We start from the raw sequence: 139470 nt of genomic DNA on the forward strand, positions 1-139470 counted from the left end.
GTCCTGTGCAAAGCTCAGAGTTGGGTCAGTGATCCTGATGGTCCCTTCCAGCGCAGGAGGTTGTGTTATTCTGTTATTCTGGTTCTAGGAATAAGTGCTTGGTCACCCACACAGGAAAGCTCTTCCTCATGTTCAGATGGAATTTTGTTTCCATTTCTGCCCTTTGCCTCTTGTCCATTTGCTGGGCCCCAGGGAGCAGAGCCTGCTCCATCTCTGACACCTCCCTGCAGATATTGATGGATATTGATAAATATTGATGGATAGAGGTCCCCAAAGACTCCTCATCTGGGGGTCTCTCTCCATCCTCCAGGAAAATGCTTGCCTGGTACCCCGAGCCCTGGCCCTCTTGGGGCTTTGCTTTCTTTTTGTTTTTTTTTTTGTTTTGGTTTTTTTTTTTTAATATTGCTATCTTTTAGGAAAAAAATCCAGCTTTTACAGTAGGAGAGTGAGTTTAGAGAGTAAAAAAGAATCACAGAATTATTCAGGTGGGAAAAGGCCTCTGAGTCTGTTCCAAATCACCACCAACCATCCCACCAGACCATGGCACTGAGTGCCACATCCAGTCATCCCTTCAACACCTCCAGGGCTGGTAACTCCACCACCTCCCTGGGCAGCCCGTTCCAATGTGAAGAAACTCCTGATGGCCAACCTAAACCTCCCCTCTTGTACTAAAGCAGGCTAAACTGAGTCCCCTAAAAGATGACACCTCCACCACATCCACAAGCCTCATACGAAAACACCATTTTTCCGAACATTTCCAGTTTTCTGCTGGGGGCCGGGACAATGTGACACAAACGTGACACAAACGTGACAGACCTCAGAGCTGGACACTGCCTCTCCCACGTCCCTCTGGCACCATCTGACATCCCTAATGGCTTGTGACAACCTTAACTCACTCTAATTCGTGTCCTGCCCTTTCCAGAACGTGCCGTTCTCAGAGACATCAGCTCGTGGCTCCTTCCCTTCCCCGGGGCTGTTGTGTGCAGCCGAGCCCCGCAGCTGATTGCTGCCCTTTCTCTTACACCGGCTGGCCTTGAGGAGAGTGATCCACGCTGGCCTTTGTCCCCCAGCCCTGCTGCTTTTTAATTAAGGTGCAGCCCTGAGTCCTTAGCCCTTAGTCCCCAGACCACTGGCACTAACTGCACCCTGTTTCACCCAGCCCTGCAATTCTCTGTTAATCTTTTGGGTTGCTGTTTGCGCAGCGTTTGCCAACCAGGAATGCTGGTGGGGTGTTTGCTCACCAGCTGTCCCACCCCTTCCTCCCACTCCCCCATAAAGAGGGTTTCATCTGACCCGTGAAAACCCAGCAGCTTACTCTAAAACCAGAGACCCTAAGAAGCCTCTGGAGCATTTGTGCTTATCCTCAGGCACATTTTTTTTTCCACGTTCACTGCAATACTCTCCTGGCTAAGCTTCTAAAAGGTTTTCCAGTGAGAACATATGGAGAACTATATAGGGCAGGGCTAAGGCAAACGCCTGATTATGGATATTGATCCTTGGCATTATTCAATACCTGGCCTTATCCCAAACTTCAGTGCAGCTTTTAAACCTTAAAAGCCTTTGTTTGTCAGGGTGGGGGAGTGTGGGGCCGTGATGGGAGGGTCATTTTAGCAGTGCCAGACTGATGGAGGCTGCAGCAGTTTTGCTGTTATCAGGAGTTTGTGCAGGAAGACAGATTGTGTGTGCTCAGTGTCCCTGCAAGGCCTCCCTATGTTCAGGATCAGGCACAGAGACACAGCTCTGTTTATTTTATTTTTGGGTGTTATGATTTTCCAACCTGCCCTGCTCAGGTGAAACATGGCAGAGGGAAATACACATAATACAGTGAGAGAAAACACATCAGTCAGATTGAAAAGTGACAGATAAAGACCTCAGGGTTGTGATAATCCCAAGGACAAGCCAGGGGAGGATGATAAAGGTGGATTTAGTGCTCCAAGAATTGAATTTGACACAGCTAGACCCCCTGGAACCATGGGCTCAAACCAGTAAAGCCTTTTTCAGTCCTTTTTCATATTAAATTGATAAATTCCCTTCCAGGTGGCCTCCCATACTACAAAGTCTGAGAAAATTCCCTGGCATTTCCCCTGTTCAGGAAGTCAGAGCCCATTTTATGCCATCACACTGTCCAACTACAGAAGAAGAAACAATTTTACTGGGATTATTGACATATATAATTTGTATTACTAAAATGTAGTGAAGAACCCTGAGGTATTTACCTAAACATTCAATCACTCCTGCCTGAATGATTCACACATCCTTAAAAATCTGGAAGAATTGGAGCCATGGGATGTGCATGTCCTTCATGAGCACACAGCAGGAGAAATTAGCAGTCATTAATCATTTGCTGTGCAGGTCTTTGAGATCCAGAAGCAGACACATTCCCTTTGTTTCCTCCTCTATTCTGCATCTTGTCTGGATTATTTGGGCTCCTCAAAGCTCACTCAGGGGCTTACCTGCACCCTATCACAACAGTCCAAGGAAGCTTTCCTGAGAACATTCCCCAGCTTTAATTTGGTTGTTTCTTTGTGGTTCTGTGTGGATCAAAAAGGAAAGGCAGGACTGTGGGTCAGGGTTTTCCTCAGATGCAGCACGGACATTACTGGCATAAATTTCAATGCTGAAATGTTTTTGGCCGGTGTCTCTTGCTCAAATTTTCCATTTTAAATCCAAGAGTTGTCTCTGCTGCCATGTGAATCATTGATCTGAGCACAGGATGTCCAAAAGACCAAACCAAAACTTGACATCCAGGGGTGGTATCTAGGGAATGGCATCCTCACCCTTGGCAGGGAGTGGAACGAGATGGTCCCTTCCAATGGGCCCAAACCATCCCATGATCCTATAATTGGTTTGGGTCTGGGATACATAGCTCATTTCCAATCTTGTTTTCTTGGCATGTTTTGAGTTTAGTTTTTATAATATAAAAAAAAAAGAAAATTAAAAATAAAAATAGCCGGCCTTGCATTAGATTAATAACATTCTATGTGGATCCCACAGATGGAGTTCAGCAGTTAAGAAGAACCAGCACTCCTGTGTATGGATAATATGGGATAATATCTTTCACTGGATTAGATTAAATTAAAATGGAACCTCTGCTATTTCAACAGCAGCCTAGGAGGTGAGTGGAAACTCCCCCAAATTAGAAAAAAAAAAGGTTAACAACTCACCATCAGTGGGGGTTTTTTGCTTCTCCCTGTGGAATATGGAATGGTAACTGTGGGGAGAGCTGGGCAGACCCTGGTGTCACTCTGAGGTGAGGAAAGCAAGTGTGAGCAGCCCTTGGTTCAAATGCCACCTACACCACCTGGGGGGAAACTCCTCCCTCCCCACCCACCATTTATCATTATCTCGGGACTCCCCTGGCTCGCTGTTCCCCCCAGTGTCAGGTGGACGTCGAGTAAAAAAACCCGTGTTTCTTTCTCCGAAATGGGCTCTGCCAGCCGAGCTCAACCCCCGCTTTGTACTGCAAAATGGAGGCAGGAAGAATTTGCAGGGAGTTTAATTAGTGCAGAGTGCTGTCGGTAGCAGAGAGAGCTCTCGGTCAGAGCATCTCGGCCAAGTGCTCAAATTCCCGAGGCTGCAGCAGCGACCCGCGGGGCAGAGCCGCTGCCGAGCCGGGATGGGGCAGGAGCAGCCCGGGATCCGTGAGTGAGTGAAGCAGGAGGGTCCCTGTGCTCCTCTCACCGTGGTTTCCCCTCTGGCAGCTTTTGGAGAGAGGGGACCTTCCTTCAGCTTTGGGTTTGTGAAGTATTTTGTAAGTGGAGACGAGGTTGTGGGAGCCAGGAGAGTGCAAACCGCCAGGAGAGTGCCAACAGTGAGGAGAGTGCAAACCACCAGGAGAATGCAAACCACCAGGAGAGTGCCAATGGTGAGGAGAGTGCAAACCACCAGGAGAATGCAAACCACCAGGAGAGTGCCAACAGTGAGGAGAGTGCAAACCACCAGGAGAATGCAAACCACCAGGAGAGTGCCAATAGTGAGGAGAGTGCAAACCACCAGGAAAGTATAAACAACCAGGAGAGTCCAAACAATCAGGAGAATGCAAACAGCGAGGAGAGTGCAAACCTCCAGGAGAATGCAAACAACCAGGAGAATGCAAACCACCAGGAGAGTATAAACAAGCAGTAGAGTACAAACAACCATCCCAGTTCCCTCTCTTGTCCCTGTAGCACGGCTCAAGCCATGCTAGCCACGGGATACTCATCCCAAGCTGTCAGGAGTGCAGGGCAGGGAGAGTGCTCCCAGTGACACTAACTCAGCTGGACAGCCTGTGCTCTGCAGGAGGAGGCAGTTTTCCTGCTGCTGCTCTGTCTGATACCTCAGGGCTGTACCAAAGAAATGAGATTTCACTTGCTGAATCAGGGGCTTGTGTTTGACAGGGCTGAGTCATCTCTCTGAGTTCATCCCCAGGCTGCTTCCCAAAAGCACAGCACCTGAAATGAGCCCAGAGCCCTTCAATCCTGGGGAGAGTGGGGGCAGGAGGGGGTTAGGACAGCAGCCTGTGTTTGTCCTGCCTGTCTGTTCTCCTGCCAGGCTCTCCTTGTCAGGATGCTGAATCTCTGGAGCCACATCTGGCTCCACTGAGGCAGCAGCAGAGGCATGGCAGGAGCCCAGGGCCCGATGGTTTTGCTCTCCTGAGCACCCTCACCCTGGAGTTCTGTTCCATTAGATCTTCTCCCCATCCAATGAGCCCTGAGGCATCTGCAGGGATGGTCTTCAAGAGGGAGACAAGCTGGGATTTGTCACCTTGTGTCACGTTCACGTGTGGCTGCTCAAAGCTCTGGGAATAAAGAGCAGCTGCCGTGGAGAAATGTGGATAAGCAGAACCAGGGCAGCTCATTCCCACTTAAACTACTTTTAGTGTGAGGTGGACATGGTGCACAAAATCATTTTGAAGTGCATTAGAAGAATTTCATAGGACAGAATAAAAGAGGCTTTCTTAAGGCACCTGCACTGGGAGTTCAAGTGAAGGTCCTTCACTCTGCTCAGCACAGGCAGCAGTGCCTGGTGGCTGCTTACTCATCCCTCAGCAGAGAAGTGAGAGCAGAGACACAGGCCCTGCTCTAACCCACTTGCAAGTCATTCCCCAAGAACATCCTCAGAGAGGAAGGATGGGCTTGGGTCACTTTTACCCTGTGACTCATTTAATCCCTCGTGTGAGCACATAGCAACAAAACCACACAGTGACATCAGGAGTGACACAGACACCTCCTCCAGCAAGGGGCAGAAGGCAAAATAAACAAGTACTGAGACATGAGTTAGACCAGGAGCTCTCTACAAAGCAGCTGCTGAAACTGAGCTGCCCAAACCCCACTGGGCAGACACTGGGAGTGGTCACTCACACACAGGAAAAACAGAACTCGTGGAGGCAGAGGGAGAACTGAGCCCAAGGCAGAGCTCCAGGGGCAGCTCTGGAGACACCCTCAGTTCCTCCTTGCTCTGGCAGCTGGAGCAAGGCTTGTCACGGGGTGCAGAGTGGGCAATTATAGAAGCAGGGATGCCACAGGGCTGGCCAGGCTCTCTATTTATAGTTCCTGCCAGCACAGCCCTCTGTGCTCTGCTCACAGGTGAAGGCACAGGCCATGCCCTGAAAGGCTCACAGGCCAAGTGAACACAGAAGGAGGAAGTACTAGCTACCCCTTTTATGATGGAAACCAAGAATCAGAGATGAAAGGACTAAAAAGAAATCCACAGAGAGCCTGGAACAATGAACTCCAACTTCTCCTCCAAAAATTGAAAATTGCCCTGTAGTTGGTTAACCCCTTCCCTGCCTGAAGTACCACCTCTCTGCTATTCTTAATTGGAGTCAGTGAAGTGTTCTGCAAGCTCTGGCCCCTCTTGCCACTGGTGAATTGTTTCCAGCAGAGGTGGGAGAAGGGCTCTGGGCCTGCCTGTCCCCCTGCAGCCCCAGGCCTGTGGACAGGTGTGGGAGCTCAGGGTGTACCCCTGGCCTCCTTGGGGGGTCTCAAAACCCCCATGGTGAAGGTCTCAAATTCCCCTGAGTGAGACCCTGGTGTCTCAGGGGCTGAATTCTAACCCCTGGAGGAAATTACCAACACAGAGAGAATGGAAACAAGCCACCAAAATTAGTAAAGTGTAAATTAGATTGTTAGAACGTAGAAAAATAGATTTTTGAGAATGTTTATGATAAGGGACACGTGGCCAAGATGGAGAATTTGGGGGGTGGATATTTCTTCCTTCTTCTTCTCCCTGTCATCCATATTGGGTGACATGCTGGCACTTTTAGATTGGATGGGGTCAGAGCTGGACCATTTAACTTGAATTGGATTGGAAAATTGTTGTAAACATGCAGCAGGTAATTCAAACTATATAAAATAAGCTCTGCCTTCACCAGGCAGATTCCAGCCTGGATGCCCAGCTGAGCACACCGGGCAAAAAGTCCCTGAGATAAGAAACTATAAACAATCCTTGAAGCCTCTGGAAACCATCCCCAGCAATCTCTCTTTGATTGCTTCAGGAAAAACCAGGATTTGAACCACTGCATGTCCTTCTGAGGTGATCTGGGGTCTAAGGAGAAACCTCAGACTGGGACAGCCAGGGTGGGAGACAGCAGCCCAGGACAACATCCCAGACACTGCCCCTGGCCCATGATCCACTCCAGAGGGAGCCTCTGCCAGCTCCAGGGGTTCAGGGTGGCAGCTGCCAGGGATCCAAGTCAAAGAGTTGCCATTGTTTGATGGGGAGGATTAAACCATGAGCTGTTTGTGAGCTGAACTTTGAAGTGTCTCCCCAGTGATCTGAAATGTGATCATGCAACAAAGAGAGACCTCTACAAATACTCTTTTTGTGTTTGAAGCTGGAGACCTTCCACTGGTTTATTTTTAGGCATGCATTTGCACTGGCCCTCTTACAATCCTGCCTCTGTTCTTGTGCAATAGAAGACAGAGGGGATTCACTTGACCTCCAGTATCAAATACAGAAAAAATAAGGCATTTGTCTGGAAAAGAACCACCCAAAATAGCAGGGAAGAGGTCATGCTGTGATATGGACTGTTAGTGTTGAGAGACAAGAAAAATGAGGATTGTAGGAGCTGGCAGACTTCTTCTAATGACACATTAATGAAAACTGCTAGAAAATTATATGGTGATGCTAATTAGTATCTGTAGGTTTAAAGACCTGACATCTTTCCCTTGTACACTAAACATGTGCCTGAGAGTAAGAAATAATCCTTGCTGAGGCATTCTCAGTTTTCTTCGAGGATTTGTTCTAGATCCAGAGCATTTCCTTTGCTACACGTGGCTTTAGCTGAGAAACTGATGCTCCTGCATCAACCAGCTCATGTTCCCAACCTCCTCACAGCCCCTCCTCAGGCTTTGCAACACCCTGATGTAGACAATTATCACATTTTCTGTCTTGCCCCTCCTTGAAGAAGCTGGGGAAAGAGCCCAGAGGACCTGAGTGGATGTTTAATTTCTGTCACATCAGCAGGGCCATCTGCAGCAGGCATTTCCCACTGACAAGAGAAGGAAGGTTAAAACCTCTCATGACAGGTTAACAGCGTGATTTGCAGCAACAGCTTAAATAAATGGTTGCAGGCATGAAAGAGTAGCAGGCAGCTAATCCTTTAAAGACTTAAGAGCAGCTACTACTTCAGCCCAAGTAAATATTTCAAAACAAAATTAATTAGTGGTGACTAGTGGATTTGCTGCCCTTTGCTTTAACAGCCCAGGATGAAACAGTGATTCTGCCACAGAATTTTTGCTTCAGTGCCAAACCTGCTGTTTCACAGGAGCTGAAAGTCCTCTCAAAGAAGATTCATCTCAGTTTTGTTCCTCTCTGTAACTGCAGAGCTGGAAAAGCTCTGCATGAACCTCATAGATCTGTGTTGCTGTGGGAGGGGAGGTCCCTTTGTGCTGCCCAGGGATGAGGACAACAGCATGGCTCAGAATCCAGCCCAAGTACAGTGTGGAGGAAGGAAATGTCACTTCCTGATTCTTATCAGAAGAAAGCTCTGTCCATGCAGGCCACAGAGCGGCTCCCAGTAATTGCCTTACTTCCAACTGAAAGCAGTTCCTTAATCCCTTCCCAGACACAGGAAAGCAGGGAAGGAAAAGCTCAGAGAAACAAGTCCTGAACCAGCACAAACCATGGTCTGCCTGAGCCTACAACAGCAAACCAGTCAATTCAATCAATTGGAAACAATAATTTCTAATCAACAATCGAGTTCTTCCCCCCACGACCCTTGGCTCCACCTCAGAACAAAGCCAACTCTCTTGGGAGGCTGTGTCATGGCCTTGCTGGACTGTCTGGACTATTTTTATTCAAATCCAGCATTCCTTAAAAACCTCAAGCTGCTTTTGTACTCAGGAGGGGGAGAGGAAATGCTGTGCACGTGCTCATCCCACACAGGAGTGGGACCAGCACCTGCCTTGGAGCAGGGCAGCACAGCTGGGCCAGCACAGAGCCTGGGAAAACGGCAAAAATTGTTTATTTTCATCAGGCTGAGAAGGCAGGAAGGGAAGGCAGGGCTGGCCTGAGCTGGGAGTGTGTCTGCAGTGCTTGGGGGCCAGGGAGATGCAAGGGCTGGGGGATGTTCCCTACCTGCTGAAGGGATGCAGCTCCTGAGACAGCAACAGCGAGAGGCAGCTGGGAAGGCAGGACCAGCCAGAGCCCTGGAGGAGCTCTCAGGGCAGAGATCTTGAGAAGAGCAGGACAAACACCCCAAGGGAAGGGCCAGGAGAGGGCTCCAGGTGAAGTTCAGGCAGAGGGGATGAGGAGCAGTCCCATGGATGGGCTGACGTTCAGACTTTTAAGGAGCAGGCACAAGGGGAGGAGTGTGGAGAGCACTTGAATCTCATTCAGAGCAGGGCACAGCACAGATCCCTCTGGAAGTTGTGCTGAGTCATTTCTTCCTGCCCTGAGGGGTTTTTACGTGGCCTTTGTGGCGCAGCAAATCCCTATTTCTGTAAGGAGCCTCTCTGTGAAGAGTGATGCTGAATTTGGCTAATTGCAGGTGACAGAGAGCAAGCCCAGGCTGGGCTGAGTGCTGCAGCAGAAGGGCCCCAGGGAAGCAGCAGAGATGCTGCTGCTCATGTTCTGTTTGCTCACACACAGCTCTGGGTTCATGGCTCTATTCACAGCCCAGGAGTTGCAGCTTCACATCCTCTCTGTGTTGTTTCACAAAACTTCTTGTCAGGACTAAGGTCAGAGCCCTGCTGCCCTGCCCAGCCCCCTCACACCTTTCCCAAACAGGACAACACCCAGCCAGGCCCTGAGGATGAGGTTACCAAAAAGTGAGAGGCAATGGAATTCACTGCTGAGAAAACGTGAATGAGGAGTTACAAACTTGAATTTCCATGGCACCAGTGCTGGGCTTTGCTCTTCTCCCCACCCCATGGGCTTCCAGCAGCACGTGGGGAATTTCAGAGAGAAGGAGCAGCAGTGATGCCAGAAAGATCCATGGCACAAGTCTGGAGAACTGGCACCTGCTCTCCCAGGACTGGCCTGCACAGCCTGCAGCTGCTTCCCTGCACTGGGAATGATGTCACTGGGGAATGAATGGTTGGACTCTGTGATGTTAATTAAAGGTTTCTTAACGATTCTATGTCTCTTTACATGGATCTGTGTATGGAAATGTGCAAAATCCTCAGCATGAGAGTCACTGTGGCTGGGGAACTGGGACAGGGCAAGGATCCCTTCAGGGCTGGGGCTCCCCTGGCCTTGCAGCTCACACACAATCCCCAGTCTGGTGAAACTCCTCCCCATCCCTTCACCACTTCAGACAACCTAGAGCACAATTTCTGCCTCTTCTTTCAAGGGTTCATGGCACCATTTGCATAATACTTTGGATAATTCTGGCTTTGTTCATTCCAAAAAAAAAAAAAAAAAAAAAAAAAAAAAAAAGAGCTCGACTAAAATCTTTGTTTTTCTAATTCTAATGAATACACCAGGAGAATTTCTGGGGTACTGCTAGTAGCTCAGGCCACAGGACTCCAGAATCACATTTCCAAATCTTTCCAACTCCATGGTGTTAAATTCAGTGGGTAATTAATGATGAAACTACACCCTGCAAGAGAATCAAAGAATGGCTTTGAGGAGACACTCATAAACCAGAGAAAAGCCTGGAATCTGCCTGCATGTTCTTTCTCCAGAGCTTCTGTGCACTCTAACACCATCAGGCTCTATAAATGCTGAGTGTTTTTCTCTGAGACAGCTGCCTTGCCTGGAATGGAGGATGCTCCACAAAGGGAGCAGCTATTCAGTGATACCCTCATTCATCAGTGCCTTACTTGTCATTCCAGCCCTGCTCTAGAACCACAAACTCCTTCCCAGGCCTTTCCCCATTCCCCTCACTGTGCAGGGAGTCAGTCAGGGCTCCCCAAAACCCTGATGTCAGCTGACAGTGGTCAGAGCCCCTTTTTCTTTCCTAGAAGTGTTTCTTTTTTCCCCAGTTTTAAAAAAAACCCTGTGCAGAGGACTTTTTCTTCTGATCATCCCTCACCCAGCCCTGCTTATTTATCCACTGTGCTGCCTGAGGACTTTGCTTCCATCAAAGAAAAGTAAATTCATTAATTCCTGTCCTCCAGGAACATCAGCCTGTTCTTAGAATCACAGAATGCCCCAAGTTGGAAGGAACAAGGATCATCCAAGTCCAGTTTCTTCTCCTGTCCCCTACATTTATCCTGCTTAGGTGATCCCCCCTTCCCAACTTTCTGCATCTTCTCCCTCCCTGGTTGCTTTTTCCATCTAAACTTCCCTTCCACTTCCTCTCTCCAAATGAACCCAGGTTCTGTTCCCTGAGAGAGGCTGATTCATGGTTTGACGTCAGCAGCTGCTCTCCTGGCCAGAGCCAGCTGGAATTGACACATTCCAGCTGCTGCCAGCAGCAGTGTCCCTTGTCCCCTGAGCCAACCCAGCAGCTGGGGCTGGCAGCAGGGAGGGAATGTGCCCAGCTGTGCCTCCAGAGGTGGAAAGGGAGATCCTGAATTTAACCAGCTCTTCCTCAGAGTGCAGCACTGGGATTCACACAGGGGAGTAGAGACAAGTGAGGAAGAGACACAGGTTAAAAAAACCAGCCTGGCTCAGGGTTTGGGTTTAATCTGGAGCACTGGAGGAAGGGAAAAAAAGCAATTCTAGGAGTACATTCAGAGCAAGGTGTTTGTCCAGCCCTGATCTGTGGACAGCTCCATGGCCTGCACTGCTCTGCACTGTCAGTCACTCCTGCCCCTCCTTCCAGAACATTCAGCCCAGCCAGGCTCAGGTGACAACTGTGGAGTGCTGTGTGCACACTGACAGTGCTGGGGCTGCTCCAGAGCTGCTGCCTCCCTCACTCCAGCAGCACCTGGGAGCTGGAGGCAACAGCACCCAAAGCCCAGGACAGTTTTTAGTGCACTGTGACACCTGTGAAGGTGGGAAAGACAGACTTACATTTACAGAGAATATAGAACTTTATTCATGTTAAATGCATCCACTTGCATCACTGCTCGTTCTCCAGGACACCAAGACACCCCAGCTCAGGAGCAGCCTGGTTTTACCTCACAGAAGTGGAAGCATCATTCTGTTTTCCCTGAATGACACATCAGCAAAGCTGGCAAAGCAATCCAGAGGGGGTTTGTTCAGCACAAACTACACAGGGAACTTCTCTTCCCTGGCCTGGGCAGGTCTGCACTGCTAATTATCTATACAAGGACTAAAGGACTCCAAAAGACAGACAGCTGGAATTCAAGCGTCTCCAATACCCACATTTGTCAAGCCCAAGATTTTTGGTATTTAGACACCTGAGTCTGGGTTCCAATCCTTCTCCCAGTATCCATCTGGTTATTTAAACAACAGGCAAACTCCAACACCAGTCCTTGTGAAGGATGAGCAGGTTTTGCCAAAAGCAGCAGGGGAAAGCTCATTTGGGAAGGGTGTGTTTGTGAGGAAATGAGCTTGGTCAGTCTGACAGGGAGCTGGGGAGCAAGTGCACTGTGTGGAAATCACTTCCTGCAACTGCTGCTTTCCCCCCTCCCATCAGACTTTATTTACTCCAGGCAAGCTCAGGACCAGTAGTTTGGAAGCATTTCTGATGGACAGAGAGCAAAAGGAGAATTTAACTATGGTTTGTGTGCAAAAGTAGCCCAACAATAAGCACAATCTCATGGAATGCTAAAATAAACTCTAGAAAACAAGTATCTGCTGCTGAAACCAGATCATCTTTTTTTGGAAAATTGCAAAGACTGCAAGAGCTTCCCAGTGAGCAGAATTACACAACCCCCAGAGCAAAAAAATAAATCCTAAATTCTTTGCAATTCCTTTTGGTCAATCCCGGGCTCCAGCCCTCACCCCCAAAGTGGAAAACCTGCAACACCTGAATCCCAGGGACCACAGCAGCTATTCCAGGGGAACTGCCAGCTCTGACCAACCTAATTAGGGCAGGATTAATTGCAGTTCAGTCGTCGAAGTCGGGGATGTCGTCGTAGGAGTAGCCCCGGTAGCCCTTGGAGGCGTAGTAGGCGATGCGCAGGTGGTAAAAGCCCGGCAGGAACACCAGGATGCCGATGATCAGCACCGGGATGGCTCGGTCTGTCTCCTGCAGGGACACACAGCAGGGCAGGGGGTGGCACAGGGGGGCCTAAAGGGGATCTCAGACCCTGAGACAATGAAACTGTTCATGAGAATGTCCCCCCTGAGACAATGAAACTGCTCATGAGAATGTCCCCCCTGAGACAATGAAACTGTTAATGACAATGTTCCCCCCTGAGACAAGGAAACTGTTAATGACAATGTTCCCCCCTGAGGCAATGAAACTGTTAATGAGAAATGTTCTCTCCCTACCAAATCCCCCTTATCATTTAGGGTTTCTATTGGTCTTTAACTTTACTGGATGATTGGTTTTTTTTTTTTCACCTAGAGTATCAAAGTAATTGGAAAGTTCTCTGTTGAGTGGGAGTGGTGAAAAGACAGCAAGACACTCTCTTGCTTGGTGCAGAAAAGAGCAAGAAAGAGCAATTTATTGAAAGAAACCATTGCCTTAAATAAGGCACTTTGTGCAAAACAAAATACAGACAGATCATTGGTCAGAGAAAGAGTCATCTCTCCTCCCTGACTTCCTCATGGACCTTGCAGGTGTTTATCTCTGTTATGATTCCTTGTCTGATGTTTACAATAGAGGAAAAAGTCTCCAGCCTGGGAAAAATCCTGGCTGGAGCTGGGAAAGTTTCATAGCCTGAAAAAAATACTTAGAACTTGAGAAAAAAGGCCTAGCTAAAATGTGCCTAGGCCTTCAGCAGTGTCCAGTTCTCAATTTATAATTTTACTGGTTAGAATCCCAATCCCCCTAAAACCTATAAAAACCCCTTGCTGTGCTATGTATCTGGATTTGGCTGGTAGAACCCTTTGAAGAAATACAGTTACTTTTGGAATCTCTACAGTGACTCCCAGGATCTCATTCCTGGCTAGCTGAGAAGCTGAATTCTGCCTCAGGAGCTATCCAGACACCACAGCACCCCAGCCCTGGCAGTGACAGCTCAGGAGGGGCTCTCCTCCCTCTCCCACCCTGCCTGGCCTCAGGGAAGGTGCCCCTGCCTGCAGTGAGGTGATCTGTAAGATCCTTTGAACCCAAACCATCTCCTGCTTCTGGGATCCATCCCCAAGGCCTGGTAAGCTGAGAAATAAAAATCCTGTTCATTTGGGCTATGGGAGCAGCAAAAAGAATATGGCAACAAACTTCTTCATGCAATGAAGAAACAAAAATCCCTAGGTAAAAAACTCCTTATTTAAAGAAACACTACACTTATATAGAGTAGTTCATGGTAGCAAGGACAGGAATGATTCCATTGGTGCAGGAGAGGTGACACCCTCAGTAAACATGCTTTCATGAAAACAATCACATCTCTCACACACCTTGCAGGTGCACAATCATTGTTATAATTATTTTCTCTTATGTTTTCCTTGAGCAGTGTGAGAAATCCAAGCTGCTTCCCTGGCTCCCAGCAGTAGCCAACAACAAAAATCCATCTTCCTTCCATCAGAAATATCTCAGCTGTTGTCAGGCTGAGCCCTTAATCCTGTCCTGGCACCTCCTCCTTGCTGCAGAAGCTCTCAAGGGTCCCCATCCTTCAGCAGGGACCCCCCTGGAGGTGCAGCCAGGGCTGGGAGCTGTGAGTGAGCCCAGGGATCTGTGCTGGAGAGCTGCTGATAGAGCCCAGAGGCTGCTGCTGCCAGAGATAACACAGCTGCCAGCTCTGCCCTGAGCCCAGAGCTCAGGGAGAAACACCCAGAACTGCAGGAGCAGATCCAACCACAGCCAGATGGGGAAGTGCTGCTGTGCCCCACACGGGGTCTGGCAGCTCCTCCCTGCCCCTGCACCATCTGCACGGGCTGAGATCTCTCCAGGACAGGGATGTCACCTCCCCAGGGACTCTCAGCCCTCCCTGCAGGTGGCCAGCCCAGCTCTGAGCCTGCTCCAGCCAGCCTGAGTGCAGGATCCCAGGGAAAGGGGCTGCCAGCACAGCCAGGCCATGGTGGGAATCAATTCCTGTGGCTCTGAAGTTCTACACTGAGCATGATCACAGGATCCTTGAGGCTGGAAAAGACCTTCCAGGTCATCAAATCCAACCATGACCCAGACCACCCCCAGGGTCACCCCATGTCCACACCCTGGTGTTCTGAACACTCCCAGGCACGGGGACTCCACCACTGCAGCTGTGCCAGGCCTTTCCCACCCCTTCCCCAACAAGCCTTTCCTAATTCTGAATGCAAACCCTCCCTGGTGCAGCCTGAGGATGTTTCCTGTCACCTGCTGGCCAGTGGGGGCTGAGGGCAGCTCTGAGGACAGGCAGGAGCAGAGCAGAGGTGCCATGAAACACTCACCCCTTTGCTGATGTACCCTGCCAGCAGCAGGGCTCCGATGATGATGAGGAAGGTCCCGATCATGAAGAGCACCACAGCCAGTGCAATGGCCTTGTAGGGGATTTTGGGTGGGCTTTTCTTGAACTGGATGGAAAAAAACCCAAATATTGAGCAGCTGAACTCAGCCCAGCTCCCCTCCCAGTGCAGCACAGATGTGACCCCACAGCTGGCAGAGGTGACACAGGACAAAGTGCAGCAGCAGCTCTGCTGCCAGGCTCTGTAACAGCCCCTCCAGGAGGAATTCTGCCATGGAGACCCTGCTGAGGCAGCCCTTACTCCCAGTCCTGTTCCCAGGAAGGCTCTTTGGGCTTTCCAGAGGGGAAGGGTTTGACTCCCAGCTGGCCTTGTCCCTCCCTGAGCTGCAGCTGCTCCAGAGATGCACGAGAAGCTGCTGCCTGTGCAAGGCCAAGATGTGGCTGCCCACCCTTGTGGTTTTACACCTTCCTTCCCCACTTTTTACCTGCAGGTCAATGTATCCATCATCAGTGCTGGAGAGCTTGGAGTATTTGACTTTGCTACTGGGAATCCCAGCAGAGAGGTTGGTCCTGGATGGCATCATGCCAGGGGGGGCTGGGCATCAGCTACAGCCTGGGAAGGGAAGGGGCAGAACCAGCAGAGAAACCTGAGTAAGGCAGCCTGAGAGAACAGAACAGAAGGTTCTGGAGAGAAACTCCTGTCTCAGGGCTCTGCCACCCAAAGGGCACCTCTGTTCCTCTTCACAGTTCAAACTTTTCCAACAGAGGATCTAAGCATTTCATTTGAAACTTAAAATGCAAAATGGATCAGCTGCAGCAATAATTGGAGTCAAGGTAGAACCTGTACTTCAAACTAGATTGAAATTCCAGGGTAGGGCCCAGGGTCTGACCCAGCTCTCACTCCACAAGGAGCTCCTGCTGCCAGCAGGGAGATGTCCAAGCTCTGGCTGTTTCTGAACCAGCAAATAAACCCAAACCAGAGCTAAACAAAGCAGCTTTTCAACCACCAGAATATTTTGCAAGAGAGCAATTTTGGGGAAAAAAACCAAACAACCAAATAAATAAAAAACCAACCCAAACCACTGGAAACTGGAATGAAATGGAGGTGTGATGGAGACAGCAGGAGTGACTCAGAGGGAGCAGGACAAGGGGATGAGTGTGAGTGGTGAGGTCACCAAACCCCAGGGACAGCCCAGGGTGTGCAGAGCAGGGTCCCAGTGCTGGGACACTGGGGACAGGGACCAGCTGCTGTCCCTGAGCCATCCCACCCTGCCAACCTCCCCCTGCTTCACTGGGCACCTCTCCCAGCAGGACAGATTCCCAGGGACAGGCAGGAAGGGCTCCCCACACCTCCCAGCCTCAACAGAGCTTTTATTTTCTGAGAAAGTCTGGAAGCAAGGGAACAAAAGCAGGTATTCCAGTGGTGCCAACAGGAAGGGATAAAAACTGTGTTTCCACAACACTCTTTAGCATCAGAGGTGATGCATCCACTCAAAATATTGAGTCTTCACTTGAACTGAAGCCCTTTGTCTCCCCATCACTAATTGCTGGCACATTCCTCACCCAGCTTCATTCCTCCTGCTGTAAAATTGACTTTTATAAAATCCTCTCTGATCCGAAATTCCCACCACTCAACCTTTGGTTTGACCTTTGGGCTTTTGTTTTAGGTGCAAAAACCAAACACAGCCAGAACATCCCCATGGATAATGGGAACACCCCTCACCTGCAGGCTGGCATTCCCTGCTCCCCACACATCCTTGTTTTTTGGTCATGATTCAAACACCCCCAGGCTCTCCCACATGCCCAAGGGTAAATATGCAGGGGAGGAAAAAGCCAAATAAACCAACTGAAAGGTGCCAGATTTCCCAATTCTGCCCCATTTTGCTCTCTGTTCTTGTCCCATTAGTTACCAGGCTGTTCAGGGGCTTCTCCAGAATTATTCCTATTTTACACTTGTACAAGCTGCCCTGTTCTTCCCATTGCCTCACTTACCAACAAGAAAGAGGCTGTTGAGAACTAATATGTATAAAATATAAATATAAATATAAATATAAATATAAATATAAATATAAATATAAATATAAATATAAATATAAATATAAATATAAACAATAGTTTAGATCTCAAATTTAAGGGCCAGGTTTAACTCCACACCAAGTGAGCATCTCAATGGTTCCAGAGCAGGAACCAGCTCAGTGCTGTGCTTTTTGGGAGCCAAATAAATAATGGGGCTTGAGCAGCTTGGCCAAAGCAGTTAATGCTGAAATTCCAAATTTCTAATGTGGCACTGGTGCTTTAAACCCCACTGGAGGCTCCAGGGCAGCTCTGCTGGGATTTCTGAACCCCCTGAACAACCGGGATGGGGGATCCAGCAGGAGAAATCACCCAGAGCATCCCCAATCCACCCAAAACACCCCCAGCCCACCCAACCCACCTAAATTCACACAAACCCACCCTAAACCCACCCAAAACAACCCAACCCACCGAAATTCACACAAACCCACCCTAAATCCATCCAAAACCCAAACCCACCAAAATTCACACAAACCCACCCTAAACCCACCCAAAACAACCCAAACCCACCAAAATTCACACAAACCCACCCTAAATCCGCCCAAAACAACCCAAACCCACCAAAATTCACTCAAACCCACCCTAAATCCACTCAAATCGCCCTAAAGTCACCCAAACCACCCTGAACCCACCTAAATTCACTCAAACCCACCCTAAATCCATCCAAACCACCCTAAAGCCACTCAAAACACCCAGAATCCACTCGAACCCACTCAAATCCACCCGAATTCCAACCCAAACCCAGCTAAACCCACCCAACCCACCTGCACCCCACCCCAACTCACCTAAATTCACTGAAACCCATCCTAAGTCCACCCAAATCCACCTAAAATCATTCATACTCACCCTAAATCCATCCAAACCACCCAAAATCCACCCAAACCCACCTGGATTCCAACCCAAACCCAGCTAAACCCACTCCAACCCATCCAAATCCATCTGAACCCACCCCCAACCCACCCAAATCTACCCCAAACCCACCCAAACCACCCTAAAGCCACCCAAACACCCTGAATCCACCCAAACCCACCACGATTCCAACCTAAACCCAACTCAAACCACTCCAGCCCACCCAAATCCACACAAATCACCCTAAACCCATCCAAACCCACCCTAAATCCACCCAAACCACTCTAAAGCCACCAAAACACCCAGAATCCACCCAAACCCACTCAAATACACCCGGATTCCATCCTAAGCCCAGCTCAACCCACTTCAACCCATCCAAACCCACCCAAACCCACTCCCAAACCACACAAATCTACCCTAAATCCACCCAAACCACCCTAAAGCCACCAAAAAACCCAGAATCCACCCGAACCCATTTAAACCCACCTCGATTCCAACCTAAACCCAGCTAAACCCACCCAAACCACTCAGAATCCACCCAAACCACCCTAAAGCCACCAAAACACCCAGAATCCACCCGAACCCACTCAAATCCACCCGATGCCATCCTAAACCCAGCTCAACCCACTCCAACTCATCCAAACCCACCCAAACCCACTCCCAAACCAGCCTAAGGCCACCAAAACACCCAGAATCCACCCGAACCCATTTAAATCCACCCCGATTCCAACCTAAACTCAGCCCACCCAAATTCACCCTATTCCAACCTAAACCCACCCAAACGCACTCCGGACCCAGCCCGGGCCGGGCCGTACCTGCGGCCGGCGCGCCCCATCCCGGCCCCGCTCCGGCCCCGCTCCGGCCCCGCTCCGGCCCCGCTCCGGCCCCGCTCCGGCCCCGCTCCGGCCCTGCCCGGGAAGTCGATGCCGCTGACGCCGCTTCCCTTCCAGGTCAGGCCGCCCCGCCCCGATCCCCGCTGCTGCCCGGCCCCGGAGAGCCGCGTTATGCAGTGTTATACGTGAGAAACGAGTCTCGGTATTCAGCAGAGTTTAGGTTGCTTTGTTTTGTACAGACAGAGCAAGCAGCGCGCTGGGGATACATGGGGGTCGCTGCCCACTCCGTGCTCCACCGAATTTCGGATGCAGCTCCCTTTTATAGCGTGGTTTCCTTGCAGTCATCAATAATTGTTATTTTTTGCTGTCATAATTTTGCCAGGTAAGCAGCGGTGGTCTGTGGGATCGCTGGACGATCTGAGTCTCTAGGCAATGTGTCAAATCTCATAGATAACCTGTGGTCTTGGTAGAAAATGAATGGCAGAAATCAGAAAGTCTGGTCTTAGGGATAGGCTGCAATTGATTACACAAAGGCAGGAAATCTGATTTTGCAGAATCTGCTGGGCTGTGTGAAAACCTCGTTTTGCGAGCTGTCAGTAGATACAACTTACATAGAAACATTCATAACAGGAGGATTTAAAACAAAATGATGTAATCATCTATTTTCCTTCAGCGTCATGCTTCATTTCAGACCTAAGTATTCTGGTTTATACAAACCCCACTCCCTTTATGACTAGCACGAATCTTGTATCAGTTGTGACATTCCCGGGCAGCAGCGCACGGAGCCGCGGGCCCCGCTCGTGGCCGGCACCGCCACCTGCTGCCATGGCGAGTGACCCGCCGGGACGGCACCGCCACCTACTGCCATGGCGAGTCACCCGCCGGGCCGGCACCGCCACCTGCTGCCATGGCGAGTCACCCGCCGGGACGGCACCGCCACCTACTGCCATGGCGAGTCACCCGCTGGGACGGCACCGCCACCTGCTGCCATCGCGTGTCACCCGCCGGGACGGCACCGCCACCTGCTGCCATGGCGAGTCACCCGCCGGGGACGGCACCGCCACCTGCTGCCATGGCGAGTCACCCGCCGGGCCGGCACCGCCACCTGCTGCCATGGCGTGTCACCCGCCGGGACGGCACCGCCACCTGCTGCCATGGCGAGTCACCCGCCGGGACGGCGCTTCGTGCCCGGATTGCCGTGTCCTGCCGAAGCAGGGACAGCACAGCCTCCCACACAATGCACGGGCAGCGTGGGAAAAGCCTTTATAGGATCCTTGATCCAACCAGGGCAGCGGCAGCACGGTCACCAACTCTACACCCAGGGAAAGGACCGGCTCCTCTTGCACACGTCTGAGGGATCCAGGCTCAACTCTGAGCCTTGAGAAGGGAATCAGGTCACCCACCCACTCACACACATTTAAACACCACAAACTCTGTGAAACTGTATTTTTTTATTTCCATTTTCCAAGTTTCAGTTAGAATAACAGGTTCAAAAATAAATGAAGTAAGGTCACATAAACTCATGGGATAATAAAACAGCAATCCTAAGCTACAGCTCCACAGGGGAAACTCCAGGGACTATCTTGACCCATTAAATATTGCCCCTCTTCTCCAACAGCAGCTGGAAGGAGTAAGAAATTTCACCTTCAGACAGCATCCAAGAGATTGTTGGGAGTACAGGAACAGACTAGAAAAACTCAGCTTTCCTATTTTCAATGATACCAGAATAGCAAAATAGGGAATGGAAAAAATATTTACAAAGGTATCTACAAGACACGGCTACAGTGCTCCCAGGATGCTCCAAGGCTCTGGAATTGCTGCCTCCAGGCAGGAGCAGATCCCCCCAGTCCTGCTCCAGTTAAGAGCCTTCCTGCTGGTCCTCAATCTTTGGGGCCAGGTAGTACTTGAGGTGTCCCATGTCAGCAATCTTGTACTCCACAACTGGGAACAGAATGAAAGAAAGAAAGGTTCAGGAGGTTCTACATAAAACCCAGCCTCAAGTCTCCAACTGTCCTCAGAGCAGAGCCATGGTACTCACCCAGAGGAACATCTGCAGACATGCTGAGTGTCACGGTGGGGGACAGAGGTGTGGCTTTGGTGAAGAAGTTCAGGTACCTCAGGGCAAAGGTCAGCTGCACCGGCTCGTTCATCTCTATTGTGACCTGGGGAAGCAGGCTGGGCTCAGGAGAGGATTCCAGAGCCTGGCATGGCTCAAGCAAAGGCCACCCTTTGTGGTGCTGCTCCCACCCTGCCCTGCCCAGCACTGCTGCAGCTCCCAGGGTAAGGCTGAACTGGAGGCACTCAGGGACTCCCCTCCATGAACCAGAGGAAGACACGGCCCCGTCCGTGCTCACTGCAGGGCTGACTGAGCCAGGCTATTCCCCACCCCCAGGGCAGGGGATTGGCTTTGCAGGAGAGCCCTGAGCCCCCCACTCACAGCCTCCTCCTCCTTGTCCACGTTGCTGGTCTGGGACAGTTTGATGTTGCCGTTGCCCAGCTCGCCGTTGGCCGAGAACTTGACGCCGTCCTTGGCGCAGGAGATGACGACGGCGTCGCCGATGTGGCTCAGGTCGCGGCAGATGCGCGCGAACTCGGCCGAGGGCATCTTCACCACACAGCTGTACTCCTGCTCCTGGGGACACAGAGAGCCTCACAGGGCTGGGGAGCACGGGGACAGGCACAGGGACACGGCTGGGGATCACGGGGTCACCCCCAGGGACAGGCACAGGGACGGCCACAGGGCTGGGGAGCACAGGGACCCCCCCAGGGACACCCCCAGGGACAGGCACAGGGCTGGGGATCATGGGGACACCCCCAGGGATAGGCACAGGGCTGGGGAGCACGGGGACACCCCCAGGGACACCCCCAAGGACAGGCACAGGGCTGGGGAGCACGGGGTCACCCCCAGGGACACCCCCAGGGACAGGCACAGGGCTGGGGAGCACAGGGACACCCCCAGGGACACCCCCAGGGACAGGCACAGGGCTGGGGAGCACAGGGACACCCCCATGGTTCCCAGCCCTGGTAGGGTGTCCCTGGGGGTGTCCCTGTGATCCCCAGCCCTGGCAGGGACACCCCCAGGGACACCCTGCCAGCACCAAGCTTGTCCAGGACGCTGTTGTCCCACAATCTGATGTCAATGTGGCAAACCCCCACAGCAGTTGTTACTTACTGGGATTCCCAGCTGCTCCACATCGAGGTCCATCAGCTTCATCTCGTAATCAGAAACCTTCTCCTGGTCTGGAGAAGCAAAGCAGTTACACCACATGTTTACAATAAGTGACAAACATCAAGTAAAGTGCTGCTACTCCCACTCCCTCCAAAAATGACACCTCAATAATGACAGTAAGATTTTCCTTTGTTTCCTTAGAGCTGGAACTCTGGGAATTCCCAACAGCCTTTCACATGCTGTAAGAGCACAGCCAAGGGCATCTGTGTGCAGCCTAAAAGAGTCCTCCTCTTACAAAGAAAATATTTATCAAACGGCAAAGTTTCAACCTCCAGACTGTTCCAAGAATCAGGTGTTCCTTCCCACTCCTGCAGAATCCATTGCCATGTCCCTCCCTCCTGCATTCCTGTGGTTTATGCTGCTACCTGAACACATCCAGTAACAAATGAACTCCCCACCCCAACACTCACTGGGTGCCTCAAACACCAGGGCCAAGGTGTCTGCGTTGTCCTCAGCCCGCAGGGTGATGATGTCCTCGTTCCCTGCACATTTCAGGATTTTGGACATGCTGGAGGGGAGAAAAGCAGGTGACTTGTGGGGCTGAGAGCTGACAGAGCAGAAGAAGACAGGATATCACAGTTGTCAGGCTCTCCTTTTAACCCTGTTGGAAAAGTGGGTGTATGGAGAGACTCCCCAGGCTCTCTGACCAATCTCCTCCAGTGCTTGGTCACCCACAAAGTTCTTCCATGTCTGCGGGGTGGAAGTTGCCGTGTGCCTGTTCCTCTTGTCCCATGGCTGGGCCCTTTGGAGCAGAGCCTGGATCCATCCTGACCCCTCCCATAGATATTTATATCTCAGCTCCCTCAGAGATGTTCCAGGCCCCTTATCTTTGTCACCCTCCGCCGGACCCGCTTCAGGAACTCCGTGTTTCCCCTCTCGCGAGGAGCCCAGAGTTGGGCACAGCACTCCAGAATCGCCTCACGGGGCAGAGCAGCGGGGCAGGAGCGACCCCGCTCATCCTGACGCTCCCCACGGTTCTGGAAGGGCTTTCCAATGACAGCACTTTAAAGCTGTCACTCGCTCCCGCAGCAGGCGCCATGGCGGCGGCGCTGCCTTTTCCCGCCACTTGCCACCGGCAGTGACGTCACGGCAGCGACGGCCCCGCGCGCGCGCCGCGAAAAACGGCGCGAGAACCGTGAGGGGAATGGGGGGGAGGGAAGGGCTGAGGGACCCCCCACACCTCCAAACCCACCCGCCGGCCCCCAGATCTCCCCTCACACCCCCTCCGGCGGCGCCCGCTCCCCTCAGCGCCGCAGCCCGGGCCTGCCCGGCCGCCCCGTGCCAGCGCCCGGTGAGACCCCGCCGCCGGCTGACCTGGCCAGGTTGACGCCCATGGCGATGTTGCGGTCGCAGCGGTACGTGTCGAAGCCCTCCGACCGCAGCGTGAGCTGCACCAGCGAGACGTGTGAGGAGTCCATGCTCTGCAGGCTGATGCCGCCCGAGCCCAGGTCCCAGCAGGCCTCGGTGATGAGGTCCTTGAGGGCCTCCAGCACTCGCTTGAGCACCGAACCCTGCACCAGCCGCGCCTCGAACATCTTGGCAGTACCACCGGGAGCAGCACACAACGAAGAGAACGGCGGAAAAACCGAAAATCAAGCGAGGCGGGCCGCCAAGCCCTTTTTATGCACTCCGCCGCTCCGCCCTTCGGCCCCGCCAGCCAATCAGCAGCGCCGCTCTCCTTCAGCCCAACCCCCTTTAGGCTCACATACAGCTTTCCGCCGCTCTCCGGCCAATCCCAGCACCGCTCCTCCCTTTAGTCCCGCCCCCTCGTGCGGCGAGAACCAATCACGGCCTGGGTTACACATCCCGCGTCCCGCCTCGCTGCGCAGCCATGGCGGCAGGGCCGCACACGGCACCTGTCCGTACGGCGCGCCTCTCCTTAGGCACCGCGTCCTGAGCGAAAACCGGCCGTAACTCAAACCCGTTTGTCCCTTAGGACAAGCCCCTCATGCTTCTCCCAGCGCCCGGGGACTTTCCCGTGCGCTCACCCGCCCCCTCCCTCCGCGGCGCACTCGCGCCACCCATGATGGCGCCCCGCAGCATCCGGGTACGGCTGGGCGCGGCCATGGCTCGGCCCGGGCCCCGCCCCCTCGGCCCGTCCCGCGCGCCCATTGGTCGGTGCCAGTTTCTCCGGGGCCGCAGCGCCCCCTGGCGGCGGTGTCGCGCTGCGCGGCGGCCGCGAGTCCGGCATGAGCGAGGTGCGGCTGCGGGCCGGGCGCGGCCCCGGCGGGGCGCGGGACCCCCAGGACAAGGTGCGGAGCGGCCCCGGGGGCGGGAGGGGGCGGGGGAAACCGGGGGGAACCGGGGCCTGTGCCCGCGGGGTCCCAACGCCCCGCGTGAGGCCGCTCTGGGCCCCCGGGCTGCCTCACGCTCGGGACCGGCCCCGCGCTCGGTTCACTCGGCCCCGCAGCCGCCGGTCCCACCCCGGGGGTGTTGGCGGGAGCGGCCCCGGGGCGCGGAGACCGGGGCGGGAGCTGCGTTTGTGGGATGGCTCCGGTGGGGTCACGGACCTTCCTTCCCTCAGGGGGCGCCTCCCCGGCCAGGGAATGGGGGTGGATTTTAAACCTGCCTTTGGGGGGGTTTGGTACCCCCTAAACCATCCCCAGGGAGTGAAACAGGGATTACAAACCTGCCTGTAGGGGAGAGTTTGGTACCCCCTAAATTATCCCTAGGGAATGACACCAGGGTTACAAACCTGCCTTTAGGGAAAAAGTTTGGTACCCCCTAAATTATCCCTAGGGAATGAAACAGAGATTCCAAACCTGCCTTTAGGGAAGAGTTTGGTACCTGCTAGAGAATGGCATGGGGGTTACAAACCTGCCTTTAGGGAAGGGTTTGATACCCCCTAAACCATTCCCAGAGAATGACATGGGGGTTACAAATCTGCCTTTAGGGAAGGGTTTGATATCCCTTAAATCATCCCCTAGAGAATGAGAGAGGGGTTACAAATCTGCCTTTGGGGGAGGGTTTGGTACCTCCTAAACCATCCCTAGGGAATGAAACAGAGATTCCAAACCTGCCTTTAGGGGAAAAGTTTGGTACCCCCTAAACCATTCCCTAGAGAATGACACAGGGGTTACAAATCTACCTTTGTGGGGGATTGGTACCCCCTAAACCATCCCCAGGGAATGACACTAGGGTTACAAACCTGCCTTTAGGGGAAAAGTTTGGTACCCCCTAAACCATCCCCAAGGAATGACATGGGGATTCCAAACCTGCCTTTAGGGAAGAGTTTGATATCCCCTAAATCATCCCCTAGAGAATGAGGGAGGATTTACAAATCTGCCTTTGGGGGAGGGTTTGGTACGCCTTGAATTATCCCTAGGGAATGACACCAGGGTTACAAACCTGCCTTTAGGGAAGGGTTTGGTACCTCCTAAACCATCTCCAGGGAATGAATCAGGGATTCCAAACCTGCCTTTAGGGAAGAGTTTGGCACCTGCTATATCATTCCTAGAGAATGACATGGGGATTATAAACCTGCCTTTAGGGGAAAAGTTTGGTACCCCCTAAACCATCCCCAGGGAATGACACAGGGGTTACAAACCTGGGGAGGGTTTGGTGCCTCCTAAACCATCCTTAGGGAAGGAGCTGGGGGTTCCAAACCCCTCATGTTCCCTCAGGAAAGGGTTTGGTGTCTCCTAAGTCATGCCCAGGGAATGCCCTCCCTGCCAGGGCTCTGTGGGAGTTTCATGAAGGTTTCCATTGTGTTTCTCCAAAGGAAAGAGTTTCCTTTTCAAACCTGGCTCTGTTTTCTTGTAATGTCTGTTCTGTTCCAGCCTGAACCTGGCTGGGTGCTCACAGTCATTTGTCACCCTTGTCATCTCTGCTCCTGTGCCTCCCCAAAGAGGAAGGCACCATGAGGAATAAACAGTCAGGGAGAACTTTGTAAATAACATTTGCAGCGTCACAGGGAGCAAAAAGCTGGAGGGAAGAGCAGTTCTTGCTGTGCTGCTGTTTAATGCACTTACCTTGGGACTGGTCCATCAGCAGCATCATATTGATGTTTTCTCCATTAGTGCACGAAGGGCACAGCTCAGAGCAGCACAAAATCATCAGGTGGAAACTCTTTTGCAATTTAAATTCAATTTTAATGTGATTTTAATGTGATTTTAATGCCAGTTAAACACCTGCTGGAGGCTGTAGGGGCAGCTTTGAGGAAACTGATAGGATATGGGGCTCTGACACCAAGGGAAGGAGCTCTGAGATGTTTCCAGTTCTGTGGTAGTTGTGCACAGGGTGAGACCTTGAGGTGGGTTCACCTCAGCTGGAATTTACTGTGCAGCAGAAAACCTTCAGGGGGTTTTTTTCCAGAAGTGTGCTGGGGGTTGGAGGACTGGCAGGGCTGGTGCTGCTGGAGTGGTGCACACAAAGTGCCTGGGCCAAGCTGGGATTCGCTTTAGCTCCTCCTGCTGTGCCCCTAAAGAAGCTCAGAGGACAATCCTGTTATCTCCACATCATCTATAGTGAAATTCTCCTTCCTTCCAGCTGTGACCTGGAGTGTCCTCACTACAGACAGGGAACGTGGATGTTGTGCTGCTCCTTGTAAAACTCAGAATGAATTGCAGGAGGGGAAAAAAAAACCAGGAGTGAAATGTTGCCAAGCAGTGAGGAACAGCTCCTCCAAGGTGCTGAATATGATGTTTCATAATAGAAGGCACTGATGGGAGCAGAGAATATCCCAAAATGGCCAAATGCAGCTGCTGGGAGGTTACCTGGTACCTGATCCTTGGTGAAACCTGCTGTGCTTTCCCCTCTCAGTGGCACTGTTTGATTGCCTGCACCCAGCAGTTGTGGTTTTGGTGCAGAAACACTCCTGGCTGCTGTTCCTGGTGCTGTGTGGGGCATTGCCATTCCTGCCTGGTCACACTCACAGCCTTGCCAAGGGCAGTCATTCAGCATATTTTATGTGACACAAACCCTGGAGGCTTCTGGAAAGAGCTCTGTGTTGGCAGAACTGCCTTACAATGGGATGGAAACATCAAAATCCTGGTGTTTTGTGCTCATGGCCACTTTTCTGGCTTGGCAGAGCAGGGTGATCTTGGTGGATCTGGGAGCTTCTTCCCAATCTCCCCCTTGCTGCCCCAGCAGTCTGTCCTCACTGCTGGCTGTTTGTTGTTATTATTTATAGTAAGATCAGGATGGCAGAGGTGGTGGGGGATGTTCCTGCTGTTGCAGGCTGAGGCACTCAGAATGTTCTGTACATGGAACAGTTCTCTGCTCCTGCTTCCAAATGTGCTCTCAGTAGATGGAGGATGCTGAGAAGAGAGGATTTGGATATTTCCAAGCAGGAAAAATCCCCAGGACACCTGGAGGTAAAACCCTTAAAATCACAGAATGGCAGCCTGGTTTGTGCTGGGGGGGACCTTAAAGCCTGCAGCAGGCACCAACCAGAGTGCAACAAACCCCATCCAGCCTGGCCTTGCTGACACCTGGGACTTCAGAAAGCCCAGATTTGGGTTTGGCAGGCTCACATCTAAACACCTGGTCCAGGTCCACTCCTTGGTTAGTCCAAATAAACTGGACTGGCAGAGAAATGTGAACAAGACAGTGCAAGGCACCCCCTTAGAGTCAGCAAATTCAATAGCTTGGTAAGGTTTTGTTGTGGGGTTTTGTTTTTTTTTTTTCCCCCTCATGTTTTGGAAAAATTTGTACAAACTTCTGAGGAATTGAGGGTCAGAAGGCACTGGCCTTGGTGTGATGCAGGCTCTCATTTCAGAGGACAAAAATAGCATTTTCCTGCAGGAAGCTCCCGGTGTGAGCAGTTGCTGCAGAGCTGTTTGTTCTCCCCAGCTCTCCCAAACAACAGCAGATTGAAATGTCTGTGCAGGCTGCAGCAGCCCCAGCTCCAGCCTCCCTCAGGCACCCAGAGGCTCCTGCTCTGCTGTTTCTGTGGCTCTGCAGGGAAATGCCAGCTCAGAAATGCCAGGAGAGCCCAGCAACTCTCCCAGAACATCTCCATCACGTGCTCAGAGGGGAGGCAGGTTCCTTTCTGAGCAGTAGGAAATTCTGGGGGAATGCCAGAACCACCCACTGAGTTTTGTGCTCCTTTTGTGCCCATGAGCTGCTGCCTGGTGACTTTTCCAATTTTCCTCCTTGATTTCCTGGGAGCAGCAGCCCCTGCAGTGGTGCTGGGGGTCCCAGCAGAGGGGGAGCTCCTGCTGAGTTCCAGGGGTGTGTGACACCCCTGTCCCCTGTGTGCCACCCCCTGGCTTCTGTGTGCCACCCCATGGCTCCTGTGTGCCACCCCATGGCTCTTGTGTGACACCCCTGTCCCCTGTGTGCCACCCCATGGCTCCTGTGTGCCACCCCTGGCTCCTGTGTGCCACCCCTGGGCCCTGTGTGTCACCCCATGGCTCCTGTGTGACACCCCTGTCCCCTGTGTGCCACCCCATGGCTCCTGTGTGCCACCCCTGGGCCCTGTGTGACACCCCTGTGTCCCCTGTGTGCCACCCCATGGCTCCTGTGTGACATCCCTGGGCCCTGTGTGACATCCCTGGGCCCTGTGTGCCACCCCTGTGCTCCTGTGTGACACCCCTGTCCCCTGTGTGCCACCCCATGGCTCCTGTGTGCCACCCCTGGCTCCTGTGTGACATCCCTGGGCCCTGTGTGTCACCCCATGGCTCCTGTGTGACACCCCTGTCCCCTGTGTGCCACCCCATGGCTCCTGTGTGACACCCCTGTGCTCCTGTGTGCCACCCCATGGCTCCTGTGTGCCACCCCTGGGCCCTGTGTGACACCCCTGTGTCACATCCCTGGGCCCTGTGTGACATCCCTGTGCTCCTGTGTGACACCCCTGTGTCCTGTGTCACATCCCTGGATCCTGTGTGCCACCCCTGTGCTCCTGTGTCCCATCCCTGTCCCGTGTGTCCCATCCCTGTGTCCCACCCCTGTCCCCTATGTCCCTCCAGTGTGACACCCCTGTCCCCTGTGTCCCTCCCTTGTCCCTGTGTCCCTCCCCTGTCCCCTGTGTCCCTCCCTTGTCCCTGTGTCCCAGGCTGAGCCTGTGCCTGACCCAAACCCCACTGGTGCTCTGGGATCAGGGGATGAGTTTTCTCTGCTGTTTCAGCCACTCTTCAAACATTCCTGGGATGTTGTTATCTGCTCAAGGGCTCCATTTTTAGGCATGTCCTGATTCCTGTGCCTGTTTCCAGCTGCAATATAGAATATGGTTATTTTGGGATGGAGAAGGGAGTCCTACAACAACATGAATGAAACCTGAGCTTTTTGTGTTTTTTCAAACCCCAAACCAAGCAGCCAAGTGCCAGTTGAGTGAGGGGATATGAGAAACTTGCCTTTAATTTCCCTGCAGGTTTTGTCACAGAACAAGACCAGGGTAAAAAACTGCAAAAAAAAAAAAAAAAAAAAAACAAAAAACCAACCCAGTGCTTTTCTGGGACCTTCCCACAAACCAAGCCTGGAAGTCTGATTTTTCCTTCTGGTGTTAGTGTTCACCAGACTCCTCTTGTTTCACCCTGCTGAGCTGCAAACCCCCAGGAAGGAATATCCTGTAATTTGGGAGTTATGGGGTGAATTTTGGCTGTGATGTCACCCTGGTGGGTCAGAGGGCAGAGGAATAGAGCAGTTTTCCCAGATATAGGAATTAAAGCCCCTTCTGGAAAACATTGAGGTTTTCATTACTGAAGCTGCTGGGTTTGTATTCATTAAATTAATTGCATTTGCTTTGATCCTGCAGATGTGCTCAGAGGTGAGAACAGAGGTACAGTTGGTCCCTTAAATTCCAGCTGTCAGCTCTGTTGCCTGAAAAATCAACTCTATTTCCCTTTTCAGCATTTATTTTACAACAACATTTTCTGTTACAGCTTTTAAAACCTGGCAGGAAGTCTCAATAAAACAGTGCCTGCCTCCAAGGAAAGTACCTAAATAATTTCTTGAGCTAATTTAATCTGCCAGCATTAAATACTTAACTGTGTATCTGTACTGGGCAGAAGATTTTTGGCAGGGAGAGAGCAGGCTTGTTTCTATGGCAACTGAGATCATGTCATGGATATTTGTGTAAAAACCCCTGTGCTCACAGCTTCCTCTGTGAGAAACCAGAAAACCATGTCAGTGTGAACACAAATTTCTTATCACCCTCTTGAAGGAGTCAAGTTGTTTCAAGAAAGCTCAAACTCAGCTCTCTGTGTATCTTTTGTCCAGGTGGATGAAATATCCATTGCCAAATGCTGCTCAGAGCTGATGGTTTCATGAATAGAAAGAGTGAGCAGGTGTCTGGATTTTCCCAGCTCTGGTTCAGCAGTCAGGACAAACACCCCTCACAGACATTTGGGGTTTTACTCTTTCTGCTCTTCACAGCTTGTGTGGAAATCAAGGAATTGGGATAAATTCCCATCTTGGCTTTATTCCTGCATTCCTTTTCCCCATGGTTCTGTAAAAAACCTTCAATATTGAGATGATAAAGGGAAAAGAGCCCTGGGCTCACTTGAGGGCTGGACAAAAAAGCCCTTTAACTGAATAAGCCCATAGTGGTTAAAAAGCCCTAGCTGATCCTGGAGGGGACTGTGGCAGCTGTCCCCAGGAAATGCCACAGGGTGTCCCCAGGAAATGCCACAGGGTGTCCCCAGGCAGTGCCACAGAGTGTCCCCAGGCAGTGCCACAGGGTGTCCCCAGGCAGTGCCACAGAGTGTCCCCAGGCAGAGCCACAGGGTGTCCCCAGGCAGTGCCACAGAGTGTCCCCAAGGCAGAGCCACAGAGTGTCCCCAGGCAGTGCCACAGGGTGTCCCCAGGCAGTGCCACAGAGTGTCCCCAGGCAGTGCCACAGGGTGTCCCCAGGCAGTGCCACAGAGTGTCCCCAAGGCAGAGCCACAGAGTGTCCCCAGGCAGTGCCACAGAGTGTCCCCAAGGCAGAGCCACAGGGTGTCCCCAGGCAGTGCCACAGGGTGTCCCCAGGCAGTGCCACAGAGTGTCCCCAGGCAGTGCCACAGGGTGTCCCCAAGGCAGAGCCACAGGGTGTCCCCAGGCAGTGCCACAGAGTGTCCCCAGGCAGTGCCACAGAGTGTCCCCAAGGCAGAGCCACAGAGTGTCCCCAGGCAGTGCCAGAGGGTGTCCCCAGGCAGAGCCACAGGGTGTCCCCAAGGCAGAGCCACAGAGTGTCCCCAGGCAGTGCCACAGGGTGTCCCCAGGCAGTGCCACAGAGTGTCCCCAGGCAGTGCCACAGGGTGTCCCCAAGGCAGAGCCACAGGGTGTCCCCAGGCAGTGCCACAGAGTGTCCCCAGGCAGTGCCACAGAGTGTCCCCAAGGCAGAGCCACAGAGTGTCCCCAGGCAGTGCCACAGGGTGTCCCCAGGCAGAGCCACAGGGTGTCCCCAGGCAGAGCCACAGAGTGTCCCCAGGCAGTGCCACAGGGTGTCCCCAGGCAGAGCCACAGGGTGTCCCCAAGGCAGAGCCACAGAGTGTCCCCAGGCAGTGCCACAGGGTGTCCCCAGGCAGTGCCACAGAGTGTCCCCAAGGCAGAGCCACAGAGTGTCCCCAGGCAGTGCCACAGGGTGTCCCCAAGGCAGAGCCACAGGGTGTCCCCAGGCAGTGCCACAGGGTGTCCCCAGGCAGTGCCACAGAGTGTCCCCAGGCAGTGCCACAGAGTGTCCCCAAGGCAGAGCCACAGAGTGTCCCCAGGCAGTGCCACAGGGTGTCCCCAGGCAGAGCCACAGGGTGTCCCCAAGGCAGAGCCACAGAGTGTCCCCAGGCAGTGCCACAGGGTGTCCCCAGGCAGTGCCACAGAGTGTCCCCAAGGCAGAGCCACAGAGTGTCCCCAGGCAGAGCCACAGGGTGTCCCCAGGCAGTGCCACAGAGTGTCCCCAAGGCAGAGCCACAGGGTGTCCCCAGGCAGTGCCACAGGGTGTCCCTAGGCAGTGCCACAGAGTGTCCCCAGGCAGAGCCACAGAGTGTCCCCAGGCAGTGCCACAGGGTGTCTGTCCCCAGCAATGCACAGCTGGCTTCAGTGGCTCACCCGGGTGCATCAGGATTGAACATGTTATTTAGCACCCACTCAGCTGCTTTAAGTGATGATTTCTAGGCTGATGGGGGCAATTTGCATAAAAAGTATAAAAATAGTGACAATTACTGTAGCCTATATCTGGCACAATGTCCTATAAAATCTGGGAGGGATCAGGCTGTGACAGGGATCAGGGTGTGCAGGGATCAGGCTGTGACAGGGATCAGGGTGTGAGAGGGATCAGGGTGTGACAGGGATCAGGGTGTGAGAGGGATCAGATGTGACAGGGATCAGATGTGACAGGGATCAGATATGACAGGGATCAGGGTGTGACAGGGATCAGATGTGGCAGGGATCAGGGTGTGGCAGGGATCAGATGTGACAGGGATCAGGTGTGACAGGGATCAGGGTGTGTCAGGGATCAGGTGTGAGAGGGATCAGGGTGTGGCAGGGATCAGGGTGTGACAGTGATCAGGGTGTGCAGGGATCAGGGTGTGACAGGGATCAGGGTGTGACAGGGTTCAGATGTGACAGGGATCAGGGTGTGACAGGGATCAGGGTGTGACAGGGATCAGGGTGTGGCAGGGATCAGATGTGACAGGGATCAGATATGACAGGGATCAGGATCTGCAGGGTTCAGGTGTGACAGGGATCAGGGTGTGACAGGGATCAGGATCTGCAGGGATCAGGTGTCACAGGGATCAGGGTGTGACAGGGATCAGATGTGACAGGGATCAGGATCTGCAGGGATCAGGTGTCACAGGGATCAGGGTGTGACAGGGATCAGGGTGTGAGAGGGATCAGGGTGTGTCAGGGATCAGGATCTGCAGGGATCAGGTGTGACAGGGATCAGGGTGTGACAGGGATCAAGGTGTGACAGGGATCAGGTGTGACAGGGATCAGGGTGTGACAGGGATCAGATGTGAGAGGGATCAAGGTGTGACAGGGATCAGGTGTGACAGGGATCAGGGTGTGACAGGGATCAGATGTGACAGGGATCAGGACATCAGCTGGGTTCCACCATCAGATTGCTCATTCCCTCACCTTTACTTTCATCACCTCTTTCCCAGGGTGGAGGTGAGGAAGGCACAAGTTCTCTTTCCCTTTCTTTTGCTCTCTGAGCACTTTGGGAGGTTTCTGATCCTCCTGGCCCCAGGCAGGAACGATTTCCCTGCTTTGCACTTTGGGGGTAAAACCCAGGGATGCTGCTTGGATCCTTCCAGCAGGCTGTGTCCTGTGTGGGGTGAGGGACCCCAGGACTGGGTGAGAAATGTGCTTGAGGATCTGGAGTTCAGTACAGAGGAGCTGGTGTTGATCTGGCTGGAGCTATTTCCATTGCTCCCAGGGGAATTCTGAGAGAATCCTTTTGTTGGAGAGCACATTGCAATGGGAGCAGAGGCTGGAGCTAAACACAGAGCACAGGCTGCCCAAACCTGACCAGTGCTGTGCTGCAAGATGCCAAAGCTGTGCTCTCCAGGGACTTTTATAATTTCCAGTCTCTTTGCCTGCTGCCATTTGCAGCTGCCTTATGGATTTGTGTTCCCAGGTAAATGCCACTAAATCTCTCCAAAATCTGAGGTACAAATGGATTTTATGGGTCAGTTAAAAAACACCTGAACAAAAGCCAGGTAGCATTTCACTGCCAGCTCCCCACACCCCTGTGAGGGCTGGGAGAGGTGCTGGGTTGGAAGCAAACCCAAGCTCTTCCTTTCCAGTGGATGAATGGAAAGGAGGAGCGTGGAAGGAGGTGATGAGGAGGTGACACTGGGTGCTGCTGCTGCTGGCTGGAACTCTGCTCATCCCTGGGAATAATCTCTGACATCAGTGAGGTATTTTTAGCTGCCTCCACCTGCCAGTGCCTGGCTGTCCTTGTCTGATTTCAGATCCTGGCCTGCAGCCATTGACACGTTCCAGCTTAGACAGTAATTACTTTTTCCTGCTTGGAATAAGGGAGCAGCTCCAGCCTTGCTGCTCTGCTGAACTGCAGACACCCCCAGCCATGAGCTGCACCCAGCAGATTTATGTTTCTGGAGCTGCCTGGAAGCCCCAGGGGATGAAGTGTCATTGTTTGCAGAGCTCCCAGCATTGTCAGCTCAGCTCTCCTGTGCTTTTCCTGCAGGCAAAGTCACTTTTCCTGGAGTTTTCAGAGAGCCAAGGGCTTGAACTCTGCCTTGCCTGGATGCTCCCCAGGGCGTGGCCTTTTCCTTCCTTGCTTCCAGGAGCAGCATGAAGCTGTGCTGCTGAAATGAGGGGTGAAATGTTCAGCTGGGGGTTTGTCCTGTGTTCAGGGGCTGGGTCAGAGTGAGAAGTGCCACTGGCAAGGGCCAGGACTCACCTGGAATCCCCTTGCAGGGTGGGCTGGGGCAGAGCCTGCCTCTCCTGGCTTTGTTCACCCCTAAACACAGGACTTTGCTCGGGTTGAGTGCTGGAGCAGTCCAAGGGGCAGGGAGAGCACAGCACGTGTCCCTCTGCAGCTCCTCGGGTTTCTCTGGGCCCAGAGGGGATGGCTGGCCCGGGGTGATAAGCCAGGCTCTTCCTCCTCAGCTGCCTGAGGCTGGCCTTGGGGTTATTTCAGTGTTCTCAAGTAGCCAGCACTTCAGAAGGCTGTCAGGAAGCCTCCACTTGGAGGCCTTTCTTCCTGGCTAATTTGGGCAGTGTTACATTCTTTGAGACCTGCCTGAGGATTGGGACCTTGTAAAAATTCCTGCTAACAAGCCCTGGAGCACTTGCTGCTCTTGGAGATGCTCATTAATCAACCTGGAGGCATCTGTAGCTGTGCAGGGAAACAGGTTCTGTTCTGTGCCTGCTGCTGAGGGACATCAAACCCCTCCTGGATGGCACCTAAAACACCTGGGCATGTGTTTACCCCTGTGTAATCCCAGAATATTTTCCTCTGCACCCTCTCTGGTGCAGGAGCAGAGTGGGGCTAAGAGTTGGAGGCAGCAGGCTGGTTCCTCCAGACTGGCTGCTAAAGCTGCTTGTCTCTTTTTGTCCTGCAGGAGTCAGAGTCTGAGAACAAGCTGGATGGAGAGACAGCATCAGACAGTGAAAGCAAATCTGAGTTTGGGGGATCATCCCCAGTGCCCACCTCGGATGACACCCCAGAGGTGCTGAACAGAGCCCTCTCCAACCTGTCCTCAAGGTAACTCCTGAGCAGCTCTGTCCATCCTGTCCATGGTGACACTCCCTGAGCAGCTCTGTCCATCCTGTCCATGGTGACACTCCCTGAGCAGGTTCTGTCCATCCTGTCCATGGTGACACTCCCTGAGCAGCTCTGTCCATCCTGTCCATGGTGACACTCCCTGAACAGCTCTGTCCATGGTGACACTCCCTGAGCAGCTCTGTCCATCCTGTCCATGGTGACACTCCCTGAGCAGCTCTGTCCTTGATGTGACACTCCCTGAGCATCCTCCTGTGCCCTCCCAGGGCTCTGCACCTTCCCCATGGTTCACTGTGGCTCTGGAGCTGCTGGAAGCTGGAGGAGCAGCCTGTGCCCAGCCTCTCTCCATCCCATCCCCTCCCTGCCCCTGAGGCCATGGGGAGCAGCAGGGGCTGAGCAGTGCTGGGGGGTCTCTGCTGCACCCTGGCAGCTCCAGGCCTGGATGGGGCACACCCACAGAGCTCCTGGGTGGCTTTGGCAGCTTTGGTTTGAGCTGTGGGGGTTTTCAGCCCCTGCTGCCACTGAATTCTGCAGGAATGCCTCAGGAGTTAAGGGCAGAATTTGGGAACAGGCCAGGAATGTTCTCCACAAACTGCTTGAGAGGAAATGCTCTTGTTTATGTCACAGAGAAGGTTTCTTTCCTGAGTGTGCTGTGAGGATGGGAGAGGCTCCCAGCAGGAGAGCAGTGAGGGTACAACATGCCAGGGGCTATCTCTGATAGATGGGAGATGGATAGAGGGAGAGAGGGGGAATGCTCCCCATTTTATATTAGAATTTATCCAAGGTGTGGGAAGGCTGCAGCAGGACAGGAGCCCTGGCCCATCAGTGCCCTGGCAGCTTTCTGCATTTAGTGAGGCTGGGCTGCAGCTGCTGCATCAAGGTCTCTCTGCACCACTGAGAGGAAACTTGGCCCTCCCAGGGCTCAGTTTGCTTCCTGTGACACACAGAGGGCAGAGGGGCTGTTTGCCTGCTTTCCTCTGCCTTGCCTTTCTCTGATGTTTTCCTTCTCTGTGGCCCAGATGGAAGAATTGGTGGGTGAGAGGCATCCTCACTCTGGCAATGATCACCTTCTTCTTCATCATCATCTACCTGGGCCCCATGGTCTTGATGACAATAGTAAGTGCTCCAGAGGGATGTTCTGACCTTCCCTGCAGCAGGGAGAGGTTCCTGGGCAGCTCAGGGCCTCATGTTCTGGAGATCCTGGATTCCTCTCTCTGTGCAGGAAACCTGGGAGGAATCTGCTGGTCAATGTTTGGCTGCAGTTGGAACTCACACAAGGGTGTTAAAAACCTCCTGCAGAGAAAAGGGGAGGGAAAAATGCCATCCTGAGCATCCCATGGGGGATTGGGAGGGAAAAATGCCATCCTGAGCATCCCACTTGGGATTGGGAGAGAAAAATGCCATCCTGAGCATCCCATGGGGGACTGGGAGGGAAAAATGCCATCCTGAGCATCCCATGTGGGATTGGGAGGGAAAAATGCCATCCTGAGCATCCCACTGGGGATTGGGAGGGAAAAATGCCATCCTGAGCATCCCATGGGAGATTGGGAGGGGAAAATGACACTCTGAACTTCCCATGGGGGATTGGGAGGGAAAATGCCATCCTGAGCATCCCACTGGGGATTGGGAGGGAAAAATACCATCCTGAGCATCCCATAGGGGATTGGGAGGGAAAAATGCCATCCTGAGCATCCCACTGGGGATTGGGAGGGAAAATGCCATCCTGAGCATCCCACTGGGGATTGGGAGGCTGCTGCAGTGCTAATGGCAGCTGCTGAAGGACCCTGTGCTCTGCACATGCTTGGTTTTTGTCTCCTCAAGGGAAGAGGTGTTTAAGCAGCAGGAATTGCAGTGCCTGGATGTCCTTTCTGTGCAGGTGATGTGTGTCCAGATCAAATGTTTCCATGAGATCATCACCATTGGTTACAACGTGTACCACTCCTATGACCTGCCCTGGTTCAGGACACTCAGCTGGTGAGTGGGGGACTGCTCCCCTCCCCCACTGTGTCCCCTCAGCTGGGCACACAGGGGCACAGCTGGGCACAGAGGGACAGAGCTGGGCACAGAGGGACACAGCTGGGCACAGAGGGACACAGCTGGGCACACAGGGACAGAGCTGGGCACAGAGGGACAGAGCTGGGCACACGGGCACACAGGGACAGAGCTGGGCACACAGGGGACAGAGGTGGGCACACAGGGACAGAGCTGGGCACACAGGGGACAGAGGTGGGCACACAGGGGCACACAGGGACACAGGGACAGAGGTGGGCACACAGGGGACAGAGCTGGGCACACAGGGGACAGAGGTGGGCACACAGGGGACAGAGCTGGGCACACAGGGGACACAGCTGGGCACACGGGCACACAGGGACAGAGCTGGGCACACAGGGACACAGGGGACAGAGCTGGGCACACAGGGACACAGCTGGGCACACAGGGACACAGCTGGGCACACAGGGGACACAGCTGGGCACAGAGGGACAGAGCTGGGCACACAGGGGACACAGCTGGGCACAGAGGGACAGAGCTGGGTACACAGGGACACAGCTGGGCACACAGGGGACACAGCTGGGCACACGGGCACACAGGGACAGAGCTGGGCACACAGGGGCACACAGGGACACAGGGACAGAGCTGGGCACACAGGGGACAGAGCTGGGCACACAGGGACAGAGCTGGGCACACGGGACAGAGGTGGGCACACAGGGACAGAGCTGGGCACACAGGGGACAGAGGTGGGCACACAGGGACAGAGCTGGGCACACAGGGGACCTGTGCTGGCAGCACTTGGACAGGAAAATCACAGTATCCCAGCATGGTTGGGCTGGAAGGGACCTTAAATCCCACCCAGTGCCACCTGTGCCCTGGCAGGGACAGCTCCCACTGTCCCACTGCTCCCAGCCCATCCAGCCTGGCCTGGACACTGCCAGGGGTCCAGGGGCAGCCACAGCCCCTCTGGGAATCCCATCCCAGATTATGGGATGCACAGGGTGTGGGATGTGGGGAATTACAGAATGGAGGATTTTGGGAGGCAGAGGATGGGGGATTTTGGGACTCACTGGATAGAGGATTTTGGGAATCACTGGATGGAGGATTTTGGGACTCACTGGATGGGGGATTTTGGGAATCACTGGATGGGGGATTTTAGGAATCACTGGATGGAGGATTATGGGAATCACTGGATGGAGGATTTTGGGACTCACTGGATGGGGGATTTTGGGAATCACTGGATGGAGGATTTTGGGAATCACAGGATGGGGGATTTTTGGGAATCACAGGATGGGGGATTTTAGGAATCACAGGATGGGGGATTTTGGGAATCACTGGATGGAGGATTTTGGGAATCACAGGATGGGGGATTTTGGGAATCACTGGATGGAGGATTTTGGCCACCTGGGGGCCAAGCCCCAGCTGTGACCCATCCCAGTGTGGGGCTCAGAGGTGCAGCCTCTCCTTGGGATCAAGGAGACATTTCCCAGCTGGGGGAGGCAGTTCTGGCTGGCAGAACCAAACCAGTGTCCAAACCTCAGGGATCATTCCCTTCAGAGCCCTTCAGGGCTCCTGCTGAGCAGCTTCCTGCCCTCTCCAGGTACTTCCTGCTGTGTGTGAACTATTTCTTCTACGGGGAGACAGTGACAGATTATTTCTTCACCCTGGTGCAGAGGGAGGAGCCCCTGAGGATCCTCAGCAAATACCATCGCTTCATCTCCTTCACCCTCTACCTGACAGGTGAGCTGCACCCTGAGAAATCTGGGCTGGAGAAAGGAAATCTGCCTGGACTGCTGCAGGACCCACACACTGCAAATCATCTCTGCTCCCCAGGGTTGCTGGAAGCTCTCAAATCTTTTTGTACCAGTGGTGGAAAATCTTTTCCATGAGGTTCTGGAGGTGGAAAACTCCATAATGTGATGTTGATCTGCCCAAGTGCTGCTTGCTGTGATTTCCAAGGCAGGGCTCTCCCCACTCCCAGGGCTCCCCCATTGCAGTAAAATCCCCAGTTGTGCAGTGTTGTGACCCAAATGTATTCCTGGCTGTTGAAGGCACATTCCCATCACTGACTTTGCTCCTGTCTCTCCTCAGGGTTCTGCATGTTTGTCTTGAGTCTGGTGAAGAAACACTATCGCCTCCAGTTCTATATGGTGAGCTGAAATGCAGGGCCTGGGGAGATACAATTCATGTTTTGGGGAGGTTAAAATTCATGTTTTAGGGGGGTTAAAATTCATGTTTTGGTGTGGTTAAAATTCATATTTTGGTGAGGTTAAATTCAGGCCATGATGAGGTTAAGATTCATGTTTTTGTGTTGTTAAACTCAGGGCCTGCGGAGGTTAAAATTAATGTTTTGGTATGGTTAAAATTATTGTTTTGGTGTGGTTAAATTTAGGGCCTGGGGAGATAAAATTCATGTTTTGATGAGGTTAAGTTCAGGGTCTGGGGAGGTTAAATTCAGAGTCCAATGAGGTTTAAATCCAGGTCCTGTTGAGGTTAAAATCCATGTCCTGGTGAGGTTAAAACTCATGTTTTGGAGTGGTTAAATTCAGGGCGTGATGAGGTTAAAATTCATGTTTTGGTGTGGTTAAAATTCATGTTTTGGTGTGGTTAAATTCAGGGCCTGGGGAGATAAAATTCATGTTTTGATGAGGTTAATTTTAGGGCATGATGAGGTTAAAATTCCTATTTTGGTGAGGTTAAGTTCAGGGCCTGGGGAGGTTAAAATTCATGTTTTGATGAGGTTAAGTTCAGGGCCTGGGGAGGTTAAAATTCATGTTTTGATGAGGTTAAGTTCAGGGCCTGGGGAGGTTAAATTCAGAGTCCAATGAGGTTTAAATTCAGGTCCTGATGAGATTAAAATTAATGTTTTGGTGAGGTTAAAATTAATGTTTTGGTGAGGTTAAAATCCAGGTCTTGGTTAGATTAAAATCCACATCCTGGTGAGTTAAAATTAATATTTTGGTGAGGTTAAAATTCAGGGCCTAGAGAAGTTAAATCCAGGTCTTGGTGAGGTTAAATTTAGGGTTGGAAAATGAGTCAGACAGAAATCAGCTTATCTGCTCAGATCTTTCCCCAACAGTGAGATGTCCATTGGCAGCTGGGAGGTGCCAGAATAACTCAGTACAAGACAGCTTGTCCTGTTGGTGTGGCTGGCTGACAAACAATAATAAATCAAAATAAATGAGCTTTCTGAGGGGTGCTGGAGCTGTTGTGAGCAGCTCTGAGCTGGGCACTGGCTCTGGGCAGGCTGCACAAGGTCTCTCCTCTCCTGCAGTTTGGCTGGACCCATGTGACATTGCTGATTGTTGTGACCCAGTCCCACCTCATCATCCACAACCTGTTTGAAGGAATGATCTGGTGAGTTTGCTCTGCCTCCTGAGCTGCTTTGCTTCCTGCAGCCTGAACAAACCCCTGTGTTTTCACAGAATCCCACACTGGTTTGGGATGGAGGGGGCTTCAGGATCATCCAGTGCCATGGGCAGGGACCCCTCCCATTATCCCAGGTCACTCCAACCTGCCCTGGGGCACTCCAGGGATCCAAGGGAGTTCAGAGCCTCTCCAGGGCCTCACCACCATTATAGCAGGAATAAATTCCTAATATCTAATTTCCTTAATCTCAAAATTTGGTTTGGAGTTAAACTGTTCTCTCAAAAAAGCAAATGGCCAAGGAGGAGGTGCTTCCAAGTGAGCCTTCAATGATTTAGGCCTTGCTTTGTGCCACTTCACCACATAGAGAGATGTTGTAAAGGACAATTTGTAAAGGTGCTGTGGGGTGCAGGGACCTTTCAGGTGTCTTTGGGGCTGGGTAGGTGCTTTCTGCTGATTCCCCAAATGGCTGGGGGAGTACTGCTGACCCTGGGGGTCAAAAAGGAATTCTGGCCACCTGAGGGCTGTGTGGTCCCCAGTGTGTCACATCAGCCCAGGCTGCTCTGGGATCCTCCTGCTCAGGCTAAAGTGCAGGAAATATGTAGACAGAGCTCAGGAGGAGGGTGTTCAGTGCCCTGTGGCTGTGGCTGAAGCAAAGCTGCTGCAAACAGCCCTTCTGGGGACACAAGCTGCTGTTTAGTGACCCCAGTTCCCCTTGGGGCTGCTGGTGGCTGTTGCACTGGGCTGCAGGAGGGGATGTTGGGGTGCCAAGTGCCCTGTGGTGGCAGCTGCTCCCTGAGCCTTGGCATGTGTGGTGCTGGCACTTGCCAATGGCTTGGCCTTGTCCCCTGCAGGTTCATTGTCCCCATCTCCTGTGTGATCTGCAATGACATCATGGCCTACATGTTCGGGTTCTTCTTCGGCCGCACGCCGCTCATCAAGGTTTGGGACATCCTGGGGGACAAAACCCTGAACTTGGCTCCTTTGGGTCACAGCCCTGTGCTCCCCCAGCTCCTGCTTTGTCTGAAGCAAGTCTCCAAATTAGACTGCTGTGCATCCCAGCCTTTGAGGCTCTGGAATGAAATCACTGAACCATTGAGGCTGGAGAATGATGGAGTCCAGCCATGAATGAACCATTTCATTCTGGGCTCAGCTCCTGACCAAACTCCTCTTTTTGGGGGGGTGGCACCACTTTGTGTGGCTCAGCAGCTCACAAGTGAGGAAAGGCTGCAGAGGTGTATCAGTAATTGTCCCTCTTGCTCTCTCTCTGGCAGCTCTCCCCAAAGAAGACCTGGGAGGGTTTTATTGGAGGATTTTTTTCCACCGTTCTGTTTGGATTGCTGGTAAGTGGCCATCATGGTATTTACTCCACAGGAGTTTTCCCTTCAAAGGCTCCCAGTGTTTTGTTTAAAGAATGCAGTCAGGCTGAATGTCTGTCAGATATTTCACCTTTCCTTGCTGCCCAGGTTTGAAGTGACCCCTGGCTGTGTGCAGGCACTGATGGAGCTGAGTGCTGGAGGAAGTTTTTAATCCCTGTTAGACCCTGTGATGTGCTCATTACAATAATTAACCATTTCCCTCTGCTGCCATTGGATGGTGCTGTGTCCTTTCAGGGGCTGTGTGGGGAATTCCACACTCCTGGAGTGCTTTGCCCTGTTTTTATGACCTCTCTGTGGCTGCTGTTGCTGTCCCTGCACCTCAGGGTTCAGCCTTGCTCTTCCTCTGCCTTCATCCAATTCCTGCTGCTCAGGAGAGTGATCTCCTCAGTGAAGCTGGCAGTGTGGTTCCCTCCTCCCTCATCTCCCTGCATGGCCTTTCACCTTGGGAATCCCTGAGGAAAACATGAATCTGTGGGTAGATACTGCTGGGAACCAGGGAAAAAGCAGCCTTGAGACCTTGCCTTTCTCAGGCCTTTAAAGGTCAACAAATTAAAACAATGGTTATACACCTGCAGGGTGCATGAGAGATGTGATGTTCTGTAAAAGTATATTTTGATTTTGAGAGAGGTGTTTTCTTCTTGGACCAACGAGTCTTTTCTGTTTTGTTTTATATATGTGTAGTGTTTCTTTAAATAAAACTCTTTCTCTCTTGCTTCTCCATTACAAAGGATATGTTGCATTATCATTCCCACTGGTTTTACAGCCTTGAAATGCAACATGCATCCTGTTTCTTTCTGTTTTTCCTGCAGCTGTCCTATGTGATGTCGGGGTATCGCTGCTTCACCTGCCCCGTGGAGTTCAACAATGACACCAACAGCTTCACTGTGGACTGTGAGCCCTCTGAGCTGTTCCAGCTGCAGGAGTACAACATCCCTGTGGTGCTGCAGTCTGTGCTGGGCTGGGTATGACCCTCTCTGCTCCCTGCTTCACTCTTACTGGGGTAGCATCACTGAGGAAAGAGCAGGGCTGTGTTCTGAAGTGAAACAACAAAGGTGCATCCAGAAAAAAGGGGGAGCCCAAAGGAGTTATCCCAAGTCTGGTGGGACATTGCCCCACCTGAAAACCAACTGAGCTAAACCTGGGGGGCAGGGAAAGAGGGGCAGACTCTGAAACCCCTGCTGTGCTGTTTGTCCTGCAGAAGACAGTGAGGATGTACCCCTTCCAAATCCACAGCATCGCCCTCTCCACCTTCGCCTCCCTCATCGGGCCCTTCGGCGGCTTCTTCGCCTCTGGCTTCAAGAGAGCCTTCAAAATCAAGGTGAGGAGCAGCTCCTGAGAGCCTGGGGAGCAAACACACACTGGGTGCTGCCACTTGAGGGGAAGGGAGATTTGTTCAGTCACAGATGAAATGCTGGAGCAGGATCTGGGGTTTTTTTTTGATCAAAAGGAAGAGACTTGAAGGTTTGTGCTGTGATATTCTAAACCCTGCTGCGGTGCAGGTAGAGGAAGGAAGACCCAGCCAGGAAATTTTGCAATCTGAGGTTTCCCTTGATGTCTTGCAGGCTGGTTTCACATATAAACAGCCTGTGCTCAGTTCAGATGCCTTGAAAGGTAAGGCAGGGTGGCAGCAGATAAACATTTGCCTCCCTGACCTTTGAATAACAGAGATGAGCTGAGCCTCGCTGCCCCTCAGGCACCAGAGGGAGAAACTTCCTGACATTAAACAAAACATTTCCTTGGTCTGACTTTGCCTTCTGGGAAGAACAGGGGTAGGGGGTGAGAGTGGTGAGTGAGGGCTGCACAGATGCTGGCAAGGGCTCAGTCCATCCCTCTGCCCTGGCAGGACTTTGCCAACACCATCCCGGGGCACGGGGGGATCATGGATCGCTTCGACTGCCAGTACCTGATGGCCACCTTTGTCAACGTCTACATCGCCAGCTTCATCAGGTGGGGACCCCCTGCACACTCCCCTCTGCTCTGGACAGCTGCTCATGCAGCCACAGCAAGGGCTGGAGGGGGGGAGGATCTTCAGCAGAGCTGGAAGTGCAAGCCTCACTTCCCCTGGGCTGTTATTGCAGTCCCACTAAACTCCTCTGTGTCCCTTCTGGGAATTTCTAGAGTCAGACAAGCAGGGAATCTAATTTAGCAGCACTGAAAGCATTCTGTAGCCCAGCACTGAGGAGAGAAGCCTTTGGGTGCATGAAGGATGTGCTGGGGGAGCTGAGGAGCTGGCTGTGTGTGGCTGCTTTCACTTCTGATAAGATGCACAATCCTCTTCAGATAGATTGGGTTTGGGGGTTATTTTGTGTTTCCACTTCACCCTCCCGTGCCTTTTGAGTCCATTTCCACATTCCAATTGGAGTTAGGGCTGGGGAAGGAATGCACAGCCCAGCAGTGAGTGGAGCCCCATTGCTGACAATGCTTTTGTGTTGCAGAGGCCCCAACCCAAGCAAACTGATCCAGCAGTTCCTGACCCTGAGGCCAGACCAGCAGCTGCACATCTTCAACACCCTCAAAGCACACCTGGTGGACAGGGGAGTTCTGGGGAGCCTGGAGGATGCATAGACAGGAGGTGGTGGAACAGGACTGAGAACAGACAGGCCTCCTCCAGAGAATTCCTGGCTTGCCTGATCTAAGACAATAACAAGGCCTCATTTCACTGTAACTTTTCTTCCTTTCTTGGTAAATGTTTGCATTTGTGGTTTATTTTTTTTTTTTTAATAATATATTTATAGAGCTTTGGTTCAAACGAGCAAATCTTGGGTTTGTAGGTGAGAAGGAGTTGAGGTTTGGAGGATTTGGGTGGAGCAGGAGGGTGTGGCTGTCCTGGTGGACTGTTCTGGACCCTTGGGGGTGTGAGCAGAGCTGAGCTTCCCCTGGCAATGCAGGAAATTTCCCTGGGTTTGGCAGGGAATGCAGAGCTGGCAGGGAGGGGGCTGAGCTGTCCCCTGGCTCTGGGACCATCCTCCTCTCCAGGGACACTGGGGGTGCAGTGGGAATTGGGAATCCCCTTGCCCAAGGAAGAGGATCTTGTACTAACCCAGCCCTGCACCTCTCACATTCCTCCCTCCCTCCCTGATTGGGCAAATCAGATTTTTGTAACCAATTAAACCAGAAACAGAGTGGGAATGAGGAGCTGAGGAAGTGGCAGTTGTGTGTGGGAAGGTGGGAGGTTCAGATCCCTCCAAAACTGCTGGAAGTAAATAAGTTTTAAAGAACTTTGAAGTTAAATTGAGCAATTCCTGCCAAGTGAGAGCAACTTTTAAATCACTTGGTTTGTTTTCACCCATTAAATAACCTTTAAAAACCACACTTCTTCATTTCTCCAAGGTTGGAAAGCCCACACTGGGATATTTGAAGTAACCTGGGGAGCAGTTTCCAGCCACTTTAGTTGCTGGGTGGGCTCCAGCTGCAGCTGGGGGTTTGTTTTTTTTCAGGGATCATGTCTGTTCCTTACTTGAGTTGTAGAAGTCGTGCTGCTGAGTTTATCACAGTCTGTGTTGCATTTCAGTCTGGGTTCATTTCTCTGCAGGCTTCTGTCCTGCTTTGCTCACTGAATCTTGTCAGAAATAGTTTGTACTTTATAGCTGCAAATTTTATTGAAGTCCTTTCCTTTATTTTGTCATACTTTTTTTATTATTTAAAAACGAGAGCCCTAAAGATTGTAAAACTTTCCTTTTTTTTTTTTTTTTTTTTTTTTTTTTTTTTTTTTTTTTTGTGATCAGATAGTGAAAACATCCCTGTTTACACCTCATGCAATGTTCCCAAGCACGAGGTGACTCTGCTTTTCCTTCTTTCCATAGTTTGTGCACAGGAGAGAGAAACTTTACCTTATTTTAACCTGGGGAAGGAGTGACAGGGAGAGCTCATACAGAAGTACTTTGGTGTTTTTAAGCAGTTGCTGCCACAAACCTTTAGCCACAGACCCCCCATGTGAGACCTGCACCTGCTGCAAGCTGGCTTGGCATCAACAGAAAATGAACCACCAAATCCCCCAAATTCAGAGCTTTTACTGCATATTCTGACTATGCCACTGCTTTCATTTACCCTGAGTGTGTGTAGGCACACAGCACAGGTCCCAACTCTCCTGCATTTCTGCTCTGCCTCTCTGAGCTGTTTGTGTTTGATGGGAAGCACATCTGCAGAGAAGGCTCTGTCCTTACAAAGGATTTCCAGTTGGTGCTGGCAAAGTTCTGCACTGAGCCAGTTCAGGATTGGCTTTGGTGTTCATACAGATTTTTCCTGGCTCTGGACACTGTTCCCTTCCCTTGAGTTAGGCAGGGGTTTCTCTTCTGTCAATGGAACACATTTTGGTCCAAGCCCCTGACAGAGAAGCTGCAGGGGAGGATTGAGGTGCTTCCAGCTGGCATTGCCCAGGGACAGTGTTTGGGCTGTTTAATGAGGCCCCTGGGAGCAGGCTGGAGGTGCCAGGGTTTGCTTTGCCCTGGGGGCTGTTCCAGCTGCTGCTGCTCTGGATTCTCCCTGCCCATTGCCAAAATCCCTTCTGTGGCTCTTGGGCCACAGGCAGAAGTGACAGTGTTGATAAATATTACAAAGGTCTGCTCTGTTGATAGAAATTTCTTTGGTGGGTCTGTAGTCTCCTGCTTTAAACCTTTTGTTCCTCTTCTCTTGTCATCAGTGGGGCAAAGCTTTGCTGCAGGCTCTGGTTTGGGGCAGCTCTGGCTCTTTGCTGAGGGTGTCAATGCTGGGTGTGGGCACTGGAGGGCAAAGCAGTTCCACAGAGCAGCTCAGGAGCAGCAGCAGCTCTGCCTGTGGGTGGCTGCTCTGGTCAGAAATGCTCTGGTCAGACAGTTTCCTGGTCAGAAATTCCCTGATCAGACAATTCCCTGATCAGACAATTCTCTGATCAGAAATTCCCTGGTCAGACAATTCCCTGATCAGACAATTCCCTGGTCAGACAATTCCCTGGTCAGACAATTCCCTGGTCAGAAATTCCCTGGTCAGACAATTCCCTGATCAGAAATTCCCTGGTCAGACAATTCTCTGATCAGACAATTCTCTGATCAGAAATTCCCTGATCAGCTTTATTCCTGCCTCCTCCCTTCCAAACCTGGGCTGCTCCTCACAGGGAAAGCTGCCTGGGAAGGGTTTCCTGCGTGGAAAAAAATCCCTTAAAACTCACTAAAGTGAGTGGGAACAGTGTGTGCAGGGAGGAGGAAGGGAGGGAGGTGGGATTGGGATTGTTTGCACTCACAGGATCAGGAGATGGATCCTGGGTTTGGGTTGGAGGGGGCCTTAAAATCTTGTTCCACCTCCTTTGCCATGGGCAGGGAATCTCCTCCAGGTCTGATCTGAGCACTGCCAGGGATGGGAGGTTGTGACTCCCTGAGTGAAGATGAAAAGCTGCTGTTCTGCTTTTGGCTGTTTCTGAGGGTGGAGCTGATGCCCAGGTGGCCCTGCAGGGCCCTGGTGGTGCTGCAGCTCTTGGGAATTTGGGTGTGGAGGGGCCAGAGGGACCCCAGGGATGGGGGAAGTTCTGCAGCTGCAGGGCTCGAGCTCAGCATGGCACAGGGAAGGATCCCAGTGGGTTCCTGCAGCAGGGAAGCTCCAAAGGGAAGGGGAGGGAGGGGAGGTGCTGCCAGCTGGGGCTGGGGTGTGACAGGAAGGGTTTGCCTGTGTGGGGGTCACAGCCAGGGAGGTGGGATGTCCATGGGGATGGCCCTGGGCAGGACACTGGACACCCCCAGTGTTTGTATTTTAGGGGCTGCTTGGGTTTGGACAGGGCTCTGACCCTTAGCTGGACACCTGGGTGGGAATTTGATTTTCCCTGCCTGTCTGTAGCCCAGGTGAGAGTCAGGGGGAAGCACAGACCTGGGTTCTGCAGCCATGCTGTGGGACCACAATGGCTAAACCCACATTCCCTGAGTTAAACCCACATTCCCTGGGTGGAACACAATTCCCAGGTTAAACCCACATTCCCTGGGTTGAACAGACATTTTCTGGGTTAAACACAATTCCCAGGTTAAACCCACATTCCCTGGGCTCAGCAGTGCCCCTGAGCTGAGATCCTGCAGCAATCCCCCAAAACCTGGCTGTGAGATCCCAGTGTCCCATTGCAGGGAATGTCCCCTGTGTGCAGGGAATGTCCCATTGCAAGGAATGTCCCCTGTGTGCAGGGAATGTCCCATTCCAGGGAATGTCCCCTGTGTGCAGGGAGCCCCCAGCCCTCTGTCCCTTCTCCCCAGTGTGGGCCCATCCAGCCCAGTCCCAAAAAGCAGCAGCTGGGAGCCCCAGGGTGGCAGCTCTGTGCCCCTGCAATCCCTGTGCAATCCCTGTCCCCACCACTGGCTTCTTTCTCTGTGCATTGTTCTTTTGATTCCAGTTTTAGCTACACAAGGTAGAGTTGCCTTCCTTTGACTGAACGTTCGAATGTGAAATATTGTATATTTTAAAGTATTTACCCTATTTATATACTGTATGTTACTGTTAAATAAAGATAAATTCCATTATCTGGGGAGGAGTTTCATTCAGTGCTGTGGGATGCTCCAAGCTCCCATTCCCCCATTCCCTGCCCTGTAGTTCTCCTTCCCAAGGGATTTTCTGGAGAGCAAACCTGGCTGTGGCAGGGATTGGAGCTGAGCATGAACATTCCCTGTGGGATTTGTGTGACCCCAGGCTCATCCTGATCAATGATGAGGGAAGTGTTTGCACTGCTCCCCCCTGCAAAATCAGCTTGTTTTACCTCAAGATTTCACTGGGAATGTGAAAAACCCCCGAAAGTTCCACTTGCCATTCCTTCATTTCAACCCTTTCTCCTGACTTGCTGGGGGTCAGGAGGGCAGAATCCTCTGTTTACCCAGCAAGATGCTATTTTTAGCTCTGGTGTTATTTTGTCTTTTTTTTTTTTTTGACTTATCAGCTAAGCCAAAGCAGCCCCTCAGCTGCCTCTCAGGGCTTCCTGTCACTGCGTGGGCACTGCAGACAAATTCAGCCTCCAGCAGCAGCAGAGCTGGATGGAAACCATCGAGGTCCCACACTCACAGGGGCAGCAATATTCAGTATTCAGCAAGATGTGAAGCAAGGTGAGGGCTGGCCAAGCCTTTGGGGGTAAATCTGCCAGAAAAGGGCCCTGGGGTGCTCAGGTGCTGTGACACAGGCATTGGGACTGTGTGTGACAGTGCCAGGAGCAGGAGATGGCACAGCCCACCCAGTGCCAGCCCTTCAGCCAGGGCTCCCCTGCTTCCCCCATCCTGTGCCAATTTAACTTGGTTAAACCTGGAAAAGTGCAGATTCCCAGTGGGAAAAGTGCAGATTCCCCTTGGGAATCCTGGTGCTGGCTGTGCTCCAGCCCCAGGCAGGGTGAGCCTCAAACCCAGGCTGCCTCCCTGTGACCTGCTGTGGGAGATCCTGATGGAAGAAGATGAGAAAAAAACAACTTCAGGCGCTGAGATTTGCCTTTTTTAGGTCCTGCTGAGGTGTGGAAAGTTTAGATTGGCTATTGGGAGGGAATTGTTCCCTGTGAGGGTGGGCAGGGGCTGGATGGAATTCCCAGAGCAGCTCTGGCTGCCCCTGGATCCCTGGAAGTGCCCAAGGCCAGGCTGGACAGGGCTGGGAGCAGCTGGGACAGTGGGAGGTGTGGAAAGGGATGGAACTGGATCATTCCTCAGGTCCCTTCTAACCCAAACCAGTCTGGAATTCCATGGTTCAGCTCAGGAACAGGCTGCCCTGAGGGGTGGCTAAGAAAAAATTCAATCTGGTGTTGTCCTTCCCCAGTTCTGCCAGGTCCCTGAGCAGGAGGGGCTGAGGCAGCTCTGGGGGGCTCCCAGGGGCTGTTTGGGGTGCCAGGGAGTGCTGAGCTCTGTGGTGTGAGCACAGCCTTGGGCTGAGCTGCAGCTTTGGGCTCAAGCAGAGTTTCCGTTCTGGAGGAGGGGACGGGGCCGTGTGACATCCTGCCCTGGGCAAGGGCTGCAGAGACAGAGGGCAAAGAGGGGAACCACAGGGGATCCAGACTGCAGAGGGCAAAGAGGGGGAGCCCCTGGGGATCCAGACTGCAGAGGGCAAAGAGGGGAACCACAGGGGATCCAGGCTGCAGAGGGCAAAGAGGGGAACCACAGGGGATCCAGGCTGCAGAGGGCAAAGAGGGGAACCACAGGGGATCCAGGCTGAAGAGACTGGGAGGGCAAAGAGGGGGAGCCCCAGGGGATCCAGGCTGGGAGGGCAAAGAGGGGGAGCCCCAGGGGCTCCAGACTGGGAGGGCAAAGAGGGGGAGCCCCTGGGGCTCCTGCTGCTGCTGGGAGAGGCTGTGCTGGAGCAGAGCCTGGGCAGAGTTCAATGAACACAACAGGGATTTATTGAAAGGCTGTCAAAGATTCACCTTGGGCAGTGCAAGAGCCCAGCCATGGTTACACCCAGGATGGACTCAGAGTCAGGAGTTTCACACTTTTATCAGTTTGGGTCCATTCCCACACTGGGGTTCATTGTCCAGTTCCAGCTCCAGGTTCTGCAGTCCCACCCTCCCAGATTCTCTCCTCCATTCTCTCTGTTTGCCCTTTTTGGGGCTGGAGCTGCAGCGTGTCCTTGGTTCTGGGGCTGGGACAGGATTGTTGTGTGTGCCTGAGCTGGGAGCAGAGCTTGTGACACTTTGTATGGAGTTCAGTCACACACCAATGCAGTGCAGAACCTGGAAAATATAAAAACTAAACCTCAAGGCATTACTTAGCTGTCTGCAGATATTACTGAGAGTTAAAACTGGTGCTTAACCCAGGGCTCACTCAGGGCCCTCTGCTTGGAGTACAACAGAAATGGAGCCACTTGAGCAGTTTGGGCCCAGATCAGGGCTCTGGGTTAATCTTGTCAGGCTGGGGGAACATCCTGGGCTGCTCTGCTGTGAAATTCCACACTGTCATATTCTCTGCACTTTGGGCACTGGAATCTCTGAGATGGGGATCTCTGAGCTGGCTCCAATCACTGCCCAGAGCAACAAAGTCGTTTTTCAGCTGTGATTAACCCAAATGAAACCCAAATTAATAAACCCCAGCAAGCTCCAGGCACCCAGCACAGGCTCCAGCCCTTTCCTTTCCTCAGTTTAAGTTACAGCACTAAATAAAACCCCCCTTGCAGTGGTTCCTGGGCTGGGAATCACAACAGGAACAGGAATCACAACGTCCTTGCTCATCCCCCTGCTCTGTTCCTGCTTCTGCTCGGGGCAGCTTCCCTCTGCACAGGGCCTGGGCTTTCCCAGGAGGGGGAGATGGGGCTGGGGGCTCCCCCAGCCCTTGGGGATCCCTGCTGGGGCTGGGGGCTCAGAGCAGCTCCCATCAGTTGTGAGATTTGGTGGATGCAGTAATACTGAACAAGTTTGGGCCACAGTGACATGTCTGAACAAGTCCAAGCCTTATTTAGCTGTTTTTCTCCATATTTTACTGCCTAGTTGTTTTTCTGCATATTTTAGGTTTTCACACACTTAGTTGTATATTTCTTAGTTTAAACCAATGTTTATAACAAGTGCACAAAATGAGCCATTTTAAAATGTTTTTCTACAACTTTTTAAGACCCTTCAAAGCCGCTAAAATATAAATTGTGCTAAATCGAAAACCCCCCCCCAAAAACTAAAAAGGAAAATGCTAAAATAAAAAAACCCCAAAATAAAAGTTCTAAACATCCACCAATAATTGTACTTGAAGGGCTCGTGCAAGGTGCATGAACAACATAAAAGCACCAATCAAGAAATGCATGATTTCATGAACAGTAATCTTAAAATATAAAACTAGAGCTAAAAAATAAACAATGAATCAACTTCTGCATAATCATATTAATTTACTGTCCAAAAGTCCTGTTTCTCCCATAGGAGGAATCCATTTCCTGAGCTCAGGCACAGAGGGGATGCAAAGCTTTGGGAGAGCAAAACTGCAACTGCTGCAGCTCTGCTGCTTTTAGCTCTGCCTGCTTTAGGGTATTTGTGAAATTTATGTTAAAGTTTGGGTTAAATAAATTCAGGTTAAATATATGGAGGGAATTGGTCCCTGGGAGGGTGGGGAGGCCATGGGACAGGTTCAATGAGAAGCTTTGGCTGCCCCTGGATCCCTGGAGTGTCCAAGGCCAGGTTGGACAGGGCTGGGAGCAGCTGGGACAGTGGAAGGTGCCCCTGCCATGGCAGGGGTGGCACTGGTTGGGCTTTAAGGTCCCTCTGTCCTGGTTTAGAGGACAGGTGTCTGCCAATAAAGGCAGAAGCTTCTCTTTGAAATGGAGAATGTAAAACCCCTCCCTCTAAATTATTATAATTTTGAAATTAAGGGGCTCTCAGGCAAACGTATAGGAATTAGGAATAACAGTTCTTTACTGGGAAAATTAAAATAGAAATACAGTATTACAAAGAACAATCCCAAACCCTGCCAGAGTCAGAATCCAAGCTGACACCCGTCAGTCAGTCAGGGTGGTGGCACAGTCCCATTCCATGGTGCTGCATCCTCCTGCAGGGGCAGATGTGGTTCAGCTGGAGCAGTGCTCCTGGAGAAGGTGCAGTTTCCTCTGAAGCTCCAGGGATGATGAGGAAAGGTCTGGTTTTCCTCTGGAATTCAGTGGAAAGAAGGTGCTCTGCTGTCCAAAATCTCAGTTTTTATCTGGGTAGGAAATGTTTGGCTCCTCCCCTGGGTGGAGCATCTCCCAGTGGGATGATGTAATTTTATCAGTCATGCACTGGGACTCACTAGCCATGAACAGGAGATATCTCCTGGAGGGAGGATGGGCTGTGGAAAGATAAAGATGATTGCCCAGCTGGTTTAAAGATGGCCCATTAGCAGAGAATATGTGCCAGGAGATCAGGGTCACTGCCACACCCAGTTTTTAACAATGGCCCATTAACAGGAGATATCTCCCACAGGGATAAGAATCTCTGCCACACCCAGTTTTTAACAATGGCCCATTAGCAGGTGATACCTCCTGGATGAAGGGAGGGTCATGGGAAAGATAAAGATGATTGCCCAGCTGGTTTAATGATGGCCCATTAGCAGATAATGTGTGCCACAAATGGTGACAGAATACACATTTCTGGCCACTTCAACCCAACACACCCACCCACCCAACCCCTTCCGTGTCTCCAAGATCCCTTAATGCTCACTGCTCTGATTCCCATGGCCTTTCCTCCCCCAGCTGCCTCATTTCATCCCCATTTGGCATTTCTTTCGCCGCTGCAAAAACCTTCCATCAGCCATGGGGACAACCAGGAGAAATCAGAGCCCCCAGTGGCACAGAGGTCAGGCTGAGCCCTGAGCTGAGCCTTGCAGAGCCGGGCTGGGCTGTTGGTGCTCAGGCAGTGTCAGAGCCCAGCACTTCCTCAAATGCCCCGCGCGGCGCGGGGAGCGCCCGGGCTGGGCCGTGTCCCTGAGCCTGCACAGCCCGGCCTGAACTGCTGCATCACCTGGGAGCAGCCTGGGAGCCACAGCTGGGCTGCAAGGCACGGCAGGAAAGGGCTTTTCTGGGTTTTGCACAGCTGTTTCAGAGCAGGAAGCTCCGCAGGCACAGGAGCCTTCAGCGAGCTGCTGCTCGCTGGGGGAACCCACGGGACATCAGGGCCTGCTCCAGACCAGCTCCTGAACAAGCTCGCCTTGAAGGAAAAACAAAAAAAAAACCCAACCTTCCTGATCCACAATGTCCCTCAAGCTGCCACGGAACTGGGAATTCAACCTGAAGACGGATGCTGCAAAAATAGGTGAGTGAATTTATTCATGACAGTGAGTGTTCCTTTGTGCCCTCTGTGCCTGGGTGGGGGCAGGGCTGGGGGTGGCTCTGGCCAAGCTCAGCTGAGATTTTGGCTCTGGCACCTGGGGGGGACCTGGCCCCCAAGTGCCACTTTGGAGAGAGAGGAGATGGTTTGCAAATGATTTGCCAGAAGTGATTTACAGAGCTGTGGGAGCAGGGGGACAGGGCTGCTGCCCCCCAAAATCCAGGTTTGGGAGGGTTTAAACCAGTCAGGCTGGTTGTGGTGGCTGCAGGAGGGGAGGCTCAGCCCGGGGATGTGGCTCAGGCCACCCTGGCTCAGGTGTCCCAGCCCCTCTGGCATCAGTGGCGTCCTCTTGGGGTGCTGAGGGGCTCCTGGCACCTCCTGACCCCCCTCCTGCCCCTGGCCAGGCTCTGCAGGGCTCTCACCCACCCCAGGATCCCCCCCCAGCATGGAAACCACGGGAGAATCCCTTTGGGAAGGGCTGTGGGGTCCCTGGTGGGCTCTGAGCACAGAGCCCCAGAGCCTGGGGTGGGTCAGGCATTCAGGGTGGATCATTTGGGGTGGATTTGGGGTGGTGCTGCTGTGTCAGGGAGGGCTGCAGAGCCCAGGCCATCCATGCTCCTGGCACTGGTGCCAAAACGTGGCCAGGGCCACTCTGGGGCTGGATTTGTCCCCAGAGCAGAGGTTGGACCCAGCTGCTCTCTGCCAGGCAGGGGTGGCCTGGCTGGATTTTCCTGCAAAGGCAACTTGGATTTGTGCCTGAAGCCACTTTTATCAGGGTGGCCAAACCATTCCTGGCACACAAAGACCCAGATTAAGGGATGGAAGCCCCAAATGGAGGAATGAAAATCCCAAATGGAGGAATGAAGGCCCCACATGGAGGAATGAAAGCCTCAAATGGAGGAATGAAAATCCCAAATGTGCAAGATGAGAGCTGGGATGGCCCAGCTCTCTCCCTCTCTCAGGGGGAGAAATCCCCACAGGATTATCACAGAAGCATCCTGGACTCCTGAACTGCTCATTGTTAGGATAAATAATCTTTTTTTTTGCCCAGAGGCTGTGGAGCAGTGGGTGAAGTCAATCAGCAGCTCAGAAGAAAAGGCTGGGGGAGACACCAAGGGTTCTGGGGAGATGGGACAGAGGCTTGAGCCTGTGTTGGTACCAGGAATTGCTGTTTTTCATGGAAATCTGCTTGTGATGAAATCCCTGGTGCTTTTTGCAGCTTCCAGCTGCTGGATGAGTGTGTGAATGTGTGAGTTTGTGTGTTTGTGTGTTTATGTGTTTGTGTGTTTGTGTGTTTATGTGTTTGTGAGTTTGTGTGTTTGTGTGTTTGTGTATTTGTGAGTTTGTGAGTTTGTGTGTTTGTGTGTTTGTGAGTTTGTGTGTTTGTGTGTTTGTGAGTTTGTGTGTTTGTGAGTTTGTTTGTGTGTTTGTGTGTGTGTTTATGCGTTTGTAAGTTTGTGAGTTTGTTTGTGTGTTTGTGAATTTGTGTGTTTTTGTGTGTTTGTGTCTGTGCACTGTCTCCTGGGCTGCTGTGACTTTGTTTGCAGAAATGTAGAGTCACATTTGCAAATCTTTGCCATATTTGCAAATTGCCACCGCCCTCGTTGGCTCCTCCTGGCCTGGGGACACTTCCCCCTCCTCACCCCCAGCATTTGGAAACCCCAGAGAGCTGCAGGGCTCTATTTCCGTGAAACAGAAACTCCCTGGTGAAGTCTTTCACTGGATTTCCATTGCCCAGGTCCCTCCCCTGGGGCAGGGGGTGCTGGGGGTCCTGCCCAGGACAGGCTCTGCCCAGGGGCCAGTGCTGGTGGTGGCCCCTCTGCCCTTTCTCCTGGCTCCCTCTGGCTGCTGTTTTTGGGGAGAGGGCAGCAGGACAGGGGCAGCTGTCCCTGCTGGAGGTGCTGGGTGCAGGGGGAGCAGGGAGGATGTTTTGGAGGAAATGCCCAACCCAGAGGCCGTTGGTGCAGGAAACGCTTTGGGGGCACCACCAAGGGGGTTTCTTGTTTTGGGGGATTTGGGGAGGGGAAGTGGGAACACCCCTGAACTGAGCCAAGAGTTTCCCACCTCAGGAAATCCCCACGTGCAGACCCCAGGGAGGCCAAATTCCCCTCAGCCAGGGCATCATTTTTGCCTTGCAGCTGTAAATGAAACTGCCCAGCTGGGCTGGCTCTGGGGGGCTGCAGTGCCTGGTCCAGAGGCAGAAATCCCATCTGGATGTGATCCCTGCAAGGCTTTTGCTGTCACAGAGATGCCACCAGCCCTGGCACCATGCAAAGGGGACAGGGACACTGCTCTGCCCACTGCCAACCCACAATGGTGTTTGGAGACTTTCCAGCCTCATAAATGTGAGTTCTGCTCCACTGGGGCCACCAGGCTGTCCCAGAGCAAAGCTGTGACCTCCAAACTGTTCAGGTCACTCTGCTGCTCTGGGGAGGGCACAAAACCCAAACAGCCCCATCAAAAACAAACAAACTGCCCAAAACACAGCGTTAATGATTTTGTTCTCACTTGCAAGACAATTCCTCCCACGCAGGAAAAAGGAAGCAGCGACTGCAGCCACTTCCTTTGTGAACTGGGGCCAGTGCTGACAGCAGAGCTCGGGGCTGAGAGCCTCTGCTGTGTCGGTCTGTGCCACCCTGTGTCCCTCTGTCCCTCTGCTGTGTCCCTCTGTCCCTCTGCTGTGTCGGTCTGTGCCACCCTGTGTCCCTCTGTCCCTCTGCTGTGTCCCTCTGTCCCTCTGCTGTGTCCCTCTGTCCCCACTCCCGTGTCCCTCTGACCCTCTGCTGTGTCCCTGTGTCCCCACTCCTGTGTCCCTGTGTCCCTCTGCTGTGTCCCTGTGTCCCCTCTACTGTGTTGGTCTGTGCCACTCCTGTGTCCCTCTGTCTCCTCTGCTGTGTCCCTCTGTCTCCTCTGCTGTGTCCCTGTGTCCCCTCTACTGTGTTGGTCTGTGCCACTCCTGTGTCCCTGTGTCCCCTCTGCTGTGTCCCTGTGTCCCTCTGCTGTGTTGGTCTGTGCCACTCCTCCGTCCCTCTGCTGTGTCCCTCTGTCCCTGCACCCCGTGTCTCTGTCCCCACTCCTGTGTCCTTCTGTTCCCACTCCTGTCCTTTCTGCTGTGTCCCTCTGTCCCTTCTGCTGTGTCCCTGTGTGCCACTCCTGTGTCCCTCTGTCCCCATTCCCTGTGTCCCCGTTCCGTGTCCCTGTCCCCATTCCCTGTGTCCCTGTCCTCACAGCTGTCCCTGTGTCCCCACACCCTGTGTTCCCATTCCTTGTCCCTACACCGTGTCCCCGTTCTCTGTCCCCATTCCCTGTGTCCCTGTCCCCATTTCGTGTCCCTGTCCCCACTCCCTGTGTCCCTGTCCCCATTCCCAGTGTCCCCATTCCCTCTGTCCCTGTCCCCATAGCCACGTCTCTGTCCCCATTCCCTGTGTCCCCACAGCCGTGTTCCCGTTCCCTGTCCCCATTCCGTGTCTCTGTCCCCATTCCCAGTGTCCCCGTTCCCTGCCCCCATTCCATGTCCCTGTCACCATTCCCTGTCCCCATTCCGTGTCCCTGTCCCCGCAGCCCGCTCCCCAGTGTCATGAGTGCCGATCCCTGCTCCCAGCCCTGCTCCCCTGTTCTGTGTGTCCCTGTCCCCATTCCCTGTCCCCATTCCATGTCCCCATTCCATGTCCTGTCCCCGCAGCCCGCTCCCGCAGTGTCATGAGTGCCGATCCCTGCTCCCAGCCCTGCTCCCCTGTTCCCTGTCCCCATTCCGTGTGTCCCTGTCCCCATTCCCAGTGTCCCCGTTCCCTGCCCCCATTCCGTGTCCCTGTCCCCGCAGCCCGCTCCCGCAGTGTCATGAGTGCCGATCCCTGCTCCCAGCCCTGCTCCCCTGTTCCCTGTCCCCATTCCATGTCCCCATTCCGTGTCCCTGTCCCCATTCCGTGTCCTGTCCCCGCAGCCCGCTCCCGCAGTGTCATGAGTGCCGATCCCTGCTCCCAGCCCTGCTCCCCTGTTCCCTGTCCCCATTCCATGTCCCCATTCCATGTCCCCATTCCGTGTCCTGTCCCCGCAGCCCGCTCCCGCAGTGTCATGAGTGCCGATCCCTGCTCCCAGCCCTGCTCCCCTGTTCTGTGTGTCCTTGTCCCCATGTCCCTGTCCCCATTCCATGTCCCCATTCCGTGTCCCTGTTCCCATTCCATGTCCTGTCCCCGCAGCCCGCTCCCGCAGTGTCATGAGTGCCGATCCCTGCTCCCAGCCTTGCTCCCCTGTTCCCTGTCCCCATTCCATGTCCCCATTCCATGTCCTGTCCCCGCAGCCCGCTCCCGCAGTGTCATGAGTGCCGATCCCTGCTCCCAGCCCTGCTCCCCTGTTCTGTGTGTCCTTGTCCCCATGTCCCTGTCCCCATTCCATGTCCCCATTCCGTGTCCCTGTCCCCATTCCATGTCCTGTCCCCGCAGCCCGCTCCCGCAGTGTCATGAGTGCCGATCCCTGCTCCCAGCCCTGCCCGCGGCCGCTCAAGCTGGGCTGGCTGCGCAAGCAGCGCTCCATCGTCAAGAACTGGCAGCTGCGCTTCTTCGTGCTGCAGGGACAGCAGCTGCTCTACTACAAGGACGAGGACGATGCCAAGCCCCAGGTAGGGCCGGGCCAGGTCCCCGTCACCCGGGCTGGGCATTTCGGGCTGAGGGCGGTGCCAGGAGAGGCTGAGCTGGGCAGAGTTCAATGAACACCACAGGGATTTATTGAAAGCTGTCAGATTCTCCTTGGGCAGCGCAGCAGCCCGGCCGTGGCTCCGCCCAAGAGGGACTCAGAGTCACGAGTTTCACACTTTTATCAGTTTGGTCTGTTGCTGTTGCAGGCCCAGGGAAGATCTTAAGGATTTTTGCAGTCCAACTTTCTCAGGCTCAGCTAGAGACCTTTCTCTACTGTAAACATAAGTGAAAGAAATATAACAAAAGATAAACACCTGTTGAATCCATGAGAAAGCCTGGGATGAGAGGTGTTTCCTTCTCTGACCAGTGAATCTTTTCTATTTTGTTTTGCACAAAGTTTATTATTTAAAGCCATGGTTTTCTTCAATGAATTGCTCTTTCTTGCTGCATGCAAGAGGGGTGATGTTCCTGTGCTCTCTCACCACTCTGTAACCCACACAGTAACATTGGTCCATACCTACATTGGGGTTCATTGTCCAGTTCCAGCTCCAGGTTCTGCAGTCCCACCCTCCCAGATTCTCTCCTCCATTCTCTCTATTTGCACTTTTTGGGGCGGGAGCTGCAGCGTGTCCTTGGTTCTGGGGTTGGACAGGATTGTTGTGTCTGCCTGAGCTGGGAGCAGAGCTTGTGACACTTTGTATGGAGTGAAGAATCTGGGAAATATAAAAGCTGAACCTCAAGGCATCATCCCCCCTGTAGGCAACTGGGGGTGTCCAACTGGGGAGAAGCTTTGGGGTGATTTAATTGTGACCTCCCAGTGCCTGGAAGGAGCAGAACAGAAAGATGGGAGAGACTTCACCAGGGCAAGGGGGAATGGTTTACACTGCAGAGGGCAGGGATGAGGGATTTTGGGAAGGAATTCCTGGCTGGGAGGGTGAGGAGGGGCTGGGATGGAATTCCCAGAGCAGCTGTGGCTGCTCCATCCCTGGCAGTGCCCAAGGCCAGGCTGGAGCACCTGGGACAGTGGGACTGTCCCTGCCATGGCAGGGCTGGCACTGGATGAGCTTTTCCCACCCAAACCTTTCTGGAATTCTGTAATTCCATAAAATGTTTTGGGATGGGTATTAATGGAGTTTTCTGACTCTGGGCAGTAACAGAGATGGAAGGTGCTGATCAGGAACTGCATTGATGCATTTCAATTCCTCAGGTCCCTCAGAGCCCAACTGGGGAACTGGGAAAGCTCAGTCCAGTCACCAACTGGGCACTGTTACCATTCCCTGGGAGAACAAATTATATTTTATTCTGTATATTTTAAAATTTTATATTTTATATTTATATTTTGCTTTATTTAAAATTATATTTTATTTTGCATTTAATATTTTATTTTTAAATTTTACATTATATCTTATCTATCTTATCTTATCTTGTCATCTTATCTTTTTTCTTTTATTTTCTTTTACTTTATTTTCCCATCATTTTCTCCATTTTAACTCACTATTAGAGTATCCACCACCTTTTCCTCCTTTGGAGAAATTCCAGGGAAAATTCCCCTCTACTGGAAAACCTGTTCCCTCTACAAGATTTAAAAATAATAATAATTTTAATAATAATATCTTGGTAACCTCTACAAAGTGCTGCCAGCAGCAAAACTCCTCTCAAGACAGAAAAACCCTCCCAAGGGGGAGGTGATGAGTGGATCCTCGGGGTGGGAGCCTGGTGGGTCCAGCCCCCATTTCCAGGGTGATGGGATGTGGGAACAGAACATTTTCATGGCACTTCTGGCAGCACCCAGCCCTGCTTGGTGCCTTCAGGAGGCTGAAATTGCTGAGAAATTTCATTTCCTGCCCCTTGAGGCCTCCAGGCTGAGTCAGCTCAGCCCCTCCACCCACAGCCAGGGGGAGGAAGGACCACCAGAAATTGCTGTTTTTCACTTTATTTATTCATTTCCCATTTCTTTTCTCCTTTTTCTCTACTCCTCTCCTCCCAGCTTTGGGCTGGTTTTTGGGTTTAAGTGATCCTGTGCTAAAGGAACACTTTCCTGCCCCTGCCCAGCAGAAACACGATGTCCTGGGGTTCCCCCAAGTCCATTCTCCTCTGTTCTCTCTTCTTCCACTCCCAACAAGGTCTAAATTGCATGAGATGTGAGAAAAAAATAGGAAAGAGCAAAATAACCTGTTTTCTTCTTCTGAGAATCACTCCACTGGAAAAAATATCCTTTAATCAGTGGCCCTTATTGCCTAACAGGTCACTGTGGGGTATCTGCAGGAGCAGATGTGTAAATTGGCAGCTCTGCCAGCCTGGGGACACTGTGGCCCTGCAGGGGTGGCACTCAGGGCTTTGCTCTGCTCTGTCCTAGGGCTGCCTGTCCCTGCAGGGCAGCACCATCAAGGTGGTGGCCACAAACCCAGAGGAAGGAGGGAAATTCATCTTTGAAATCGTCCCAGGTGAGGATGCCTTCCTCCTCCTCCTCCTCCTTCTCCTCCTCCTCCTCTTTCTCCTCCTCCTCCTCCTCCTCCTCCTCCTTCTCCTCGGCACAGTCACAGATGTTAAAATCCGTGATGAGTTTTGGTGTAAAGTCCCAGATGGAAGGTCCTGGAGGTCCTGGTGGGGCCAATGTCACTGCAGCAGCTCCTGTCTTGTCCTTGGGTGATGACAGTGAGCAAAAGCAAAAGGAAAAGCAATGGCAGGAAAAGCAGAAAGGCACCAGTTCTCCCCAGTACAAACTCTTATTTATACAGGATCTTCTCAACAAGCTGAAACACAAACTCAGAGCACACTCCTTAACCTACTGGAATTCTAATTTCTTGACACACCAGGTTACATATAAACCATGCATATGGTCTGTCTTGTTCTATCTGGAAAATGTAAGCAATATTCTTACTGTAGTTCTATTATGTCTAAAACTACATCCCTGGAGCCTCCACTGAGAACAGTGGTGTGTTTTTCAACCTTCACCAGAACTCGCACTGTTACTCTGCCATTTGAAACTTTTCACTTACTAAAAGCACCAAACTAAAAACTGATTTCTTCATGAAGAGTTCAGAGACCCACACTGACCCCACCAAGACCCGGGGCTGGGCAGAGCCCAGGGTGAGCAGCAGCTGCAGCTGCAGCACTTTCTGTTCCTTCCTTGCAGATCTCAGAGTGGGAAACGCCAAAGCTCCTCTTGCCCTGCAGCCGGCGGGGCTCAGAGGAGCTTGGAGAAAGGCAAGCAGCAGGATGATGTGTTTGGCTGTGTTTTGCTGTGTTTTGCTGTGTGCAGGGGCGGCAGGGGAGCCGGGCCGGGCAGGGCAGGACCCGTGTGTGCTGATGGCCAGCTCGCAGGCGGAGATGGACGAGTGGGTCAAATCCATCCGCAGGGCGCTGGGCTCGGCTGCTGGAGGTACAGCGGGACAGGGGCAGCGCCCCGGGGCTCTGCTGCACTGCTGGGGAGCCTTTGGCTCAGAAACCCCCGGGGAGTGGGGAGTGTCCCTTGTGGCTGCTGCAAACGGGCTGAGAGAGCCAAGCCTGGGTGAACATTGCTGGGCTGGCTTCATCTGCCTTTGTTAACTCCCTCCTGAGCCTTTGGACCTCGAAAACTTTCTTGAGAACAGCTCCCATTCAGGGATAAAAATGTTGTATTTCACCTGCCAGCCCCCTGGCTTTGCTTTTCCTGCTCAGCCCATCCTTTCTGCCCCATTTGCTCTCCAGAGCTCCCCACCCTCCCAGCTGGGAATTTCTTGCCAATATCCCATCTAAATCTCTCCTCCTTCATCTCAAAGCCATTCCCTGTGTCCTGTCCCTCCACCCCCTGTCCCCAGTCCCTCTCCTGCCCTCCTGGAAGGGGCTCTGAGCTCTCCTTGGATCCTTCCCTTCTCCAGGCTGGACACCCCCAGCTCTCCCAGCCTGTTTTTCCTTTTTTTCCCCTCTGCATTCCTGAGTTTTTCTGCCTCCAAACCAGACCAGGCTGTGCCCTGGGGGAGGCAGCATCACCCAGTGAAAGGAGCATTGAGCCAGGAGTTTCCAGGGCATTGTCCCAGCTGGCTCTAATATTTCATGACAGCTCTGCCCCTGATCCTTTTTAAGCTCAGGAGGCTGTTGGTCTCTTGCAGCTCAATTAAGTGACACTCCCTGAAAGAAAATGTAAATTTATAGCAGCACAGAGGACAGCAGAGAAGTCAGGGACTATGGAGCTGCATTTTATGTCAATACACATAACAGATCCCAAAATTTGAGGGTTTGGGCTTCAGTCTAAGCTGAGGCAAGATGAGTTTTTAGAGGAACCCCTGCATGGGGGAGGTTTTGGTCAGAGCCCACGTGGGAGCAGCCCCATGGCCCAGGTCCTGTGAACTTGTTGCACACCAAGAAGCAGAAAAGCTGCAGAGTGTGAAGAAAACAGCAAAAGCATCTCCAAATTCTCAGTGTGGTTTTACAGGGTTGGCTGACACTCCCACAGCCCCGGGGAGGTGTCCCCAGAGCAGCAAATCTGCAGTGAAATAACCAATTCAACACCAGCTACCAAAGCAGAGAGGAAAAAAAAAAAAGAGAGAGAGAGATATTTGCTCCTCGTGTGTACAGGGACAGGTTTATGGTCATTATTTATAACTCTGACCAGGTGACAAATGAGAAGCTCCAGGAGCAGGCAGGTGCTGACAAACCTGGATGTTCCAGGTGAGCTTCTGCTCTGCATTCCCATTCTGGGAATGATTTCAGCCTTCAGAGCAGGAGGTGAGCACAGCACAGGAACGCTGCTCAGGCAGGAACGTGGCAGAGGAGCAGGGGACCCTTTGCCATTGACATTCCAGAGATTAAATTGGGGGTTACCTGCTCTGGCCACGGCCCAGGCTCTGAGGAGGAAGGGCTGGGATCAGCTGCTGCTCCTGCTGTGAGTTCAGGAGGAAATGCCAGTTTTAATGCCAGGGGAAGGTACCAGCCCCTGTGGAGCACAGCTCTCCTCAGAACAGGGCAGTTTCAGGAGAGGGGAGGGGAAAGAAAAGCAGCTGGATCAGGAAGAATTTCAGCTCCAAATCCCTGCAAGGATCTTTTCTTATTTCTTGGTGATCTCCTGTGCTTTCTACACTCCTCAGCTTTGTGGGATGAGCTTCCTTCATTCCCCGTCCCTGTCTCCCTCTGGATCAGCATCCTGCTCACAGGCAGCAACCCCAGGGCTTGCCTGCAGTGGTTTTGAGAATTTTTTGTCAGTTATTTGGAGGAGGAACAAGGTTTTGTTTTTTGTTTTGCCATTTTTTTCCTTGGGAAAAGCTCTGCTTCCTGCAGAGGGGTTTGCAGGGCTCTAGTGCCTGGCAGAGCAGCAGGTTCTGCTGGCCCCAACACCTGGGGCAGGTGAAGGGTCCTTGATGCCTTGAGAGGCCACCTGGAACAGTGTTAAGGGAATAAAGCAGGGATTTATTAAAAACCTTTCAAAGGATTCACCTGGGGCAGTGCAACAGCTACACCCAAGATGGCCCCAAGTCAGGAGTTCTCACACTTTTATCAGTTTGGGTCCATTCCCACACTGGGGCTCATTGTCCAGCTCCAGGTTCTGCAGTCCCACCCTCCCAGACTCTCTCCTCCATTCTCTCTGTTTGCACTTTTTGGGGCTGGAGCTGCAGCGTGTCCTTGGTTCTGGGGCTGGGACAGGATTGTTTTGAGTGACTGAGCTGGGAGCAGAGCTTGTGACACTTTGTATGAGTTCAGTCACACACCAATGCAGTGCAGAATCTGGAAAACGTGTCAGCTCTGTTTAGCTTAAGTCCAAGCTGAGCCTAAGGCTGAGCTGTGCCCTGTCCCCAGCAGTGTTTGGGCAGCCCCTGGCAGACACCGTGGCCCACGAGCAGAAGCTGGGGCAGCCCCAGGTGCCCATCCTGGTGCAGAAAAGTGCCGAGTTCATCCGGGAGCACGGCGTGGCCGAGGAGGGAATATTCCGTCTGCCCGGCCAGGACAACCTGGTGCGGCGGCTGCGCGACGCCTTCGACGCGGGGGAGAGACCCTCCTTCCCCAGGTACCCCTGCCCCAGAGCCCCTCCTTCCCCAGGTACCCCTGCCCCAGAGTCCCTCCTTCCCCAGGTACCCCTGCCCCAGAGCCCCTCCTTCCCCAGGTACCCCTGTCCTGAGAGCCCCTCCTTCCCCAGGTACCCCTGCCCCAGAGCCCCTCCTTCCCCAGGTACCCCTGCCCTGAGAGCCCCTCCTTCCCCAGGTACCCCTGCCCCAGAGCCCCTCCTTCCCCAGGTACCCCTGCCCTGAGAGCCCCTCCTTCCCCAGGTACCCCTGCCCCAGAGCCCCTCCTTCCCCAGGTACCCCTGCCCTGAGAGCCCCTCCTTCCCCAGGTACTCCTGCCCCAGAGCCCCTCCTTCCCCAGGTAACAGTGCCCTGAGAGCCCCTCCTTCCCCAGGTACCCCTGCCCCAGAGCCCCTCCTTCCCCAGGTACCCCTGCCCTGAGAGCCCCTCCTTCCCCAGGTACCCCTGCCCCAGAGCCCCTCCTTCCCCAGGTACCCCTTCCCCAGAGCCCCTCCTTCCCCAGGTAACAGTGCCCTGAGAGCCCCTCCTTCCCCAGGTAACAGTGCCCTGAGAGCCCCTCCTTCCCCAGGTACCCCTGCCCCAGAGCCCCTCCTTCCCCAGGTACCCCTGCTCCAGAGCCCCTCCTTCCCCCAGAGCCCCTCCTTCCCCAGGTACCCCTTCCCCAGAGCCCCTCCTTCCCCAGGTACCCCTGCCCCAGAGCCCCTCCTTCCCCAGGTAACCCTGCCCTGAGAGCCCCTTCTGCCACAGGTAACTGGCCTCCCCAAAACCCAGGCACAAGCAGCCAGTGATGTGGGAGTCCAGGGTGTTCCCCTGGCTTCCCTGGATGCCTTGGGAGTGGTACAGGGGGCTCAGAGGCCTCGGTGCCCAAGACCCCTGTGGGATGGATTTTAGTCCTTGGAAAAATTACCATCATTGCAGGAAGAATTACAAGTCACAAAAAATAAGTGGAGTATGAATTAGATTATTAGAAGGTAGAAAAGTGAATTTGTAGTATTGTTTATAGTAAGAAGTTTAGAGCTAGGATGGAGGATTTTGGGTGTTGTATGTTTTTCTTTCTTCTTTATGGTATCCATCTTTGTGAGTTAGGATAGCACCATGTCCTGGTTTGAAAGGACAGGTGTCTGCAGATAAAACAGAAGTTTTTCTTTGAAAATAGAGACTTTAATTCCACTCCCTCCAATTATTATAATTGTTTGAATCAAGGACTCTGAGGCAGAGATTAGGGGGTAGGAATAACATCTCTTTTACTAATATATCTGACTGTACAAGCAGAAACAACAGCAGTTGTTAAAATTACTAACAGAACTGCGGGGGTGCGGAGCCGCTTGCGGAGGAACGGCAAGGGGATTAGCCAGACAATCAATGTGATTGATAAAGCATAATCAAACTTTATTGAGAGCATCAGACAGTTTTATAGCCCAGAATAGCATAAATCAGCATTATTCATATTAGTACAATCTTATTGGTTTTTACTATGTACGCCTTCTCTTAATATTGGTTATTGCAAGTGTGAGATAATCACGCCTACTGAATTTCTAGCCAAAAATTACATATGCTACCTCGCTGCTCATCTTGGCTGCTACTTCCCTTATACTTATTGCTATATAGCATCCATCCCAGGGTTATACTTCGCTAGCTACGTGCTTCCCTGGAAGTTAAGACCTTGATTGAACAATGGACATATGTATTACTTATCGACTAACTCTGCAAATTATGCTAGCTCTATTGCTTTTGCAAAAGTCTCTTAAAATCAAACACTGCTGCTCAGCAAAATCTGCTTAAGAGCAAGGCCTGGCTGCTACTTAGCAGGAGCTGCTCTCCTGCAACAAGGCCTCAGCCGAGCCATATCCACAGTTGTGTCCATGGCTTTCTAACCAATTCTCAACAATTCCCCCTCTTTTATTTTGTGCAAGAAAAGCATGATTCATGACAGACTCTGCTGTGCGTGTCATGCTTTTCTGCAAACATTGAAAAATGCAAGGAACAAACAGAAGTATAACCACAATTACAAGTGAAATTATTATAAGGTGCTGTAAAAGAGATGTCAGCTATGGCCCCAAATGTAATGACTTTAGCCAATCACACAGTTGTGTCCATGGCTTTCTAACCAATTCTCAACACAGAACAGAACAGATAACTCGGTTCCAGTCCTTTCTCAAGCTGCAGGCACGCTGGCTCTGTGCTCAGTCCCGGTGCTGCAGCTGGAACAAAGCCTGGCAGCTGCAGAGAGCAGGAGAGAGCAGAGGCGGGTGGGGCGGCAGCGGCCACGCCGGTCCCGGGCGGGAACGGGCTGGAGCGGCGGCTCCTCGCTCACCGTGTGTGTCCGGGGGATCAGCTGTGTCCGCAGAGGCAGGAGGCTGGAACGGGGCAGATGCAGGACAGGTGATCACAGAGGGTCTGGCTCTCCTGTGTTCCACCACATGGGCTGCAGATGGGGTGTCCTCCTCTGAGTTCCCCAGAAACACAAGACCCCCTCTGGAAACCCAAGTAGCCTCCCCAGAAGCTGCTCCCACCTCCCCCTTTTGTCTAGAGTCATCAGAGATCCTGGGTGTAACCCAGCCAGCTCCATTGGCATGATAATGGGAAAAATTCTTTAAATTGACACAGTAATAGAGAAACGCTCAATTCCCAACATTATCCACCCTGAATTTTTTCTATTCCAACATGCTACAGCATATTAAAACCTTTAAATCATATACATACCTGCAGTTACAGGCACAGTATCATAGATAGTTCACCCTAGAACAAGGTCTCCTTGAGGTATCCATCGGGTCTCTCCATCCTTTTGCATCACCCACCAAGTGCAACCTGGTCCTTGAGCGAAAACCACCCCACGAACAGGATTGTCTTTGCTGGAAGCAGAGTTCACCCAGACAGTTTTTCTTAACATGCCTCTCAGGTGTACCCCTGGAACCTTATCTCCATCTGATACTCCCAAGGGCTCTGACTGGGCAGGGCCTGCTCGGTTACTGGAACCTCGGGTATTCACTAACCATGTGGCCTTTGATAGATTGATCTCCCAGTTCTTGAAAGTTCCCCCACCAAGTGCCTTTAAGGTGGTTTTAAGCAGACCATTGCACCGTTCGACTTTCTCAGCCGCTGGTGCATGGTAGGGAATATGGTACACCCACTCGATGCCATGTTCTTTAGCCCAGGTGTTTATAAGGCTATTTTTGAAATGAGTCCTATTATCTGACTCAGTTCTCTCAGGGGTGCCATGCCTCCTGAGGACTTGCTTTTCCAGGCCCAGGATGGTGTTTTGAGCAGTGGCATGGGGCACAGCGTAGGTCTCCAACCATCCGGTGGTGGCTTCCACCATGGTCAGCACGTAGCGCTTGCCCTGGCGGGTCTGAGGCAGTGTAATATAGTCAATCTGCCAGGCCTCTCCATACTTATATTTGGACCATCGCCCCCCATACCAGAGGGGCTTCACCCGCTTGGCCTGTTTGATGGCAGCGCACGTGTCACAGTCATGAATAACCTGAGAGATGCTGTCCATGGTTAGATCCACCCCTCGGTCTCGTGCCCACTTATAGGTGGCGTCTCTGCCCTGATGGCCTGAGGCATCGTGGGCCCATCGAGCCAGGAACATTTCTCCCTTATGTTCCCAATCTAAGTCTATCTTTGAGACCTCTATCTGTGCAGCCTGATCTACCTGCTTGTTGTGCCTGTGTTCTTCATTAGCCTGACTCTTGGGAACATGGGCATCCACATGACGGACTTTCACGGGGAGCTTCTCTACCCGAGTGGCAATGTCTTTCCACTCATCAGCAGCCCAGATTGGTTTTCCTCTACGTTGCCAGTCAGCCTTTTTCCACCTTTCCAGCCAACCCCACAGAGCATTGGCTACCATCCACGAATCAGTATAAAGGTAGAGCTTTGGCCATTTCTCTCTCTCAGCAATGTCCAAGGCTAGCTGAACAGCTTTGAGTTCAGCAAGTTGACTCGATCCACCTTCTCCTTCGGTAGCTTGTGCAACCTGTCGTGTGGGGCTCCATACGGCAGCTTTCCACTTCCGGTTCATCCCCACAATGCGGCAGGAACCGTCGGTGAAAAGGGCGTAGCGTGTTTCATCTGCTGGCAGCTGGTTGTACGGTGGAGCTTCTTCAGCCCGGGTCACTTGGTCCTGCTCCTCTTTGTCAGCAAGACCAAAATCTTCACCTTCTGGCCAGTTTGTAATTATCTCCAAAATCCCAGGGTGATTTTGTTTTCCAATCTGGGCGCGGTGAGTGATGAAGGCAATCCACTTGCTCCATGTGGTGTCGGTGGCGTGGTGGGTAGAGGGAACTCTTCCTTTGAACATCCACCCCAGCACTGGCAGTCGGGGTGCCAGGAGAAGTTGTGCTTCTGTGCCAATCACCTCTGAGGCAGCTTGGACTCCCTCATAGGCAGCCAGGATTTCCTTCTCTGTGGGAGTGTAGTTGGCTTCAGACCCTTTGTAGCTTCTGCTCCAGAATCCCAGGGGTCGGCCTTGGGTCTCACCAGTCACCTTCTGCCAAAGGCTCCAGGACAGACCATGGTTCCCAGCTGCAGAGTAGACCACATTCTTTACCTCTGGTCCTGTCCTGACTAGGCCAAGGGCCACTGCATGAGCGATTTCCTGTTTGATCTGGGCAAAGGCTTGCTGTTGTTCAGGGCCCCAATGGAAATCGTTCTTCTTGCGAGTGACCTGGTAGAGAGGGCTCACAATCTGGCTGTACTCAGGGATGTGCATTCTCCAAATGCCAATGGCACCTAGAAAAGCTTGTGTCTCCTTCTTGCTTTTTGGTGGGGACATTGCAGTGATCTTATTGATGACCTCAGTGGGGATCTGGCGCCGTCCATCCTGCCACTTCACTCCTAGGAACTGGATCTCTCAGGCAGGTCCTTTGACTTTGCTCTTTTTAATGGCGAAACGGGCTCCCAGCAAAATCTGGATGATCTTCTCTCCTTTCTCAAATACCTTCATTGCCGTGTTCCCCCACACAATGATGTCATTGATGTACTGCAAATGTTCTGGAGCCTCACCCTTCTCCAGTGCAGCCTGGATCAGTCCATGGCAGATGGTGGGGCTGTGCTTCCACCCCTGGGGCAGTCGGTTCCAGGTGTACTGCACGCCCCTCCAGGTGAAAGCAAACTGAGGCCTGCACTCTGCTGCCAAAGGAATGGAGAAGAATACATTTGCAATGTCAATGGTGGCAAAGCACCTTGCTGCCTTGGACTCCAACTCATACTGAAGTTCCAGCATGTCTGAGCACGGCAGCGCTCAGCGGTGGAGTCACTTCATTCTATGCCCGATAGTCCACAGTCAGTCTCCATTCTCCATCAGATTTCTGCACAGGCCAGATAGGACTGTTGAAGGGTGAGTGGCTCTTGCTGACCACCCCTTGGCTCTCTAGATCATGGATCATCTTGTGGATGGGGATCACAGCATCTCGATTTGTCCAGTACTGCCGGTGGTGCACTGTCATGGTGGCAAATGGCACCTGTTGCTCAGTCACTTTCAGGAGTCCTACTGCAGAGGTGTTTTCTGACAGTCCAGGCAAGGTGTTCAACTGCTTAATGCTCTCTGTCTCTACAGTAGCTATTCCAAAAGCCCACCTGAACCCCTTTGGGTCTTTGTAGTAGCCGTTCCTGAGGAAGTCTATGCCTAGAATGCACGGTGCCCCTGGGCCAGTTACAATTGGATGTTTCTGCCACCCCTTCCCTGTCAGGCTAATCTCAGCTTCCAGCAAAGTGAATTCCTGTGATCCCCCCGTCACCCCAACAATGGAAACAGGTACCTTCCCCACATGTTCTGATGGTATCAGGGTGCATTGTGAACTAGTATCAACTAGCACTTTATGTTTCTGTGGCTTTGACGTGCCAGGCCATCGCACCCACACTATCCAATAGATCCTGTCATCCCATGCCTCTCCCTGGCTAGAGGCAGGGCCCCTCTAGCCCTGGTTATTATTTCTTTCCTGGGCATACATAGTGGAGGTTCCTTCCAGGGGATCTGACAGAACATCCTCCTTGCTGTAATACCCTGCTCCTTGCTTGTGGGAGGTTGAGGCTACCTTCATTTTAGTGCGGCTCCCTCGGTTAGCATTTCCCTCCCTGAGCTGACAGGACAGAAGTGGGTTTCCTATCCCACTTTCCCATGTCTTCCCCATGGTCTCGAAGGAAGAACCACAGGTCAGCTCCAGAGGTGTACCCACTCTCCCTAGCTGGGGCGTGTTGGGTTTGAGTTTTGGGGCCTGTGACTCGCACTGGTGCCGCACTGATCTTCCTTATCTCCTCCCTCATCTCCTCCCTCATATCCCTCATCTTATCTTGGACCTCTTGGAGGTCCCTGACCACAGCAGAGACATTGGCCTGCATTGGGCCATTCATCATGCTCTCAAAATTTCTGTGTTTGTTGGCAACAGAACACACTGTCTCTGGATGGTTATCAGCATTAGTCATTGCAATGAAGGCAGTATATTGAGATGGACCCAAGGTTGTCAAATTCCATAACATCTGCCCTGTGCACCTGACCTTGTCAGGGTCATTGTCATGCTGTCCATCCCTCCCAAAGAGTATCTCTAATACTGCTACTTCTCTGAGCTGCTGGATCCCTTCCTCAAGCGTCTTCCAGCGCATCCTACGGTGGTGCTCCTGCATTCTCTCTCTGTGGACAAACCTCTCTCTCACATTCATTAAAAGCTGGTCCCAGAGGGAAAGGAGGCCTTGCTCCTTTACAAATATCTGGTCCACACCTGAATCCTGGGCCAGGGATCCCAAATTCCTGGCCTCAGTTCCATCCAGTTGTACACCTGTTCCCGTAAGGTCCCAGACCCGGAGTAACCAAGTTGTAAAAGGCTCACGGCCCCGCCGAGCAATGTCTTTACGCAGGTTACGGAGACTATCGTATGAGAGGGACTCGGTGACAATTTCAACCTCTGGCTCCCTTGCTGGTTGTGAGGACCCTCCTTGCTGATCCCCATTATCTAAGTGCCTCGTTTTAATCTTAAGTTTCCTAGTTTCCACAGGAGCAACTGCTGCTGGCTGTGGCTGCTCCTGTGATCCAGCTGGAACCTGGACAGATACAACATCTACGGATTCCACTGCAGCACCATCAGACTCTCCCTCTTTAGGGCAGGGGGTGGTTTTCTCACCAGCTGGAGAAAAGTGCTCCTTCAACATCTGGCTGTGCTCCTTCAACATCTGGCTTTGTTCTTTCAACATCTGGCCTATATCCTTCACTAGAGCCCCCACCCACTCTGGGTGGCTCATTTCTGCAATGGGCTGTGGGGCAGCATCAGGCTCTGGGGCAGCATTCCTAGCCCCTGGGGCAGAGGCAGATTCTGGGGCAGCATCCCTAGCCCCTGGAGCAGGCTCTGGGGCAACATCTCTATTTCCTGGGGTAGGTATCAGAGTTGTTGTCCAAGCCAATATTACCTTGTTTCTGAATGCTAAGTAGAACAGGCCTATCAGCAACGCCAGCCACTGATTAATAGCACTAGCGATTAAAGCAGATCTGAAATCCTTGAAAACTGGTGGGGTAGCCTCAAAAAATTAGGTGATAGGTTGGGAGAAAATTTCCTGTGCATTCATTACCTCACAGTAAGTACCATTATTGAATTAACCCCAGAAACACACAGAGTATGATAGCTTTGTATCTATGTGGCCACTTCCCAGAAAAAATTTAAAAACCCATGAATTCCTGACATAATCAATCCACCAGACGAATCGGATAATAGCTACAGTAACTTTGGTGAGGGGGCCCATATTCAAATAAGGGCTTGCAAATGGGAGAGAGATATCTGTGGCCACGTGAAGCCCAAACCAGATTAAACCAGACATATTGCCACTTAAGAGAGCTGCTATTCCTGTCTTAACTCTCCACTCAGTGCCCTCTGCCCCACGTTGGGCGCCAAAATCTGTCCTGGTTTGAAGGACAGGTGTTTGCCAGTAAAGGCAGAAGTTTTCCTTTGAAAATAGAGACTTTAATTCCACTCCTCCCAAGTATTATAATTATTTGAATCAAGGACTCTGAGGCAGAGATCAAAGGTCCTGGGTGTAACCCGGCCAGCTCCATTGGCATGTTAATGGGAAAAATTCTTTAATTTGCACAGTAGTAGAAAAACACTCAACCCCAACACACTTTTGGATCAGTTTGAGAGAAAACTGGACAGTGTAATGAAAGTGTTATGTATTGGAAAGTAATTGTAAACATGAGGTACATAATTAATAGTATAAAGATAAGGCCTGCCCTGTGGGCAGTGCAGTGTGCCTTGAGCAGCGTGCTGCACAGTGTACACAGGCAGTGACACAGTCCCACCCCAGCACCCTCCAGAGGGAGAGAGGATTCAGCAGAAGCCACAATAACAGTCAGAGGGTGCTGAGAGGAGACTCCTGGAAATAAAGGAAAGCATCAGGGCAGAATTTAGGGGGGGGTGGTTAGAAAGCTGCAGTCCAGGCAGCCAGAGTGCCCAGTGGAGGGTATTGGAAGGTCCTGCAAAAACACAACTCTGAAAAAGTCCCTCTGTGTTTATGAGTGTTTGTGAAAATAATGGTATTTTACAACTAATGCTAAAAATAACTGACCTGGGGGATTTTTGCTTGAAGTTTATAAGTTTAGCAACTTCAAGGTAGGTCAGATCAGAGGCGCATGGTCTTGACAGTGTCCCCTTGACAGGATGTAAATACAAGGGCTGCAAAGCTGCAAACATCTGTCCCAGCAGAACATCCCCAGGAATTGCTGCTGCTCTGAAATCCCAGAGCTCCACATGGGGAGGGAGGCTGAGCAAGGCAGGATCTCATCTGGAGCCCTGGGAGCCCAGCAGGGGCTTTGCTTGGAATAGGGAGGAGGGAGAAAGGTTTTGATCCCTTTTCCTTGGTTCTCTGCCCCTGGGAATGCAGTGACAAGAGCCAGGCTGATGCTCCAGAATTGCTAAATTGTTAAATAAGGGCTCTGTAGGTATCTGGTGGCTGAAGAAAAGTGATTTTAGGTTCACAAAGCAGAGCAGGGAGATTGAGACCATCCCAGTGTCGTGTCAGAGACAGCTGCTGTTGGCTTTGGTTCCTGCAGTGCCCAAATCTGTGCCCAAGCTGTGCCCAAATCCGTGCCCAAATCCGTGCCCAAGCTGTGCCCAAGCTGTGCCAGGGTGCTGGAGAAGCAAGAGCAGGCACTGCCTGCCATGCTCCAGGGTGTCCAAGGGCAGGGCAGCTGGGAAAAGCTGAGACTGTGACTTTGTGCTTGCTCCAAACTCGGCTCTAGGAGGAGGCAGGAGCCCTCTGAGTGAATCTCTTGCTCCCCTGGCTCAGCCCAGGTGTAGACACTGGGTTTGGAAAACCTCCCCCAAGCCTTTGTTTCCTTAGCTTCCCCATTCCCTGGGTGTAAGAGCTTAAAATGAGGGATGCAGAACTCCAGGCTTTTTAAAATGCTGTTTATTGTTTAAATGATGCAGCAATTCACGGGTCTGGGTGACAAGAGCCCAGCCCGAAGCCTGACAGCCCCAGCTGTGGGTTCCTCTGAATGCTTCTTTTAGTTCTGGTTACAATGCATTATCTACTTTTCATTAGAGCATCTTAAAGCATGACAACCAACCAATACCTTTACTATTACCTATAGCTTATTATAACTACTAACATATTCGTGTTACTCTTCTCCAATCACCAAAAGTTAGTGTGTTACAGTTTAAGCTAGAAGTTGTTTTTCAGTTTTCTTGCAGTGAAAAATTTTGAGATTTTGTTTTTTACTTGCAACATGGCATTTTTTGTTTGTCTGTGAATTTTTTTTACTTGGTGAAAACATCTTTTGTTTAAAGTCAATTTATCTTTTGCTGTAAATCATAAAAGTCTCTTCCAATTCACTTGCTTTTTGCTTTTTTAGTTACCCAGTAAAACTAACTCAGCAACTCTTTTTTTTATATTAAAACTTGCTATAATTTCTATACCTTCTTTAGATTCTACATTCAAAAATCTTTCTTTTATACATACATATCTGTAAAACCACAGAGCTCAGGCAGAGCCTTGTGGGGGCTTGCTTGTGGGTGGTTCAGACACACCTTTAGGGCATCCTTGGAACTTTCTCCCCTAAGATAAGAAATCTTTCCTTAGGATGGCTCATGCTAGAGAAATGTTCACCCCCCTGTAGACTCCCTGTTATCTCTTAGAGTTTTTATTGGTCTTTATCTCTTTTAGGTAATTGGTCACTTTCTACCTAAGACCTTAAAGCAATTGCACAGCTTTCAACTTATAACTATTGGTCACTTTTCTATCCCCCTGAACCCTATAAATCCCCTTTGATATTCTATGTACTCGGATTTGCTGTCAGACCCCTTTGTAGAAATGAAGCTGCCTGTGGAATCTCTTGCAGCTCTCCCAGATCTCTGCTTCTCTCAATGGCTGAGGGAGAGCTGCAAGCAGAATGAAATCACAGAAGAGCTTGTTAGGAAAATGAACCCATAAACATCAGAGGTTTATGTCCACAAAGGAGACAGAGGAGTCCTTTTTGCTTTATTGGAATAAAGGGAGAGGCCATGGGGCATTCCCCTGGGTCTCTCCAATTTTTGGAGGATGCAGCCTCCTTTTATCCCAATTTCCCATCTGCATTTCCCTCTCTCTTTCCCCTTGGGCTGAGGTACTCAAGAGGCACAGACTTCCCAAACACCTGACACCTGACATTCCCCTCCAATGTATAACCCTCCCTTTTAATTTTGAATTCTTACAGAATTCATAGTTTTCCCCCCATTGCTCCTTTCATCTTCCAATATCCAATTTCATTTACCAGCAAACCTACAGTTTGTTTGTAAAGGCAAATCTCTTCTTCCATTCACCAATCAATGAAATCCATCCCATTGTTTGTTTTATCTCTTAGTGCTAATTTGTCTGCCAGCAGATCTACAGTTTGTTTGTAAGAGAAATGCAGCATTGCTGTCAAGCTGACAGCCTGAGCCTAGGCCTGCCTTGCACTGGAGCACTCTGGAGCTGCCTCTGCCTTGAAGCAGCCAGGAGTTCTGTTCTATTCAGAACTTTTATCTGGGCTGCCTGGGGCAGAACCAGCCCTGGATGCTCCGTCCTCCCTGTTTCCATCTCTCTGTCGCCACAGAGCTGAGGCAGAGCTCTGTGGGGACCCGCTGGCTCTGAGTGTCCCTGAGTGTCCCTGAGTGTCCCTCTGTCCCTCTGTCCCTCGCAGGGACACTGATGTGCACACCGTGGCCTCGCTGTTCAAGCTGTACCTGCGGGAGCTGCCGGAGCCCGTCGTGCCCTGGCTGCAGTATGAGGATTTCCTGCTCTGCGGGCAGGCTCTGGAGGCCGATGAGACAAAGGTAGAGATGCTCTTCTTTCCCTCCTGTTATAGCTAACGAAATGATCGAGCCGAATTAAGAATAATCAAAAGAAAAGATCTTTATTTCGCCACCGAAATACAGTGTTAGATCGACACAATCGAAGCGGGTGAGCGCACGGGTCCGCGCTCAGCTGTTCGCCACTGGCATTTCTCCGGGGCTGGTTTTATACAGATTTTCCCTCCTGGGGCAGAGGCTCTTTCTTTTTGTTGCTTCGCATATTCATGTTTTTTTTCTTTCTCTGTGCTGGGATGGTCAAAACCATGTCTGGGAAGTGATGAATGTTGATGTTGGTTTATGGTAATCCAGAATTGCGATGTATGTTCCTGACGACTCTGGTTATCTTGATTGGTGATACTTATCAAGTGTTCATCGCTTGGGTGTTCCAGGACTGTCTCAGAAAGGGCCCATCTCCACATCTATTAACTTGATAATTTCGATCTCTTTTCTTTGTTGCTAGCTGTAGTTTTACAATTCTTTTCCCCAACTGCTGCGTGTGTTCTAAATATTTATTTATTTTTTTTCATACAAGCATGTTTTATTCCACATTAAATTCACACAAACACGAATTATTTTATAACATATATTAAGTTCCTCGTGGCCTTAAAATCAGTTTCAGTGCCAGGGCACCGTGGTGTGCTGGAGGTGCCGAGTGCACGGCAGTATCAGCACAGCTTTGGAATCTGGGGAGAGAAAAAAAGGAAAAAAATTAAAAGGAAATCTCCCCCAAAGCCACTGGGGTTTCCCAACTTGGCTACATGGGCTTGTTAATTTTAAAGCTTAAATTTCTTCTCTTTGGGGTTGAAGATGTCTTAAATGTCTCTACACAAGCCACTGGAGGAGATGAGGCAGGTTCAGCTCTTGCAGAGCTCAACCCTCATGCTGAGCTGGAGAGGGAATCTTCTCCTTCTGTGGCTGCCCCTCCCTGAGAGCCCTGCAGAGCCTCTCTGTGTCCCACGGAGAAATGGAGCTCCAAGGGGAGCAGATTCAGGAGAATCAGAGCCATGGAATAACTAAGTTTGGAAAAGATGCCCAAGATCACCAACATGAGCCAGCCCCACTCCCAGGGTCACCACTGACCCTGTCCCCAGTGCCACCAGTGATCCTGTCCCCAGGGTCACCACTGATCTGGTCCCCAGTGCCACCACTGACCCTGTCCCCAGTGCCACCACTGACCCTGTCCCCAGGGTCACCACTGACCCCTGTTCCCAATGCCACCACTGACCCCTGTCCCCAGTGCCACCACTGACCCTGTCCCCAGTGCCACCAGTGATCCTGTCCCCAGGGTCACCACTGACCCCTGTTCCCAATGCCACCACTGACCCCTGTCCCCAGGGTCACCACTGACCCCTGTTCCCAATGCCACCACTGACCCCTGTCCCCAGTGCCACCACTGACCCTGTCCCCAGTGCCACCAGTGATCCTGTCCCCAGGGTCACCACTGACCCCTGTTCCCAATGCCACCACTGACCCCTGTCCGCAGTGCCACCAGTGATCCTGTCCCCAGGGTCACTACTGACCCCTGTCCCCAGTGCCACCACCTGTGTCTGGAGCACCCCCAGGGCTGGGGACTCCCCCACTGGGGGTGCCAGGATCAGACCCCACACCAGCCTGGCTGGGGTGACCAGGAGCTGGGACCAGACGTGCCTGTGAATCCTCCTGGAGCTGTTTTTTCACCACTTAGGGCCACCAGGAGCTCCTGAAGCAGCTGTCCCTCCTGCCCAGAGACAACTACAACCTCCTCAGCTACATCTGCAGGTGAGTCTGCACGAGGTGTGCTCAGCTGGGGTTTGGGGTTGGGCAGCACAGATGTCACCCCAAGGATGACTCCTGTAGGTAGAGCCTTCTTGAGCTGTGCTTTGGCTCCCTTTGAGTCACCAGATCCTGATTTTTGTAGAGGAGAATTTCAGCCCCTGGGATAAACCCCCTGGCAATGCCTGAGCATGAATCACCACCCTCAAACTCACTTATAAATCCCTGGGAACTAAAACCAGGTCTAGTTTTCCTGGACAAAAGCCTTGTGCACCAAAACTTCTGGGCTTCACCCAGCCTGGGTGGTTTTTCTGTGGCTGGAGATTTGAGGAGGGGATTCCCTTCCTTTCTGATTTCTTTCTAAGAGGGAGCAACTCCTCACATGTTTTTTTTTTTTTATTTTATTCTGGTTACTAGTAAGACCCAGCTCCAGTTCAGTTCTAAGGCTGAGTGTTTTTGTCCTTGTGACTGAGAGGAAGAGCTGGGAGGATGAATCAGGACTTTTTCACCAGCAATCTTCCACCTCTGATGTGAAATGTTTGCTCTGGAATTCTGGCAGGTTCCTCTATGAAATCCAACTGAACTCCAGCGTCAACAAGATGAGTGTGGATAACCTGGCAACAGTGATAGGAGTGAATCTCATCAGACCCAGGATAGAGGACCCTGCAAGTATCATGAGAGGTAAAAGGGACTCCTGGAATAAGTGTCCTAGGAACAGCTGGCATGCTGAAATCCTGAGCTACATCCACAGACTCGAAATTAAAGAATTTCTGTGGTGCAACTGAAAGAAAGCCAGAAATGTGCCCAGGCACAGTGAGTACAGAGTCCAGCCATGTGTTTGTTGGGCTGTAAAGGTGTTTGTGATGGCAAAAACCCCTCAGGAATCGATTAAATGACAAAAACACCCCACTGCATGTTCCCTTTGTGGAGCTCAGCAGGTTCAGGAATTTGGTGAGATCATCTCTGTGCTGCTTAGATCAGAAAAGTGCAAAATCCTTCTTGGGGGAACAGAGGAAACTCAAATAAATGTGGCTCCTCATTTCCTTTCACTCATTGCATTTACTTTCTTTGGCTTTATGATCCTGCTCCTTGTTTTGTGTTCCATCTCCATTTCAGACACCGAGCAGAAAACCCAAGTGCTGGGAGGGATCCCGTGGCACTGGGCTTGCCCCTGACAATCTCTAGTTCCTCCAGGCACACCCCAGGTCCAGAAGGTGATGACTGTGCTGATCAGTGACCATGAGAAGCTCTTTCCCCCATCCAAGGATGTGCCTCCCTCCCCAGCTGCCCCAGAAGCTGAGAAGAAAGCTCCTGTCTCTCGCAGCTCCGTGGGCTGGGGAGCTGCAGAGGAGCCCACAGCACCCAGAGCCTTCACCCAAAGGCAGATGGTGAGTTTGGATCCCCAGGAATCACCACAGCTCTGTTATTGAACCTGTGTTCATTGTGGCAGCTCTGACAGGGCAGCCAGCCCTGCAAGCTTTTGCTATTTTTAGGTTAAAAAGCTGTGTCTGTCACCCCTGGAATATTTACATCAGGAAAATGATGTGCATAAACTTTCCACTTTCCTGTGGAAAATCTGCTGTTCTGGGGAATATGAAAACTCCCAAAGCTTTTTGGCTGAACAGCCGAGCACATGAAACCTTCAGCTCAGGCTGGTGAAGGGAAAACATTGAGGATTAAAGGCTTTTCTTCAAAGGAATCCCTGCAAAAAAGCTAAATGTGGTGCAATTCAAAATGGTTTTTTATGGAAAAGCGTGGCCATTCCTCCAGCATGTTGAGATGTGCCCTTTGTAAAGCCTGCAGCAGCAGCAGTGGCTGTGACCTGTCTGCTCCAGAGATGCTTTTCTGTTTTGCAGAGGGATCACCCCAATTCCAGAAGCTCCCCTGGCCCAGCTGCCACCTCGAGCATCCCTGGGGAGGACACAGATCCCAAAGACACCCAGGGAACGTGGAAAACAGAGGCAAGGAAAAGAACTCAGACTTTGCCTACGAGGAAATCCTTCCTGGGAGCTGCTCCGGGGGAGAGGGGCAAGGAGAGGAGCGATGTCCTTGCCAGTGACTTCTGGAAGGGCAGCACACGCCCCCTGGCCTCGGATGGACACAAGAGAACTCTGTCTCATGACCTTTTCAAGCTGCTCGACCTCCACAGGGCTTCAGCCTTCGACAGTGGCCCCTCCTGCCAGGCAGAGAGCGGGGAGGGCAGCGGCTCCAGCCCCAGCCCTGCCAGCAGCATCTCCGAGAAGGAATTCCTGCCCTGCTTCAGTCCCAGCCACGAGCCCAAGGAGCCAGCCAGTGCCACCAGCAGCCCTGCTGAGGAGCCCAGCCCCGAGCAGGAGAGCAGGGAGTTCCTGCAAAGCATGATCCTCAAGCTGGAAAAGGATATGGAGGCACAGAGAAATGACTACGAGGGGCAGATTAAAAGGTAATGCAGGGAGTTGCTTTCTGCAGCAGACACTGCACTGATGGTTCACCAGCAGTGTCATGCAGTGTGTAATAGCAGTGATTCATGATAAAATACAGTGTTTAGCAGGCTGTCTAAAAATCACTGAGCTGCACTGCACGAGCTGTGCTCTCATCACAGTGGGTGATGGATTATTACAGCATCAGTGCTCCACAGCTCTTAGCACATCATTCAGTGGCACTGCAATGTTCCTGCATTCCTTTGCAGGTCAGAATTCCTGTTATTGCCATGACATGGGCCTGTTAGGCTCTCCAGAATTCACCAGTAGCATCATTACACCATTGATTGTAGCCGTCAACCCCACATGTTATTTTATTATGATTATTGTCCCATTATCAACACACGTGCACCACAGTTATTGATTTGTTGCATCGAGTTATGTGGCCACTGAAGGGCTCAGCACAGCATCTCTGGCTTGTTTTGAGGCTGAGGTGAGAATCCCTGAGAGCCAAATCCAATCCCAGCCCAAATCCAATCCAATCCAGTCTAGTCCAGTCCAATCCAATCCAGTCCAGTCCAATCCAGTCCAGTCCAATCCAGTCCAATCCAATCCAATCCAATCCAATCCAATCCAATCCAATCCAATCCAATCCAATCCAATCCAATCCAGTCCAATCCAGTCCAATTCAATCCAGTCCAATCCAATCAAATTGAATCAAATCCAATCCAGTCCAGCAATCCAGTCCAGTTCAATCCAATCCAATGCAATCCAATTCAATCCAATCCAGTCTGATCCAGTTCAATCTAATCCAATCCAGTCCAATCCAGTCCAATCCAGTCCAATCCAGTCTAGTCCAATTGAATCGAATTGAATCCAGTCCAATCCAATCCAATTCAATTCAATCCAATCTCATCTAATCCAATCCAGTCCAATCCAGTCCAGTCTGATCCAGTCCAATCCAATCCAGACCAGTCCAATCCCAGCCCAAATCCCAGCCCAAATCCAATCCAATCCAATCCAATCCAATCCAATCCAATCCAATCCAATCCAATCCAATCCAATCCAATCCAATCCAATCCAATCCAATCCAATCCTTTCATGCTCTGTTTCCCTTCACAGTCTCCAGGAGGAGAACTATGAAGCCTGGGCCAAAGTGGTGAGGCTGAGCCAGGACATGGAGCAGGAGAAGAAGAAGTGTGGGGAGCTGGAGCTGAGGCTGGAGAACGCCGAGCGCTTGCGGGAGGAGCTGGAGAAAAAAAACAAGAAGCTCGAGGAGGAGTTAAAAAACTTAACTAAACCCACGAGTAAAATTGGTGCCAAAACCAACTAGGAGGAGACACCCAGCTTTTCACAGACCACAAATGCAGCTGCACAAATGCACAGGAACTGCAGGTTCAGAGCCAAGGATTTGTATTGTCCAGTGTCCTGCTCCTGCCCACAGCCCAAGCCCAAAGCCCAAGCTTTTTTGGGTGTGTTTATTTCAATTCTTCTTTCAGCTGCTCAGGTTACCTGGAGAACAGGCCAATACTTCCTGCTGCTCAGTTAGAATTGCACTCAGAAGTTTGGGTTATGGACACATTGTGCCTTCACAGAAACAAACCAGAGGTGTCCCTCCTCCAGCTGCCTGTCTCCTTGCTGGAGACACCCACAGGCAAAACATCCATGGATTTGGGCAGGGAGAAGAGCCTCAGGCCTGGGGAGGCACAGCCCTGGGTGGTGGAGATGCTCATATCAATCCCAGCTGGTTCCTGCTCTCCTGGGGCAGCACAAGGCTCTGAGTTCTGCAGCATCACCTGCTGAGCTGTACCAGCCCCCACACCACAGCTCCAGGCAGAAAATCCCACCATCACCCAAACTCTTCAGTCCAGCTGTTTTGAGTCACTCCCCACAGCTGGCTGTTCCTAAATCCAGCACATGTTGGAGCTTGGGGAGCACCTCACAACTGTACCTGGAGCTCTTTGTGCAGGGGGAGTCCATCAGCAGCTCCAGCTCAGAAATCCTGCATTTTCCCTGATGGACACACTCCAGAGGATGACAAATCTGGACTTTTTTACTGCCCCTGCTTTGGAACTTGGTTGTTTCTGAGGTGCAGATCAGGATTTCCTCAGCCAGCTTATGGAGCCCTGGGTTTGCACCCCAATGAGGATGTTGGCTCTCTCCCCAGCAGTGCAAAGATCCCCTGGACCCAAAGGTGTCCCTGTGGTTTTGGTGACCTTTCTGCTCATCCCCACCCCTGCCAGAGTCCTGCCAGCAGCACCACGGTGCTGCCACAGCTTCTGGTGGAGGAAAAGAGGAGGACAGGACTTTGCACAGTTATTTTCTTCTACAGAAAACCATTTATTTATTTGAGGAAAGGGAACAGCCCAGCCTAGAGCTTTGATAGGGACAGGAAAGGGAAAACCACAGAGATCTGCAGTTTTCAAGCAGGACCAAGGTCTGCAGGCACAACTCTGGGTTCTGCTGGGAGGGAAAAGCTCAGCCCAGACAGGCTGCAGAGCTGTGTGACAGGGAAAATGAACTGGGGGCAGAAAGGGACACAGAGGAAAGTGTGGGAAAAAAGGGGAGGTGGGAGTGGGAAATGTTATTGGAGAATAAATCCAGTGTTAGGTATAAAGCACTTGCTGCTCTCAGCCTTGCTGGGGGTGGGGGGACTGGTTTAGCCCTAAAACTGAGCTCAGACTCAGTCTCAGATCCAGTTTGGTGTGCTGAACCCACCTTTGCTCAGCTGTGGATGTGAAGTGTGGGGAAGGACAGTTTGTGAGAGCTGAGCTGCATTCAGAAATCCAACCCCTAAGTGACTCCAGGAGTTTTCCCTTGCACAGAACCCCACAGAACACGGAGCTCCTCCCTGTCCTGCCCACAGACCTGCAGGGAATGACTGTTCCAGACACCTCCTGGGTCTCCTGAAAATCCCAAAGAGCCACAGCCAAGGGATCAAACCTGAGCACAGGGGTTTAAATCTGACTGCAACGTTTCACATGTCAATCTTGGTGATGGGGAATCTCAGTGAGGACACAGAGAGAATCTGCATTGGGCAGTGGGGCTGAACCTGGAGCTCCATGGCTCTGCAGAGGGATGGGCACCATGGAGAGGAGCCCCAGGGAGGGCACGTGGCCTCAGCCATCCTCCATGCCCACCCACAGCTGCCCTCCCCACACCTGCAGGTCCCACACACCACAGGAGCTCTGTCCTGAAGTCTCTTTCAGTTTCTTTCTGCTGCTTTCCAAGTCTCCACCATGGGACCTTCCTGGCACTCTGAGGTTCCAAAGTGCCTACACCATTTCACAGCTGAGTCTTCCCTGGAATTTCAGATGACCTTGACAGAGCTGCTTCAGTGTTTATTTGATTTCTTTACCTCTGCAGAAGCTCCTCAACCATCTGAGCCTGAGGCCCAGTAGTCACTGGGGAGAAACTTCTTGGTTGGGTTCAGGATCAGCATCGTGAACATCTGGGCTGGAAATGCCACACGCTCCTTTCTGCAAAGATCAAAAGTGTGAAGAGGCCAATAATTCCTGCACAGCAGACTGTAATGACGTGCAGAGGCTTGGCTGAGGCTCAGAAATCTCCACACTGAGGACAAGTGCACGTTATTTAAAATAAACTGCACATTCCTCCCCTTCCGCTCAGATAGGCAAAACAGCCCCGTGGCTGCCAGGATCACAGGGGCTCCTTTGAAGATATTCCACCCATTAACATTTGCAGCATTTATAGAGGTCATCTGTGAAAGAGAGACCTTCCAATAGAGGTCAGGTGGGCTGGAAATTCCTGAGAGCCTGGAGCAGAGAGAGACACAGGCACCTTGGGAGCTGCTGCTGCCTTGGGTGCTGTAGGATAAGGAGGATTTATTTTCTTTTTTTTTTTGTTAAAATGAGCTTTTTCCAGAGATAGAGAACCATGCACTGCTCATGCCACAGCTGTGGAATTGCACCTTTTCCATCCCTGAGGGGGTGGGTGTCCTCTCTGCCCAGCCCAGAGCCCGCTCTGGATTTTCTGCACTTGCACATCTCTGCTGCAGACCCCACAAGGTGAGATCCCCAAAACTGACTGGTGCCCAGCCTCATTCCCTTCCTCCCTCTATTTCTGCAGCCAGGCCATGAAGATTTCTGGGGAGCAGCAGAGGATCTCTCCTGTCCCTGGAGCAGGGCTTGTAAAGGACATTATAAACTCACAGTGGGGGTTTTGTGGCCTTTCAGCTCAGCAGGTTTTGGGCATTGGCTCTGGATCCCCTGGAGAGTGTGATGCTGCTCCTGTCACATAAAAACACAACACAATGTCTACCACAGAGAAGGAAGATTCTTTCCAGCTCTGTCCTGTAGGCTTGGAAATCTCCAAAAGGACATTTTCCCCCCTTACCCTCCCACTGTGAGGGACACAAGTGCTTCACCAAGGTGATAACACTGAGATCAGACCAAGGATTTTCCTCTCCTTTTAAATGTGACATGGCTTTCCACATCAGAGCTGTTAAACCACAGATCCCAGTGCATCAAAAACTGTTGAATCATGCAGTGTGGGATGAGAGCAAGATACCTTTTAGGCCATCCTATCAGTCTCCTCACTGCATTCTTTGTCTTAGAGCAGAAAGTCTGTTTTGCTCTTTTCAGGTATTTACTAAATAAATTCATTTAGAATTGACTCTGTTGTATCCAAGGGTTTGGTAGGCATGAGAGGCAAGAAAATAAAACTATCCTTCTCACATTATTGTGTTTGGATCCCAAGCCAGTCACGCTTATTGTGACTTACCCCTCATATTTATCAAAGTTGTGTTTTTGGCATGATAGGAGCTTTCCTTTTTTAGCCTGGCCAGTGCACAGAGGAGCACGTTGCAGTGGGAGGCGAGGTGGACGTGCAGGAAGTGTCCAGCCATGCTGAGGAGGGTTTGTCCAGGCCCCAGGAGCCGGGAGAACATGTTGTTCCAGAGGGATGCAGTCCCTCCATCCTTCCTTTATGTGGGAGCTGAGAGCTGCCCCAAGCCAGGCTGCTTTTGGGAAGGAAACACCACCAGGCTGGTGGGGGAACAACTGTTCACCAAGGTGGGGAGGGAAACATGTCCCAAAGGCTGGCAGAAGTCCCCCTGTCCCACTTCTCCTGTGTTTTCCTGCCACCTTGCTGCAGCACTGGGATCTACAAAGCCACAGTGGCTGCAGGAGAAACAACCTGGGGAAAAGAAACATCCTGATAATGCCAGGGAACAGCAGGGACAAGGTGGGGTAGCAGGGGCTAAGAGGTGTCCAAATAAGATCTTCTTCAGAGAAAATCCTCATCTGTTCCAGCCCCAAACCCTGCCAGTTTGGGAGCTGTGTGATGTTCAACCAGCCTGAATGCTGCTGTGGTGAACCTGGCACTTGGAGATGCACACTGCCAAAATCTTCTGCACGAGGATCCTCACCAAGGGCTCCCTTGGAGCAGGAGTTCCCCTTTCCTGTGCAAGGGTTTCCCAGCAGGTGATTCCCATGAGCAGCAGTTAATTGGGGTTTCTCAGTAAATAAGGTATATAACTTCAAATACAGAGGCAGGGATTTGGGTGTGATTTTCCTGGCTGTGAGGCAGAGCAGAGGCCTTGGTGGTGCTGCAGGAATTCAGGGTGTGCTCAGCCTTTAGGAAACATCCAAGAATTCTCTGAGGTGACCAGCCCTGCCCAGCAGAGGAGTAAATATCCCATTTTCTCCTGAGCCTTTAGTACACTTCTCAGAACCTGTTACTATCTGGGGCTGTGGAGTGGTGAAAGGACACAGTACCATAACCCCTCTTGCATGCAGCAAGAAAGAGCAATTTATTGATGAAAGCCACGGCCTTTATATAAAAGAGATAGTGCAAAACAAAGCAGAAAAGATTCTGTCTTGGGTTGCAGTACAGGATGTGGCCAGAAATGTGAATTCTGTCCCCATCTGTTGGAGCAGGGTATGGCAGTGACCCTGATCTCCTGGCACATATTCTCTGCTAATGGGCCATCTTTAAACCAGCTGGGGCAATCATCTTTATCTTTCCCATGACCCTCCCTTCATCCAGGAGGTATCACATGTTAATGGGCCATTGCTAAAAACTGGGTGTGGCAGCGATTCCTATCCCTGGGGGAGATATCTCCTGTTAATGGGCCATTGTTAAAAACTGGGTGTGGCAGTGACCCTGATCTCCTGGCACATATTCTCTGCTAATGGGCCATCTTTAAACCAGCTGGGCAATCATCTTTATCTTCCCACAGCCCATCCTCCCTCCAGGAGATATCTCCTGTTCATGGCTAGTGAGTCCCAGTGCATGACTGATAAAATTACATCATCCCACTGGGAGATGCTCCAGCCAGGGAAGGAGCCAAACATTTCCTACCCAGATAAAAACTGAGATTTTGGACAGCAAGGTACCTTCTTTCCACTGGATTCCAGAGGAAAACCAGACCCTTCCACATCTTCCCTGCACCTTCAGAAGAAACTGCACCTTCTCCAGGAGCACTGCTCCATCTGAACCACATCTGCCCCTGCAGGAGGATGCAGCCACCATGGAATGGGACTGCTGCCACCACCCTGACTGACTGACAGGTGTCAGCTTGGATTCTGACTCTGGCAGGGTTTGGGATTGTTCTTTGTAATACTGTATTTCTATTTTAATTTTCCCAGTAAAGAACTGTTATTCCCAATTCCCATATCTTTGCCCCTTAATTTCAAATTTATAATAATAATTTGGATGGAGGGGTTTTACATTCTCCATTTCAAAGAGAAGTTTCTGCCTTAATTGGCAGACACCTGTCCTTCAAACCAGGACAGATTCATTGGTCAAAGGAGGCAACACCTCCTCATAAACATGCTTTTGCAAAACATCATGTCTATCACAAACCTGCAGGTGCATAATCATAGTTTAAATTTGTTGATTTTGTAGAGACCTGAGAAAGGAAAGGCCTCAAGGCTGATTTTTCCCTGGTTCCCAGTAGTATCCAACAAGAACCCACAGAGGTGAGCAGCCTATCCAGCAGAGAAGGAAATATCCCATTTTCTCCTGATCTTTTAGGAAACATCCAAGATTCCTTTGAGCTGAGCAACCCTGCCAGCAGAGAAATAAATATCCCATTTTCTCCTGAACTTATAGGAAACATCCAAGATCCCTTTGAGCTGAGCAACCCTGCCAGCAGAGAAAGAAATATCCCATTTTCCCCTGAGCTTTTAGGAAATAACTGAGAACCCTCCAAAGTGAACAGCCAGCAGAGAAACAAATATCCCGTTTTCTCCTGAGACTTTAGGAAGTATCTGAGAACCCACAGAGGTGAGCAGCCCTGCCTAGCAGAGAAGGAAACATCCCATTTTCTCCTGAGCCCATCACCAAAAGCCCTTTCCACAAAGCCCTGTCCCCAAGGTGTCCCTGCACCCTGAGTGGCCAAGGGCACCGACGCTCCCGGTGCCGTCAGCGGCCGCTGGTGCTGCTTGTGAAAATTCTCTTTATCACGTGTAAAAACACGATGTGATATTTCAGCCCTCTTCACACAATGTCCCGATGGCAGGGGCTGGGAACAGGGCAGCATTCTGAAATCTCAGCTGGCCCCAGGCTCTGCTGCATCCAGGGGGAGATTTCCCCCCAGCCAGGGCTGGGCTTCGACCTCTGGCTGCCGAAATGAGGAGAAGTCTTGGCCTGGCACCTGCACCCTGAGCATGTGAGAGGTAAATCTTCCCTTTCCCTGGCAGTGCTGCTGTGTTTCCTTCCTGGTCTCCCTGATAAAGGCTGCCTCAGGCTGCCATCCAGCCTCCCCTTGAGCTCCACGTGCTCTGGGTGAGATCCACACTCAACCCCTAAGGCCAGGGGGGGTTTTGAGTCTTTTCAGCGACACCTTTACCCTGTGTGTCCCTTCCTGGAGCTCCAGGGATGGATCCCTGAGCGCTGTCAAGTGTTCCCTTCACATGCATCCACATTTCTGATGCCACTGAGAGTCTGGTGCTCATTTGAAGTGCTGAGAGCTCTGTGGAAATGCCTTTCCAAAAGGAGTCAGGAGGTCAGCCAAGCACCCCAAGGACAGTTGTTCCCAACACAACAGCTCCAGACAGCGCTGAGGAGTCAAAGGTCAAAATACCCTCTGGAAACTGGAGTGTTGTCACACCCTGGGATGTTTCCTTGGGGACTGGGAATGTGTAGCTCCCTTGCTATATCCCTCCTATCCAGGGTAAAGAAAGCTCTGTAAAGTGTGAAATGGGGACAAATCACATCTACAGTTTGCAGGAGACAGGGGACATGTGTTCAGAGACTCATTATCTCCACAGAGCTGGATCTGTCCCCTTGCTGGCAGGGGAAAGGTGTTGGTGTGGGGTCAGGGAGAGCATGGGGAGGGATGGAAAGGAAGCAGCAGATTAAATTGCTGTCAGCCACCCTGACCTGCTCCTGCTCGCCCTGACCTGAAGCCCCACTGGTGATGGCAAGCAGGATGGCTTTTAAAAATAAAATTGCAATTTTAAAAATAAAATTGCCTTTGCTCCATTTGTCAGCTGTTGAGAAATCAGAGGCAGAGAGCAGAGGGGATGAAGCTCCCTCAGATCCCACCCCAACCTTGGAGTTTGGGCATGGTTTGCAGGGCTCAGGCTGCTCTTTGCTTCCCCTTCTTGACCTTCCCATCCTCACTGGGCTTTGGGACAAGAGCAAGGAGCCCTTGGCCCCTGGTCCTGCACCAGGATGCTGCACCTGCAATGCCTGGGCCAGAGTCTGCACCTGAGTGCTCAGCTCAAACCAAACTGATCCATTTGTGTCAGTCTGCACCTGAGTGCTCAGCTCAAACCAAACTGATCCATTTGTGTCAGTCTGCACCTGAGTGCTCAGCTCAAACCAAACGGATCCATTTGTGTCCCCAGTCTGCTCCTGAGTGCTCAGCACAAACCAAACTGATCTATTTGTGTCAGTCTGCTCCTGAGTGCTCAGCTCAAACCAAACGGATCCATTTGTGTCAGTCTGCACCTGAGTGCTCAGCACAAAGCAAACTGATCTATTTGTGTCAGTCTGCTCCTGAGTGCTCAGCTCAAACCAAACTGATCCATTTGTGTCAGTCTGCTCCTGAGTGCTCAGCACAAACCAAACTGATCCATTTGTGCCAGTCTGCACCTGAGTGCTCAGCACAAACCAAACTGATCCATTTGTGTCAGTCTGCACCTGAGTGCTCAGCTCAAACCAAACTGATCCATTTGTGTCCTCTGCTCCTGAGTGCTCAGCACAAACCAAACTGATCCATTTGTGTCCCCAGTCTGCTCCTGAGTGCTCAGCTCAAACCAAACTGATCCATTTGTGTCCCCAGTCTGCTCCTGAGTGCTCAGCTCAAACCAAACTGATCCATTTGTGTCCCAGAATCTGCTCCTGAGTGCTCAGCTCAAACCAAACTGATCCATTTGTGTCCCCAGTCTGCTCCTGAGTGCTCAGCTCAAACCAAACTGATCCATTTGTGTCAGTCTGCACATGAATGCTCAGCTCAAACCAAACTGATCCATTTGTGTCAGTCTGCACATGAATGCTCAGCTCAAACGAAACTGATCCATTTGTGTCCTCTGCTCCTGAGTGCTCAGCTCAAACCAAACGGATCCATTTGTGTCCCCAGTCTGCTCCTGAGTGCTCAGCACAAACCAAACTGATCCATTTGTGTCAGTCTGCACATGAATGCTCAGCTCAAACGAAACTGATCCATTTGTGTCAGTCTGCTCCTGAGTGCTCAGCTCAAACCAAACTGATCCATTTGTGTCCCCAGTCTGCTCCTGAGTGCTCAGCTCAAACCAAACTGATCCATTTGTGTCCCCAGTCTGCTCCTGAGTGCTCAGCACAAACCAAACTGATTCCTCTGTCTGTCCCAGAGAAGGTCAGCCCATTGAGGTCACAGATTTTTGCTTTTGCAAAAGGCTCAGAAGTGATGGAGCCTTTGACAATGTCTGCAGGGTACACATGAAGCAGAGCCAAGACTTGGGGGTCCTGAGTGCCAATTTACAGTAAAAATATTTGTGATAGTAACTTGATCACCATGACCCTTCCTTTTAGTAACTTTGGGCTGGAGGTTTGGGGCCAGAAGTGTTGACCATAATGGTGTGTGTGGTGAAGACAGTGTTTTCATCCCCTGGGAAGAACAGTGCAGGAGCAGGGTGGTTATTGACAGGGGAGCACAGGGATGGGCACAGAGGAGCAATTCTCCATTCCATGACACTGGGTCTCAGTGCTGTGCATCCCTGCTTTAGCAATTCTCCATTCCAGAGATTTTACTGTGTCCCAGGGGCTCCCAGTCCCCCCAAGGCTGCTGTGCTCCTGTGGCAGGGCCCAGCTGCCCCAGCTCTGTCCAAGGGGGACAGGGCAGGGCTCCTGCAGCCCTGGGAGCTGGCTGAGCCCTCTCCAACCCCTCAGCCTGCTCTGGAGCTCATTAGTGCTGTGCCCTGAGCAGGGTCAGGGCTGGCGAGGGGCAGCCCCTCCAGGCACTGCTGCTCTGCTCCCCTGCCAGTAACTCCCTGCTCATTATCTTCAGAGCACTAATTAGGGACTGCAGAGGAAGCACGAGACACACAATCGATATTATTGGGCCAAATTTGCAGCTGGTGTAAATTGTTGGTGGGCAGAGAAGAAGAAATCCCAAGGGAAGAGGAGGGAGCTCAGCGAGGAAAAAGACTGTGGGTGGAAGCAGCTGCCAGAATAATGTCAAAATTGGTGCAAAGCTCCAAGGAATATTTTGCTCCAAGCAGCAATCCACTGCTGTAAGACAAAATTTAATCCCTTCAGCCCTGTCCAGCAGCTGCTCAGCCCTGGGTCCCAGTGCTGTGCATCCCTGCTTTAGCCCAGGGGATTCAGGGCACACCAGGAGAGGAGCACAGTGAGCAGCACTGCAGAGCCAGCCCCAGGAAAGCTGCCAGGGCTCACTTTCCCTCCAGGTCAGGGGTCAGGGGTCAGCTTGGGGGCTCCTCTGGGCTGAGCTGGGCATCTGAAATCAGGGAATCATGGAAGGGGTTGGGTTGGAGGGACCTCAAAGCCAATCAGTGCCACCCCTGCCATGCCAGGGATACCTTCCACTGTTCCAGCTGCTCCCAGCCCCAGTGTCCAGCCTGGCCTTGGGTACTGCCAGGGATCCAGGGGCAGCCACAGCTGCTCTGGGAACCTGTGCCACCTCCCCACCCTCCCAAGGGCATAATTCCCTCCTTATATCTAACCTGAATTTATTTAACCCAAACTAATTTTAGCCTAAATTTCACAAATACCCTGGAGCTGGCAGTGCCAAAAGCAGCAGAGCTGGAGCAGTTGCAGTTTTGCTCTCCCAAAGCTTTGCATCCCCCCTGTGCCCGAGCAGGCAGCGGTGACAACTCAGGAAATGGATTCCACCAATCTCACAACAACTGATGGGAACTGCTCTAATCTCTGCCAGATAAGGAGTTGCTACAGCAAAGCCAACATAAACCTGAGCTCCCTGGCAGGCTGGGCTGTTGTTTAGCTGCTGTTGCTAGCCAGCTACTGTACCTGATTGCAGAGACCACCCTGCCTCTAAACCTTCTCACTTGACTCGACACATTCATTTTCAACACCATGTGAGCTGCCAGCCTGGACAGGCTCAGTGACACAGAGCTGAAGGACATTGCCTGGGGAGCTTGAGGGCTCAGCCAGCATCCCTCAGCCACAAGGCACAGCTGGCAGCAGCTTCTGCAGGACAGTTCATCTGCAATGGATGCAGCTGCCCAGATAAAGTAAAACACAGTGTATTGTCTTTGTTGGTCATAGAAAACAAAATATTTGGAGATGGGGAATGAGCCAACACCCTCCTGTTCAGGAAGCACTGCTCTGTGCCACGGAAATCCATTCTTCTCCTATAGTTTCCTTTATTGCAGCCTTGTTGATTGCTTTTATCCCTCCTTTTTCCTGTCTTTGCTTAAAAAACACAATCAAAAGTCTTGCTAAGCCCTTGAAATGCTCAGCAGGAGATGGATGAGTTTGTGCTGGGAACAGAATTACACTGGACACATCCTCAGGGCCAGACACACCTGGGTGACTCTGGGCCATGCCAGGGCTTGGCCCCAAACCTTTTCACACCCAGGTAAATCACACTATTACCCTACATGGCTTAGTATAGGAGAAAACCATCAGCATTTCTCTTTTTAACATCAAATCAGGAGTTTAGGGTACAATGAGGGTCCTGTTTTGTGGCTGTTTTCTGCTTTCTGGGGCACAGCACCTCCCTGGCTGCCTACACCCTGATATTGCCTGGGCCAGAAACACCCAGCAGTGGCCAAAGCCTGGTCCCAGCACCGATACTCAACAATAATACACTGCACATCATAAACCTCTTCTTCCAAGGGGTGCTGATAAGAATTTCCATTTTTAGTCGAGGGCAAATTAACCATTCAGCCTTTATTTGTCACTGCTGCACTTGAAGAGGGAGCAGAAGCTAATTTTTTAACTTTTCCTGTAAATAATGCATTAATGAAGACAGATGGGTCAGCAATATAAACAAAAGCTCTATCTCAAGCTGGTTTTGTTCTGGTTTTGTTTCCCAATATAGTAAGCACCACCCTGGTTCCCATCCTATTAACAATGTTTGCACTCCAAATGTTGAACTGGGTTATAAGGAAGTTTAAATTAACACTGGGCTGTAGTTTTTCAAATGTTTGAAGCAGATGTTCGAGTGCCACGAAATCTTCCTGTTTTGTTGTTTTTTTTTTTTCCCTTCCCCTCCCCACTAAAATCCTAGTAGATTTTGTAGGGCTTTGACTCAGTGTGTGTCACAGAAAATCCTAAACTGCACCTCTCCCATCGTGCTGGGAGACCTGCCTGGGGCTGTCAAAAATCACATTTTCCTTTGGTAATTGTGCACTGCTGCCGGTTCTGGTTTGCTTTGCTCTGAGCAGTCTCAGAAGGGCAGTGCAGTAGTTTTGGGGAGGAGGAATTTGGAATAGGTCCTGACTGCTGCTTTGGATGGTTTTTCTGAAGTGAGCTCAGTTTTGGGGAGGTTCATCCCATGCCTTGACCTCCAGAGGTGCTGCTCATTGGCAGGGCACAGACACCTTGGAAAAAGATGTGTCCACAATATTGAGGGACACATTTTCCCCCCACTGATTGGCATTTGGTCCCCCCAAAAGGGATGGGCATGAGCCAGCCCTGCTCTACTGGTCCCCAAGAACTCAGACCACCCCAAAGAGCCCAGAGCAAGGGTAGGGCCAGCAGAACCACCCTGAGCTGTTTGGTTTGGCACTCAGAAAATTGGGAATCTGTCTCCTCACTGCAGAGTGAGCCTGGACTCCAGGGCACAGACAGGGAGGAAAATGCAGGGAGGCTTTGGGGGAAATCTATTTGGGGAGTTGGAGCCCACGTGCAGAGAGCTGAGAGATAGAGATCCCTTAAGGGAACCTCAGCCTTCCAAGTGCTTGGTGAAATCTGCCCTGGGTGCTGAGTGTTGGCTCAGGAGACAGAGCTGTCACTGCTCCTGCACAGCCCCAGGAGTCAGGAGGATGCCTTGAAGCTCAGGCTCTTCTGGAGGCTCTGTGTGTGTGGTTTAGGAGCAGCAATCCCAGACCAAAGCTCTTCCCTCAGCTCCCTTTGACCTGATCTTTGCTCCCACCCCTTTGCCTGTTCCTGCCTGTTCAGCCTGAAATCACTGCCTGGAATTTTATATAGCATCCAGAAAAAAGGGGGCTCCATAACTGCTCACAATTTCTTATACATGTTCAACTAGAAACAGATAAAGGCAAAAATCCTGGTGATGCTGATGATTTCAGTGAGACAGGGTTGTTTTAATTGCTTACAATAATTCAGGGATGGATGGATGGATGGATGGATGGATAGATAGATAGATAGACAGACAGATAGATAACTTCCACACTGAAGCCATATTTTCCCAAACCTTTCTAAAATTAAGATTGAAGATTTAAGTAAAAAACCTGCTGACATGTTGAGATAAAAGAGATCAGAAAGGAAAGGAGAATCAGTGCACACCAGACTTTAATGTGACAAATAAAATCTTTTAGAAACAGAATTCACAGTATTAATGTGGATGGTTGGATAGAAGGAAGGAGCATAGAAACAAAGAAAACTAAAATATGCAGTAGAACATTTTTTCAGGTACTCAGAACATTTTTTCAGGGACTCCTGGGACTCCCAGCTTGGCAGCCCTGGCTCTTGTCACACCCTCACCCTGTTATTTGTGAGTGCTGTGTCTATTTGGACAGGGGCTTTAAAGCCAAGCACTTCTGAACTTGCAGAAACAGCCTTGATTTGCTGCTTGGGGAAAGATCTTTAGGAAATAACTGCCCTCTTGTTTTGTTTCGTTTTGTTTTTTGTCTGATCTCTGTCGTTGAACTTCATGAACATCCAAGAAATGCCTTTGCAGGGTTATATTGAAAGAAAGGGCAAAGGGAGGATTTTGCTCTTAAAGCAGCTGTGGAGTCCTGACAGACACCCCCGATAAAAGAAACAACATTCCCAGGAGTTCTGATCTCAGGTGCAGCTGAAGGATTCAAGAGATGCTCAGTTTTCTCCCAGAATAGCACAGTGAGACACAGCTTCACTTCTTTCACCACAAACTCTGGCTGAAATCCCCTCCATCAGCAGGACAATCCTCATTTCTTTATAGAGGTTGCATCAGCAGCCTGGCTGCCCCTGATTCTGAAGAATTGCATTGGCATTTATTGACAATTTTACTGATCTCATAGAAGCTCCCACGTGCAGCTGATAAAATGACACATTGCCTGTGTTTGCTTTGGACCAGAACATGGCACAGGCTGTGCTCAGCAAATCCCTGACAGGCTGAGGCAGGGAGTGATGTGAGACACGGAGTGCAGGCACTGCTCTGCTTTGCAGCGTGGCCACTTGAGAATTTAGTGAGACTTGCCATGTTTTTGGGTGGTTGCAGTGGGTTATTTACTGTCTGTAAGGCACAGCTTTCCCTGCAGCCTGTTCAGAGATTTGGTGCTGCCAGGGGAGGATGGGGGAAGGCAGGGAGGGCAAATCTCTGCCACGGGCCCGCCCGCAGAAACGAGATGATAAAATAAATGTCGGATTATCTCCCTAATGCTGGATTATCACTCCTAACAAGGTGAATGGCTTGTCTTGGCAAATGGCTTCATAAGAATCGTGGATAGTTTTGAAAGGCTCTGTGTGGTCACACTTCAGCCCTTGGCTGCTGCAGCTGATGGCAGCAGAGCAAATGTCACAGCTCTCCCGAATTCCTGCAGCGTGCCTTGAGCCACGGGCCCTGATTGCAGAGTGGCTCTGGGGAAAGGTCTGTCAGGGGTGTCAGTCACTCCCAGGGTGAGGAATAAAGCAATATCACAGCCCAGTGTGTAGGCCACTATCTGGAGGCTGCATAACTCAACATTAAACTACACAGCTGAGCACTTAGAGCTGTGATACCCCTGCAAGAGGAGCTGTAAATTGGAGGAGACCACACTCCAGAACTGCCCTGGAATCACTGCAGTGAGGGAGCAGCTCTGCAAGTGAGCCATGTGGAATTTACAAGTATCCAGGGGAGGAAAAAGAAGTCAGCAACCTCATTCTGTGTGCCACACAACTCAACAGAGAGATTCCATGTAAAGTAGGATCAGTACAAGGTTTTATCCAAGTGGGATTACACACAAGCACAAAAATAAAACATTCTGTATTCTACATTATATTACAAAGGCAGGCAGTCAATAAATAGGTCAATAAATTATGGGAAGCACAGAAGAGTATGTGTGAAAATGGGTGAAATTGGGTTTAGCTGGTGCGTGATAAAGTCTTTGGTGTTCATTCCCATGAAGTGTTGGAGTGATTCTTTCAAAGACCCTTATCACTTCCAGGGAAGATAACTTTCCCTTAAAAGTGTAAAACAGATGCAGGGACAGTGCAGTAGGCTCTGGTACAGGCTATAAGAGTCAACATCACTTACACTTTCCCAAGAATCTGACAAATTTGCAGCTTAGTATAAATAAAGTGACGGGTCTATTGTTTCTCAGCTCCAACACCTCCTTATCACCACGATTTGTTGCAGAAGAGTGGTGGAAACATGCCATGTGACTGCATCTGTAGAGTCTGGGGGGAGGAACATCCCTGGGAATGGACAATTCAGCACTTACAGAAAGGGAAGATGCTCGTGTCCCACTGCCACGAAGGGCTCTGCTGCTCTGCTGGCACTGCTGGGCCATTCCAGTGGGATTATGCAGCTGCATCTGATGGGATTTACTGACTGGGAATTGGGGCTTGTTTGTAGATGGTGGAAATTTCAAGGAGAATTTTAGCTGGTACAATTCCAAGGGTTCAGGAAATTTATTGCATTTCCTTCTGCTAACTAAAGTTCTGGCCCTGGAGAGCCAACCCACGGCTGCTGCAGCAAAGCCAGAGCTGCCTCAGAGTGATTTTGTCATAAACCTGCACAGGGGGAATTTCTTGCCTTGGCCCATGCCTGGCACTGCTCCTGGGCCATTTGCTTTCCTAAGAAAGATGGGAAAGGGAGTGGTGCCCTTCTGCTCCAGATGCCAAATCGTCCCTGCCAGTTGCCTTTGAATGAAACAGGGAAAGAGTGAAGGAAGTAATAAGAAACAAGGAAAAAAAAAATCACCTGCTTTGTGCCTTAGTGATTCAGGAGCTCGAGAGTTATTAGGATGTAAGCTCTACAGAGATGAATTAAGAAAAAAATGAGCACATGAAGATCTTTATAAAGATATTACAGAACACTGAATAATCCATGTGTGATTGTCCATCACTCACGTGTCTTTAACAGCTCTGGAAAGCCCTGGAGATGCCAATCAACAGTGATAAAGTACAAAAATACACCTTTATTTCCATGAATTTAGATGTGCCCTTTTGGCACCAGGAGCCCTCCCAAACAATCCAGTGATCAGCTCCATGCCCTGACAGGAGGAGAGACTCGGCTGCGATCCGGACAGCGAAGAGCAGCGAGAAGGAAGCAAATGGAACAAAATATACAATCCCTACACGACGTGCCCATTCCCCATGACAGGAAACATACAATTATCTGTACAGGCCTCATTAAATAACCTCATTAAATAGCAAATCCCAAATGTACAAATTTACAGACTGAATCATTAAATACTCCCCCCGTGCCCTCCCCACGCGTGCGTTCCCTCCTACTATCTGCAGCCACACTCTGACACCACCATGCCCTCGTACTTGAACTTGTAGGTGACCACCCCTGCATCCAGGTAGAGGATGGAGATGGGGTCGAGTTTGGTGGGCACGCAGCAGGCCTTGGAGGCTTTCTGGGGGTTCTTCAGGTGAACCAAAGTCTTGACAATGGCGTGCTTGGTTGGCGTGACGTGCTCCGTCAAGGGGTAGGCGCACACCCCATGGCACTCGTAGGCTTCGTAGCCGGCCGGGGCGATGATCCAGGAGTCCCAGCCAATCTCCTTGAAGTCGATGTAGAGCGGGGTCTTTTTGCAGTAGTTGCCTTTGGCGTTCCTGCGGATGCGGGCGGTGGAGTCGTAGATGATGTTGGAGCGCATCTGGAGCAGCGCCTCCTCCCCGGGCTGCTCGTGGAAATTGCCCACCTCCAGGTTCTCCAGCTCCAGCAACTGCTCGTGGTCTATCATCTCATTCAGCTCTTCCTTCTCCTCCTTCCTGTCGTTGCTCTGGTCGTCAGAGTACACAACCAGCAGGGGCACGTGCTTGGCCTCGGAGTTGATGTCGATGTCGAGTTTCCCTTCGCCGCGCTGCTCGTCGCCCTCCCTGCCCTCGATGTGAACCTCCAGCCGGTGTGTGCTCAGCCCTGCCCTGCGCCAGCGCCGGGTGGCCTCCGTCACCTCGAAGCTCTCCCACTCGCTGCTCGTGCCGTAGATGTGCCTGGAGGCCAGGGCCACCAGCTTCCTCTCCTCCCCAGCCCCCATGTGGATGTTGTCCAGCACCTCGAAAATGGTCACCTTTCTGTCGAGCCCCTCGTAGAGCCTCTGGTCCCTCTCCACCAGGGTGTAGAGCCTCAGCTCTGCCATGATGATCTCCTCGTGGTGAGGGATGGAAACGTTGAACAGCAGCGGGTATTTCCGAGTTCCCGTAACGCCAACAGGGTGGGAATCCAAGTCTGCAAAGAACAAAAATCAAATGTTTTAGAAGAGTCAATACATCCACAAGAACACGCACTGAGGGTCATCCAGCATGTGGGGGTTTCACTTGGACAGGTGTCCAGGACAATGTTTTTTCAGCACTTTGCACAGCTGTTCTTGGAAACAGGGCCAAGATCATTTTAGATGTGTCCCAGCCATGCTACAGCCCTGGGTTTAGTGATCCTTCAGTCCCCAGGCTTTCCAGAGACCTCTTTGCCAACTGGAAGATTTACATATTAAAAATGTGTTGCTTAATATTGACATAAAAATCACTTCTAGGTTGCTACACAGCAACTATTTAATAAACAAGGGAAAACATTCGTTGGTGCAGGAAGGCAAAGGACGTGGCACTGGGGCCAGCATAAAATGGGCAATATATGATCTGCAAGCACAAGAAATGTGTGTGCTGTAGTGTTCCTGTGCTAGCAGGAATTCCCTGCAGCTCAGACATGGAAAGGGCCAAACACTGGAGAGGAGAAGCTGCTTTGGAAGATGTTTTACATCAGGAAGAGTAGCTGGTGACACCAAGGTGACCTGGCAGCCACAGCTCCCCTGCCACCAGCCCCGTGGGCTTTGGGTGAGCAGCCAGCTGCCCTCAGCCCCCTGGGCTCCTTTGGCCATGGAGAGGTGTGAAGGACAATGTCTGCTGCCCCTGGGCTGCACTGCTGGTGCCTGCACAGCAACATTCATTTCTTCCCAGATCTGCTCCCCAGGGTGCTCTTGCAACCCAGAAGGCAGATTGGGACACAGAGGCTGGAAATATAATTAATGCAAAGACAAACTATTTGTGACCTCTTACTCCCTTCATCTCTGCCTTCCCTGATTTTTCTGTGTTTGTAGAAAAATTACTTTGATAAAGGCACAAGGCCTGGCCATGCTCCACCAGTGCACTTAGGCAAGCCATGAACTTCAGCATGTGACTTGTGCTGTTTAACTCCAGTTTGGAGGCTTTGAGACACCTGCCTTTTTGTCTTCTTTTTTTTTTTTTTTTTTTTTTTTTTTTTCATTTTGAATGATGGGATTCTGCTTCCATTTCCCTGTCACCTGGTAAAGATGGGAGCAGACCCTGAGCATCTCTCATACAGCCAGGATGTGACTCTGCTCTTCAGCTGGAAAGTCCATAGGCTGCCAGACCTCCTGCTGGTTCCAGTACACCCCTAGGAGGATTGGGAAGGGAGATTTGGAGACCATAGAAAAAGAAATTTCCCTTAAAAATTTCCCTTTATTTCAAGAATTGCCACTGATTACAGCCCTGTTTACAAGTAAACTGTTGTGGTCCATGGGTTAAAACAAAGAGCTAATTCCAGCCATGCCACCTGTTATATTTCTATAGTAAGGGATTTAATGGATAGTAATGAAACTGCAATTATTGCCAGTTTTTGTCTGGCAGGTGAACAAAACAATTCCATGGTCTGTTTCTCCCATCCTTCTCATTGCAAGCAATTAATTTCTTTACCAAATGAGCTCTTTAGCATGAAAGGGATGGTTCTTAATTATCCAGACTTTGAGGACACACGAAAAACACAAATTGCACAGTCCTCAAACTGCATGTTTGTGAAGCTGTGTTCCTATCAGAGGTCTTGCTTAGCATCTTGCTGGTTTGGATTAGAAGAGATGAGAGAAAATCTGAAATGGCAGAAATTTAAGGGAACTTTTCAGGAGTTCCCCCATTTGATGGAGAAATTCTGACTTCAGGGCAGCACAGAGCTGCCAACACCACCTGGCAAAGGTCAGTCTGCGCCATTTCACTGCTGCAAATCTGAATTTTTTGCAGGTGGAAAGATTTCAGATTCACATCACTAAACCACAGGGTGTTTTATTCTTTACCACACTGTACTTGGCAATCTTTGTCCCATTATTTCTTTTCCAAACAGCACAAAATGAGAACAATACCTCCTGTGTGTGTGTGCCCTTCACTCTGGGCAGGGCAAGGTGAGCAACTGGCCACCACTGCCTGCAACTGGTTTGCCACCAACCCTCCAGTAAACTTCACACTGGAGAAAAGGATGTGGAAGGAAACTTAAAACCAGAGTGCAGAGTCTCTCCATGCCAGGAACACACTGCCCTGCCCAGAGCAGAGTTTTGGGATCTCTCCTGGCATCTCACTGCCCTGCACAACTCGAGTGAATTCACTCAGCCTCTCCTCACAGCTCATCATTTGAAATGGCAAATGTTGAGGAGAAAGTAATGACATCTTTAACTCATTAATTAAATGAACTGAGGATGAGAGGGGCCTCGTGGCAGCTTGAACAGCCACACGTGCCCCATGGTAACAAAACATGAATCAAAGCACTTGCATTTGCCAGGTGGATTAATTGATATTGGAACTGTTTAGTTGAAAAATGCTTTTAGCATAAAATGTGTTGGTGCATAAAAGGCATTGGCAAATTATTGAATATTAGTGCTGCAGCATTATCTCATCCTCATTGAACTGAGGGGAATGTGAAAGGAAAACCAGAGGAAAACAGAGAGGGAAATGGCACAAGGGCATTTGCTGAGTTGGTTGCAGCAGGGGGTTAATAATGCCAAGGTTATGTCTTTGATCCTTGTGCGGGCCATTTGCTTGAGAGTTGAATTTGATGATCCTTGTGGGTCCCTTTCAACTCAGAATATTCTGTGATTCTGTGATAATTAGGTTTCCTTGGGTTTTGTTTGTTTCTTTTTATTAGGATAGAGTCTGGTTCTCCAAAGTAAAACCTATTAGTTATCCAAAATTTCCCTTCACTTACTTCTGTGCATTTTCTGGACTATGCACCAATGCCAAAGGAAGAAAACTTTACAAATGTGACAGGGATCAACAGTGAGAAGGCATTAACAGAAAGCTGTACTGGGTTAAGCTCAAATTTTAAAATATTGCATTCAAATATTGTATTGCAAATACACTTTGAACAGTGTGTAAAAATGAGCCTTGCCTTCATTTCAAATGTTACTTAAGGTATCCATTTAAAGAAATCAATCACCTGATTACAAATAATGTGTGTTACTATGTAGATAAAGAAATTGATGCACTAAAACCACACTTGGTGCTGCCCCAGTGTTAAAGACACACCTTCCCCCAAAGCCCTGCAGTATCCAGAGCAAAGGACAAGGACTCTCTCAGCAGAGCTGGGCTCTGGGCAGCCCTGCCACAGCTGCTGATTTCCAAGGCCATCCTCAAAGGCCCTGGTGTGCTTCATGCCCTGTACCTGCTCAGGACATTTCACTCTGGCTCTAAAGACACTCCTTTCTATCCACATCTCCCAGAGATGAGCAGCTCTTACCTTCGTTTTTGAAGCTCCTGATGATGTTTGCAGAAGGCATCGATGTCCTGTCTGTGGCAAACCTGTTGTACAGCTCTAGCATGTACTCTGGTGGGTCCACCTTGGCCGACTCATGCAGGGGGATGTCAGAGAGGTTCAACGTCTTCAAAAACTCATTTTTCATGTTCTGGAGCAGCGTGTTGAAATCAACCCCATCTTGCTCAGAGAGGATCTCATCAAAAAGAGGCACGTCTTCCTCCAGGGAAGAGTGCTCCAAGCTCAGGATGGGACTGCAGGCTGCAAGGTGCACCAGGAGGGAGAGGACAGCCCAGAGCTGGAGCAGAACAGAATCCATGGCTTCGCCGCGGCTCCACCGCGCTCTGGCTCTGGTGCGGGCTGGTTGGGGTTTTATCCGCCGGCCTGTGTCACAGAGGGATGACAAGTTTGGAAGCTCTTGTCTTGAAACTTGTGATCCGTGCTGTCTGTCTGCCCCTTCCCCCTCCCCAGAACCAGGTCTCGGTAATTGGATCTCGCTCTCCTCTATGGCCGCCTTGCCTCTCTTATCTCGGCCAGTGGAAGCTGCTCACCAGATTTGTTGCTATCTCGCCATCCCCTCTCCCTTAATGAGCGTTTTGTAAACATTCTGTGCGGGACTCTCAGAGATAGGACAAGTTTCTCCTCAGAGAGGAGCTGCCCTTCCTTTCTCCCTCCCGGCAGCTGACTTTGCCTGCCGTGTGTGAACCGTCTCCATCCGCGTGGGTTTCAGGCAAACACGTAAATTCCAAAGAGCCTCTCTCCAACTGCACCCATTTCTCACCAAGGGCAAACAACAGCTCTCTCTGCCCTTTTCAAAATTATTTGAGAGTCAGGTGTTCATATTAAACTTAAAAACATGAAAAATTCCGTTCTTCTATACTTGTGCAGTGCAAAAACTGGGAGAAGAGCTCTCTGTGCTACAGCACAGTCACCAGGCCCTGGATGCAGAGGAGGAGAGCTCAGGGTGAGCAAGGACAATCACATCCTCTGAAGAGCAGGGAGCTGCATTTGGTGATCCTCCTGGCTCGCTCCTGACTTGAGGTATTCCATGATTCCGTGACTGGAGTATCTGCAAACGATTCAGGAAATCTTAATTTCCTTCATCTTTCATATGTGAGTCAGCAAATCACAGTTATGCTTGGTTTAGTCACAGCACTGCTAAATAAAAAATTACTGAAAACACCAAAGGCCAACAGGTTCTGATTTCAGGTTCACATCAATCAGGCACACAGCGTGGAAAATTCAGAAATGACTTTGCAAAAACCTGTGCTGAAATTAATGGTGTTTTTTGTGTTAGTGTGCAAATTTCAACAAAATATGAGCAGTGTATGGACAAAAATTGCTCAGGTTCATAGATGACATTATCACCTTCAATCTCCCTGCTCTCCACAGACTTTCCAAAGTGCTCTTGTTTTGGCAGCCTGGCCAGAGCTCAGTGCCTGTCCCTGAGGGGTTCAGTACTCAAGATAAAGAGGCATTTCTGCTCGTGCTGCAGAGCTTTTCCTTGCACTAAGGACTCTACCCAAGGACTAAACCACTCACCTGCTGGGTTTTCTGGACTCTGCTTTTTGTCCAAGCACATCCACTGATTTGCTGACCCATCTCTGCAATTTTCTTCCTTCATCATTTGTCCAAATTTAGCACAACCATGAGAACCATACTCAAGTCATGCCTGTTTAGAATTCATCCTCTATGTTTTTAATTAAATACCAGTATTTTTGTGAAAATCATGTGCAGTATGGCTGTCATGGAGCCAGACACTGACATGGCATTTTTACCTCATTTAATTCAACTTTTCTTCTTCTGAACATGGGAAACCTGATTCTAGAGGATAAGTGTGCTAATCAAGGTCCCTTTTATTGCTAGACCACATTAGAAGTAGATAGTTGAGCTTAGCAAGATTAATTTAGACCTCACTGTGGAGTTCATGGCTATCTATAAATCCTCTACAGCCTTATCAAAGGCTGATCTCTCAATATTTTCGTTTTCCAGAGCTGAGCACAGAAGTCATGGAGAAATTTTGGAGCAGTTCCAGTTGCTTCTGTTAATTAACAGAAAAGTGCAGTCTTCTTTTTCATGATGATTCATCACCAAATTAAGGTCTTTACTTCCACAGGAAGTGAGGTTAACATTAAAGCCCCTGAGAGTTGGCTCAGCCTTAACTCTTTGATGCTCCACAGCAGTGAGCACTAAAGGACTCAGGGAAGGAAAGTCTTTGGGGCTGCTTGTCATAGCCAGTGATGCAGGACATTCTTCATGAGGGTGATAATGCCTCCAGAGTGTTTCCTTTTTTAATGCTTCAATATAATTTCAAAAATGCACTGATTTCACCTATTATTTCAATTTCCATTTCTATTTCTATATTTCTATTTCTATTTCTATTTCTATTTCTATTTCTATTTCTATTTCTATTTCTATTTTCATTTCCATTTCCATTTCCATTTCTATTTTTATTTCTATTTCTATTTCCATTTCTATTTCTATATATAAATTTAATTAAAGAGATAAGCACATCGTAAGAGCTGCTGCTTGCTGCACTGGGATCTGTGGAACTCCTTTCAAAGGGATTGGGGATTTCTGTGAGGTTCAAGGCTGAAGGCTTTGAATTTAAAAAGATTCTTCAGCATTTGTGTCACTCTGAGTTTTTTGGTTGAGTCTCCTCTCTCACTATGAACACTGAGTAGTTTGGGGTGTGCAGCTGGCACTGGATCAGAGACTAAGTGAAATTCTCTGTTACTCTGTTGATGCAGATGAGCAGCTCCAGAGCCAGAGGAGCTTTCCTAGGTTTGTCCTCCTTTTCTGTGAGCTGAGCCTCAGCCTGTGGTGCAGCCCTGGGTGTGTGGGTGCCAACAGTGCTCTGAGCAGCATCATTTCAGCTGCTCTGGGGGTGCTGGGAGCAGCACAGGGGCTGGGCTGGGACCTGAGCCCAGACACGTCTGGTGTGTTCTGAACCTGTCATTTCCCACCCTGCAGGCATTACTGTGTAAAGCAGAAAGCATTGTGAGCACAGGGATCTGACATGCATTTCCTCACCCACAAGTGTCATCTTGCCTCAGTGGCTCATTAGGAGCACAGTTCCTGCTCAGACATTCCAAGTGTTTTCGCATTTCCGCTCTGGGTTTGATAAGTCCTTGAACAATGGCAGAGTGCAGGGGTTGAACACAAAGCAGCTTGTGCTGAGTTTCCTGACTTGTTCCATGTAGACCCTTCTGGGGACCTGCCAGATGAGGAATACCCAGAGAGCACATCTGATATAAAAGCAGCTTCCTCTTTCCTTAGGCCACAGGCTGATGAATTTTAGACACTGATAATTATTTTTTTCTGAATCAAATTGTGTAACAGAAGGGCTTTAGTTCATGTCACTGAAACGGTTTGTACTTTTTTTCCCATATGCACTGCAATTTACCCATACAATAGGTATCCTAGAAAGAAATTGCTATCAAAAAATCAATGCTAACTAGATCACCTGTGTTGCATTTTAGGCTATAGGAGAGTGGTGAAAAGGATAATGCAACATAGTTCTTTGTGCAATGGAGAAGCAAAAGAGAGAGAGAGAGATATTTATTTAAAGAAACACTACACTTATATAAAGGGTAGTACGTGCAAAACAGAATAGAAAAGCCTCATTGGTCCAAGAAGGCAACACCTCTTTGAAAACATGCTTTCTGCAAATCATTACAAGACACTCACACGGTTCTTAGGCACCCTGCAGGTGTATAATAATTGTTATAATTTCTTGTCCTTGAGCAGCTTGAGAAAGGCAAAGCTTCAAGGCTGATTTTTCCCTGGTTCCCAGTGGTATCTATCGACACACCTGAGGCAGCTGGAGAGGTAACATTAAGCAGCATCACAGTTTAACCATGATTCAACTGTAGCATCAACAATGACCCCATTTCCTCAGCAGGGGGTGGCTCGTTGGGCAGCCTGGGCTACAGAAATTTCACAGAAAAGTCTGGGGGAGCTGCTGTTCATCCCCCCTTCACCTGCAGCTGGGTATGGGAGCAGAGGCTGCTGCGAGCCCAGGGCTCTGCACTGACCCTGGCAGTGCTGGGGATGAGCCCCTGGCACTCCCAGAGCTCCAGCTGATCCCTCCCCACCTTCCTCCAGATCTGCTGCTGGAGAGGCACCACAGCTGGGCAGGATCCCTCCTCTGCCCTGGGAAGAACTGAAGGAGAAAATGAGCCCAGGGAGCAGCGAGGCCCTGCCTGCCCCCAGGGCTCAGCAGACAGGGCAGGAGCAGCTCAGGCTCCTGGGAGCCCCCAACTCGTCCACAGGGTCCATCCTGAGCATTGTGGGGCTCCAAAATCTGGGCCACCCCACTGCTTCCTCCAGCTGATACTTCCAGGGCTCCTCCTGCCAACAGGAGCAGGAGTGTGGGGGCAGAACTGTGGGGGCAGGGATGGGGGGCAGAATTGTGGGGGCAGGAATGGGGGGCAGGAATGTGAGGGCAGAATTGTGGGGGCAGGAATGGGGGGCAGGAATGTGGGGCAGGATTATTGGAGCAGGTTTATTGGGGCAGGATTATTTGGACAGGATTACTGGGGCAGGATTATTGGGGCAGGATTATTGGGACAGGATTATTTGGGCAGGATTGTTGGGGCAGAATTGTTGGGGCAGGATTATTTGGGCAGGATTGTTGGGGTAGGATTGTTGGGGCAGGATTATTTGGGAGATTATTGGGGCAGGATTATTGGGATAGGATTGTTGGGGCAGGATTATTAGGACAGGATTATTTGGGCAGGATTATTGGGGCAGGATTATTTGGGCAGGATTATTAGGACAGGATTATTTGGGCAGGATTATTTGGGCAGGATTATTGAGGCAGGAGTGGTGCTGGAGGTGGGAACTGAGGCAGGGCTGAACCAACTGCCCAGGTCCGGATACAGGAGATCCAGAGGGGCTGATGTTCCTCTGGGCAGGAATGTGAAGTGGTTTTGGAGTATCCTCAGCCTTCCTTAGCCTGTTTTTTGGGATGCAGGAACACCTGCCCTCAGCCAGGGGCTCGGAGCAGCCTTGGAGGGGGAGCCTTGCCAGGAGAAGGTGATCAATATTTGCTTGAGTGCCCTGGGTTTTCTGGGTGTGAATGGTTCCCCAGGGGATAAGAAATCTGCCGGTTGTACAGTGTCACATCTCACTTCCCCACCTGTAAACTCATCTGGGTTTTGGTTCAGCACCCCATACCTTAAAAATTCATTAGAACTTTTAGATTAGATTGTTACTGCAGAGAAGTCTTCTTTTAAAATGTGAAAACATGTTTCTCTGATCCTTTTTTTTTTCTTTCTTCAGGAATTTTGGGTCAAGTCTGCTCCCTAATCAGGGACCTCAGTCACACCATTGCAGGGAAGCAGGAGAGGGATGCAAACTGCTGTAGCAACCACAGCATGTGATTTGAGGTTTTCCAAAATACAGGGATGGAATTATTGTAAAAATGCCCCACAACAGTCCCTGTCAGGAGATAGCTGTGGCATGAGGTAACTGCTGGGTGTGAGATGGGAGATAAAGAGGAGTGTGACACTGACAGTGTGATGAGCTTGCAATGGAATAACTAAAATTAGTTTCCATTCCTGCATCTGCCCAAGCCCTTATTCCTGTATGCCTTGGTTCATGGCTGCTCTGGATTCCCTGTCCATAAATGGGCTCTTCCCAGGGGCTCTATTCCCATTTCAGATGTCAGTGGGAAATTAAAGGATGGTATTTATTGATTGGGAGGGGAGGGAGGGGGAGAAACGTGGCAGTGCATTACAGCCTGTGTGATTAAGGGAAAAAAAAACAGGGACAGAAAGGAAAGGGAGAAAGCTGGACAGCCACAAGGACAGAGAATTCTTTAACCTGAGAGACCCCAGCTCCTCCTGACCCAGGGAATTCTGAACCTGAGAGACCCCAGCTCCTCCTGACCCAGGGAATTCTGAACCTGAGAGACCCCAGCTCCTTCAGATCCAGGGAATTCTGAACCTGAGAGACCCCAGCTCCTTCAGATCCAGGGAATTCTTTAATCTGTGTGGCACCAGCTCCTCCTGATTTAGGGAATTTCTTAACCTGAGAGACCCCAACTCCTCCTGATCCAGGGAATTCTTTAACCTGAGAGACCCCAGCTCCTCCTGACCCAGAGAATTCCTAAATCTGTGTGACCCCAACTCCTCCTGACCCAGAGAATTCCTAAATCTGTGTGACCCCAGCTCCTCCTGACCCAGAGAATTCCTTAACCTGTGTGGCAGCAGCTCCTCCTGACCTGGAGCACCACTGGCTTTGTGTGGGGAGCCCAGGGCTCGTCTCCCTCAGCCATTCCCAGGCAGGTGAGAAGGATGGGGATCCCACAAGGCAGGGCACACAGACTACCTGCACTGCACTGGAAATTCCCTTTCCTCCCTCCTTCCATGCCTCTGAGGTGGCAGAAGCTCCAGGCTCCAGGCAGGGGCTCCATCCACAACCTGGGCTGGCTCTGTGGCAGCCCCAAAATGAGAAACTGGGAGTTCCAAGCCAGTGCAGAGTCTGAGGAACTGAAACAGAAAGAAAGGAGCTGGAAAAATAGCTGGATATGGCCTTGCTGTCAGTGTCCTGCCAGCCACGTGCACCACAGGCCCTGTGAGCTCCCAGCTCCTCCAGAAGAATTTTGGAGGAGCTGCCACTTCCATGCTTGGGCTTTGCAGTCAGCTGGGAAATTTGCAGCACCTACCCAGTTCACTGCCCAGCCCTGCAGCCAGAGAGGGGCTCCCATGAAATTCTTAGATCCTTTCATGAGACAGTCACAGTCCAGCATTGAATCTGCTCATTTTTTCCCTGCTGGTTCTCAAAATGAACAAACACAGGCAATAGAAATGCACACATAATCCAAGGGGCTGGATTTTTCAGTTAATTGCTTATATCATTTACAGGATGAGAAATGTCTCAAAATCTCTTGATTTGTCTCCCCTCCTGTGAGTTTGGTACATGGCTTTACATGCCACATGCCTTTGGTACCTGCCTTGGTAAATATGGATGCAGTCTCTAATAATATTAAAAATTTATGGTCACACAGTTTATTAATTCAGTCCTCAATTCATTCAAACCTGGTGAGACATGGTCAAAAATAATCAATTCCTATTTGGTATCTTGACACAGAAAGTGAGAGCAGTGCTAATGAACAGAGAGGAGCTGCTGTTTAATCCCAGGGGTTTGGACTCTGCAGGCTCCTTATCACACTCCCTTCACAGAACAGTTTGGCAGAAAAAGGTCAAGAGAAAGTTTTAATTTTACATTTTTGAAATTCTTTCTCTCATCATGCAGTTATTTTGTGGTGCTTTGGTATTCATGTGGGTGTTAAACTTCAGGAAACTCTCTGGGCAGCTCCAGTGACACTGACAAAAACAAGATTGCAGAAGAAAACCTTTCAGAAACCTCCCAGACTTGTCCCCTTTGCTTGTCAGCTCTGTCCAAGCAGCTTTTTGAGGGATAGCATTCTTGTCCTTAATGAGAGCTCCATTTAAAAGCTCTCACAGCCCTAAATGAACAAAGTTCTTGGGAATAATCACTAAATTTTCTCCTTGGGTTTGAAAACTGAGGAGTCCTAATTTCCAACAATGGGAAAAAAACAGACTTGGGTCAGCAGAAATTATTTTGCTGACAATTTTGATTAATAACATGAAATTATTTAACTGACAACTTGAGTGCTAAGCAGAGATGGAATATTTTCTGGCAGTGTTGGCTGATATCTCAGCATGAGATATTAATGATTAAGTCAACAGCTTGTAATCACATTAGCAAAACATGAGGAAAAATTAGACAAGCATGTCTAATATTTGCTCTGTTTATTTAATGTTAGGGCTGGAATCAGAAAGGGAAAGTAAATTGTACATAACAGTAGAGAAGATTGATTCATTAAAAAATACTTTTTTAAGATTAGCCTTAAAAATTCAAAGATGAAAGTGTGTTATTCTATTTTCTATAACTCAATAACTGGAATGACTCTGGGTAAATTAAGGTAGTCAGCAGCCTCTCTCTGCTTTGATTGCCCTGCAGCTGAATATCAAATTTTGTCTTTTCCATCTTTTTTTTTTTTTTTTTTTTTTTTTTTTTTTAAGGGAAACTGACTCAAACACCTCACTAATTTTGACTTCAATTGCAACAAAAATGACAAATAATTTCTGTTCCCCTTGGTCTGGCTTCTGCAACTTTGTTGTCTGGGGTGCTCAGAGTAGCTGTGCATTGGCCAGGGCAGCTGCTGAATGTTCCTCACCTGGAAAATCTGTCCAGGATAACAAACTGAAGCACTGATTCCTCTCCAAATGTCATGAGCACATCAACATGTCTTTTTATTATTATTATTATTTTTTCTTGGCAGCTTTTAAGAAACAATTCACAAGAGGCAGAGCAAATGAGGGTGCAGTGGCAGCAGCTCCTGCAGATGTCTTTGCAGGCAGGAAATTATTTCATGGAGCTGTGGCTTGGTTTGTGAGGAGCTGTCACAGCACCCTGGGCCAATGCCCACATCAGTTCTCATCCCAGTACCCAATATAAACTGATTTTTAAAAGATGTTTTCTCCTCTTTCAACACTGCTACAAAAGCATCATCTTCATGCTACATTTGCTTTTCTGCACAACTAAAAATGGCTGGAGTGACCTGAGGTGTGAATCACCATCCTCTCCTGACACACACCCTCAGAAAATTAAATAAAGTGGGAGCTGCCAGATCACCTGTGTCTGACTGGCCCTTGGTGAGCTGCCAAAAAGGGCAGAAAAAAGGACTCCCAGGAGGGTGGGAGACACTGAAGGCAGTGCCTGTGGCACATCAGTGTGCCTGTGGCACATCAGTCTCAAAAGGCAGAGTCCCAGGTGTTAAGCCCAAGCTAAAGCTTTAGGCACAGATCCCAAATAGGACAAAGTCCCAGTGGAGGCAGCAGCAGCTGCTGGCAGGGCTGGGGGTGAGCCTGGGGCAGGGTCTCCAGAGGCAGGTGCTCCCTGGTCTTTTCTTCTTTTGTTCTTGTTCTTCTTCATGTGGTGCCGGTCATGATGATGGTGGTGGAGGAAGAGCTCCTGCCCCCACACAGGGATTCTTATTTACAAATTACCCAATGAGCTAAAACCACAAATCTGAGGCATTTATTCTAAACCTATTAGAATTCTAATTTCTTAGTACAAAACTTTACATATAATCTACACATGCAGCCTTATCTGTTCTATCTGAAAAATATAAGCAATATTCTTACTATATTTTTCTTATGTCTAAAACTATGTTTTGGAGCTTTCATGGAGACTTATTTTTAAGACTTGTTTTCTACACTGATATTTAGGACAATGTTTTTCAGTTCTGACTGAAACTTGATTTTTAAGACTTGTTTTCCACACTGATGTGTAGGGCACTTTTTAAGGCACTTATAAAATATTCTTACTTAAACTTGTTTATGTACTTATTCAAACTTACATCCCAATTTCATGTCTGTGTGGCTTAGCATACTTCAATCCATCCAAAGGTTTTAATTCAAACCCTGCATTTTGATCTCTCTCTGAGGATCCAACACCCTCCAAAAACCCAAATTAAATAAGAGCCAGGAGCCCAGGGACAGATCCTGGCAGGGCAGGGCAGGGCAGGGCAGGGCAGGGCAGGGCAGGGCAGGGCAGGGCAGGGGCAGAGGAGCTGCTGGGGCTGCTCCCTTTACCTGTGCTCGTGCTCAGGGTGGGCTGGCATTTGTCACACTGAGCCCCCTTTGTCACCCTGAGCCCCCCCATCTGCTGCTGGCCCCCTTTTCTGAAGGGGAAAGGATTCCACTCATTCGTGTTCCAGCCTCTGAGACTTTGCTACTTGTGTTTCTGGAGAATTTGGGAATATTTGATTGATAAACCTCATGCAATGTCTCATTATATAATAGAATATATAAAAAATATACACATATAATAGAGAAAAAGTAATTTAAAAAATCAAAAAGTAGTCCAGTTAATCTCCAAATGGGGCATAACTACAAGTGAAAATAAACATCCTACTGGATTGGAAACCTGAAAGAATGAATTCTAATGCTTTGTATCCTAACTCAGCTTTTACTTCCTGGGGAACAGGTTGACAGGATTAAATCTATTTTATTTTTGAGCTCACAGTGGATGTTTTTTCCAGTCTAATGACAGCACATCTCACCCACCTGGGTCCCCACTGCCATCAGAAAACCCTGACTGCTGTGCTGGAGCCATTTGCCATCTAGTGGACAGTGGAAATCTCAGTCTGTGCCTGCCTTGGGTAGAAGTAGGGGCACCAGGATTGAGGTGGATTCCCTGGAAATCTGGCCTGGCCCATTGGCCAAGACATTCACTTATTTGAAATAAATAACAAGACTCAGCTCACCCCCTGATAATTGATAATCTGAGTGTTTAAATTCAGGCACCTGATGGAAGCTGGAGTGAGCAATTTGTCCTCTTTTCCTCTTGCACATGGATCTTGCTGTGCTGGTCAGTGCTTGACCACAGCAATTTGTGGTGTTACAGACACACTTCAGGAGCAAAGTTTGGTCTTCTAAAATGGGTGATTTTTCTTCCTCTCCTGGCTGTGCCTTGTTCGTACAAAAAACAGGTGGGAAGACTCAGGAGATTAAGAAACCCATTCACCCCTTTGGCCTGCCCAGACCACCCATTTTCTATTTAATTTAGCAGGCTTAATTCTCTAGTGTGGCTTAATTTTTCCCTGCCACTGGGAATTCTTCCTATAAGTGAATAAATGTTAATAAACCACCTCTTTTCATGACTCAATGCAAACTGGAAAACTTGTTTTGACCTGTCAGACAAGATGCACGAAAATCTGCCATTCCTCCTAATTTAAGTAATGTCTTGCATTTAAAAAGTATTTCTCCACAAGGTGGGAGTTTCTCTGTGTTTGAAGGGATCACCAGGGGTGCAGTTCTCACACCTTACCTTGGTAAATGTTCTTGTACAGTGGGAAATTTGGGGAGGTGGGAGGTTCTCAGGGGAATGGGCTCAGTGGTAAAAGCATTTGGGATTAATGTGCAGCACAGGGGACTGGAAAATGTGATGTCCTTGGCAGAGAGGGACCACAGAGATTTCCTGCCCACAGGGATCAGGAAGGTTGAGCTGCAGAGAGGTGGAGATGTGACCAGAGTGGGCTAATCCTGCCTGCCCTGAATGCCTGACATGTTTCAGCTGTCAGTGGCATCCAACAATGCCATGGCTTGGATTCCAGCAATGCCTTCAAACACCTTTCAGGCTTTTTAAAAAAAGTAGGAAGCAAACAATCAGCATTATCTTGATCAGTCAGGAATAAATATGATTTTAATTTACAGAAGCTGCCAGTGCACACACATGCAGATACTCACTCAGGCACACCCAGACACTCCCACTGAGCTCTCCAGTGTGTCCCTTCCAGCTCAGAATTTGTGATCTGAATGAAATGAATTCCCTGATTTTTACAGAACAAGCCTGGCTGGGAAGTTAGATAAACTAAACAGAATGTGCCTATTACTTTGGAGGAGAGGAGCTCTTGGGAAGATCAGGTAACTTTCAAGGTGATGAATCACATCCTGACACTTTTTCCCTCTCTAGACTTTTCCAGCCAATGTGTTTTTAGGATCTAAGCTCGTGCTCTGGCTCCTTTTTCATTTCAGTGACAGCTCTGGGATCCAGTGCCAGCAGGACAGCCCTGCCCCTCTCCTGCTGCAGATTCCCAGGGGCTGTGCTGTTCTCCAGGTGTAACCTGTGTGCCCAGTGCCAACGAGCTCCACCTTATCCACCTGCACATTGACCTTGGGTGGCTCTTGGGACCAGCTCTGGGCTTTGTGCACTGAGAACACAACTCCACCATTGTTCCTGAGATTGGCTGCTGGGCCCTGGGTGCCTCCCATGGAAACCAGTGGGAATTTTCCATCCATTCCACTGGAAAATCTCATGGATCACAATGCAAAAAGATCCTCTACCAGCAAATGACCCACAAAGATACTGATAGCTAGTGAGCTCTAGGACAGCAGAGGTTTCATATCAGACAGAGCATCTCTAAGTTCATAGAATTGAAGGTTTAATATGTTTGTATATTCAGCTTTTGGCCCCTCATGCAAGAAGGACATTGAGAGGCTGGAGTGTGTCTGGAGACAGGAATGGGAATGGGGAAGGGCTGGGGCACCAGGAGGGGCTGAGGGAGCTGGAAAGGGGCTCAGCCTGGAGAAAAGGAGGCTCAGGGGGGACCTTGTGGCTCTGCACAGCTCCCTGACAGGAGGGGACAGCCAGGGGGGATTTGGGATCTTAACCCAGGGAACAGGGACAGGAGGAGAGGGAACAGCCTCAGGCTGAGCCAGGGGAGCTCAGGGTGGATTTTGGGTAGTTTTTCACTGTGAGGGCTGTAAAGCTCTGGCTCAGCTACCCAGGGCAGTGCTGGAGTCCCATCCCTGAAGTGTTCCAAGACCCTGTGTCTGTGGCACCTGGGGATGTGGTTTGGTGGTGACCATGGTGGGGGTGGTGGGATGGTTGAACTCGATGACCTTTTCCAGCCTTAGCAATTCCCTGATTCTGAGATTTCCTTCATATCATGAACATTCAGTGCAGAGCCTTTGCTGATAGAAGGTGGATTTAGAGATTGACATTTTCAGACCACAGTCAACAACTGGATCTGATCTTCTGAGACATTTTAACTATTGCTTTTTTTTTTTTTTTTTTTTTACCTCTTTGGTCTTTCCCTGTAGTCCAGTTATAATATCAAGCACCTGCAAGATAAGAAAAAATAGATTAGTTATAGTCCAGGACAGGTCCATAAAGCATATTGTAAACTGTGGGCTAGTCAACAAAGAATGAAATGGCAGGAAATAGCAAGGGCAAATATAGTATCAATAAATAAAACATGAAACTTCTTTCTCCTGCCTAAGTCCTTTTCTCTGGCTTGTTCAGAGCTGGCTGTACATTCCTGTTTGCCCTGTGATTAGTTATTCTAAATTGAGAATAAATTGTTTTGCTCTGCAGCCTTTTCTAGTATGATCTTTGTTGGTGACACCAACAGGCTGAGGCTCAAGGGCTGTGGATTCAGAGCTGCAACTTGCCCATCCATGTGCTCCTGTGGGAGCAGAGGGAAAACTTTTCCAGAGTTTGGGAAACTGAAGCAATCAGAGCATGGCCTTGTGGGCTGTGTGGTTCATGGTTCTTCCTGTGCTTCCTCCTCTCTTTGTTGGGAGGTGCACCCCAAGAGCAGCAGCACTTGCCCCTGAGATGCTGCATCCAGAAGTTTCCCATGAGCTGGAAACCTGGACATTGGAGGGGCTGTGAGAGCAGAGGAGAGATGAAGCTTTATTTATCAAACACAGAGGTCAAACATAATATATTAAAAAATATTCCTCACAGGCCTGACTGATACCATGAAACTACAAACTAAAATTAAATCTAGAAACAATGGTCTTCCATTTGTGAGGAAGGCCAGGAACTCTACCTCCCTAACTCAAAACTAAATGGCAGATAATGGGTTATTGAGGCTGGTTTCATGGTCCACACACATAGAACAATTATTCCTGGATTTAATTAACAAAGTTTGACACACCAGAAACACTTTTTGGATGACCAAGAACCTGCAGCTTGTTGTGAACACAATTAATCTAAAAGAACATCTTCACCATGTGATGAAATGCTCTTTTGTTAAATAGCAGATGGTTTGACCAGGAGCCTGGTTTGAAAATAGCAAACTGCAGACCTGGGGCCATTTTCCTCCAAAGGAATATCTTGCCCTCTGGCAGCCACTCAAAGCTACAATAAACAGTCAACATTCAGTCTTCATCCCCACAGCAGACACTCCTTCCAAGCCCTGGAGAGAAGGATGTGTGAGTTCAACCATTCCCTGGGGACTGCCCCAGAGCAGGCAGGTGTCCCCAGCACTGCCCCATCCTGGATTTCCACCAGCCCCTGGCTCAAAGGCAGAGGGACACACAGCAAGTGGTCACAGCTCTTTGTGCCCTGCAATTGTGTGAAAGGAAAACTTTATTCCAAGGGACAAATTTTTTAGGGCCAGGACAGTGTCCTCTAACCAGGCTTGGAAAACACCCAGAACAAAAATCTCTTTGTTCCACTCATTCAAACTGCTGCAAATCTCCAGTGGCCCTGCAGAATTCAAGCTGCTTTGCAAATGTAGGTGATGTGGATCTGCTCCCTCCCTTTATCTTCATTCACCTGTTTCCTCCCTCCCCCAGCCATCCTACACAAGGTGAGCCAACACCTGGATGTTGATGCCAAAGTGAAATTCACCCCTGGAAAAATCTGTTCTGTTTGTGTTCCTTCTCTTTGTGAAGCACAAACCAATGTCTGGGCCATGCAGCCCCAGCACAGGAATGACCAAGTGGAAATTTGTCTTTTCTGCAGGGCAACTCACAAGGCCCACTGTCATTGTGTTCTGATTTTGGGTAGAAGAATCAGGCAAAGCATTCTATTTATTTATTAAAGCATTATATTTATTTATTTGCTTGTCATAGGCTTGTTATGCATCAAAGCTTTGGATGGGCAGGTTGAGTCTTGTACCCGAGTTCTGTTCCAGCTGGAGAACATGGTTACCACCACTAAAACATGCAAAAAGGCATTTCCTTGCAACAGAAATGTCAAGATCCAGTTGCAATGAGTTCTTGACAGATTTTAAGGCCCAAAATGCTTGGAATCCCAGCACTGGCACAGCCATCAGCATTCACTGTTGCTGAAAAATCCCAAGAAAATGAAGATAGTATCAGTAGCAGTATTTATATCAGTATATCAGTATCTCCTTACCAGATGTATTCAGAAAGGAGAAGTCTTAAATACTCAAATCTCAACCCCCCAGTTATGTCCCTATTCAAGGCTTCTGTTTGTCTCAAAACTGTGCAAAACATTTGTGATGCAACTCAAGGGGAAGAAATGTCTGCACAGCTCCAAGGTGCCAGGAGGATTTGGGTTCCAAGGGGGGGAAGGTGCCTGGGGCAGAGCCAGAGCACCCTGACCTGTGACTTACGTTCAGTGGCCACCAGCTGGTAGAGAGGCAGCCCTGTGCAGAGATTTTCAATGTGCTTTCCATAGAGAATCCAGTCTTTAAAATTCCCCAGCCTGGAAGTGCCAGGTTGGAATTGGGCCCACACATTATTTGGAGAGTATACATCCCTCATGGTCTAAGAAGAAAAAGTTAAACACCATCAGAAATGTAGCTTTAGCATCACTCTACTGGGACATCCTTTGAGAAGGTTCCCAAATATAAAATCACCTTCCTTTGCCTTACCAAAAAACATTAGATAAAGAAGCTTCATGCTTTAATGAAAAAAGAATTTCAATCTATTCAGTAACAAAATTCACTAGATATTAATTATGTCAACACTGCAAGCCTGAGCTGTATTGCTGCCATATTAAGTTGTATTATTGGCATCAAGTTTTGCTATAAATGTGCTACTGGGCTGACACAAAACAGGCCAGAACTTCAGTTCACCTCCAGGCAATACTTCCAGTTTCCTTGTGAAACCTCAGCCTGAACAGGGAAGTCAAAATCTGGTCAAAGTAAACTGATCTCTACCTTCTGTTCTGAAGAAAAAAAAAAAAAAATCAAGCAATGTCAAGGTCAAAATATCAGCACAGTGAATAAAGGGAAAGTTTGCCTGAACTTACATTGTGATCTCTTCAAAACACCAAATTACAACAGTCCAAGGACAAGGGATTGTACAGCTTGAGACAACCCCCTATAAAACTGCAGGGGGGCCATGATGGTTCATTATCTCAAAAGAATGTTCTGCATGGTATTCCCTTCAAGCTGTGTCTTGCCACAACAGCTCCATCATTGCTAAGACAGCACAAGTCATTCCTGAGCTGCTTTAGGGGCAGAGAGGAGAATCCCCCTCACACCCCACTGCTCCCATCCCTCCCCTGCCAGCAGTGAGGGCTCCCCACAGTCACCTCTCTCTCAAAAGCCAGATGTCCAATCTCGTGCAGCTCTGGGATATATTCCTTCTTGATTTTCATGATAAAACAGGCATTTCGTGAAAATAACCTGGTTGCAATATACCCCTGTGACAGAAAGAATTGAGGTTAAATCATTAGAAATGGTTAATGCTGACATTCATTGCTGCTCTTTACTCTTTAGGGCAATCTGAAGGAACAGAAGTGGCTGCAGAGGCTGCTGCTGTGGAGTGACTGCATTGCCTTTGTCTCCTTTGGGGAATGGAGCTAGCCTGGTGCCTGTCCCTGAGACTGGAAGCATCATTTCGGACAGATTTCTGCTGCCCATGAGTGCTGGCAGCCCATCCTCACCTCCAGCCCCATTGAGTCAGGGACCTTGTTCTCACTGCCAGGAACTGCCACCACAGGTTTCATTACCTGTCCTTTAAACTGCCCCATTGCACAGGTGAAGAAAGGAGATGGCCAAGGAGGAGAAAAGGTGCTGGGAGTCCTCAAATTGTTCCAGGACAAAATGTGAGAACAGACTGAAATAATTCTCAGGGGTTAATTTGAGGCAGATTCTTGGATTTACTCACATGTGTGTAGTCAAAGATGGTGTCAGAGGAGTAGACACCAGAGCGGACGTGGACATCAACGATGTGCTCCTCATTGTGGACGGTCATGGTCCCAGTGACATAGTTGCTGACAGGATCTCGCAGGACAAAGGTCTTGGGATAAAAGCACAAAATCATTGTTCATCACCTGGCTCCCATCTTCAGGAGGTGCAACAACCTCCACTGCTTTCTGCCTCCCCCAGTGCTTTAGTATTTAGTAAATACGAAATCCCCTAAGAACCCTGGAGCAGTCTGAGGAACTCTTGAGCTGGAGGTCAGTTATCAAACAGGCCCTTCTGAAGGCTGAAGAAAACCTGATGGGATATCCCAGTCATTCTGTGCAGCAGGGGCTGACAGAAGACTGCTCCAGCCTCCAAATGTTTGACTGAGCTAAGGGGATCTCTGTCCCACTGACTTTTTGTTACTTTGCACCTGTACACTTGGCAAAAGCTCTTTTTCTCTACACTTGACAATGAGCAACTTGTTGGTCTTAGTTTCTTTTGTGGTTTTCCTCCTATTCTATTCCCCCTGTCCAGGGACCAAACACATTTTAAACACTCATGTGCAGGACAAGGCTCATCACTCTACTCACGTTCAATGCAGAAGTCTGAGCCCAAAAGACTCCCAGGCAAATGAGGACTGCAGTCTGTGAAAAGAATCAGAATTCTCACTTGTCAGAAACACCAGGCAATGCCATAAAAACCCCAGCCCATGAACTGAGGGAAGGAGCTGGAGCATCAGTTTGAAAAATAACCCACTTAGCATGTATATTAGCTGAAAACACCTACAATTCCTCATTGTGAAGTGTTTGCTATCAGGATCTCCTTTGCCTGTAACTGAAAAAGCAGAATAACTTAACCATTACATTTCTGCAGATTTCAGAAGTCCATCCTTGATGCCATGTTACTTCTTGATTTGCCTCAACAACTGCAATGATTAAATCATAATGAATAATAACCCCCCCTTCTGAACTGGAACCAATTCTGCATTCTTTGCTCAAATGAGGCTTCCACTGACTTTGCAGACCCAAGAAACATAAATTCCCCACTTTCCACCCAAAGAAACAACAGGGAGATCATATTATTGTACCACTGTACATATTATTGTACCACTGTATTGCCCCACTTACTTGAGCATCTTCTTCTCTATCGTTTCGTTTCTAAAAGTGAGGAACTTACAGTATTAAAAGTTCAGCAGAAATGGAGATACTCACAAATCTCTTCATTTTTCCTTCAGATGAGAACAAGACGCTGCAGAAGGTAAGAAGGCAAGGAAATCCCAGAGACCTTCAACTTTTATATCTTGCTGGAGGTGTGGGAAACACTTGACAGAACTTTCCTTCATGACTCGAACAAGTCCATATCTACATGTCGTAAGCCTCCTATCTGAATTTTGGGTTGGCACAGATAACCTGACCCAGATATATTTAAAGCACTCAGTAAGTCTCAGTAAATCAATCACTCTGCAAATGGCTATTATTCACTGGTTTAAACTTTAGTCTTGCTGGTTTTATTTTTTTAAATATTTAACAGGATATTATCCAGAATTAAATGACATTGGGAATAACACTGCTATTTATTCATACAAACTGCATTTTGTCTTCTGAAACACAATCCCCAACAGCCTGATGGATGGTCTGCAGAGAAATGCTAGGAGGAAAGACCTGTGTCATGGTGGCCTCCATGTCAGCTAACAAACAGAGCAATTCTTCAGCCTTTCTTGCATTGAAAATACTGGATGGGCCCTGAGCCACCTGACAGTGAGTGACATCCCTGCCCGTGGCAGGGGGTTGAAACTGGATCATCTTTAAGGCCCCTTCCAACCCAAACCACTGTGGGACTCCATGATTGCATTCTAGGTGCAGGGACTCTTGACAAGAATGCTGCTCATTTGTGATCAGCTTCCACCATGAACAGAGCACAGGCACTGGAATGAGTGACAGAGTTGGGAACACAGGACAGCCTGGGGCACTTCTGGCCTCCTCAGCACACAAAGCACTGACACAAAAACCCAGAGGCTCCGTGGTGCACACAAGGTCACAAACAACAGGAGCAGGATGGGGATTCCCCCTTTAAAGCTGATTTCTGCATTTTGTGGAAATGCCAATGACCATGGTGCTGCCATGAGAATGTTCTCTGGTATTCTCAGGTGACTGTGACCTTGCCTGGACTCCTCCTCATCTGCTATTCTGCACCAGTCAGTGCTGGCACCTGGATGAATCACACTCTGCTTTCTACTAAAAGGTTATAATCAAAGCTGGCTCCATCCTAACAAAACAAGAACTCAAACTAACAGCAAACACACTTCTGCAATTTCTCCTATCAGAAAAAAAAAAAGGAGAAGGAGATTGTACAGAAATATCTCTCCTCAAACAAGCCTCAATGGAAAAAGAAAAAAAAAAGGAAATCACACACATTTGCTTTATGCCACCTAAGTCCACACAAGAAAAGGTTATCTCAAGTATAACAATGCTGTGCTGCTAAGCAATATATCAGAAAACACATAAACAGATATCAAATTCGGCTAAACCCAGTTAGACTGATTAGGTTGATGTTGCACTCCTCTTGAAAGATGGCTCTGTCCCTTCTGCTCAAAAGATTCTTTATTTTTAAGATTACAGGTATGTCAGAAATAGAGTAGATTTTGATGTCAGGTAAGGACTATAACAGGGTTCAGGCACCACAAGTTAAAAAAAAAAAAAGCTTAATTTAACTTCTCCTCTGTGATTATGCCTTAATGTACTAATTTTGTTTGAAGGACACTTGAGAAGCAGCAGCTCCTGATTCCCTCAGCATCCATGTGCTTGGGCACAGGTGAGGGCAGAGCAGCAGGGGAGATCAGCAGTTGTTTCCTGAAGGAGAACTGCAACAATAGCCATGATCTCACCATCTGCACTTGCATTGCACTGACTGAACTCTGCTGATCCCATCAGACAAGGACAGAAACTAAAGGTTAATTTCTAAAAAGCATTTTCTAATTGACACAATTGCAACAGGACACAGCCAAAGAGTCAGACAAAGCCTTTGATATAATTCCAATAGGCAAGCCTTGATTTTGGAGAATTTTTTGTCCACAGTTCATCACATATGTCCCAGGAACACACCTGAAATCAGCAAGCAAGTGCCTGAACCCAAGCACCAGAGTCCTAGAGGCACCCTCTGATGGGAGGTAGCTGAAGGAAAGAGCTGCCTAAGAAGGGCTGAAACCCCTATAATTTCACTTTGGCCAGTCCTCCAGCAGAGTGAGGCTTATTTTATCAAGCTGTGACTCAGAATCCCTCAGTGAACCCTGCTACCACTAGTTTCTGGTCCCTTTCTCCAATCAGCCCTTAGTCCACAATCAGCTGCTATTCTCCTGAAGAGAATCTAAAAGCTTCAGAGCCATGTCTGACAAGCAGAAAGCAGGTCTTGAACGAGCTTGGGAAGGAAGGTCAGAAAAAGAACTCAGCAATTCCTACAATTTAAAACCAACCTCATCATCTCTGGGGACTCACTTAATACTTTTCACATAGCAAGATTACCACCCTCTTGGTTTGAATGGTGCTTTTGGTTAGAGGCACGACTTCAGGCTGAGTCCTTTGCCACACTGGCACAGAGCATCAATCACTACAAGTTTACTGGGAATCTGGGCTGTGCTTCTGATGATCCTTGGTTCCCAGTTAAAAGTGCCTGTGAAACACATTGAGTTTACCATGAGCAGTTTTCTCTCCCTTCCCTGTATGCAGTGAATTCAATCAGGCAGGTATCAAAGCCTCCTCTTATCAGAGCACTTCCCCAGGAAACTCGTCATGCTTCTGTGAACACAGGGCACCTGCCAATAAGGTAAACCCATTTTCAGATTTAACTTTGGGATATTATGTATAAAAAGTAAGAGTACACATCAATTAGCAGCAGAGCTGGCCTGGTCTACCATCCAAATGAAGTTCCCTGTAAGTATATCTATCACTTTCTCATAAAACTCTTAATGCTGGGCAGCTTTTAAATGGTTTTGAGCTTTTCCTGGCACTGAATAAACTCTTAATGATTTTTGCAAGGCTCACAAAGTGAAAATGCCAAAGGGGTGGGGACTGCAGGGGAGACATCTCCCTTCTGGCAGGGATGGAACTGCACATGCCTGCTCAAATGTGAAAGAGAGAAGTGCTCTGTTCAGGGGTGACACACTCGTGACACGCCACAGGACAATATTCTCTCCTTCACAACTCAGAGGCAAAGCCACAGTCTCAGCAAGTCACATAAAGTTAGGGCTCAGCTGTTTGCTGAGAGTGTGACACATGAGAGACTCCAGGTACAGGCTGGTGACACTGAGGTATTCACAGCAGCCTCAAACTGGTGAAGGAAAAATTCCCAAGCATTACTTTTAAATACTCTGAGTCAGACTTTTTGACCTTTTTCATCAAAATCCTTCTTTAAAGGAGATAAAATCTGGGACTGATTCAATATTCAAAGGATTGTCTTCAAGAGAATAATAGTTCACAACAGTTAACACGAAAGAATTTTTCATTGTAAAAATAGGAAATCTCTCCAAAAGGTATCAGCAGTTATTTGGACAAACCTGAGCAACAGCAAACTCATGAGTTGTTGAAACTCTGTGGCTTTATAAAGAGGGAAGAAATGTTTGATGTCCCAGTTTTCTGAGGGCCTTGTTCCTCCCTTTAGACTATTAATCCTGTATTTGGAGGGTGAGTTCACTGTGAAGATGCTCAGGTCCAGTTGCTGCTCTGTCCCAAGTACAGAGCTGGACTGTGCACCCCTATTCCAACTCTTCACAACAGGTGCACATGGACATTTCTCAGATCTGCTCCATGTCCAAAATCAAAAGCTTGAGGTGAAAAGCTCACTTTTGCAAAGAAAATATTTCAGAGCACATTTTCCCATTACTGAATTGGGGCTGGGCAACCTTTAGAACCCACAGTGATTCTATTTCCTTTTTGCTGGGGCTAAGAGCCCTTTCTATGCATGTGTCCCTTTCTATGCATGTGTTCTATGAACTCATTAACAAATAATTCTTCTGCATATTTAAATCCTCTTCAGCTGGATCCCACTGCAGAAAGTGCTGAGTCCATACACAAAGTAAACAGGAAATCAAAATTATTTTAAGAAAGCAAGTAATTTGATGCAAGAGAAGTAGCATGATCTTCAGGTGTTTTACATTTCAAATGTTCATTTTAGATTGTGATTGCTTCTCTTCTTGGAGTTTTCCTGGCTCCTGCTCTTGCCAACCATGTAAGTATAGAGCTGCACACAACTACTCGCTACTGCCACAGGAACAACTGGCTTTACCTCTTAGCTCTGACAAATGTGTTTCTGGAAGTGAGGCTGCTTTTTAAAGTCTGATATTTAGGAGAAAATTGCATTTCAATTTTTCTGTGATAACGAAGAAATTATTTCCATGCTTTAGTATCAGGGGAAAAAGGCAGTTACCATACATGGAATTAGGAAAGTCTGTCCTGAGATGAGCATAAACACGGAAAATAACATTGTAGAGAAAAAACAAATATTCACCTGATTGATCTGACCACAAAATACAGTAGAATACTGTAAGTAACCTGGTGCCAGCAAGATCCTGCTGGGGAGAGAACAGTAAGGAATTATTTTGATTTCTTAGAAAGTAAAGTCTTCTCATCTTCATTCTGATCTAAGAAATTTTCTCCCCTTTAATCTCATATCCAAGAGCAATAATTTCCCAAAACATGGCTATTAGAGCTAATGCTTTATTGAGTGAAACACTGCTGGGAAGCAAAATCCTTACCTCTTTTAATCTTTTCCAAACATCAGAACATGGAGAACAACCTTAATGGGCAGCCCAGTGAAAACTCAAACCACCCAAGGGACGGATCTGAGCCCTGGAAAACCATCTGGGACTTCAAAGCTGTAAGTAGCTGCCACCATGGCACAAGAAAAATGGCAAAAGAGAAATAAGTTTTCTAAAAAACACCAAAGCTTCAACAAAATTTCGTCGTATTTTAGAGGACATGCATGAAAACATGCACCTTCAGCCTTGGGACTGTTTCTGGTGCACTGTGTGCTGTATTAGCTCTTCAGCAGCAAATTCCTTCATGTGTCCTAAGCAGCAGAACACACCATACACGTGGCATTACTGGAGGAGGCAATTTACCTTTTACCAAAGCCTCTTGTCAGCCTCCATGACACATTTACCTAAACAATATAATTGAAAGGACCAATATTTTTCTTTCCCTGTGACTATTTGCACTGTAGGAAGCATTTCTTTTAACCAGTGCCTCTCTCTGGCAACACATTTCTCTTTCACTGTATATTGTTTGCAACAAAAAGGGGTTTTTGTTTAATTTTAATAGGGCTACGTTGCAACCAAGGTGTTTTCAAAGAACACCTGCATCATTGCGACAACCAGCAAGAGGTTTTGGCTTGGCAAACACCTGCCTACACCACCTCCAGGAGAGGTAGGTAGAATGGTGGTGAAAGAGGGGCAAAAGCTGATTGATTGTCAGTGAAAAGCACTTGTTCCTACACACAGAGGAGAAAAGGCTCCAAGGACTGAAAAGATCCTTCTCAGCAGGGCTGAGTCGGTCTAGAAGTTCTTTGAAAAGCTGCATTGCTCATGAAAAACCCCAATTGCTGTTCAGCCTGGCCTTGGACACCTCCAGGGATGAGGCAGCCACAGCTTCTCTGGACAAGCTGTGCCAGGGCTGCCCCACCCTCTTGGGAAGAATTTCTTCCCAGTATCCCGTGTAACCCTGCCCTGGGCAGTGGGAAACCGTTTCTCCTTGTCCTTTCAATCCAGGCCCTTGTACATAGACTTGCCCAGTCTTTCCTATTGGCTCCTTCAGATACTGGAAGGTTATGATGAGCTCACCCCCAACTTCTCCAGGATGAACAGTCACAATTATCTCAGCCTTTCCTCACAGTAGAGTTGCTCAATCCCTCTGATCATGCTGGTGCCTCCTCTGGATTTTCTCCAGCAGCTCCAGGTCCTTCCTGTGCTGTGCCCCTGGGCTGGGGGCAGCTCTGAGGTGGGGTCACACCTGAGCAGAGGGGCAGAATCCCCCTGGAGGTCAGGCCAGCACCTGGGGGGGTTTCTGGTCTGTTTGGACACATGGAATCATATCCAGCCTGTCACCCACCAGGCCCCAGGTCCTTCTCATCAAGGCTGCTCTCGATATGTTCATTGCCAGCTCTGAACTGCTTTTCCTAAATGCTCTTTTCTGGCTTTGTTTCTTTGATGCTCAGGGACTTGGGCCTTACCAATTGCCACCCAGAGAGAATCGCTTCATTATCTCCAGGAACAGACTCCAAAATTTGAGCCCATATGGAAAACGCATCGAAGCCTTGTGCAGAGGAATTCCCTCCTACCTTGCCTACCCAGCTCCAGGTGAGTCTGCTACTGACAGCCTTTGTCTTCCAGAATTACAACAGGTTAACAGGATTGCAAGAAAGATTCAAGCAAACATGAGCAAGTCACTTAGTGAAATCCTGTGGTTTTCTATGACTTTTTATACATCCCTGTATACATATGAAAGGAAATGCAGCAGGTCTGTCACTCTCCTGCGTGCAATGACCTGGAGCTCTGACTCCAGTACAGTTCTGGGCTCTAGCTCTTGACACAAGTCTGGAATTTTTAGGCAACTAGTTGGAAGCATTTCAGCTGCATTTTTATTTTCATGTTTTCTCAGTCCAAATCTAATCGGTTTTTGTTGTTCTTTCAGGATCAAACTTTTTAAGACGATCAAACTTCTCATCAGGATCCAACTTCTCAGAGCGAGATATTTCATGATTGAAATTTAAGATTAATGAACTGCCTGTTTATTACTGTGGTTACTCATGACAAAGTTTGCAGAAGAAAATTCATAGAACTGTGTACCATAAGTAAGATTTTTCTCCTTGATAATCTTTGCTGGATCATATTTGCAATAATTTCTCTTTCTTCTGCTCTGTGTGGAAGCTGTTGAGTCTCAATAAAATTTATTATCAACTTACACTGGTGTGTGCTGTGTTCTTACAAAGCCTTTGAAAAAGTAGAAGCAATTCCAAACACGAGTTGCAAAACTAATGTTCTTGCAAAATCACAAATTTGGCATTTAAACCTCTTCCAGTACAACTACCCAGGGAGAGTTTGCATGCTGTCTTGGGCAATTACTCATCAGTACTAGAAGAAAATGCTGCTAAACTTACTACATTGCCAAATTTAAGGTAACATGAGATCAGTATAACTGATTTTGACTTCTGATTAACATAGTAAAATGTAGGAATGTAATGCAATGTGAAATGTTTTGCTTTTAAAATAAATATTGCCATGCCATATGGCCAACTGCAAATAGACAGATGCACCATTATTCTGAGAAACCCAGAAATCAAGGTGCAAATACAGAATTAAGAAGTGTATTAGATGCAGTCTTGAGTTGAACACAGGTGCTATTTAAGAATGTTTTATAAAGGTTTAACACAGGAAGAAAAGAAACATACTCTAACCAACTGCAAGTTGGAAATTTGAAAGACTCAAATTATAGTTAGGCTAAAAGGAAAGCAAAAAGCCTGAGCCTACTTTCTTCATCGAAAACTTCAGCAACTCGCTCTGTCTGGAAAACTCATCCTCACCTTCCCTCCTTGCTCAGGGGCCCTTCCCTTGCTCTTTGAAAGGAATTACTCCAAGAGACACTTTAGCCACTCAGGAACACCCCAGGGTTACACCATGGAAAGGATGCAGCAGCCTGTTCTCTTCATGGAAATCCCTCTTTTGGGGACTCTAAGGGTCAACTGGCATGAAAACCAAAGCAAAACTGCACCCAAGTGTAGCAATACTGAACGAGTCTGGGCCACAATGACATGTCTGAACAGGTCCAGGCCATGATCTGTATCATATACTCCAGCCAAACCATATTTAGCTGTTTTTCTCCATATTTTGCTGCCCAGTTGTTCTTTTGCATATTTTGCTGTTTCTTCAGACACTTAACTGCTTTTTTGTATATTCCTTAGTTTAGACCAATGTTTACAACAGGTGCACAGAATGAGCCATTTTTAAGTGTTTTTCTACTACTTGTTGAAAGCCTTCAAAGACACTAAAACATAAGTTGTGCTAAATCAAGTGAAAAGAAGCTAAAAAACAGAATACCAAAATTAGAAAACCCAGAATAAGGTGAGCAGTGAAGTTCTGGACAACCACCAGTCATTGTACCTGAGGGGCTCATGCAAGGCACATGAACAGCATATGAGCACCCATCAAAAAATGTGTGATCACGTGGACAGCAGTCTTAAGAGTGTATAATTAGGACTAAAAAGTAAACAGTAAATTGGCCTCTGCATAATCATTTTAGTTTGCTGTCCAAAAGTCCTGTTTCTCCCGCACCCAAGAATGTTTTAGCACCTCCAAAGAAAAGCAGCCATAGGGTTGCAACATTTAAACAACAGCTCCTGCCTGACTTGCCTGTGGTTTCAGGAGAGACTCTCCTTTTCCAACTCGGCCCTGCGTTTTCCTTGAGATGCCACAGGCTCTTCCCTGATGCTGTGGGGGGCACTGGCCATGTCCCCCTGGGGCCATCAGAGGATGATGCCCGCGCCCCCAGCAGCCGGGATGTGCCCTGAGCAGAGTCTGTGGCGCGGATCTGGCAGCACCAAGAGCCCGGCAGCGCCACCGGCAAACAGGGGCAGCCGCTGCTCCAGCTGAGCCTCCTGGGGCTCCAGGCAGGGAATAGCAGGGTGCTTCTGGCAAGGGACAGTGCCTGCTGCAAAACCCTCCTGCTTAAAGCCAGAGCTCCAACAGGACAGCAAAACACCCGCAGCAAGGTCCAGCTGCTCGCAAAACTGCATTAACTTCATGCACTTAGGAGGAAATATCTGTCAACAATTGTAAATGAATAAAGATGGAAAGGTGTAAATGCCTCAGGGCTTTGACAAGGCCATGGAGGCACAGATGCCTCAGCCCTCACTGCTGTATTTTAGTGAGTGCTATGGTGACCCGATAACATACAGTATATTTTGGAAGGTAAAAAGGCTTTCACATATTTTGTCTAATGCAAAGCTTTTTATGTTCTTGTTTAATCCCTAGAATACCTCCGGTCTTAAGTTTGATGTGAATTTTCAAAAGTAAATAGTACATGTCAGAAAAAACTAAAAACATATTTAATTTTTCACTGCAAATTGACTCCTATTTGATAACTGTCAGACTTCAGCAGGTCAAAACGTTCAAAAGTACAATCCCCATGTTTATCAAGCAGTTACAGCAGGAAATAATTTTCAGGGACAAGTGACAGGGAAACAAATGACTAAATAATTTTATTGCAACATTCAGCACTTTCACAGCTAATTCTGAAAACATATAAAAGGTGGAAGGTTCGCACTGCTCTTTGCACCTGCAGGAGCATCAGCTCTGCAGCCAGGATGAATCTCCCTGTGAGTATGCCTGCTTTTCTTCCTTATACACTGAAACTTTGATTCAAACCCATCCCTTTATCCCTCAGAAGGGCTTCTGCCTCTCTGGAGCACTAAGGCTTTCTCTGGGGACATTTTGCTGCTCCAGAATGAGCAGTTCACCCCTGTTACCCAGAGGAGCTGAGAGGGTAAGGATTTTTTCATGGCTTGGCTGGGCATTAGTCAGAAAATAGGAAGCCTAATCCATGTCCATTATTGTCAATGCTTTTGCACAACTGGAGCACTGCACCAGTGGATCCAGTCCTGTAATGCCAGAGCAGAAGAAATGGAAAAGCTTTCTCCTCACTCTTGTAAAACACCTGTGTGCACCTGCACAGGTCTGAGAAACAACTTGAGATTCAGCTCTTGAAAGAGCAAGTGTGAAATGTGTCTGCTTTGCAGCACCCTGGGGTAGAGCAAGGCTGCCTCCCTTTTGGGGCACTGATGCAATCCCAGGATGAAAGCAAAAAGGGATCCAAGGAGGATTCTTAAACATCAGATGAGGAGAAGGGAAGGAGGATTCTCATGACCAGATTTGTCAGCCGTTCCTGCAGTTACACTTTTGTATTTGATTTTCATTGCAGATTTTGACTGCAGTCCTTCTTGGACTCGTCCTGACTCCAGGCCTTGCTGTTTATGTAAGTACAAGTGACAAATTCCCACATGAATGTCTACTCTGCCTCTATTCCCTGCTTCATTAAATCCACTTGATTCTTTCTCCACTACTTTGAAGGAAAACAATTGAAGTCTCCTCAAATGGATGAACTCTAATGGCACCAGATGACAGGTGTCAGACATAGCAATGAATCCTTGAAAAGAATTTTTATGACTATCTTCATTGGCTGCCCAATGCCAATACCTTGATTCTGGGTCTATCTGAAAACATTGAGGGCACTGCTGGCCCTTGCAGGGGTGGCAATAGAACTTTGGCTAATGTAGCAAGGGTTTTCAAAAGCATTGGTGACAACACTGAATAATGTTACCATCTAAAAAAGCAACATTTGATTTTTCAGTCACAGCAGCAGCTGCAGCAGCAACAGCAGCAGCAGCAACAGCAGCAGCAGCAGCAGCAGACAAATCAAAACCAGCAAATCATCTTTGGTGGAGAATCCCAAATCACTATCACCGGTATTGCGCAAAGTGTGAAGATCAACAGTCAAACAAGAGTGGCAATCATTGAACAAAAGAGCAAAAATTTATCATGGACAACAATATGGAACTACAACAGGGTGAGTGGCAGGCAGAAGGATTGTTAAAAAGGTGACCCAAGGATGAGGTTTATTGCTGCGTTCTAAACATTCAAAGTAGACTGTGTGGGGCAGAAACTCAGCATTCAGTACTGTTTCCATAACTACTTTGACACAACCTCAACAGTTGAAAAAAATGAATAGTGAATGCTAAATAATTGTATTTCACAGGGCGTCATTGCAACCAAAGTCATGCAGCAGAACACCTGCTACATTTCCATCATGAACAGAACTGAGATGCCCAGCTTTGATAATCTGCCCCGCCTGGCACGAGAGAGCAGGGTAAGCTTCCAAAGAAGTAGTCAGTTCCTGACCCTGGAGATGATTACTTGCTTTTTCCTTCTGCTTTTCCTTCAGGAGAGGATAAGGTTGCATTTAGTGGCAAATGTTCCTCTCTCAATGGTAACACAGATTAGAAATTTACTGCAGGAATGCTTTGCCTAAAGAAGAAAGGGACTGCATTATTCATTTCCCCAGCTCCACTTTCTCAGAAGATGTTGAGGATGTCTACAGCTTGCAGGCCACAGCCTTGCTCTGAGGAGCCCTTCAAGGGCCTTAATCCTTTTGCAATGTCTGGATCTCAGAGTTCCTCCTAGACTGTTCAGTACCAAACGACATTGGTCAGCTCCAAATTTGTCATCACAGCTACTCTTGGCCAGACTCCCTTGTCCTTTGGGGCAGGAGAGAGCATCTCCGTATTCCTGAACCCTTCCACCACATTCATGGGATGATCCACAACTGGAGGCATGTGGCCCTAGATGAGGAGGGAGCTAGAGACAGAGGGAAGCCAAGGGCGTGGGAAGAGACAGTAGGAAAGCAGCAAGAGACGTGAGCCAGGCCATATGTGATTCCAGAAGTACAAGAGAGTGGCAGTTTATCTGAAACAAAGCTGACTGGAGCTGTTTGAGAAGACGTGTCCCACTAGAGTACCCGGGGGTCACAGAGAGGGGCCCTAAGCACCTCCTGCAAATAGTCCAAGAGCAAATGTGTCAGCCAGGGCTTGCTGCTGCTCTCTCTCGGGTTCCAGGTTAGAATGGGCTGCAGGAAGAGACTTCTCCTGCTGGCCTTGCAGCCAACAGCCTGAGTGCCTCTGAGGCGCCAGGGCAGCGACTGAGCAAATGCTCTGGAAGGAGCTCTGGCTCCACAGAGCGGCCGCACTCCACATCTCCTCTTCAGTGCTTTCCTTGCTCTGCCACTTCCCCTCAGGTTCTGTGCACCTTGACTCCATTAGAACGAACTTTGCCTTTAGAGCGGCCTTCAAGGCTTGCTAGTGGTTCCACAGCCCCCAGGGGATTAAAAGGCTGAAAAGAGGTTGGACTCAAACACCCAGCCACGAGTCATCATTCCAGAGGAACAGGCCTAGCAGAAAACAGCTCATGACACCCAGCTTGATGAATGTTGGTTTTTCATGTTTAGAACCTGCTCGGTTTTGGAACACCCAACAAGAAGATCACCTTTGTCACCAGTGGATTGGTCAACAACCTCAGGAATTACGGAATAGACATCACCGCTATGTGCAGTGGACTCACCACCTACATGGCTTACGAAGTTCACAGTGAGTGCAAGCATGGCAATTCTCTAGTGCTACTGACCTGGCCTTTTGGTCTGCTGGGGCATGACTAAGACACCATTGCTACTCTTCCACCTCACAACCCATGGACAGCAAGCGTTTGTTTCAGCAGTTGCACAAATGGTTCAGCATCTCTGCAGATTTGCAGGACTGAAATAGGCTGGGGTCATAGTCCCCATAAATTACCTAAAATAAACCCCTACAGATCCTTTTCAGGATGCCTATTTGAGCTGAAATTTTGGGCTCAAATTGTTTCAACCAGCACAGATCTCCCCAGTCATGCCAAGTCAGGAAGAATGATCATTCTAAGAACCTCTGTCCTTCAAATTAGAGCTTGCTAATGAGTTTATCCAAGCAATCCCCAAACCCATGTGTTTCACAACACTAAGCCAAGGGGCTTCGATCCTTCTAGTTTTTTCCCTGAGGCAACAATCCAGTTCCCCAGGGCTTTAATGACCTACACTTGGTAGGATTCTTTCAGAATGTCACTGCCCATGTGACTGGACCCATGAACTGGCAGTAGCTTCACCGTGTAATGCCCACCCATCGAGACTCACAGCAGTCAGTGCAATAGAGCCCTGATTTCGGCATGGAAAATCCCAAAGGGTTTTCAAGAGCACATCTTTGTGGGTATCCGTTCCTTAGCCACAGAGACAGTGCTCTAGGGGGAGTCCAATAGAATCTCGCCTGTCTAGAGCTCAAATATTCTAAATGCAGCAATTCTTCAGAATCTTGAAGGCACTGAGAACACCAGCACTCTTGCAGAAAGGCAGTCAAGAACATAGGCATTGGGTCATGGGGTTTTGTCTTTTCCAGCCTTCCAAGGACCCCAGACAACTCTGGGATCCTGCATTACCCTCGATGTCCTGAGAGCTGTGGAGCTTCAGTACTGCATTGGCAATGGCAACTGGAATGGCAATTGGAATGGCAATTGGAATGGCAATTGGAATGGCAACAGCAATTGGAATGGTGGTTGGAACGGCGGTAACAATTGGAATGGCAGTTGGAATGGCAATTGGAATGGCGGTAACAACTGGAATGGTGGCTGGAATGGCGGTTGGAACAATGGTAACAATTGGAATGACAGTTGGAATGGCGGTTGGAATGGCGGTAACAACTGGAATGGCGGTTGGAATGGTGGTTGGAATGGCCAGTGGAACAATGGTAACAATTGGAATGGCGGCATCAACTGGAATGGCAACTGGAATGGCAACTGGAATGGCGGTTGGAATGGAGGTTGGAATGGCGAAAACATTTGGAATGGCAATGGCATTTGGAATGGCAATTGGAGTGGCAACGGACAGGTGAGAATTCCTTAGCCCGTATCAATCTTCTCAGACCAAATGGGGGGCCTGCAGAGCTGCTGCCTAAAGGCAAGCCTGATGCCCTTCTTGCTTGGCATCTCCTCCTCAAGAGCTTCTTGCTGGAGGGTGCAGATGCTTTAGAAGAGCAATGGCTGTGGTTTCCATTCAAGACCTTAAGCATGAATTTACTGTGGCCAGGGCTCTTGCACAAATCAACGTCTAAAGGCACAAGATGACAGCTGCCAGATGTGGCAATGATTCTCTGAATCCATGAAAAGATTTCTTACGGCCTCTGCCCGAGGCCACAGTCTTGATTCTGGGTCCTTTGGAAAAAATTGAGGGCAGGGCTGGCACATCCTGGGGGGGGCAGCAATTCTTGCATTGTAGCAGGCAGTTTTCTAAACCTTTGGGGATATCACTGTTATTACCCTTCCAAGGTGAAATGTCTTCTTTCCCTTGGTTTTTTATTCTCAGCAGATTCCAGGCATCATCTTCAACAACACACAAGTCATCGTTGGTGGCCAGTCCCAAATTGTGACCATCAACAGGCAATGGCGAGTGGCAGTCATTGAGCAAATGAGCGGCGGTGGTTCCTGGAAAACCATCTGGAACTACAACACGGTGAGTGGCAGAGAGGTTGATCGATGAAAAAATCATATGAGGAGACTGTCTCCTAGTACGTCTGGCTAGAGGGGGTGATTGTTTCTTTATTCCAAACGTTTGGAGTCCAAAACATGGACCAGTAAAATTCTCAGCATTTGTTATGGTTTCCATCATGACTTTATCCCAATTTTAGCAGCTGAAAAATACGGAATTGTGAGTGCTGAATAATTTCATTTCACAGGGCGTCATTGCAACCAAAGTCACGCAACAGAACACCTGCTACATTTCCATCATGAACAGAAGCGAGATGCCCAGCTTTGATAATCTGGCCCGCCTGGCACAAGAGAGCAGGGTAAGCTTCTAAAGGAGCAGCTGGATCTTGGCCCTGGAGATCATCAGGCCATTTCTCCGTGCACTTTTTCTTTCTGGAGAGGATCAGGTTGTCTCTAAGTGTAGACTTTTCTTTCTCTAAACAGTAATGCAGATAAGGAATTTACGGTAGAAATGCTTTGCCTAAAGAAGAAAGGGGCTGCATTATTCCTTTCCCCAGCTCCACTTTCTCAGAAGATGTTGAGGATGTCTACAGCTTGCAGGCCACAGCCTTGCTCTGAGGAGCCCTTCAAGGGCCTTAATCCTTTTGCAATGTCTGGATCTCAGAATTCCTCCTAGACTGTTCAGTACCAAACGACATTGGTCAGCTCCAAATTTGTCATCACAGCTACTCATTACCAGACTCCCTTATCCTTTGGGGCAGGAGAGAGCATCTCCGCATTGCTGAAACCTTCCACCACATTCATGGGATGATCCACAACTGGAGGCTTGTGGCCCTAGATGAGGAGGGAGCTAGAGAGTAGAGGGAAGCCAAGGGCGTGGGAGGAGACAGTAAGAAAGCAGCAAGAGACATGAGCCAGGCCATAAGTGATTCCAGAAGGACAAGAGAGAGGCAATTTATCTGAAACAAAGCTGACTGGAGCTGTTTGAGAAGACATGTCCCACTAGAGCACCCAGGGGTCACAGAGAGGGGCCCTAAGCACCTCCTGCAAATAGTCCAAGAGCAAATGTGTCAGCCAGGGCTTGCTGCTGCTCTCTCTCGGGTTCCAGGTTAGAATGGGCTGCAGGAAGAGACTTCTCCTGCTGGCCTTGCAGCCAACAGCCTGAGTGCCTCTGAGGCACCAGGGCAGCGACTGAGCAAATGCTCTGGAAGGAGCTCTGGCTCCACAGAGCGGCCGCACTCCACATCTCCTCTTCAGTGCTTTCCTTGCTCTGCCACTTCCCCTCAGGTTCTGTGCACCTTGACTCCATTAGAACAAACTTTGCCTTTAGAGTGGCCTTCAAGGCTTGCTAGTGGTTCCTCAGTCCCCAGTGGGTTAAAAGGCATCCCTAAAGGCAGCTTGGACTCAAACACCCAGCCACGAGTCATCATTCCAGAGGAACAGGCCTAGCAGAAAACAGCTCATGACACCCAGCTTGATGAATGTTGGTTTTTCATGTTTAGAACCTGCTCGGTTTTGGAACACCCAACAAGAAGATCACCTTTGTCACCAGTGGATTGGTCAACAACCTCAGGAATTACGGAATAGACATCACCGCTATGTGCAGTGGACTCACCACCTACATGGCTTACGAAGTTCACAGTGAGTGCAAGCATGGCAATTCTCTAGTGCTACTGACCTGGCCTTTTAGTCTGCTGGGGCATGACTAAGACACCATTGCTGCTCTTCCACCTAAAAACCCAGGGACACCAAGGGTTTCCTTCAGCAGTTGCACAAAGGGTTCGGCACCTCTACAGATCTGCAAGACTGCACCATCCTGGGGTCATAGTCCCCAGAAATGACCCAAAAGAAGCCCTTCCACATCCTATCCAGAAAGATTACGGGGGATGAAATTGTGGCTCAAAATGTTTCAGCCAGCACAGAACTCCCCAGTTATGCCCAGTCAGGAAGAATGGTCATTATAAGAACCTATGATTTTAGGTTCGAGCTTGCTGATGACTTGACTCAGGAAACCACCAAAACCTTGCGCTTCAATACACAAAGCCAAATGGCTTCCATCCCTCTAGATTTATCCTTATGTACTTAAAGGATGCACTTGGTAGGATTGTTTCAGAATGTCACAGCCCATGTGACTGGGCCCATGAACTGAGGCAGCAGCCTCACTCACAGGAGCCAGGGCAAATAAAGCCCTGATTTCTGCGTGGGAAATCTTAAAGGGTTTCAAGAGCACATCTTTGTGGGCATTCCTTGCTGAGGCACAGAGTCAGTGCTGTATGGGGATTTCAAGAGAATCTGTCCCTTTTACAACTCTAAAAATCCCAGTTCAGTAAATCTTTAGAAACTGGCTGACTCTGAGCAACACTAGCACCCTCCTGCAGAAAGGCAGCCCAGGACTTAGATGTTGCCTCATAGCATTTTTTTCTTTTCTTTTCCAGCCTTCCAAGGACCCCAGGTGACTCTGGGATCTTGCATTACCCTCGATGTCCTGAGAGCCGTGGAGCTTCAGTACTGCATTGGCAATGGCAGTGTCAATTTCCCGGTGAGAAAACCTTAGTCCTTGCATTTCTTGGGCAAACTGGGGGGACTGCAGAACTGCTGCCAAAGCCAACCCTGATGCACTTCTTGCCTGGCATCTCCTCCCTGAGAGCATTCTGCTTCACAGTGCAGATGCTTTAAAAAGAGCAATGGGTGAACGGGGCTTTCCATTCAAGACCTTGAGCATGGTTTACTCTAGCCACTGCTCTTGTACTCATCAAAACCTAAAGGCATGAGATAATAGCTGACAGATGTGGCACAGATTCCCAGAATCAATAAAAAGAATTCTTATGGCACCTGCCCAAAAGGAGAGCATCAAATTGGGACACTTCGGAAAAGAATGGAAGCAGTGCTGACACTTCCCGAGGGCAGCAACTCCACCACTGTCACAGGGATTTATCTAAAGCTTTGTGGACATCACTGTCTCCATGCAAAGGCAACATCTCTTCTTTCCCTTGGCTTTCCAGTCTCAGCAGATTCCAGGCAGCATCTTCAACAACACACAAGTCATCGTTGGTGGCCAGTCCCAATTTGTGACCATCAACAGGCAATGGCGCGTGGCAGTCATTGAGCAAATGAGCGGCGGCGGTTCCTGGAAAACCATCTGGAACTACAACACGGTGAGTGGCAGGGATGGGGCTCATTCAAAAAGCATCCAAGAATTCTGGTTCCCTGTACAGCCTGCCCAGGGCTGGCGATTGTTTCTTATTCTAAACATTTGAATCCCACAATACAGGGTATAAACTCTCAGCATTTGTTATGGTTTCCATCCTGACATCAACCCAATACTGACAGTTGGAAAAAAACAGAATTGTAAGAGCTGAATAATTTCATTTCACAGGGCGTCATTGCAACCAAAGTCACACAACAGAACGCCTGCTACATTTCCATCATGAACAGAAGCGAGATGCCCAGCTTTGATAATCTGGCCCGCCTGGCACGAGAGAGCAGGGTAAGCTTCCAAAGGAGTAGCAGGTTCGTGGCCCTGGAGATCATCAGGCCATTTCTTCATGTGCTTTTTCTTTTTGGAGAGGATCAGGGTGTCTCTAGTGGCAGAGTTATTTTTCAATTACCTGTAATATAGATGGGAAAATTGTTAGAGTAATGCTTTGCCAAAAGGAGGAAGGGACTGCATTAATGTCTCCCTGACTTTCTCTGAGGATGCTGAGAATGACTGCAGCTGGCTGGGAAAACCTGTTTTCTGTGCGGCCCTCTTCAGTGCTTTCCTTGCACTGCCACTTCCTTTCAGCACACCTGCACCTTGACTGCATTAGAACAACCTCTAATTTTGCAGCTGCCTTCAAGGATTGCTAGTGGTTCCACAGCCACCCCGGGGATTAAGAGGTGTCCCTAAAGGCAGGTTGGACTCAAACACCCAGCCACGAGTCATCATTCCAGAGCTAGGAACAGCCCAATCTGGAACTAGCCTCTGAAACTCAGCCTGCTGAATAATGTTGGTTTTTCATGTTTAGAACCTGCTCGGTCTTGGAAGAGCAACCAAGAAGATCACCTTTGTCACCAGTGGATTGGTCAACAACCTCAGGAATTACGGAATAGACATCACCGCTATGTGCAGTGGACTCACCACCTACATGGCTTACGAAGTTCACAGTGAGTGCAAGCATGGCAATTCTCTAGTGCTACTGACCTGGCCTTTTTGTCTGCTGGGGCATGACTAAGACACCATTGCTGCTCTTCCACCTCAAAACCCAGGGATACCAAGGGTTTCCTTCAGCAGTTGCCCAAAGGGTTCGGCACCTCTACAGATCTGCAGGACTGCAATAGGCTGGGGTCACAGTCCCCATAAATGACCCAAAAGAAGCCCTTCCACATACTATCCAGAAAGGTTACAGGGGATGAAATTGTGGCTCAAAATGTTTCAGCCAGCACAGAACTCCCCAGTTATGCCCAGTCAGGTCGAATGGTCATTCTAAGAACTGCTGTCCTTCAGGTTACAGCTTCCCAATGACTTTACCCATGTGCTTCACAATGCTAAACCAAGAGGCTTCGATCCTTGTAGGTTTTTGCCTGAGGCAACAACCCAGTTCCCCAGGGCTTTAATGACCTACACTCGGTAGGAGTCTTTCAGAATGTCACAGTCCATGTGACAGGAACCATGAACTAAGGTAGAAGCCTCTCAGTGTAATGCCCAGCCAACGGAATTCACAGGAGCCAGTGCAATAGAGGCCCAATTTCTGCACAGGAATCCCAAAGGGTTTTCAAGAGCACATCTTTGTGGGCATCCCTTCCTGAGCCAAAGAGGCAGTGACGCCAAGAGAATCTCTCCTGTGTACAGCTCAAACATTCTGAATGCAGCAATTCTTCAGAACCCTGCTGGCTATCAGCCACACCAGCACTCTCCTGTAGAAAGTCAATCCAGGTCTTAGGCACTGGCTCATGGGGTTTTGTCTTTTCTTTTCCAGCCTTCCAAGGACCCCAGACGACTCTGGGATCCTGCATTACCCTCGATGTCCTGAGAGCAGTGGAGCTTCAGTACTGCAATAGCAATGGCAATTGGAATGGCAATTGGAATGGCAACTGGAATGGCAATTGGAATGGCAATGGCAATGGCAACTGGAATGGCAACTTGAACGGCAATTGGAATGGCAATTGGAATGGCAACAGCAATTGGAATGGTGGTTGGAACGGCGGTAACAATTGGAATGGTGGCTGGAAAGGTGGTAACAACTGGAATGGCAACTGGAACACCGGCAACAACTGGAATGGCGGTTGGAATGGCGGTTGGAACAATGGTAACAATTGGAATGGCGGCATCAACTGGAATGGCGGCTGGAATGGCCAGTGGAACAATGGTAACAATTGGAATGGCGGCATCAACTGGAATGGCAACTGGAATGGAGGTTGGAATGGCGGTTGGAATGGAGGTTGGAATGGCGAAAACATTTGGAATGGCAGTGGCATTTGGAATGGCAATTGGAGTGGCAACGGACAGGTGAGAATTCCTTAGCCCGTACCAAATTTCTCAGACCAAATGGGGGGACTGCAGAGCTGCTGCCTAAAGGCAAGCCTGATGCCCTTCTTGCTCGGCATCTCCTCCTTGAGAGCTTCTTGCTGGAGGGTGCAGATGCTTTAGAAGAGCAATGGCTGTGGTTTCCTTTCAAGACCTTGAGCATGAATTTACTGTGGCCAGGACTCTTGCACAAATCAACATCTAAAGGCACAAGATGAAAGCTATCAGACGTGGCAATGATTCTCTGAATCCATGAAAAGATTTCTTACGGCCTCTGCCCAACACCACAGCCTTGATTCTGGGTCCTATGGAAAAAATTGAAGGCAGGGCTGGCACATCCTGGAGGGGGGCAGCAATTCTTGCATTGTAGCAGGGAGTTTTCTAAACCTTTGGGGACATCACTGTTATTACCCTTCCAAGGTGAAATGTCTTCTTTCCCTTGGTTTTTTATTCTCAGCAGATTCCAGGCATCATCTTCAACAACACGCAAGTCATCGTTGGTGGCCAGTCCCAAATTGTGACCATCAACAGGCAATGGCGCGTGGCAGTCATTGAGCAAATGAGCGGCGGCGGTTCCTGGAAAACCATCTGGAACTACAACACGGTGAGTGGCAGAGCGGTTGATCGATGAAAAAATCATGTGAGGAGACTGTCTCCTAGTACGTCTGGCTAGAGGGGGTGATTGTTTCTTTATTCCAAACGTTTGGAGTCCAAAACATGGACCAGTAAAATTCTCAGCATTTGTTATGGTTTCCATCATGACTTTATCCCAATTTTAGCAGCTGAAAAATACAGAATTGTGAGTGCTGAATAATTTCATTTCACAGGGCGTCATTGCAACCAAAGTCACGCAACAGAACACCTGCTACATTTCCATCATGAACAGAAGCGAGATGCCCAGCTTTGATAATCTGGCCCGCCTGGCACAAGACAGCAGGGTAAGGTTCCAAAGGAGCAGCCGGGTCTTGGCCCTGGAGATCATCAAGCCATTTCTTCATGCGCTTTTTCTTTTTGGAGAGGATCAGCTTGTCCCTAATGGTAGACTTTTCTTTCTCTAAACAGTAATGCAGATAGGGAATTTACGGTAGAAATGCTTTGCCTAAAGAAGAAAGGGGCTGCATTATTCATTTCCCCAGCTTCACTTTCTCAGAAGATGTTGAGGATGTCTACAGCTTGCAGGCCACAGCCTTGCTCTGAGGAGCCCTTCAAGGGCCTTAATCCTTTTGCAATGTCTGGATCTCAGAGTTCCTCCTAGACTGTTCAGTACCAAACTACATTGGTCAGCTCCAAATTTGTCATCACAGCTACTCTTGGCCAGACTCCCTTGTCCTTTGGGGCAGGAGAGAGCATCTCCGTATTCCTGAACCCTTCCACCACATTCATGGGATGATCCACAACTGGAGGCATGTGGCCCTAGATGAGGAGGGAGCTAGAGACAGAGGGAAGCCAAGGGCGTGGGAGGAGACAGTAAGAAAGCAGCAAGAGACATGAGCCAGGCCATAAGTGATTCCAGAAGTACAAGAGAGAGGCAATTTATCTGAAACAAAGCTGACTGGAGCTGTTTGAGAAGACCTGTCCCACTAGAGTACCCGGGGGTCACAGAGAGGGGCCCTAAGCACCTCCTGCAAATAGTCCAAGAGCAAATGTGTCGGCTGGGGCTTGCTGCTGCTCTCTCTCAGGTTCCAGGTTAGAATGGGCTGCAGGAAGAGACTTCTCCTGCTGGCCTTGCAGCCGACAGCCTGAGTG

General features: G+C 49.8%; 6 protein-coding genes across 7 annotated transcripts; 2 read left to right on the forward strand and 4 right to left on the reverse strand.

Moving 5' to 3' along the window:
* Positions 1–11386: 11386 nt before the first annotated feature.
* On the reverse strand, positions 11387–15464 carry TMEM230 (transmembrane protein 230). Its single transcript, XM_079329056.1, has 3 exons — positions 15311–15464; positions 14812–14934; positions 11387–12529 (listed from the first exon to the last, which is right to left on the reverse strand). Exons 1-3 carry the CDS (start codon positions 15407–15409, stop codon positions 12389–12391), a joined length of 363 nt encoding a protein of 120 aa, XP_079185182.1. The 5' UTR covers positions 15410–15464; the 3' UTR covers positions 11387–12388.
* A 4855-nt stretch (positions 15465–20319) lies between these two features.
* PCNA (proliferating cell nuclear antigen) lies at positions 20320–23837 on the reverse strand. The gene is made up of 6 exons (XM_079329043.1): positions 23124–23837; positions 22220–22317; positions 21753–21820; positions 21018–21212; positions 20619–20742; positions 20320–20521 (listed from the first exon to the last, which is right to left on the reverse strand). The coding sequence occupies exons 1-6, from the start codon at positions 23342–23344 to the stop codon at positions 20439–20441; spliced, it is 789 nt and encodes a 262-aa protein (XP_079185169.1). The 5' UTR covers positions 23345–23837; the 3' UTR covers positions 20320–20438.
* Positions 23838–23920: 83 nt separating this feature from the next.
* On the forward strand, positions 23921–44403 carry CDS2 (CDP-diacylglycerol synthase 2). The gene is made up of 13 exons (XM_079329037.1): positions 23921–24061; positions 34760–34902; positions 35940–36036; positions 36797–36894; positions 38510–38649; positions 39001–39059; positions 40184–40266; positions 41130–41217; positions 41550–41618; positions 42464–42616; positions 42853–42972; positions 43498–43601; positions 44090–44403. Exons 1-13 carry the CDS (start codon positions 23999–24001, stop codon positions 44217–44219), a joined length of 1347 nt encoding a protein of 448 aa, XP_079185163.1. The 5' UTR covers positions 23921–23998; the 3' UTR covers positions 44220–44403.
* Positions 44404–53232: 8829 nt separating this feature from the next.
* ARHGAP25 (Rho GTPase activating protein 25) lies at positions 53233–82338 on the forward strand. 2 transcript variants are annotated; one of them, XM_079329028.1, is made up of 11 exons: positions 53233–53322; positions 57777–57952; positions 60325–60412; positions 61231–61350; positions 63741–63948; positions 75108–75240; positions 76943–77016; positions 77570–77691; positions 78205–78398; positions 78867–79432; positions 80532–82338. In XM_079329028.1, exons 1-11 carry the CDS (start codon positions 53262–53264, stop codon positions 80740–80742), a joined length of 1953 nt encoding a protein of 650 aa, XP_079185154.1. In that variant the 5' UTR covers positions 53233–53261; the 3' UTR covers positions 80743–82338. The 2 variants fall into 2 exon arrangements, with proteins under 2 accessions (XP_079185154.1, XP_079185155.1); XM_079329029.1 differs by lacking the exon at positions 53233–53322 and adding an exon at positions 56371–56377 and having other exon boundaries at positions 57776–57952.
* An 11894-nt stretch (positions 82339–94232) lies between these two features.
* On the reverse strand, positions 94233–101023 carry BMP10 (bone morphogenetic protein 10). The gene is made up of 2 exons (XM_079328992.1): positions 100672–101023; positions 94233–97389 (listed from the first exon to the last, which is right to left on the reverse strand). Exons 1-2 carry the CDS (start codon positions 101003–101005, stop codon positions 96446–96448), a joined length of 1278 nt encoding a protein of 425 aa, XP_079185118.1. The 5' UTR covers positions 101006–101023; the 3' UTR covers positions 94233–96445.
* A 14034-nt stretch (positions 101024–115057) lies between these two features.
* Positions 115058–118438, reverse strand: GKN2 (gastrokine 2). Its single transcript, XM_079329007.1, has 6 exons — positions 118336–118438; positions 117715–117768; positions 117105–117236; positions 116527–116637; positions 115601–115754; positions 115058–115309 (listed from the first exon to the last, which is right to left on the reverse strand). Exons 1-6 carry the CDS (start codon positions 118345–118347, stop codon positions 115218–115220), a joined length of 555 nt encoding a protein of 184 aa, XP_079185133.1. The 5' UTR covers positions 118348–118438; the 3' UTR covers positions 115058–115217.
* Positions 118439–139470: the final 21032 nt, after the last annotated feature.

This window comes from Erithacus rubecula, assembly GCF_903797595.1.
Source record: "Erithacus rubecula genome assembly, chromosome: 29".
Lineage (NCBI taxonomy): Eukaryota > Metazoa > Chordata > Aves > Passeriformes > Muscicapidae > Erithacus > Erithacus rubecula.

Bases quoted from the DNA above. Each gene is read 5' to 3' on its own strand.
- TMEM230 (XM_079329056.1), bottom strand. From the start codon at position 15,409: ATGATGCCATCCAGGACCAACCTCTCTGCTGGGATTCCCAGTAGCAAA. The intron at 14,935-15,310 runs GTAAAAAGTGGG...TTTTCCATCCAG, and splicing joins ATGGATACATTGACCTGCAG to TTCAAGAAAAGCCCACCCAA. The intron at 12,530-14,811 runs GTGAGTGTTTCA...GTGTCCCTGCAG, and splicing joins CAGGGTACATCAGCAAAGGG to GAGACAGACCGAGCCATCCC.
- PCNA (XM_079329043.1), bottom strand. From the start codon at position 23,344: ATGTTCGAGGCGCGGCTGGTGCAGGGTTCGGTGCTCAAGCGAGTGCTG. The intron at 21,213-21,752 runs GTAAGTAACAAC...CTGTGTCCCCAG, and splicing joins TGGAGCAGCTGGGAATCCCA to GAGCAGGAGTACAGCTGTGT. The intron at 20,743-21,017 runs GTGAGTGGGGGG...CTGCTTCCCCAG, and splicing joins TGGACAAGGAGGAGGAGGCT to GTCACAATAGAGATGAACGA.
- CDS2 (XM_079329037.1), top strand. From the start codon at position 23,999: ATGAGCGAGGTGCGGCTGCGGGCCGGGCGCGGCCCCGGCGGGGCGCGG. The intron at 24,062-34,759 runs GTGCGGAGCGGC...TTTGTCCTGCAG, and splicing joins CGCGGGACCCCCAGGACAAG to GAGTCAGAGTCTGAGAACAA. The intron at 38,650-39,000 runs GTGAGCTGCACC...GTCTCTCCTCAG, and splicing joins CTTCACCCTCTACCTGACAG to GGTTCTGCATGTTTGTCTTG.
- ARHGAP25 (XM_079329028.1), top strand. From the start codon at position 53,262: ATGTCCCTCAAGCTGCCACGGAACTGGGAATTCAACCTGAAGACGGAT. The intron at 57,953-60,324 runs GTAGGGCCGGGC...GCTCTGTCCTAG, and splicing joins AGGACGATGCCAAGCCCCAG to GGCTGCCTGTCCCTGCAGGG. The intron at 75,241-76,942 runs GTAGAGATGCTC...TTCACCACTTAG, and splicing joins TGGAGGCCGATGAGACAAAG to GGCCACCAGGAGCTCCTGAA.
- BMP10 (XM_079328992.1), bottom strand. From the start codon at position 101,005: ATGGATTCTGTTCTGCTCCAGCTCTGGGCTGTCCTCTCCCTCCTGGTG. The intron at 97,390-100,671 runs GTAAGAGCTGCT...TGTTCTTTGCAG, and splicing joins CAGGAGCTTCAAAAACGAAG to ACTTGGATTCCCACCCTGTT.
- GKN2 (XM_079329007.1), bottom strand. The intron at 115,755-116,526 runs GTGACTGTGGGG...TTTTCTTCTTAG, and splicing joins ATCTGGCTTTTGAGAGAGAG to ACCATGAGGGATGTATACTC. The intron at 115,310-115,600 runs GTAAGTCACAGG...GGGATTTTTCAG, and splicing joins CCAGCTGGTGGCCACTGAAC to CAACAGTGAATGCTGATGGC.